At 40.2% G+C, this 142,192-nt stretch overlaps 10 protein-coding genes, 3 long non-coding RNA genes and 1 pseudogene across 20 annotated transcripts; 9 read left to right on the top strand and 5 right to left on the bottom strand.

Moving 5' to 3' along the window:
• The first annotated feature begins 11,455 nt into the window (after positions 1–11,455).
• LOC121051338 lies at positions 11,456–13,063 on the top strand. The gene is made up of 2 exons (XM_040513601.1): positions 11,456–11,729; positions 12,042–13,063. Exons 1-2 carry the CDS (start codon positions 11,456–11,458, stop codon positions 13,061–13,063), a joined length of 1,296 nt encoding a protein of 431 aa, XP_040369535.1.
• A 2,374-nt stretch (positions 13,064–15,437) lies between these two features.
• Positions 15,438–26,716, bottom strand: LOC112186247. Its single transcript, XM_040515562.1, has 5 exons — positions 26,358–26,716; positions 16,935–17,066; positions 16,780–16,866; positions 16,377–16,706; positions 15,438–16,297 (listed from the first exon to the last, which is right to left on the bottom strand). Exon 5 carries the CDS (start codon positions 16,217–16,219, stop codon positions 15,485–15,487), a length of 735 nt encoding a protein of 244 aa, XP_040371496.1. The 5' UTR covers positions 16,220–16,297; positions 16,377–16,706; positions 16,780–16,866; positions 16,935–17,066; positions 26,358–26,716; the 3' UTR covers positions 15,438–15,484.
• On the top strand, positions 24,448–38,000 carry LOC112185052. Its single transcript, XM_040513600.1, is given in 17 exon segments — positions 24,448–24,628; positions 24,747–26,195; positions 26,636–26,791; positions 26,931–27,121; positions 27,298–27,508; positions 27,624–27,861; positions 27,999–28,149; positions 28,241–28,540; positions 32,500–32,651; positions 33,513–34,732; positions 34,945–35,368; positions 35,584–35,645; positions 35,777–35,841; positions 36,263–36,473; positions 36,545–36,782; positions 36,891–37,041; positions 37,164–38,000. Coding segments are annotated over 16 exon segments (5,202 nt in total). The 5' UTR covers positions 24,448–24,628; positions 24,747–24,904; the 3' UTR covers positions 37,305–38,000.
• LOC112186399 lies at positions 28,745–31,661 on the bottom strand. Its single transcript, XR_002930776.2, has 3 exons — positions 31,047–31,661; positions 30,298–30,371; positions 28,745–29,032 (listed from the first exon to the last, which is right to left on the bottom strand). It is a non-coding gene; the product is annotated as an uncharacterized LOC112186399 (long non-coding RNA).
• A 939-nt stretch (positions 38,001–38,939) lies between the features above and the next one.
• On the top strand, positions 38,940–41,570 carry LOC112185048 (annotated as a pseudogene).
• A 24,492-nt stretch (positions 41,571–66,062) lies between these two features.
• Positions 66,063–69,879, bottom strand: LOC112185047. Its single transcript, XM_024323258.2, has 12 exons — positions 69,456–69,879; positions 69,082–69,294; positions 68,913–69,005; positions 68,714–68,827; positions 67,956–68,624; positions 67,484–67,753; positions 67,094–67,368; positions 66,808–66,981; positions 66,594–66,701; positions 66,445–66,514; positions 66,240–66,338; positions 66,063–66,155 (listed from the first exon to the last, which is right to left on the bottom strand). Exons 1-12 carry the CDS (start codon positions 69,675–69,677, stop codon positions 66,063–66,065), a joined length of 2,400 nt encoding a protein of 799 aa, XP_024179026.1. The 5' UTR covers positions 69,678–69,879.
• Positions 69,880–70,804: 925 nt separating this feature from the next.
• LOC121051928 lies at positions 70,805–72,581 on the bottom strand. Of its 3 annotated transcripts, none has more exons than XR_005807486.1 (4): positions 72,267–72,581; positions 71,211–71,303; positions 70,998–71,066; positions 70,805–70,859 (listed from the first exon to the last, which is right to left on the bottom strand). It is a non-coding gene; the product is annotated as an uncharacterized LOC121051928 (long non-coding RNA). The 3 variants fall into 3 exon arrangements; XR_005807485.1 differs by lacking the exon at positions 72,267–72,581 and adding an exon at positions 71,399–71,481; XR_005807484.1 differs by lacking the exon at positions 72,267–72,581 and having other exon boundaries at positions 71,211–71,451.
• Positions 72,582–88,346: 15,765 nt separating this feature from the next.
• Positions 88,347–93,927, top strand: LOC112186394 (G-type lectin S-receptor-like serine/threonine-protein kinase At4g03230). 2 transcript variants are annotated; one of them, XM_024324794.2, is made up of 8 exons: positions 88,347–90,748; positions 90,882–91,370; positions 91,833–92,000; positions 92,164–92,354; positions 92,512–92,722; positions 92,842–93,079; positions 93,192–93,342; positions 93,451–93,927. In XM_024324794.2, exons 1-8 carry the CDS (start codon positions 89,413–89,415, stop codon positions 93,745–93,747), a joined length of 3,081 nt encoding a protein of 1,026 aa, XP_024180562.1. In that variant the 5' UTR covers positions 88,347–89,412; the 3' UTR covers positions 93,748–93,927. The 2 variants fall into 2 exon arrangements, with proteins under 2 accessions (XP_024180562.1, XP_024180561.1); XM_024324793.2 differs by having other exon boundaries at positions 88,355–90,748; positions 91,830–92,000.
• A 1,781-nt stretch (positions 93,928–95,708) lies between these two features.
• On the top strand, positions 95,709–100,771 carry LOC112186395 (G-type lectin S-receptor-like serine/threonine-protein kinase At4g03230). 4 transcript variants are annotated; one of them, XR_005807481.1, is made up of 9 exons: positions 95,709–96,218; positions 96,517–97,671; positions 98,130–98,624; positions 98,870–99,022; positions 99,116–99,330; positions 99,419–99,629; positions 99,735–99,972; positions 100,180–100,256; positions 100,341–100,405. XR_005807481.1 is itself a non-coding variant. In XM_040515554.1 (9 exons), the coding sequence occupies exons 1-9, from the start codon at positions 96,011–96,013 to the stop codon at positions 100,656–100,658; spliced, it is 3,141 nt and encodes a 1,046-aa protein (XP_040371488.1). In that variant the 5' UTR covers positions 95,709–96,010; the 3' UTR covers positions 100,659–100,771. The 4 variants fall into 4 exon arrangements, 3 of the variants coding, with proteins under 3 accessions (XP_040371488.1, XP_040371487.1, XP_040371489.1); XM_040515554.1 differs by having other exon boundaries at positions 99,119–99,330; positions 100,106–100,256; positions 100,341–100,771; XM_040515553.1 differs by having other exon boundaries at positions 100,106–100,256; positions 100,341–100,771.
• Positions 100,772–103,316: 2,545 nt separating this feature from the next.
• Positions 103,317–106,111, top strand: LOC112186397 (G-type lectin S-receptor-like serine/threonine-protein kinase At1g11330). 2 transcript variants are annotated; one of them, XM_040515559.1, is made up of 4 exons: positions 103,317–104,672; positions 105,127–105,349; positions 105,449–105,599; positions 105,758–106,111. In XM_040515559.1, exons 1-4 carry the CDS (start codon positions 103,397–103,399, stop codon positions 106,061–106,063), a joined length of 1,956 nt encoding a protein of 651 aa, XP_040371493.1. In that variant the 5' UTR covers positions 103,317–103,396; the 3' UTR covers positions 106,064–106,111. The 2 variants fall into 2 exon arrangements, with proteins under 2 accessions (XP_040371493.1, XP_040371494.1); XM_040515560.1 differs by lacking the exon at positions 105,758–106,111 and having other exon boundaries at positions 105,127–105,363; positions 105,449–105,590.
• A 1,562-nt stretch (positions 106,112–107,673) lies between these two features.
• LOC112185046 (putative receptor-like protein kinase At4g00960) lies at positions 107,674–110,426 on the top strand. Its single transcript, XM_040515561.1, has 7 exons — positions 107,674–108,380; positions 108,522–108,579; positions 108,671–108,824; positions 108,922–109,132; positions 109,227–109,464; positions 109,553–109,703; positions 109,899–110,426. The coding sequence occupies exons 1-7, from the start codon at positions 107,762–107,764 to the stop codon at positions 110,202–110,204; spliced, it is 1,737 nt and encodes a 578-aa protein (XP_040371495.1). The 5' UTR covers positions 107,674–107,761; the 3' UTR covers positions 110,205–110,426.
• A 2,755-nt stretch (positions 110,427–113,181) lies between these two features.
• Positions 113,182–115,450, bottom strand: LOC112185044 (uncharacterized mitochondrial protein AtMg00810-like). Its single transcript, XM_024323255.1, has 2 exons — positions 115,148–115,450; positions 113,182–113,874 (listed from the first exon to the last, which is right to left on the bottom strand). The coding sequence occupies exons 1-2, from the start codon at positions 115,448–115,450 to the stop codon at positions 113,182–113,184; spliced, it is 996 nt and encodes a 331-aa protein (XP_024179023.1).
• Positions 115,451–116,914: 1,464 nt separating this feature from the next.
• LOC112186400 lies at positions 116,915–117,529 on the top strand. The gene is made up of 3 exons (XR_002930777.2): positions 116,915–117,050; positions 117,165–117,312; positions 117,427–117,529. It is a non-coding gene; the product is annotated as an uncharacterized LOC112186400 (long non-coding RNA).
• A 1,017-nt stretch (positions 117,530–118,546) lies between these two features.
• LOC112185043 (protein NRT1/ PTR FAMILY 4.3) lies at positions 118,547–119,758 on the top strand. The gene is made up of 2 exons (XM_024323253.2): positions 118,547–118,889; positions 119,411–119,758. Exons 1-2 carry the CDS (start codon positions 118,659–118,661, stop codon positions 119,741–119,743), a joined length of 564 nt encoding a protein of 187 aa, XP_024179021.1. The 5' UTR covers positions 118,547–118,658; the 3' UTR covers positions 119,744–119,758.
• Positions 119,759–142,192: the final 22,434 nt, after the last annotated feature.

Here is a 142,192-nt window from a genome sequence, read left to right as displayed (position 1 = left end):
CTTCGCCATGTTGATGGTGGTGGGCCAATGCCCTATTTTGGCTTTGTGAGGATGCGCACCCCAGCTAGTGAAATCTCCAGGTGTTCTTCTGAGGATCGGAATAGGTCGTAGGATGGGCAGGCCGTAGAGGGCGAGAGCGTCGTCAGGGATGGAGTCGAGAGGAGAAGGACCCAACCCGGCGTGTTGGTTTGGGAGTCTGAGAAGCAGGGGTCTCTAGATGTTGGTATGGATGAAATAGTGGGCGCCTACGCTGGTTCCCCAAGTATGGGCGGTTTTCTCGTTAAGTTCATCTTCTTGATCAATAATCATCTTCTTTGGGGGAGCCATTTCTGGGTTTCTGTGAAGATATGTATGGAACAAGAAGTTTTCTGGGTTTAGGAGACTGGAAGGGTTTCTGATGTGACAGGTCTGGAGTGACTGCGGGATTTAAATAAGAGATTTTGTGAGGGAAACGATACGACGAAAGGACGTTTTTGCAAAGCGAATGGATGCGACCTTTATTAATAGCCTCGTTTCAGTCGTTAGGCATGTCGTTTAAGTCCCCTTCAATTAGTTACATTTTCGTGGGCCTGATTACGGGGCTTGGGGGGGCAATGTTTGAGCCTAAAAGTATTTTTGGCAAGATCCCTTAGGGGATTTAGCACAACGAGTCGATACCTGCGGCCCAAAAAAAAATCTACTTGGGTTTGGGTTACAGCTTCACCCATTCCGTGATCCATAAGAAAAACGAGTCCTTATTGGGGTCAAGTAGCGATGATCAAATAGGAAACTTCAATCAATAATCCTTCTGTGGCAAGGAACAGTCAAAAACCCTAGGTATAAATACCAGTTTTGAAGGATGAATTACAGGCAACTCTTCAATCAACTAAATCTCAACGATTATCAAAGTCTCTCCGGAGCAAACCTACCTGCAACCCAGTTGCAACCCAGCGAAGCAAGGGTAACACCCTCGCAACTCAGCGAAGCTAAAGATAAGCTTTAGCAAATCCGTGCTTTCTCCAAATTTCTCAGTGATTGCTCTGCTCAACCCACAATATTGAATATCTATTCGGTGACACGAAGAGATCACAACCAAAGCCCTTACCCGTAAGGCAAGAAGTCCTTTTTCGGAAGGCAGAGAAAAGAACCTTGTGACGAGGTTGGTGCTCTCCTCATCCACATCGTTTGATCAAGAAGTCAGGTCAATGGATTCTCCGATGACTGCACCCCACGGTGCTGGCACACCTACGCACATGCTTAAAAGAGACAGTTTGCACCCATACTGGTTTTGGGGCCAAACAGTTAGATTGCGGTCTGGAATGACCCATGTTTGCCTTTACCCTATAATTTTAGGCCCATTTCAAGGCCAATGGAGGGTTTAGAGGCACTTAGGGTTGAGGATCTTATTGATCCAGAGGAACATGAATGGTAGATGATGTTGTTACAGGAGATTTTTTTGCCAATGGAGGTGGAGATGATAGCTCGCATTCCGCTTAGTTTTTTTTTTTGGGGGGGGGGGGGGGGGGGGGTTGATGTACAGATGGGTTTGGCATCATGATAGACGAGGTCTCTATTCTGTTAAAAATGGTTATCACATCGCTAGGCTGCAGGATGGGGCAACTAATCGTGCATCATGTTCTAACGATCCTGTTGGGTCAAATGGAAAGTATTGGAAGCTGATTTGGCATGCTAGAATACCTCCTAAGGCCCGTCTATTCATTTGGAGGCTAATAAAGGGTATTCTCCCCACAAAACATGCACTTGGCAGAAAAGTGACACTTCCAGACTCTGAGTGTGTTTTTTGTCACGGTGCAGTGGAACATGGTTTACATCTTTTCAGAGATTGCGGCAATTTTATGTGCTTCTGGGCTCTTGGAGAACTGGGTTTGCGAGCCGTGCATATAAGGGCTGCATGTGTGGAAGAGTGGGTGAAACATGCAATTGATATCTTCACTGAGCACCAACGTAGCTTATTCTTTGTTTACTTGTGGGTGATTTGGACAGAACGGAACAACTTGGTATGGAAAAGAAGTTTCTTTAAGGCTCATAATGCGGCACAGTGGGCATATAAATTTCTTGGTGATTATCAACAAGTCCATCAACTAGGCAAGACCAAGGTACGAAGACCACAAGCAAAATGGGAAAACCCCCCTACTGGAAGACTCAAGGCAACATAGATGGAAGCTACAGACCCGAGTTCGGTGATGGTGGCATTGGTGTTATGATACGGGATGACAGTGGTACATGTATGGCAGCTATGGCGCGTTATTTTCCCCATGTTCTCTCTGCTTTTTATATGGAAGCAGAAGCTTGTAGGGCGGGACTTCTCTTGGCTATTTACCAAGAGTGGGATAACTTTATCCTTGAAAGTGATTGCTCACTGATAGTTGCTGCTTTGAATCAAAATTTGGAAGACCAATCTGAAGTTGGGCGCATTATCGACGATTGTAAGTCATATTTGACATCTTTACACTCAATTAAGATTTCTCATGTCTTTCGTAAAGCAAATGGTGTAGCTAATAAATTAGCCCACCTTGCTAGTTCAAACTATCTTAATGATGTATGGTTACAGGAGGCTCCTGTTATTATTCAGGCCGGATGTCCTCTATGAGGATTTTTGTAATTGCACTTGAGGTCAAGGCCCTATGTCCCCCTCGCTGCATCCTTTTAATATAATAAGTCAGACATAGGGATGAGCCTCCCAACTTGGTTGGGTTCCAGACCCCTTTAAAAAAAAAAAAGGAGGAGAAGTTGCGGGGATGAAAGCTAGGATGGGATGTGACTTTTGGTCCTTGCGGCCTTGCCTACTTGTCTATCGTCGAATTCGGCTTATGTATGTGGTCCAAGTAGAGTCTGTTTGAGCCCAAAAGTATTTTTGGCAAGATCCTTTAGTGGGTCGATACCGGCGGCCCAAAAATAAGCCTGCTTAGGTTTGGGTTATAGCTTCGTCCATTCTGTAATCCATAAGGAAAACGAAACCTTATGGGAGTTAAGTAGCAGAAATTGAATAGGAAACTTCAATCAATAATCCTTCTCTAGCAATGAACAGTCAAAGCCCTAGGTATAACTACCAGGGTTCAAGGACATAAGAAGGACCCTCTCTCGAATCAATCAATCCCAGTGATTACAAAGCCTCCCCGGAGCAAAGCTCTCTCGAATCAATCAATCCTAGCAATTACAAAGCCTCCCTGGAGCAAACCTCTCTCGAATCAATCAATCCCAGCGATTACAAAGTCTCCCCGGAGCAAACCTTCAACCTAGTTGAAACACGGTGACCGAGCGCCAGTCCTAGTCTCTCCAAGAGCCGACTGTCAACCTCACCAGATCAACCCGGTGACCGCGCTTCCCGTCCTAGTCTCTCCGCTAGTCGACTGCCACCGATACAACCAGCGAAGCAAAGGTAACGCCCTCATAACCCAGCGAAGCTAAAGTCACGCTTTAGCAAAACCCGTGCTTTCTCACAACTTCCCAGTGATTGCTCTACTTAGTCTATAACACTAAGTATCGATACGGTGAACGCGAAGAGATCACACCCAAAGTCCTTACCCGTAAGGCAAAAGTCCTTTCCCGAAAGGGTAGAGAAGAATCCTGTGGCGAGGTTGGTGCTCTCCTCGTCCACAATCGCTTGAAGAAGAAGTCAGGTCAAGGGACTACCCCGATGACTGCACCCCACAGTGCTGGCACACCTGCACAATCACACGATCAAAAGAGACAGTTTGCACGCCAACTGGTTTTGGAGCCAAACATTTGGCACGCCCAGTGGGACAGCAATAGCGTCTTTTCGTGAACGTAACCATTGGGAAGTCTAGCAAAAACCCTTACCAAAAGGTTTACGCTAACTGCTCAAAGCATAAGACCTCCAGCTACAGAACGCATGTTTGCTGTCATGGTCTTTCTGAAGAACAAGTGACTCAATGATTCTCTCATCATTCCCCACTATCCGGTATGTCAACTGAACGGGAAGAGAATCACCCGGCTGCTGCTGAGGGCCAGAGTGTTAATACCAATCAGGCCAGCGACCCTGTTATCCCCACCACTGTCACCACCACGGTGGCGAGCGGAGAAAGAGAGGATTTCGTCGCGAACCCTATTCCAGAAGGAGCAACCTCCGAGGTGAGGTTCGCGATCATCATGGAGAACATTGAAAATCATCGCAAGAAGATAGCCGCTGATTTCGAAAGGGAAACCGCGAAGACAGATCGGCTCATACGCGAACTTGACCAGCGCATTACCCTGCATACTAAAGAAACTAAGCAACAGATTGCACAATCTGAATGTGCGGTAAGGGCCCATGCCGCCAGTATCACTAACGAGCAGAATCAGTGCTAAAAAGAGATCATGGAGGACATCACTAATCAAACTAAGCAGACTACGTCAGATATGGCAGGTCTTCGCAAGGATGGCACTAACCTCGCAACCGAGGTGGCCATGCAGAGAGCTGAATTAAACCAGGCAAGAGAAGTGTTGAACAAGGCTTTAGGGGACCCTAATGCTATCCTCGGTTCCCTTGGCCAGCCGTCTGGCTCTAGCCAGTATGTGCCACCTAACCAGCGAGACAAGGTGAGCAGTAATACCGCTACACCTTCCACAGCCGTTCCTGCTACACAACTAAGGAGTAAAGAGCAAGCTTGGGTTATCGGCGGCAACAAAGAAAATGCCACACCGTCAAGCGGATAGACCTCCAGACAGAAGCATCAGACATCGAGGGTTGGTGGAACCGCATCTGGTTCTACCACTTTTGTTCAATATGATAGCGACGGGGCAGAAAACGTATACCAAGAGCTGCCCGGAAGCTATTATGGTATTGACCAGGCTGGCAACCCAATTAAGATAACAGCCTTGACAAAGGAGATGCCCATACCAGCAGTCAATCTTCAGCAACCAGCTCCAACCCACAACTTACATATAGGAGAAGGGATAGTGGCTCTGAACCAAGCGATACCCTTGCAGACTGCTCACCATACTATGGCGATACCTCCTCCTCCACCTCCGGGCCCAGAGTATGTGAGACGTGAAGAGGTAGAAGAGATGATCAGGCTGGCGAACCCTAGGACCTAGGTGGATGGGGTCTATGAAGGACCTTTCCCGCCGCACGTAATGCTCGCACCCTTTCCCAGGGGTTATAAAAATATCATATTTTCTACTTTTTCAGGGGAAGACACTGAGAATGCGGCTACCCATCTGGCCAGGTTCAAGGTACAATGCGGCCAGTATCAGAATGATGATGTCCTCAAATGTAGGATCTTTGGCACTTCTCTCTCGGGAGCTGCCTTTAGGTGGTTTTCCAAACTTAGGCCAGGGACAGTGGCGGATTGGCCTGCAATGGAGAAGCTTTTCCGAGAAACCTTCAGAGCCATTGAGCTTGAAGTTGACTTGGCTTCTCTCACTCAGATGGCCCAACAGCCTACAGAGTCTGCAGTGGCTTATCTTCAGCGCTTCCAAATCCAGAAACCCAAGCTGAATGTCATCCTGCTTGAGAATGAGCTAGTCAGACTAGCGGTCAAGGGTCTGGAACCGCGTCAACGAAAGAAGCAGCATGGCAGCATGATCCAGTCAATGGGAGAACTCATCACAGAGGTAGGTAGCTTTGAACATCTCCTTAGAGAAACAGACGCCAGAAAGAATGCGTCCAAAGGGACATATGTGCCAGGAAAACATCGCACCATAGCGGCCCTCAGCTACCAGCCAGCTACCTATGATCCTTACTACCACCACCACATTAAGGAATTGGTTCAGGATGACGATGAGGAAGAAAAGAATGATGTCGCTGCCTACGAGTTAACAGGGAAAAAGAATCTGGCCTTGAAGCAACTGAAAATTTCCAAGGAGCCTGTTAAGCTCAAGTCGATGGCCTTCACCAAACCTGAGTTCGCGACATATACCTATGATGCCAATAAGGCACATGAGATTCTAGACCAGATGATCGCTGCGAAAATGGTGAAAACAGACTTTGGACCGTTTCCTCGACCAGATCAGCTGGAGGGAAAGAAGTACTGCAAATTCCACAACCTGTGGAATCATAATACCGCGGATTGTGTAAAGCTCAAAGACCAGATTCAGGTATGGCTTAATAATGGTAGTTTGCAGGTGGAAGCCCCAGTAACGGCGGCAGCGCTCGTAGACTTGAACCCTTTTCCTGACACCGGGATTAATATGGTCGATGTGAATTGGGCCAAGCAGAACCAGAGGAAACCAACCTTGGATTTGAGTACAAAGGGGCGAGAAGGAAAGTCTGGAAAGTCTGCCGAGGATGAAATCCCGGCTAAGCAGAAAACTAAACCAGCTGGAAAAGCCTCACCTGTGGTCCTATGCTCGCGATGCAAAGAGGAGTGTGGCATCCAAGTGTCACATGAAGAAGTCGAGCAGACCTTTCATTTTGGCTCTCTCCCGCCCATTAAGTGGGCCTTGCCATAGCGGAACTATCAGCCTTCTAGCCCAAGAGAAAAAGAGAAAGTGGAGTCGCCACCATCCCCAAAGGACTCCAACTTATTCAGGAAACTAAAAGCAGCTGCGAGCGATCAGAAGCAGGAGGAGAAGGCCACGAACGAGCGCAAGAATATTCTGACCAAGCCCTACATCCCACCTGTTCCAACTAATACCATCAAGGAAGGAAAATGGTACACCAGGGAAAAGGGGAAGGCAGTGGAGATAAGCTCTTCCAGGAAAAGGAAGCTGCAGCGCAGGTTTGGGGAAGCCAAGCATGCGCTAGAGGCTCTTGACTAGGGCCTGATCAAACCTTCACAATTGGTCAAATCACCTGAGCAGTATCAGAAGGAAATGGATCGAGGCGTTGGCCTCGAAGCCATTAGTGGCTCCCCGCAGCCTTCAGAAACAAGTAACAGAGGCATCTAAGCCCAGTGTTTTTTGCAGGATCACTGAAGAAAGATCACCTCTGCCAACTCGAAAGGAGCACTCACCGACTCGGCGACCTCATGTCAGGCGCAGACTATTCCGCGAAGAACCAGAAGCTAAATCTTCACTTTTTGAGAGACTAGGGGGCAAGGATAAGACCACCGATACTTTACAGTGGAGACCAAAAAGAGTCCAGAGTGTAGTGATCGCTTCCTCCAAGGTAAGCACCAAAGGAGAACCGAAGCCAGACTCACCCAAGCAGACACCTGTGGTACAAGAGCGCGAGCAGTGTGAAGTCAAAGGCCTTACAGAGGAGTCGTTGGTGGATCGTTTGGTTAAGTAATTCAACACGGACGTCCCTGTCAACGAACCCAAGCTTAATCTGGAAGATGACTCAGAGGAGACGGATATGACTGACATGTCCTGCAAACATGGTTTTCGTACTCCCCGCGGGGTATGCACTGCTGGTCGCAGCTCAGGACTGCGTTGAAGTTGGAGAAAGTAGTTTGCAGCCCTTGCAGATCAGGTCGGCAGTCATGACACCTATGGAAGAAGTTGTGCTCCTTGAAAAGGGGGAGGCTCATAACACAGAGTTCTTCATGAGTTTCACTAAGCCAACACTTGCTATGGTCCAACACATGAGACCTCTGTATATCACAGCAGACATGAGCGGCACCAAAGTTAGCAAGATCATGGTTGACACCGGAGCGGCTGTTAATGTCATCACTACCAGGACCATGCACTTGCTCGGAATTAAGAAGGAGAAGATCTAGTCCATATCCTTTACACTCAAGAACTTCGTAGGGACTGTAACCAAAACCTTGGGATTACTTTTCTTGCGCATCAAGGTTGGCCCTGCTGAGGGAGTCTATGCTTTCTTTGTAAACGATTGCTATGTGGCCTACAATGCTATTCTGGGCCGAGACTGGATCCATCGGAGTTATTGTGTTTCGTCAACTCTCCATCAGGAACTAGTTATGTGGAACCAGAAGACTGATAAGGCGGAAGTGATTAAAGCAGATCCTCGTCCATTCCCTGTTTTCGTGAATTACGTAGATGCCAGGTACTATTTGGAGCCTATCACTCCATTGCAAGTCAGTGGCATCAATGACAAAGGCCGCCCCACAGGGGTGACGGCCTCTGAATTGGTACAGTGGGGGCTGACACTCGCAAAAGAAGGCTTGGAAAGGCCTGGCCAGGCTGTGCCCAAACCTTTAAAAGATTAATGGATTACAACCTTCCAGAGGGAGGGATAGAGGCATTCCACTCGCTATATGAAAGATTATCATCGTACTTAGTGGAAAAAGAGGCCTACGATCGGGTCGCGACCTTAGAGGTCGTCAATGCAGAGCTCTCTGGGGAAGAACAGGAAGATGAGGTCGATATTCTGCTCGCCCCATCAGCGCTAGATGATACACCTCCTAAGGTCAGAGACCCTACTGAGAAGATCAATCTAGGAACAGCTGAGGAGCCCATGGAAGTGGCTGTCAGCGCTTATTTGGAGCCAAGCGAGAAACAGTGGCTTGTTGACTTATTGTTAGAGTTCAAAGACTGCTTCGCGGTGAAGTATGAGGACATGCCTGGCCTGTCACCGGACTTGGTGTGCCATCAATTGCCAACATTCCCTGAAAAGAGGCCTGTGAAACAAGAGCCACGAAGAATGAACTCAGAAACCCAAGTCCTCATCAAGGAGGAAGTCGAAAAAATGCACAAATCGGGCATTACCAGAGTCGCCAAGTACAATCAGTGGCTATCTAATATAGTGCTTGTTCGCAAGAAGAATGGTAAGATGAGAGTCTGCGTAGACTACAGAGACCTCAATATCGCTACACCTAAATACGTCTATCCCATGCCGGTCGCGGATATGTTAGTAGACGCCGTAGCAGGACAAGAGTTATTGTCCTTCATGGATGGCACCCCAGTGTATCACCAGATTTCAGTCGCAGAAGAAGACAGACATAAAACCGCGTTCTGTTGTCCTGGCTTTGCGGGTGTGTTTGAATATGTGGTTATGCCTTTTGGACTGAAAAATGCTGGAGCAACGTATCAAAGAGCAATGAACTTGATCTTCCACGACATACTTTGTAATGTCCCGTATCTTAATTTACCTGTTTACTAGTCATTTGGACGGTAAACGACAATTACTTTCACTTTTACCGTCGTTTCGATACTTTTAGTGGCCCTAAATTGTTGACTTTTTGTTCGGGTCAAGATTTGAGAAAATGTTCTTCATGAAAGTTGTAGAGGACATTAAACCGAGAGCGTGGATATGTGGTACGTAAAAATCGGAGTTCGTATGCGAAAGTTATAAGCGAAAATGTGAATGTTACTGTTCATGGTAACTTTCTATATATATAGAAAGTTACTGTGGTAGATTTCCATTTCCGGAAATCTACCTTCTCTCTCCTCTCCCCCGAAGTCTCTTCTTTCCCTTTCAGGGTCCTTCTTCCTCCCTTCGATTCCGCGCATTCCGGCCACCAACCGGCGTGCAGCCGGCCACCACAAGAGCTCCTCCCTCCCCTCTGCACCCTAGTAGCCTTAGGTTGTGGCGATTTGGCCGAGAAACCTTGAATCGAAGCAAAGTTCCTCATGGGTGCAGTTTGGCTTTTTCCGGTAAATCTTCCATTTCCGGCCGTTTCCGACCACCAAATTGGGACCGTAGGAGCGCCTCGAGCCGGCGAACGTTTCCCCTAAGGCCTTTTGCTCCGATTTGCATCGTGGAGGTCGAATCGATGAAGAACATCCTAGGGTCCGAAGCTTGATTTCTGGGTTTTCTTCATCGCCTTAATCCGAGCTCTTAAAGGTAAAATTGGGACTTGCTGCAATTGAGAAATTTGTTTGGGTTTGTTGTTTTGCAGCTACTGTCAATTTTTGGTGGCCATCAGAGGTGGTGGGCGCCGCCACTGTGGGTGGCGCGTGGAGGCGTGTTGGGCTCTGTTTTAATTCCAGTTTTTAGCCCATTAAATCCTATAAATATTGTAGAGCTTGTATATGAAATTTGGTGAATTTTGGAGAAGCTTGGAATTAATTATGAATTTTTGAAGTTTAGGGTTTCGATTATCGAATTACGAGAATCTGACCGTCGGATATCTCTTGGTTCTGCCTTAGAACCTTTAAATTAGCGAATTGGTATTAGTGGTATAATTTGTGCTGAATCCGAGGAGAATGGGAGATGTGATTTATGAGGAATTGAGTTTAGGAATCATATTAAATTGTTGAATAATTATTCACGGAATATAATCGTGGACAGGATGTCGTACCGAGCTCTGGCTCGATGAAGGAACTCGTATGCGTGATCGTCGGAATAGTACTGTGAGTGGACTTTTGTTTTAAATAACGATGCATGCATTTATTTTCTTAAAATAATTCTCTAGTGATTATTCATATTACTTTTTGAGGAAATGAATTAATTTTCGGAAATTGATTTCGAATTATATCATGGATTTGCTTTCAATAATGAGTTTCAAAGGTTGGTTTTGATTTATAATATTATTTGATGAATTCCTTATTTCCGAGGTAAATTTCCGGAATTAAGCATATCCCTAATCACCGAGTTAAGCTCCTGGAAGATTTTTAAGATGAGTTTCAATGGAGTTGGATATTCTCAATTGTTTATTGACTTTCGGTTTTGACATCGGGAATGCCTAATTAAGGATTTTGGATTTGATTGATTTCCGATATTACTTTGATTTATGCGGATTCAAAATTTATACTATTTATATTATATTTATATTTGGCTAATTGAGTTTATTACGAGATTTACGAAATAAGATTTCGATGAAGTAAAACTTTATACTTATTTATATCCTATTTATTTTGAACTTGAGATGATTTTGGCGTACGGGGTCACGGCTTTATACACTTGGATTCTTATTTCATGGAAAATGTGGGGAAACTATACCGATTTATTGGTTTTCGACGATCTTCTTCCTCACCATACGCGGATCATGTGATTAGGTCTCTTCCTCACTTACTTTGTGTTTGTGAGTGGCAGTGGAGGTAGCTTTTCTCCTCCTCACGTGAGTGGTAGTTAAGGTAATGTTCTCCTCCTCGCACAATCTATGTGTGAGTGGTAGTTGGGTTATTAGTTCTCCCCCTCGCACAATCTATGTGTGAGTGGCAGTCGAGGGTAGGTAGAGCATGAGGGGCTCCATTCCCGTATGGTGAACTCTCTTCCCCATATCCTTTTATTGTTGTTTTTGACTAGCGGGCAGTTTGCAGGCGAATTGGTTGAGGTCGGGCGTACATGGAGTTGAGGCATAGTCAATAGCATGGCTTCCGCATCTGTCTTTGAATTAGGTTCCCTCTTATACCTTTCTGTTAGAATTGCTCTGATTACCTATGGGATTTATGCTATCCGAGTTGAGATGTGTGTTTTGTGAATTGGAGACTGATGTTGATTTGGGGAGCAAGGTGGCTCCAGGAGAATAAGGATGAATTGATTGAGAAGTGTAAATGTTTTCTACAGGTTTGGGTAGCCCATTTTAGGGGAAGTTCCGCCAAATTTTTGGTAGAATTTCTTCTAAGGTGGGCCCCACAGGGTCACTTGGGATTTCAGGGTGAAATCTAAGACGGGTCTTGCATACTTAGGAAGATTTTAGAGGTCTATATTGATGACGTCGTTATGAAGTCTCAGAAGAAAGGTGACCACATCGCAGATCTCAGAAAGGTATTCGAGAGCATGCGACTACACAAGCTCAAGATGAATCCCGCTGAGTGTGTTTTTGGGGTTCAAGCAGGAGATTTTCTGGGATTCATTGTCCATCAGAGAGGGATTGAGGTCCCTGAAGATAAGGCGAGCGCAGTCATCAATGCAACTGCTCCGCGAACGAAGAAGGACTTACAGCGTTTGTTGGGTAAGATTAACTTTCTGCGATGCTTCATCTCTAATTCTGCAGGTAAAATCCAGCCTTTCTCTCCATTGCTGAGACTGCAAGGTCAGGCTGAGTTTGTGTAGGAGCTTAAACATCAAGAGGCTTTTGACAGGATCAAGGCCTACCACGCAAGTCCGCCAGTGCTTGTTCCTCCGAGGACTGGATTCCCATTAAAGTTATATATATCGGCAGCGGAGGCTTCCATTGGTAGCCTGCTCGCCCAGGATGACGAGGAAGGCATCGAACACGCTATTTTCTACCTTAGTAGGACACTTACAGACTGCGAAACTCGGTATACTGCAATGGAAAAGCTGTGTCTAACATTGTACTTCTCAGCATGCAAGTTGCGGCACTACATGTTGTCTTTTACTACTTACATCATCGCTCAGACCGACCTGGTCAAGTACATGCTGTCGCGACCTATTTTGAGAGGCCACATTGGCAAATGGGTATTGGCCCTGTTCGAGTTCTCGCTCCAATACGTTCCCCAGAAAGCAGTCAAAGGACAGGCCATTGCAGACTTTCTGGCACATCACCCTACCTTGGATATCCCGTTGGTGAGAGAGTTAGAGATAGCGACAATAACTACCACCCGACCAGATTTGGCATGCAATCAAGAGTACGCCATATGGTATCAAGCCACAGTCTCCTTGCAGCCCTGGGTATTGTTTTTTGATGGCTCTAGAACTAAAACATTAGCAGGAGCAGGAATTGTTCTGGAAAACCCAGCGGGCGATCGTTTCTCTTACTCTTTCCAACTGGAGTTTAAGTGTACAAACAACCAACCTGAGTACGAGGCCCTTATTATTGGCCTAGAAGTCTTACTGGAACTGGGGGTAAGAGATGTTCAGGTCCGCGACGATTCCTTACTTGTGATCAATCACCTTCAAGAGAAATACAGGTGTGCAAGCTGTTTGCTCGTCCCATATTTGAATCGCGCCATTGAGTTGTTGGATCAGTTTGATGACGTGGGCTTGGAGTACATCCCTCACAAGCGCAACTTCACGGCCAACGAACTCGCTCAGCTGGCTACATGCATTACATTAAAGTATGGGGTTCGCGGGCGCATTCTGAAAGTCGAGCGCCGCACACTGCCTTCATGGCTCGCGCGGCCTGACCCTCCTGATGATCCAGTCATCGCTGTCCTAGAGCCTATTGACGTCGATTGGCGCTTTCTGTTGATCAATTACCTCAAACACCTAGACCAAACAGCTGACAGGAAGACTCGTTTTCTTGCCTTGAATTATTTCCTCAGGGGTGACGAGCTGCGACGATGTGGGGAGGATGGCATAGACTTCAGATGTGTGTATGGCCACGAAGCGAAACGATTGATGCGCAAAGCACACATAGGAATATGAGGCGCCCATCAAGCAGGACCCAAGATGTGATGGCTCATCAGAAGACATGGGTATTATTGGCCAAGTATTTTGAAGGACTATATTGCATTCGCCAAAGGATGCCAAGATTGTCAAGCACATGGTCCAGTCCAGCATATCCCTAACATTCCCATGCAGCCTATAATTAAGCCCTGGCCTGCGCGAGGTTGGGCATTGGATTTGATTGGATGATTCACTCCCACTCTTCTCTCCAATACAAGTTCATCATTGTGGCTACTGATTTCTTCTCCAAATGGGTTGAAGCTGAGCCTTTGAAGGAGGCCTCTGGTGCCACCATCCGCCAGTTCATTTTTCGTAACATTATCTGCAGGTTTGGTATCCCCGAGGTGCTCATTTTAGACCGGGGGCAGCATTCATGGGAGGTCCTGTCGAGGAGCTTGTCAATGATTTCGGCATCTAGTTCGTCCACAGCACTCCATATTATGCTCAGTCCAACGGTAAAGCGGAAGCTAGCAACAAGATTATTATTACCCTATTAAAGAAAATGCTGGTCGAAAACCCTAGATAGTGGCACGATACCTTATATGAGACACTCTGGGCTTATCGCACCTCCAAGAGGAATCCCACCACTACGACACCCTATGCACTCATGTTTGGCCATGACGATGTTCTACCTCTGGAAATCAGCGTTCATTCTTTACGCGTTCAGGAGCAACATTACTTGATCAGTGAGGATTACGTCCAGGCAATGTGGCAAGAACACGAAGACTTAAGCGAGCAGCGCTTAGCGGCTTTGGATAATTTGACAATGGAGAAACAGCGTATTGCCCGCGCCTACGATAAGAAGACGCGTGGTCGGAGTTACAAAGAAGGCGACCTGGTCTGGAAAGCTGTTTTGCCTTTTGGCAAGAAACTGACTGGTCGCGGCAAGTGGACTCCACGATGGGAAGGACCCTTCGTCGTTCATCGTATTTCACCTTAAGGATTTGGATGGCGATGTCCATCGCAACCCCATCAACGGGCAATTCCTGAAGAAATATTACCCTAGTGTCTGGGAGTTCGAAGATCCACCGGATCAACCTTCGTCCCAGACTGGGGGGCAATCATAGTTTTCCTTAGCTCACCTCATCTCTACGTTCAGGCCTTATTTTGTGGCCTTAGTCTCATGTGTTTGCTTTGCCTACGAACACTAGGGGGGCAACACTCTATACACTCTGTAACATGAGGCCTTCTTTTGAATCCTTATTTCTGATTAATTTCCAGGCCTTCTTTTGAGGCTTTATTTTTGAATAATTTCCAACTTTTGTTGTAATTTTTCCTTGAGAATATACATGGTGGCCTATGCATGAGGCCTTATTTTATAATAATATTTTTTAACTATAAAAGCATTCATTCATAAAGTGGCTTTGCGGCCAAAAGCAGTACAGATTGAAACATTTACATTTGCAATTACAAGGCCAAAAGTGGCTTAAAGAATCATAAGGATTTCAGATCTTCTAAGAGTTTCTGGATCTTGTGGTGGCAAGGAGGACATGGGCAGTACCGCTGGCACTCTTCCTCTCTTCACCCACATCCTCCTCCGATCTGAGTCGCAGCTGCTCTCATTTGTACCGGAGGAAGAGGGAAGGAAATAATCCATCCCAACCCTTCTAGTTGACTATCCTCCGAGATGGAGATGATCCCCGGAGCGAGTGCGACTCACAACCACATCTACCTCCAGGGGAAAAACAGAAGCCTCGTGATCGGGCCCCGGAGGTAGACCGCGAAAGAAGAACTGTCGGCCTCAAAGTGGCCTTCCGCCATTCTCCCTCTTGCTCCACACGAACAGTCTGAGAAGAGGGACCCCTCAGAATCAGGTTCTGCCGCGTTAGGAGCGTGGCGTGTTCTTCGGTTTAACTGAGACTGGCGAGTTCGTCCAGATTCCCAGAAACCAAAGACATGCCACTTGACCTGAGATTAGGCCATGAGGCCTACCCAGGTCTTGAGATTAAGCCTTGAAGCCTATGAATTTGTGGCTAAGGGTGAGATCATGGGAAGAAGATTTTAGAAACTGAAGAAAGAGCAGCAAGGCTTGCGAGGTTATCTCTGGAAAAGACATGATTGCTTGGTTGCCTATTCTCCCTGAGTGCATGTATTTATAGTGCCAGTCGTAGTAATCTCAACCGCGTGATGGGCAGTTGAAGTACTTTCAACGCCATCAATGAGAGAATCAATGGAATTGAATGCTAGAATCTCAAAAATGAAGGGAATTGAAGCCGCGTGGGGAACGGGGCAGTCTTCAAGGAGTTAACCGCCCAATTTGGGATTATCTTTTCAACAGTTTCGATGTTCATAAAGAGGCGATAAACTACGGAAATGCGAAATAATATTTGGGCCAAACATAGTGGGCTAAATATTTAACATAATAATATTGTTCATACAAAAGGGCCTGATATAAGAGGCCTAAATTTTTCGGCCCGCATGGGTCAAGCGAAGTAGGTGTTCGTCCAGACAAAAACTAGTGTCGGCAGCAACTCGTTCTGCTTGACGAGAGGCTTCACGAGCTTGAGCTAACTCTTGAGACAATGCTTCGAAGGCCGCTAGAGGCTGCTCTAGCAAAGGTTCCTCATGTTCAAGTCGGGCCGTGACCGCTGTCAATTGGGCTTGAAGTTCCTCGATTTGGGTCCGAAGACGATTTTGCATAATTCGCAAATCTCTAACAAGGATAGCCCTATCTCCCAGAAGGTCGCGAGAAGCATCTGTCTGTTGCGTGAGGCCCCGATAGTGGGCCTGAGCATGCCTGGACTGTGCAGTTGCGGTTGCTCTTTCATTAATCTGCTTGGGAAGGTTTTGTAGTAGCTCATATATCTCGGTAAACTCAGCCTCAGTGATGGTTCGCTCGCGGTTGAGAACCATCAAGTATTCCTGAGCTCTGGCAGACGCACCCGGTAGTAGGATCTCGGGACTCGGAAGGCGTTGCAGCCCATCCCTTGCTTCATCTATAACTCCGGGAGAGGCCACTTTGAGTAGGCGAACAAGCCTTTCCAATCTGGAAGGAGGCTCAGGCAATGGACTTGGAACAGCAGCAGTAGTGGGGGCTTCCTGAGGCTCCATAATAGGGGCTACTTCCGGCTCTGGTTCAGCATTCACCCCTTCTTCTACTTCAAGAGCGTGGGGGGCAGGCTCCTGAATCACCATGTCTTCACTGACTGGTTCAGCAGGGTCAGCGACAGGTACTTCCGCAGGGATAACTGCTTCCTCAGCAGGACCAGAACTCTGTGGTTAAGGAACGATTATCAGAGTGCACAGAGAATAGAATAAGGACCAAGGCATTATATTCTGGAATAGAGTGTACCTCTACGACCGGAGGCTCGGGCAGGATTGCTATCGGTGTAGGGTCTTGAGCTGCTTCATCGGGAAGTGGATCAAACGCTATTTGTGCTAGGGGTTATGAGGCGATCAGTTCCTCAGGCTGTGCTTTTGAAGGAGTTGTCCCTTCTTCTAATTCAGGCGAGCTGTCGTCGATGACCTGTACCAGAATTGAGGCCAATTGCGCATCACACGCAGTACTGGCAGGAGGTGGAAGATTACCGGAATCTGTAGGCGCTTGGGCCTGCGAGGCAGATGTCCCTTCACCAGCAGCCGAAGATCCTTCCCTAGCTTGTCTGGAGGACCGGCGACGAACCTGCGAGCAAAGATAGTTATAGGGATTGGACAAGAGGGCGAATAAGTTCTATTGTGGGTTTTCCGTTTCTTACCAGTCGATCAGCGATTGGTTCATCCTCTTCCCATGGGTCAGTGCGAGGGTCCGAGCGGCTGCGCTTGCCAGCCAAAGCAGCGGTAACCTGCCAGAATCAAAGGGTTAGACTTAGCTCACAGAGAAAACACAATCCTGAAAGTAGAGGGTTCTTACTGTTTGCGGAATGTCGTCGTCGGAGGATGAATCTTCAACTTCGGGCTCCGCTATCACTATCTCCTGGTTTCCAGACTGGCCGGCGGCCGGGGAAGCACGGATCGTGCGGGTGCCAGAACGAGGCGCATTTCCCTGATAAAGTGGAGGATGAGTGAAAAGAAAGTAATGAAAAGATACTGTAGATACCTCTACTAGCAAGGCTAGTTTGCTATCTCACCAAGCATAATTAACACCCTCTTTGGGACACCCACAAGCCATGATGAGGCCCAACCGTTACTTCCATCTTGTAGCCCTATGTTCAAGCAACGCCACGGTATCCGGAAGAGGCAAATCCGTCGCCGGGAAGCCACGTTCCCGCCTTTGCCAAGATGCCTCCACAACATGGCTTTCTACATACTTCTTGGACTAGCTAGAATTGTGTGGTTGCTTGTCCCACATCGAAAACCATGTAAAGGAAGAGCATTCCTTCACCTATAAAAGGAACTCTCCTCCCACTTAAACACCATTCATTCGATTACAACCAATCCCATTACATCTCTTGTAATCTTGTTGGGCCGCAAGGCTCGACACACTAGTATAAGCTTTAAAGTGGACGTAGTCTCCCGCTAAGGCGGGAGGTGAACCACTATACTTCGCTTGTGTCACTCTCTCTCTCTCTCTCTCTCTCTCTCTCTCTCTAAAGCTAACTAGAGATCCCACGGATCACTAACGTTAACATTGGCGCCGTCTGTGGGAAGCCAACACAAAGGCTTCGTCACCTACCATGAACTTTGACCCGAAAATGTCGAGTCGACGCTCATTCAACATCAAATTGGGGCCGGTCAACGCCCGTAGGCAAGGTCAACGCCCATCAAGGCTTGATCAACTTTTGGTCAACACCCAACTCAAAAAAGGTCAACGCTAAACTATTCACTTGGTCAACGACAACTACAAAAAAAAAAAAAAAAAAATTTGGCGGCAAACTTCTCTGGGCACCCCTCCCTTTTTCAACTTTTCCCGCCAGTTCCTATGTCTCCGTCAAAGCTCCAGTTCCGCAGGACTCGATGCCCAGCGCCTCCGTTGAGGTCGCCGTACCTTCCGCTGGACTGTGCTCCGCCGGACACCACAGCCCAACGGAAAATAAACCGCCTGAGATCCTCCGCCGACCTCCAGGTCATGGCCGAGCTCTGGGTCTCCGCTGGCCATCCTCTCCGCCGAACTCTAAGCTTCCGCTGAGCCCAAAGCTCCACTAACCTCCAAATCGGCATAAGATAAGTCACTATATCTTACATTTTACGCTCTTTCAATTTGAGCTACCGCCATGCCAATACCATGCTTTTACTACTTCTAAGCATGCTTATAGAATATCACACTTGATATATCTTTACATGCTTCCATAACTTTTAAGCATGCCAACAACATTTCGTAGATTTGGCAACACTTTCTAGATCTCACGTACTAGATATGCCATGCTTCACATACCTATCTCAATGATCCATTAACATATCTACAAAAATGCAAAAATGATATTAGCATCCACATTACAAGTACATGCTATACACATATGCCATGCTTCTATTTTAATTGCAAAATTAAATAAGTATGGGACACTCAAACAAAATTTTATTACTTGCTTTATGTGTTTATCATTTTTCAAACAACCGCCAGGCGGTAAGGCAACGCCTCATAATGACAATGACCGCTACGCGGCATTGCAGTCAAGTTTCTCCTTCGAGAAAACAGCTAGGGACTAGTTAACACAGCCCACGGCAGCCATTGATCCGGCAGTTAACCCCGACGCTTGGGTATCTAAGATTGGGCTCGCTACCCAACACCCTCTGCTCCGCGCAGCTCCCCTCATCAAACAATTTTCCGACCATCCGGAGGTCTATAGCCAGGAGTGGGGACTCCTCGCAGGGCCTAGCAGGGGCCCACCCGAAAGGGCAAAAGCGTTCGCTCTAACAATTCTAGATGGACGACGCACTCGCACTAATTATGCTTGATATACGGCACAAAGCTACGCTTTGGTATCAACCCGCAAGAACACCCTCATTGACTGGGGACTTCGGGGACTTGTACATACAGCCCAACATAATTAGCAACGGTCACGCTCATGCCTCAGGGCATCACCTTCGAGCTACCCGTTAATGCCTTCCAGGCACTCCGAGCTTCCGCCCATGCCTTCCCGGCACCCCGAGCTTCCGCTCACGAGCTTACCGCTCATGCCTTGGCGGCACCCCGAGCTTCCGCTCACGAGCTTCCCCGAGCTTCCCCCTCATGCCTTCGCGGCACCCTCGAGCTCACCCCTCACGCCTTCCCGGCATCACGAGCTTCCCGCTCATGCCTTCCCGGCACCCCGAGCTTCCGCTCATGCCTTCCCGGCACCCCGAGCTTCCGCTCATGTCTTCCCGGCACCCACGAGCTTCCCGCTCATGCCTTCGCGGCACCCCGAGCTTCCGCTCATGCCTTCCCGGCAACCCTTGAGCTTCCGCTCACGAGCTTCCCGCTCATGCCTTCGCGGCACCCTCGAGCTCACCGCTCAATCCTTCCCGGCATCACGAGCTTCCCGCTCATGCCTTTGCGGCACCCCGAGCTTCTGCTCACGAGCTTACCGCTCATGCCTTCGCGGCATCCCGAGCTTCCGCTTATGCCTTCCCGGCAACCCTTGAGCTTCCGCTCATGCCTTCCCAGCACCCCGAGCTTCCGCTCATGTCTACTCGACACACCACACGTTAATGGAACATTGAATTTTTCTACCATTTGTCGTTTACCGACCGCGACAAATCAAATTCTTTTCGCGTTCCATTAATACGACTGAAAACCAAACAGACACAAACCGTACGCGCGGTCATCATTCATGAGTTACAAACGCTTACCTTCGCAGCGCTCATACAACTTACATTTATCATATGCAATCCATATGCTCACACGACCATACGCGCTCTCGAGTTTGTACTCGGCGCCATTCGCGTGTATACATCAACATGTATCACGCACCCCATACGTTCATATATGCCAACGCATATCAGCGCAACTCACATTTGTTGCCCAATGCAACGAGCATTCTACATATGCCTATTTTTTGTCTTTGTTGTGCAGGTTAACGAGTCTCTTCTTGCTTACGGAGTTCGGGGACTTGTAGGGGCTCCATACCGCCCGGTTACTTATGCTTGGTGACATCATGTGTATAACTCCCCAACCAAGAAGCTCCTCTTACTTGGGGACTTCGGGGACTTGTAGATACCTCTACTAGCAAGGCTAGTTTGCTATCTCACCAAGCATAATTAACACCCTCTTTGGGACACCCACAAGTCATGGTGAGGCCCAACCGCTACTTGCATCTTGTAGCCCTATGTTCAAGCAACGCCACGGTATCCGGAAGAGGCAAATCCGTCGCCGGGAAGCCACGTTCCCGCCCTTGCCAAGATGCCTCCACAACATGGCTTTCTACATACTTCTTGGACTAGCTAGAATTGTGTGGTTGCTTGTCCCACATCGAAAACCATGTAAAGGAAGAGCATTCCTTCACCTATAAAAGGAACTCTCCTCCCACTTAAACACCATTCATTCCATTACAATCAATCCCATTACATCTCTTGTAATCTTGTTGGGCCGCAAGGCTCGACACATTAGTATAAGCTTTCAAGTGGACGTAGTCTCCCGCTAAGGCGGGAGGTGAACCACTATACTTCTCCTGTGTCACTCTCTCTCTCTCTCTCTCTAAAGCTAACTAGAGATCCCACTGATCACTAACGTTAACAGATACAGAAGATAGAACTAAGATACTTACCTCCGGAGGGGGCTCGTGGATTACGATACCAGCTTGAGCTTGGCGAGGGGCTAGCACCGGTTGTGTTGCTGGAAGCGGTTGGGATTGTGTGGTATCCTCAGAGAAGCGAGCAAGCATTTCAACATCGGCAGGATATGGGTTTTTCAGTTCTCCAAAGATGGCTGCAAAGAGTTCATCATCGCGCTGAGTCCAGCAGTTGACTGAGACCTCTGCCCACCAGTCTTCGTATCCTTCTTCAGCCCCATCCACGGCGTCAATAACCTGAGCCCAGTTAGGAAGATCAACCAGCGCGAGCATGCTTTGTGCCGGCACAAGCCCAGTAGGGGGCCCGAATCTAAGCCAAGAAGTGTTGTAGTTCCAGGCGTCGTACAGAGGAAATGGCACCAATTGGAGGAGGCTGAATTGGCGAGCAAAGTGGTTAGGAGAGTAAAGCTCGTAGCTAAGTTCTTCGGCAGCAATTCTGATGTCTGAGCAGGAGATCGAGCGGCGAAAAGCCAAGCGCGCGCAATCACTGTAGCGAGGAGCACCGGGAAGGAAGCCGTTTTCAAGTAAAGGTGGGAATCTTCTATCCAGTATTATATCGCAGTATGGCATCTCATCCAGAAGGTATAGATAGGTAAAACATTCAGAGTAAGGAGGGAATGAGTACCTTTCCTCGCGGCTGAACCATTGACCCAAGAGTTGGTCGGCCGGCGGAAGCAGCGGGATATCATCGCGGTGGAAGAATGGAAAGTAAGTTTGGATCCAGAAGTCTAAAATCCAAAATGGGCCAGACATGCTAGTCTCGAACGGGTGCATCGTGGCCTGATACAAAGTACGATAAAGGGTTCCTAGCACCGGCTGCCCGAGCCCGATATTTCGGCCGTTGTAGAGGGCCGTCGCCAGATGGGCTTGCAGGAGGAAGTGCAGAAGATAAATTTACAGAGCCAGTATTCGAGGAAAGTGATTCCGCCGCTCGCATTGTGTTCCCAGCTGTAATACGCTAACCATCACGGGTAGGAGCCACTGTGAGCGTTGCGGCCGTGTTGGGCCATGGTCGAGGTGAAGTTAACAGTATCAATAGGATTCACCATCGATGGGCAGATCGGTGATGGCGAGAATATCCAGCAGGGTAATGCTCATTTGACCGAATCTAAAGTCAAAAGTGTTGGTGGCGGTATTCCAGAAACAGAGAAAGGCAGCGAGCTGCGAACGATTGCCACCTCGAGGGAGATGGAAACATAGATCGATAGTGTGTGTGATACCTGGGACATTCCAGCGAGCTAGATCTCACGCCAGTGTCTCGCGATACCAAGAAAGTTCTGCTGGGCTGATGGAGGACGGTCAATGCCCTATTTTGGCTTGATGGTTCTGGGCTCCCCAGCTACTGAAGTCTCCAGGAGTCCTTCGGAGGACTGGAATGGGCCGCCGGACAGGTAGGCCGTAAAGAACGATAGCGTGGGCCGGAATAGCGTCTTGTGGCGCTGGTCCCAGTCCGGTTTGATGGTCGGAGAATCGAAGGAGCAAGGGCCGATGGATGGATGTGTGGAGATGAATGCGGGTACCTATGTTAGTTCCCCAAGTATGGGCTAACTTTTCGTTCAATTCTTCCTCTTGATCGATGACTATTTTCTTCGGGGAGCCATTTCTGTGTTTCTGCGAAGGAGATGTCGGAGGAAATGGGTTTTTCTGGGTTTAAAGACTGAGAGGGTTTCTGATGTGACAGGTTTGGTGCGGCCGTGAGTTTAAATAAGGAATTTTGTGAGGGAAACGATACGACAGAAAGGCGTTCTGCAAACGAAAGGACGCGACCTTCATTAATGACATCGTTTCGAGCGACCGGCGCGTCGTTTTAGTCCCCTTCAATCAGTTACATCTTCGTGGGCCTAATTTCGGGGCCTGGGGGGCAATGTTTGAGCCCAAAAGTATTTTTGGCAAGATCCTTTAGTGGGTATAGCACAGCGGGCCGATACTGGTGGCCCAAAAATAAGCCTTCTTGGGTTTGGGTTATAGCTTAGCCCATTCCGTAATCCATAAGGAAAACGAAACCTTATGGGAGTCAAGTAGCAGAAATTGAATAGGAAACTTCAATCATTAATCCTTCTATAGCAAGGAACAGTCAAAGCCCTAGGTATAAATACCAGGGTTCAAGGACAGAAGAAGGACCCTCTCTCGAATCAATCAATCCCAGCGATTACAAAGTCTCCCCGGAGCAAACCTTCAACGTAGTTGAAACCCGGTGACCGCGCGCTAGTCCTAGTCTCTCCAAGAGCTGACTGTCAGCCTCACCAGACCCGGCGACCGCGCTTCCAGTCCTAGTCTCCCCGCGAGTCGACTGCCAGTGCTACTGCCACCGATACAACCAGCGAAGCAAGGGTAACGCCCTCGCAACCCAGCGAAGCTAAAGTCACGCTTTAGCAAAACCCGTGCTTTCTCACAACTTCCTAGTGATTGCTCTGCTTAGTCTACAACACTAAGTATCGATATGGTGAACGCGAAGAGATCACACCCAAAGTCCTTACCCGTAAGGCAAAAGTCCTTTCCCGAAAGGCTAGAAAAGAATCCTATGGCGAGGTTGGTGCTCTGCTCGTCCACACTCGCTTGAAGAAGAAGTCAGGTCAAGGGACTACCCCGACAACTGCACCCCACGGTGCTGGCACGCCTGCGCAATCACAAGCTCAAAAGAGACAGTTTGCACGCCAACTGGTGTTGGAGCCAAACAGAGTCAGCTCGTGTATGTGGTCCAAGACGAGGAGAACCTCGCTCGCTCCTAAGAGTATGCTCCTCTTTGCTTTGCTCCTTTACTTACTGTAAAACACAGAAAGCCAAAGAATTGAATTTCAGAAATTTCTGCTGTATGTGGATTGGCCTTGATATTGTTAATTAGTTCTCATTTAGTCTGATTTGCATTTGCATAATCGCGCGCATTTGATATTGATTTAGGGTGTTGCAAGTTTTGATTTTTTAAGAAGTACATAACAATCTTAACTTCAATATTTACAGACAAAAATAACCATGTGCTGCTCATTGACATTACTGTAGTCTTCAATTATCAGTTGCTTATTGTGTTTACAAATGCCTACAATAAGCAAAAACTGTGAATTGAAGATCACGGTAATGTCGAATCTGTTCATTCTCTCAAAAGTGAAAGGTTTGTTGGTTTTTCAAGATTTTAAGGCACATGAAATTTAGATTGGAAAATACGCATGAGAAGGAGGTATCAGTACGTATCATCAACTTACCCCACACATGCATGTAAAAATAGGAAGGAAGATGAAGAATCTGGTTGCAAGTAATTTAATTACAACAAGCAAACAAGAGGTAAACAAATAAAAGTAAAGCAGTGGTCACAAAGGAAAGATTAATGATGCGATCAAAAAAAAAGGAACGATTGCTAACAACAGAAACAAGGAGGAGAAAAGATGAAAGAAACAAAACTCAAAGACCTCGACTTGATATTGGGATGCATACTTTTCAATCATTCAGCTCAGTGGACAAAGCATCACTATTTAGACTGCTATGGAGTGTCATCTTTATTATGGCACATGAAATTTAGATTGGAAAATACGCATGAGAAGGAGGTATCAGTACGTATCATCAACGTACCCCACATGCATGTAAAAATATGAAGGAAGATGAAGAATCTGGTTGCAAGTAATTTACAACAAGCAAACAAGAGGTAAACAAATAAAAGTAAAGCAGTGGTCACATAGGAAAGATTAATGATGCGATCAAAAACAAAGGAACGATTGCTAACCACAGAAACAAGGAGGAGAAAAGATGAAAGAAACAAAACTCAAAGACCTTGACTTGATATTGGGATGCATACTTTTCAATCATTCAGCTCAGTGGACAAAGCATCACTATTTAGACTGCTATGGAATGTCATCTTTCTGTTATGGCTGGAATATTGATTTGTTTACATGCAAGCTGCAGAACACAACAGGTCTGTCTATTCTTCAATCTCTGTTCTTGCGGTATAATCGTTGAAGTTAATTATTTATTCTTTTGGTCTGAGTTGCAAACTTGCAATTTATTGAGTTATATATGTGCTATTAAACTAGGGAAATGGATTATGGGACCAAATTAGCTGTCTAAAAAGGAGTTCTATCTGCAACTTTGCAAGGAGATAATGTACTTGTTGCTGCTAAGGGAAAAGATCATCAGACCATTTTGTTAGCGGTAGACTCCATCGAGACTAGAAGATAGGTTACTTTCCTAAATGAAGTTTATCCGAAGAACAAAGATAACAAAAGCACATGGCATTATTATATGCTTTGCAAATGGCATGCTATCTTCCATCTTCTTATCATATGCACTCTTCTTGTGCTTTTCTCACCCCTTCTGCTCTGCTAGAGATACAATAACCAAAGATAATCCAATTAAAGATGATGGATCACAAGGTCTTGTTTCAGCTGGAGGAAAATTTGAACTGGGCTTCTTTCCCCTACATGGAAGAGGAAGCTCAGGCAGTTACAGAAGATATGTTGGCATATGGTATCACAACGTGACTCCAAGGACAGTTATATGGGTTGCCAACAGAGACAAGCCACTGCTTGCCAATCACACTGGAGTTATTGCAATCAGTCAGGGTACCCTCCAAGTGTTGGATATAACTTCTAGAAAGTCTTTATGGTTGGCAGAGATCGAAGTAATACAGTCTTTCAATCGGACAGTGAAACTCAAGGATGATGGGAACTTGGTGTTAAGTAATGCTTTGGCAGCAGTTCTGTGGCAAAGCTTTGAAAATCCTACTGATACATTCATTCCTGGGATGATAATGGTTAAAAACTTAATTCTAACTTCATGGAACGACGAAGATGACCCAAGAACTGGGAACTTTACCTTTGAAGTAGATGAAGACAACCAGTATATCATCAAAAAATCAGATGCAGATTACTGGAAAAGTAGAGCACCAAATGGTAATTCTTTCAGCTCAGGTGAAATGCCTGCTGCAGTTGCTTGGTTACTATCAAATTTCAGCAAGAGTTCACTCTCTTACAATGAGACAGAAGTCCTGCCACGATCAGGGTACAATTATACAAGATTGGTAATAGATTTTACTGGAAAGCTGAACTTGCTTGTGTACACACACAACTGGAGCTCGACATGGAGGGAGCCAAGTGATTATTGCAGTGTGTTTAACCGTTGTGGGGACTTCGGTATCTGCAATAGTACTAATAAGCCAATCTGTCGATGTTTGCAAGGTTTCAAGCCCCAGCTTCCAGAGGACTGGAACTCTGGAGATTTTTCAGGTGGATGCTTAAGAGAGTCCAATTTATGTGCTAACAGGAATGATACGTTCTTCAGTTTGAAGGTCAAGAAAGCACCAAATCCAGACCCACAGACCTATGTTGTCAATGAAACAGAATGCAGGAACATATGCTTGAAAAAGTGTGAATGCCTGGCTTACGCATACACTACCATCTGTTTTATATGGGGGGTCCTAAGTAATCTTGAAGAGTCTTCTTCTGGCCACAACCTCTATGCTCGCATTGCCAGGTCTGATTTAGGTATTGTTCTTCTCTTCTTTTATTTTAGAGTACTATAGAACATATGGACAATCATGTTGACTAGTGCCGCTAGTCTTCTAAAGATATTCGAAAGTTTCAAATCAACATACAGTAATAATATAATCTACTTGCAGAGGACATGTTGAAGAAAGTACAACGCACCTCAATTGGCGGAGCTTTTTCTCCATGATTACTATTTCATGCAAAGCTTTACGAATAAATATTCTTTAATTTAGTGAATGTGTGTTGGGGTTATGCAGCTTGATGCTAACCGTGAATGAGAGTGATACGGTAAAAATTATTGAGGCGTTCCCTTTTATCTTACAATCCCCCTTCAGCAAGACTGTCCTGAAGTTAAGACATATTTTGAATTAATACAAAGTATAAATGGAAAGAACTAAAACAAAGTAGAATCTAACTGAATTTTTACTTTGATGCAGAAGGAAATCATCAAGAGCCAACTAAACCGTCATTGGAAGATCATTCAAGAAGAAAAATTCCATTGTTTCTGATAGTTGTTGCAGTGCTTGTAAGCGTTTTTTTGGCATGCATCATTTCTATTTTTATATGGAGAAGAAACATGATCAAGGGACGAGGTAAAACCCCCATCCCCACCCCTTCTCTCTCTGCAATTTCTATTTTATGCATGTGTACCCTTTCTTCTTTTATTTGCTCTATGCTTGGATATCTCCATATTTAGTCGTACTGAAATTATTCTGTAATTCTGTGTTTTAGATCAAATAAGTAGGGCACAGCTTGATAGTGCAAGACAAGTAAAAAATTTGATAGACACAAGTGAGTTCAAGGAAGAAGATGGGAAAGGTATAGATATACCTTTTCTTGATTTGCAAAGCATACTAGACGCTACAGATAACTTCTCAGATGCTAATAAACTTGGACAAGGGGGGTATGGACCTGTTTACAAGGTAATTTAAGGATACTATTTTGTCATTCCTTAGCAATTGAATCAGTGAAGTTATGAGTTATTATGTGGAAAAAAAAGTTAATTTTGTCTTTATCGTTCATGTAATTAAAGTGAGTCCTGTTAGTTTAGACTGGTTCATCTAAAATTATGTGTCTAAGGGGTTATAATTGTTTTCAGGGGGAGTTTCCTGGAGGTCAAGAAATTGCAGTTAAGAGGCTATCAAGGGTTTCAGTACAAGGCTTACAGGAATTTAAGAATGAGGTGGTGCTGATTGCCAAACTTCAACACCGAAATCTTGTTAGACTTAAAGGATATTGCATGAAAGGAGAAGAAAAGATTTTACTCTATGAGTATATGTCTAACAAAAGCTTAGACTTCTTTATATTTGGTTTGCTCCTGGTCCATGTCTTGGCATTTTTAACACTTTTTTACTGCATTGTATATTATATCTTGATTGACTGCTACTAATCTTTCTCAAATGGAATGTGGAAACTTTGATATAGATCATACTCAAAGTGTGTTTCTCAATTGGGATATGCGCTTTAACATCATTTTGGGAATTGCTCGAGGACTTCTTTATCTTCATCAAGATTCCAGATTGAGGATCATTCATAGAGATTTGAAGACCAGCAACATTCTCTTGGACGAGGAGATGAACCCCAAAATATCAGACTTTGGCTTGGCGAGGATTGTTGGAGGCAAAGAAACTGAGGGAAACACAAACACTGTGGTTGGAACTTAGTAAGTTTTGTATGGGAATAACTTCCAAGGTGGATGGTTCATGTATTAGCAAAAATTTCAATTCCCAAATTCTCTAGGAAACTAGGAAAGTATTTCCTGTTTAAATTTTCTGACTGTTAGATTATTTTTTGGTGCAGTGGGTACATGTCTCCAGAGTATGCATTAGATGGAACGTTCTCGGTCAAGTCAGATGTCTTTAGCTTTGGTGTTGTTCTTCTAGAGATAATCAGTGGAAAAAAGAACACAGGATTCTATCAGTCCAAACAAAATTTCAGTCTCCTTGGTTATGTAAGCGTCTGTTAATCTTTCTTTTTTCTTCCATATCCATCTTTCACCCCCATATTATACATGCATAGGATTGTAACATTTTGTTTTTCAGGCATGGAGACTCTGGACAGAAAATAAGGCGTTGGATTTGATAGACATGAATTTGCATGAAAGCTGCAACAAAAATCAGTTCCTTGCATGTGTGAATGTTGGGCTCTTATGCGTGCAAGAAGACCCTAATGACCGGCCTGCCATGTCAACTGTTGTTACCTTGCTTGATAGTGGAACTGCAATCCCTCCAACTCCTAAGCAACCCGCCTTTGTCATAAAGAGAGGCAACTCCAGCACAGCTTCTACTTCCAGTAAGCAAGAAGCTTACCCTGAAATTACTAATACTCTAGAAGAAGGTAGATAAATAATTCATGGTTGAGGCTCTCATTAATCTTTGTCCTCCTAATTATTAAGGCAAACTTTTACTCGTCTTAATGTGTTTCTTGATATTTAATGTAACTATTTCTATGTGATTACCCTTTATTGTATGCTTCAAAGCAGTGATTGTAAACTACACATCACCTCATCAACTTGAATAAATCTTTCTTTCCTTGGGATACCAAACTGTCACGCCCCGAATTTTAAATAAACAATTCAAATCCGAAACATGAATAATAACTATTACAAACCAACGTCCTGAATTTTTTTCTCAAAAACAACCACACTTCACACCTCTCAATAATACAATAAACCACATTCTCAAGTTATTTATTACAGCACACTCTCACCAAATCAAATTGCAAGGCTCAAATGAGCTTAACTCACCTCACTATTACAATTGCTGTAAAATTATAACAAATGCTCTAACCCGCACGATCACCGCCCTGATTCTCCTGACCTACAGGATTACCCGCTACACAATATGAATCGTGTACCGGGAATGCAACAACACCAAACCCGGTAAGCCATGACAGCCCGTATGAGTAAACAAGAAAGAACTGTTGATTTTAATTCATATTTCTTTTAACTCAAGCAAAACAACCAACAATCACAACATCCACGAAGAAATCCACAATCCTCAAAATCAGTCACTAAAATCACCAACTCTTAATCACCAAAGATTAATACGGGAACTAGACTCACATCTTTCTTCTCAAAACCCCGAAAGCGTATTTATACAAATACGGTGACTGACAGACTAGAGCTCTACTGCATCGTAGCCCATCACCTGGCCTGGTTGTGGCATCCGATATAATTTGCATTTATCGTAGTTCATCAGCATAGAACGTCCGATACACATACTCAACTTAACCCATCACCCAACAAGGGTTGTGGCATCATTTACACTCAACCAATCGTAGCCCATCATCCACCTAGTATTAGAGCATCCGATTCCCTCATACTGGTCACTATGTTAACCCTAAACTCAACCAATCGTAGCCCATCTTCCACCTAGTATTAGGGCATCCGATTCCCCCATGATGGTCACTATGTTGACCCTAAACTCAACCAAAATCGAGTACAATAATATTCTTTCACACAATCGGATCAATAATTCCATGATATGTACTATTATTGTGTATATATGTACTCAAAATACAACTCCAAAAATCACCAAATCCATACTCAAACATATCATCATTCAATACCACGTCCTCCATAAATTTTCAATATAATTTCACCAATCACTATCATCATAAATGAATATGATAAATCACGTATTCGATTCCACATCAAATAAATCATTATAAAATCACTTATCTCCATGTCATACCATTCCATATATAATCACACATCTCCATGTCATACAATTCCATATATAATCACACATCTCCATATCATACCATTCCATATATAATCACACATCTCCATGTCATACAATTCCATATATAATCACACATCTCCATATCATATCATTCCATACATAATCACGTAAATATATATATACGTAATTATCCGCTCAGGGATAATCACTAATACCAACTATAGTTCAGGCATAAAAATCGTGAAATTCATTTTATATAATTAAATCATTTTACTTACCTATGGACCGTAGTTGATCAAGTCCATATGATTTAAAACAAATATTTATTCCATAAATATTTTCACACAATGACAACAAAATAAATTAATTAAAAGTACTCAGTTCGTAATATTAACCACGTGAGGTTTACTCACCTCTAGTCCCGCTGCGTCTTCACTTCAACACAATACACACCGAAACCGCTCACCCAAGGAAGACCGTCAATCACCTAATCAAACATGACCTTAACTTAGCCAACCAACTCATAAATAAAAATAAAGACGATCCAACGGTCGGATCGAAATTATATGATGATCCAACGGTCGGATCCTCACGGATCACCCATAGGATCATCCCCCAAAATTATCACGAAGGTCCAACGGTCAGATCTTCCTGAATCGTCCTTATAAACATCTCCACAAAATTTCATGAAAATCCGACGGTCGGATTCTCACGAATCGCCTTCCAAAACCCTAATTCACAATTATACGAAGATCCAACGGTCGGATCTTCGCCCGTGACCTCACAAGGTCACTGGGACAGTCATATGATCAACATAACAAAACTACAAGTTCATCAGACGGTCCGATCTTCGAAAAACAATAATTGGATTATCGAAATCGATTGAAACCGCAAAAATTCATAATTAATCATACGATAACCAAAAATTATGAATTATATATGCAAACGATCGTATCGAAACGTAGAATCTAAAACTGTAAAGAAATCACATTTTTTTGACCCCCGGAGGTGGCCGGAAAAGGGACGCCGGAAAAGAGACAGAGCCGCCGCCGACCACCGCCAATGGTGTCGGGGCCTGGCTGCTCCTCTTCCTCTCATCAAGCTGAACAACTTTCATAACTAGCACGAAGTCTGAAAATGACCGGAAGGGGTCGAAAATTACCTTGAACAGTATGAATGTGGCCGGAAATTTTCCAGAAACCGGCGAAAATTTCCAGAAACAGGCGAGCTCAATTTTCGACGTAAAAACTTCAATTTTAGGCCTTGATTCCTTCTAGAGAGTTGTTAAGAACATCAAGGCGAACCCACTGGAAAATGAATCAATCAAAACGATGCACTACAGCTCGAGATATCCCGATTGAAAGATTTTCGTTTCGGATCGAAAACCGACCGAGCTCCGACGAACGTGAAACCGGTCACTCCAGGTGCGATCCTTCTAGTATGATGATCAGCAAGTTGAGGCGAGTTCATGGAGCTAAGGATCGGAAGTTTTGGTGGCCGGAGCTAGGAGGAAAACGGGGTTGACCGTTTTTGCTTCAAGGTCTGCAACTCCGTTTCACCTGGTTTTGAGGCTGTGCCGGCGGAAACAATCACGCCCGGAAGGCAGGCGGCGTCGAGGTGAAGGCAAGGGAGGTGATTTGGCGTCAAACGGTGGCCGGAGGGTGGAGAACTCGACCGGGAAAGCTTGCTCTGTTTTTCCTCCGGTTTCGGACGCAAGAGAGAGAGAAGAAAGCTCGGTTTCTAAAATTGGAAACCGAGTGATATTTTTGGAAAATGACAGAAATAGAAGCTTTTATATTAAACTGGAAATACCTTCAAAAAATCATAACTAATTCATACGAACTCCGATTTTTGTGTTCCGCATATGCACGTGATCGTATCGACGATCTCTACAACTTTCATGAAGAAATTTTTCTAAATTTTGGTACGTAAAAAATGTCGATTTTTGAGACGCCCCTAAATACGTACGATTTCGAAATAAAATCGATCGAACTACTTCCACACTTCTCCAAGCTTCGTACAATCTCCTATGACCTCGAAATCATTCTAAGATGTCCTCGGAAAATAATTTGGATTTTTCGGGGTATTACAAATTGCATCATGAGTTCTACTATACAAGTAGTGGATGATCTAGGCATATCTAGTGGAAATTCTTCTATAGACTGGCGGTGCAAGTGACCAAATATTTATTGGATAATCTCAACTCTTGATATTTATAGTCAACATCTATATCCTAGACCTATACAAGAGGCCATATGAAACATATTTCTTTATTGAGAGAGTATTCAGTACACCAACATTACTTGTACTGACAAGAATGAAACGGTTGAATAACAATAAGTACATTTTTTTTTAAAGATTATCTATAAATATCAACGGTTGAGATTTATTAGATCTGTTGGTTCAGTTGTACAACCGATATATAGATGAATTTTTTAAGATTCATATCGGAAAATTTCTCGTTTGAATTTTTGTAAAAAAAAAAAAAAAAATTTCCATTTGTGCAAATAACAATCTGCGATGCCGGGAATGGTACTTTCGATTCAGTTGCGCTTGCGGCAGACAGCTGTCTAGTTTTCTGGGACTGAACTTGGTCCCTGTGTAGCCGCTGAAAGAAGAAGAAGAAGAATGATGATTTGTATCTTGAGACCTTGGAGGCGGACAAGGCAATCTCGACGGCATCGGAGTCTTGTTGTGTGTATGGCCCCAGAAGAAGAGGAGAAACTCACTCTCATCTCGCTGCTGCAGCACTCTCGATTTTGCGACAGTATGTTCCTCCTCACTCTCTTATCAGTTAAATATAGGCAATTTCATTGCTGTGGTCTGTTGGGTCTCATCTAGCTTTTGGTTATCGTTTGAATAATTGCATTGGAGGGATGGACTATTAAGCCTATGTGAACACCCCAGATGATGTAGAGGAAGAAGAGAAGCAATGGTGCTAGAGCACCAAGGTAATGCAACTTTTGATTTATTGTACTATTTAGTCAAACAAAAATGGAGTGAAACAACAAATTAGGGGCAAAAAGTCTTCGGCTTTAACAAGTAGTTAGAGATAGAAGAAAGAAATTTTTGAGACAAGCAATTGTAGTTTCGAGGAAAAGGCGGAGAATTGTAGCATTGTTCTAGTGGACCCAAGGTATTCAGACGACCTTGACCTGGATATTGCGCCTTCTTCTTTTCAATCATTTAGCCAAGTCTATCAAAACAAGAAATTTTTTTTGAACTGATGTTGGTATTTCGTGGCTCTTGATGCTTTAGGAGCAATCGTAATCCCTTTTTTTTTTTAGGTGCATGCAAGCTGTAGAAGCTAGATTTATGATGACTTTGTATAACAAGTCTGATATGTTCAACTAGGAAGATGGTTTTATGGGACCAATTTTATATTCATAGAGTTTGTAATTTGTTACTTGTTGCTGGAAAAGAGGATGAGGGCATTTTGGTAGCAGGGAAACAAATGAAGGCTGCTTAGCTCCCTCATTTCATTCTGTTTAGCATAAGAAGAATTATTAAGGGTAGCAAGAATAAATTTCTTCATTACTTGGTTTGCATATAGCGTGGAGTCTTACATCTTTTTCTTGTATGTGGTACTATTGCTGTGCTCTTATGACAACCTATTTTGTTCTGCTAGAGATACACCAACACATGACAATCCAGTTATCGATGATGGATCAGATGCTCTTGTTTCAGCAGGAGGAGAGTTTGAACTGGGTTTCTTCCCTACTACTACATGGAAAACATATGTGGGAATATGGTATCATAAGGTCACTCCAAGAAAAGTTGTATGGGTTGCCAACAGAGACGACCCTCTACCTGCCAATTCCATTGGAGTTCTTGCAATCCAAGAAGGTAATCTCCGCTTGTTGGACAATGTTACTCGAAAGTCTCATTGGTCCACAGACATTGGAACATCTTCGTCTTCTAACATGATTGTGAAGATAATGGAGTCTGGAAACCTGGTGTTAAGGGATACTGGTGAGTTGACAGTGGATCCTTTGTGGCAGAGCTTTCAAAATCCAACTGATACATTCATTCCTGGGATGCTAATGGATAGTAACTTGGGGTTGACTTCATGGAGCGACGAAGATGACCCAAGAACTGGGAACTTCACCTTCAAACTAGATCAACAAAGTCTGTTTATTATCTTAAAAAATTCAATGCCTTACTGGAAAACGGGAGGACCAGGTGAGGTTTTCAGGTCAGTTGAAATGCCTTGGGTAGTAACTTACTTATTATCAAATTTCAGCAACAGCACTGTTACAAGTATAGGGATTGGTAAGTTCAACAAGAGCACTGTTACTAGTCCTCCCCGATTTGATTGCACTCATGCAAGATTGGTGATATCCCCTAGTGGAGAGCTGAAGATTTCAACTTGGATTGAAGACTTGCAGTGGGTTCCGGTTTGGTCAGAGCCAAAAGATCAATGCAGTGTGGATAATGCTTGTGGGAACTTTGGCAGCTGTAATACTAATAACAACCCGGTGGTGTGCAAATGTTTGCCAGGTTTTAAGCCCCAGTCTCTAGATAAATGGACTTCTGGAGACTTCTCAGATGGATACACAAAAGACTTGTCAATATGTGGGCATGATGACACCTTTTTGAGTTTGAAGATGATGAAAGTGGGTAACCCAGACACAGAGATTGTTGTTTACGATGAAATAGAATGCAAGAACAAGTGCCTCAACAGCTGCCAGTGCCGGGCATACTCATATGCTGCACCTGAAAGCATAGCTCAAAGGGATCTTCGTAAAACTTCCTTGTGCAGGGTATGGCTTAAGGACTTAAATAGTCTTGTAGAAGAGGATGACAATAGTCATGACATTGGTGCTCGAGTTGCCTTCTCTGATATAGGTAAATGCACTTTTCCATATTAACTGCGTATTTAAGTCTTCTTAAACATGAACACAAAAGCATGAGATCAATACAGTGAACGTAAATCCAGCAACGCTAATTTCTTTATTTCTAAACATGAACACAAAAGCATGATGCTAGAAGAGTGAACATAAATGGTGTATACTAATTTCTTAGTTTGTCATGACAGTTGAATATTACACCTTGTGCAGAATCAACTATAAGAGACTGCAGCCCTTGTGGCACAACTACAATTCCTTATCCTCTGAGCACTAGATCAGATTGTGGCGACGCCATGTACTTAAGTTTCGCGTGCAATGCCTCCATTAATGAATTTAGCTTCCTGGGACCAGATGGCACCTCCTTTAGAGATATAAATATCAGCCGAAGTACACAACGATTCATTATCAAATCCAAAAATATGAATTATTGTGATTCTAGAAACCGAGTGCTGAACATTTCCTTCCTGTTTAAGGTAATCAGTTGGTGTAGCTCTGACCTGATGAGGAATTTTATTTCCAGCATAAATTCATCCAGCGGTCCTTCTGTAATAGAGATGGGTTGGGAGCCACCATCGGAAGCAAGCTGCACTACCTTAGAAGACTACAGGGATTGGCCTATTCAACCTGCAATCCAGTAAGAGGGGGAAAGAAAAAATGCCTTTGCGATACAAATTTTCAATGGAACGGCATTGACTTAATTTGTACTTGAAGGTGAAAATGCTGTGCCTCTTGTAAATTAATATTTCTATATTGAGTCCACTGCTGCTGAAGACGGTGGTACTGCTAAAGATGATTATTTTGATTGAGATTTTGTCTAACCATAAATGAAAAATAACTGAAACCATGTAGAATTTCTCTGAAGCCTTTTATTATATCAGCCTTATTATCACTGGATTATGCTGATTCAGAATGTTCAGTGATTATAAAAATTCACTTGTGATTTTTCTCCTTGGTTTCTTGCAGAAGGAAATCTACAAGAGCTATCAAATAAGAGTTCAAGGAAAAAATTGTTATTGTCTCTGGTTGTCGTGGCAGTCATAAGTGGAATTTTTCTGGCATGCATCATTGGTTTTTGTATATGGAGAAGAAAGATTACTAAGAGACGAGGTAAATTTTTTTTAATCTCAGAGGTAACATTAAGTTTCTACTTTAGATGCATTGTTTTTATTTTCATGCACTCTATGAATGAAACTGTGCAAAGTTTGTTCTGTTAAATGTCAGAAAGAGAAAATGAGTAGAAAATTGTTCAATTCCATGTGTTAGATCAAATAAGTCGTCCGCAGCTCGATAGTGAAAGACGAGTCAAAGAGCTCATAGACACGAGTGACTTCAAAGAAGAAGATGACAAAGGCATAGATGTACCTTTTTTTGATTTGCAAAGCATACTAGACTCTACAGATAATTTCTCAATTGGTAAATTAGAAGAACTTGTATGTCATTTCTTCACAATTGAGCTACTCCAATACTTATTTGTTGTCTAGGGCTAGTTGTAAGTATTCATGTTTTAATAAATTATACTTGTTTTCAGGGGATCTTTCCTGGAGGTCAAAAAATTGCTGTAAAGAGGCTATCAAGAGCTTCAGGACAAGGCTTACAGGAGTTTAAGAATGAGGTGGTGCTAATTGCCAAAATTCAACATCGTAATCTTGTAAGACTCAGAGGATATTGCATGAAAGGAGAAGAAAAGATTTTACTCTACGACTACATGCCTAACAAAAGCTTAGATTCCTTTATATTTGGTTCGCTTCTAATCCTTGATTCTCATAACTACTAAATTTTTTATCAAAATGGATAATGCCAACTTTGCAAGATCATACACAAAGCATGTTTCGCAATTGGGAGATGCGGTTTAACATCATTTTGGGAATTGCTTGAGGACTTATTTATCTTCATCAAGATTCCAGGTTGAGGATCATTCATAGAGATTTGAAAACCAGCAACGTTCTTTTCGATGAGGAGATGAACCCCAAGATGTCTGACTTCGGCTTGGCCAGGATTGTTGGAGGCAAAGAAACCGAGGCAAACACAAATACAGTAGTAGGAACCTAGTAAGTACATACTTAAAGGTGTATAGTTCATACATTGAATTATGATATCCTTATTTAAAGTTCTTCTGTGCCCATATGTCTTTGATTGCATAACAATTTGTGGTGTAGTGGTTACATGTCGCCGGAATATGCATTAGATGGAAAAATCTCTGTCAAATCAGATGTCCTTAGTTTCGGTGTGGTTCTTCTAGAGATAATCAGCGGAAAAAAGAATGCAGGATTTTATCAGTCAAAACAAACTTTCAGTCTCCTTAGTTATGTAAGTGCAGTTTAATCTTTTTTCTGTTTTAGCCAATGGCTAGGTAAAGTGTCTTGCATATTTAGTATCCACTCTTGTCCCATTCATACTCATGCTACGTTGGATTTTCAACATTTTCTCAGACATGGGGACTCTGGACAGAAAACAAGGTGTTGGATTTAATGGACAACAATTTGGAAGAAAGTTGCAACAGAAGTGAATTTATAAAGTGTGTAAATGTTGGGCTTTAGGAGAACAAGGAACCTTCCTGGATCCCTAATTAGACTTAAGGACTCGATCTGTAACTCTCAATTTGATTCAAATAGACAAATAGAACATTATTTACTTCTCATAAACTATTACATAACAGCACAAACACTGACTCAAGAAGCTGTGCTAGAGTTCATAGCAGTTATCTACCTTCCAGAGTAGTTATTTCAGAGTATGTTTCTGGTTTAGTAGAAGAGGAAGCTGTGCTAGAGTTGCCTCTCCGTGTGAAAAATGCTGGTTGTTTAGGAGTTGGTGGGATTGCAGTTTCACTGTCAAGCAAGCTAACAACATTTGACATTGTAGGGCGATCAACCGGATCTTCTTGTACGCATAAGAACCCAGTATTGGATACACCTAACAACATTTGACATTGTAGGTCTCAACCGGATTTTGTTCTGCTAGAGATACACTAACACACGACGATCCAATTACCGATGATGGATCAAAAGCTCTTGTTTCAGCAGGAGAATTTAAACTGGGTTTCTTCCCTACTACTACAGGGAAATGATATGTGAGCATATGGCATCATAAGGTCACTCCAAGAACAGTTGTATGGGTTGCCCACAGAGATGAACCTCCACCTGCCAATTCCATTGGAGTTCTTGCAATTGAAGAAGGTAATCTCCGTGCGTTGGACAGTGTTACTCGAAAGCCTTATTGGTCAACAGACATTGGAAAATCTTCACCTTTTAACAAGATAGTGAAGATAATGGCCGATTCAGGGAACCTGGTGTTAAGGTATAGGTTGACAGCGGATCCTTTGTGGCAGAGCTTTCAAAACCCAACTGATACATTCATTCCTGGGATGCTAATGGATACTAACTTGGAGTTGACTTCATGGAGCGACGAAGATGACCCAAGAACTGGGAATTTCACCTTCAAACTAGATCAAGGAGGGAACCTGTTTACCATCTTAAATAAATCGGTTCCTTACTGGAAAGGTGGAGACCCAGGTAAATATTTAAGCTCAGATGAGATGCATCCTGAGGTAGCTTACTTTTTATTAATTTCAGCAAGACTTCTTCTCTTTATACAAGATTGGTGATAAATTCTACTGGAGTGCTCAATGGTTTGACCTGGAATGACACCATTAAGCAGTGGGTTATCTTTTTGTCTGAGCCAAAAGATCCATGCAATGTGTTTAATGCTTGTGGAAACTTTGGCAGCTGCAACATCGATAATACCCCTTTGGTGTGCAAATGTTTGCCAGGTTTCAACCCCCAGTTTATAGACAACTGGAGATATGGAGATTTTTCAGGTGGATGCACAAGACAGTCATCTAAATCCCTGTCTGATTTAGGTGTTGCACTCCTCTTTATTAATTGCCCCTAAAACCTTTCTAAACATGAACACAAAAGCATGATGCTAAAAAAGCGAACATAAATGGCGTATGGTAATTTCTTAGTTTGTCATGACAGTTGAATATTACACCTTGTGCAGAATCAACTGTGAGAGACTGCGACCCTTGTGGCACAACCACCCTTCCTTATCCCCTGAGCATCGGAACAATTTGTGGCGACCCCATGTACTTAAGTTTCTGGTGCAACACCTCCAGTATTTAATTTAACTTCCCGGGATCAGATACTACCTCCTTTAGAGTTATAAATATCAGCCGAAGTACAGGACGATTCATTATCAAATCCAAAAATATGGATTATTGTGATTCTAGAAGCAGAGTGCTGAATATTTCCCTCCCGTTTAAGGTAATCAGTTGGTGCAGTTCTGACCTGATGAAGAATATTAATTGCAGCGTAAATTCATCCAGCGGTCCTTCTGTAATGGAGATTGGTTGGGAGCCACCCTCGGAACCAACCTGCACTACATTAAAAGACTGCAGGGATTGGCCAAATTTAACTTGCAATCTAGTAAGAGGTGGAAAGAAAAAATGCCTTTGCAATACAAATTTTCAATGGAACGGCTCTAACTTAAATTGTACTCAAGGTGAGAATGCTGTGCCTCTTGTAAATTAGTATTTCTTATTATTCTATATACATTGAGTCCAGTGCTGCTGAAGACAATGGCACTGCTAAGGATGATTATTTTGATTGAGATTTTGTCTAACGAGAAATGAGAAATAGCTGAAACCAAGTAGAATTTGACTGAAGCCTTTTATCATGTCAGCCTTATTATCACTGGATTATACTGCTTCAGAAAGTACAGTAATTATACAAATTCACTTGATTGTTCTTCTTGGTTTCTTGCAGAAGGAAATCTACAAAAGCTATCAAGTAAGAGTTCAAGGAAAAAATTGTTATCGTCTCTGGTTGTTGTGGCAGTCATAAGTGGGATTTTTCTGGCATGCAGCATTGGATTTTGTATGTGGAGAAGAAATATGACTAAGAGACGAGGTAATTTTTTTTTTTTTTTTCAGAGTTAACATTAAGTTTCTACTTTAGATGCTTTGTTTTTATTTTCACACTCTGCATGAAACTGTGCAAAATTTGTTCTGTTGAATGTCAGAATGTGAAAATGAGTAGAAAATTGTTCAATTCCATGTGTTACATCAAGTGAGTTGTTTGCAGCTTGATAGTGAAAGACAAGTCAAAGAGCTCATAGACACGAGTGACTTCAAGGAAGTAGATGATAAAGGTGTAGATGTACCTTTTTTTGATTTGCAAAGCATACTAGATGCTACAGATAATTTTTCAATTGCAAACAAGCTTGGACAAGGGAGGTATGGCCCTGTTTACAAGGTAATTTTTACTCGTTTGTCATTTCTTCACAATTGAGCTACTGCAATACTTATCTGTTGTCCCAGGGCTAGTTGTAAGTTTTCTTGTTTTAACAAATTATACTTGTGTTCAGGGGATCTTTCCTGGAGGTCAAGAAATTGCTGTAAAGAGGCTGTCAAGAGTTTCAGGACAAGTCTTACAGGAATTTAAGAATGAGGTGGTGCCAATCGCCATACTTCAACATCGTAATCTTGTTAGACTCGGAGGATATTGCATGAGAGGAGAAGAAAAGATTTTACTTTATGAGTACATGCACAACAAAAGCTTAGATTCCTTTATATTTGGTTGGCTTCTACTCCTCAGTTTTACTTTCTTTCTTTTTTATCCTGCATGAAATAGTGTTTCTTGATTGACTGTACTACCATAACTGCTAAATTTTTTCCCGAAATGGAAATTGCCAACTTTGCAAGATCATAGACAAAGCGTGTTTCTCAATTGGGAGATGCGGTTTAACATCATTTTAGGAATTGCTCGAGAACTTCTTTATCTTCATCAAGTTTCCAGGTTGAGGATCATTCATAGAGATTTGAAAAACAGCAACTTTCTTTTGGATGAGGAGATGAACCCCAAAATATCTGACTTTGGCTTGGCCAGGATTGTTGGAGGCAAAGAAACAGAGGCAAACACAAATACAGTACCAGGAACCTGGTAAGTACATACTTCAATGTGAATGGTTCGTACATTGTTTTGCTTGTCCTTTTTAACGAAAGTACTTCTGCGCCCACATGTCTTTGATTGTACAACAATTTGTCATATGGTAGCTACATGTCTCCAGAATATGCATTAGAGGGAACCTTGTCAAATCAGATGTCTATAGTTTTGGTGTGGTTCTTCTTGAGAAAATAAGTGGAATAAAGAATGCAGGATTTTATCAGTCAAAACAAACTTTCAGCCTACTTGGTTATGTAAGTTGCAGTTTAACCCATTTTCTGTTCTGGCCATGCTAGGTAAAATATCTCAAATAGTCGAATGTTTCATATCCACTCTCGTCTCATTTAATATTCATGCCACACTTCCAACATTTTCTCAGGCATGGGAACTCTGGACAGAAGACAAGGTATTGGATTTAATGGACAAGAATTTGGAAGGAAGTTGTTACAGAAGTGAATTTATAAAGTGTGTAAATGTTGGGCTCTTATGCGTACAAGAAGATCCGGTTGATCGCCCTATGATGTCAAATGTTATTACCCTGCTTGACAGTGAAACTGCAATCCCTGCAACTCCTATACAAGCAGCCTTTTTCATGAGAGGCAATTCTAGCACAGCTGCTTCTTCTTTAAGCGAGAAACAAATTCTGAAATAACTACACTGGAAGGTAGATAAGTAATCCATCACTTATGCTCTCTCTCTCTCTCTCTCTCTCTCTCTCTCTCTCTCTCTCTCTCTCTCTCTCCCTCCCTTTAACTGTAACTATTTCTTGCGTAAACCCAGAAAGATCTGTGGACTAATTTCAAACAAGTGAAATGTAACTTCTTCTCTGTTGATAATTAATTTGTTCAGCCTTTGCTGATTCTTCTATGCAATAATTGTAAAAGCCTCTGCGCTAAATCTGTGCAATAACTGCGAAAGCGTTTTTGGTCTACTTGTTTTTCTATATAGTTTCTTGGTTTTTAAGTTATAACTATTTGGCCATTTTTGTGTATTTTTTACTTTCTTCAACTCATTGATCGAGTCATTTCAAAACAAACAAATCTTGAAACCAAGAAAGCTGACAAGAATTTGGAAGGTAGATAACTACTCTGAAATAACTACTCTAGCACAGCTTCTTTGAGCAGTGTTGGTGCTGTTATGTAATAGTATATGAAAAGTAATGTTCTATTTCTCTATTTGAATCAAATTGAGAGAGAGATAGGATTGGGATTTTGGGTAGTGAGAGTTGATCAGAAATTCTAGCCATAAGTTTTTTTAAATTGATCATAGCGGAATATTTTGCCGGCTTCAAAAGTGGACGTAGCTCAATCACACCGATTGAGTGAAAAACTATCGATATCTTATTTGTTACGCTTTCTCACAACATGCATATGGTAATAATGGTGTTCCTTGGAAGCTTAAGACGATTATTTTTTATTCATGACATCCAATAATTATTCAAGTCCTTCACCATGTTTTAAGCGAAACAAACTTTGCTGTGGATACTTTTGCTAATTTCGGTAACTCAATTAGGGACGAGAAAGTTTGGAACAATTGTCTTTTTCTTAGTTTGTTGATGACCTTCAACTTTGGCTCATGAGTATGGTAAGAGCAACTTTAACAGTTTCCTCATATTGTGAATTTTCTCTAATTTAAGGAAAAATAAGTATCTTTTGTTCCAACAGATTCCCTATAACTATCCCCATTTTAGAGATAGTGAGGAAAGAGAAAACCAAATTCCTGTTTAAGAATAAAGGATTCGAGAGAGATTGATGAGAGAATCGTGTTTTTCACTATTGATAATAGGAACCCTATATATAGGGATTACAAAGTACATATTCTAATGATACAAGGAAAACTATTCTGAATAGGACTAGGAATTCTAGAACCTTCTCTCCTATTACAATCATAGAACTAATCATATTTTGATAAAGCATACTGAATGTCAACATTCTTCAACACTCCCCCTTGTGCTGCTTAAACTTGGTGGTGACACCTCAATCGTTGTCTTGTTAAAAACCTTGCTCGAGTGAAAAGCCCTGTGGGACAAAAACTACCTCTAGGAAGAGAAAAAGAGTACAACACGTCATTCACTCTTCGAGATTGAACATGTAGACATCATATCTCCCCCTGATTGTTACAATCATGGGAGTTCGGATAACTTTCTCAATTCGATGCTCTTCACATGTTTCTTGAAGGTGGATTTAGGTAATGACTTAGTGAATAAGTCTGCTACATTATCCTCTTATCGAATTTGATTCACTTCAATCTTTAGAAGCAATTTTTGTTGCTGATTATAAAAGAACTTAGATGATATATGTTTGGTGTTGTCGCCCTTGATGAAACCTAACTTCATTTGCTCAATACAAGCTGCATTATCCTCATAAATGCATGTAGGTTCATCTGTGGTAGACTTCAAACCACAAGTTCCTTGAATATATCTAATTACATACCTTAGCCATATGCATTAACGCACGACTTCATATAGAGCAATAATCTCTGCATGATTTGAGCAAGTAGCAACAAGAATCTGTTTTGCAGACCTCCAAGATATCGCAGTGCTTCCCATGGTAAAGACATAACCCATTTGGGAGTGACCTTTGTGAGGGTCAGAGAGATACCCTGCATTAGCAAAACCCATCAAAACATCACCATCATTTTGATGAAGGGGAGGAGGAGAAGGCCGACCACCATGGACGTTGGCGGCAACATGGCCGACAACCATTTTATGGACGGTGGCGTTTTGCCTTATGGGGTCCGTTCCCAAACTTCCGTCATTTCTCTTCTCTCTGTTGGGATAAAATAGGCCTATATCAATTGTACCTTTTAAGTATCGAAAGATTGTCTTTACACCAATCCAATGGCGGCGTGTTGGTGCAAAACTATGTCGAACTAACAAGTTCACTGTGAATGAGATGTCCAGTCTTGTGCATTGAGCTAAGTACAATAATGCGCCTATTGCACTTAGATAAGGCATTTAGGCCTCTAATAACTCTTCGTACTCATCCTTTGGACGAAATGGATATTTTCCGAGCTCAAGACTACAGCTAATCATGAGAGTACTCACATGCTTTGTTTTATCTTCATTAAAGCGCCTTAAAATTTTCTAAGTTTATGCAGACTGATGGATCAAAATTCCATCACTACAGTGCTCAAGTTCTAAATCGAGACAAAACAGTGTTTTCCCAATGTCTTTCATCTCAAATTTAGATTTCAAATACTTAGCAGTTTCCTTTAACTCGTCTACAGTTCCAATTAGGTTCATGTCATTGACATAAACTGTTACAATTGCAAATCAGGAACTTGTTCTTTTAATGAACACGCATGAGCATATTTCATTGTTAATATATCCCTTCCCAATCAAGTAGTCACTTAGACGGTTATACCACATCCGTCCAGATTGTTTTAATCCATATAGTGAGCGTTTTAATCTTATTGAAAACCCGCTCCATGGTTTAGAGCCACTTGATTTGGGTAATTGAAGTCCATCTGAGATCTTCATATATATCTTTGAATCTAGATCCCCATAGAGATATGTTGTAACTACATCCATAAGCTGCATGTCAAGTTTTTCAGAAACTACCAAACTGACAAGGTAGCGGAACGTTATAACGTCCATTACGGGAGAATATGTCTCCTTGTAGTCGATTTCAGGGCGTTGTGAGAAACCTTGTGCCACAAGGTGGGCTTTATATCTAACCACCTTGTACATACCTCCAACAATACGGAGGATTTGCTTAATCACCAAGCATAAGTAACACACTCTTGGGGGGGCCCACAAGTCATGGTGGGGCCCAACCGAGACATGCATCCCGTAGCCCGATGTCCAAGCTACGCCACAGTAGTCGGAAGGGGCCAATACCTCGCTGGGAAGCCACCTTCCCGGCCTTGCCAACATGCCTCCACAATATGGCTTTCTAGAGTAGAAAAGTGGTTTTGCATCCCACATTTAAGAATATGTAAAGGAGAGGGGTTCCCTTACCTATAAAAGGGACCCCTCCTCCCACTTAAACTCCATCCCATTACATCTCTTGTAATCTCCTTTGGGCCGTAAGGCCTAAACACACATAGTACAATAGTCAAGTGGACGTAGTTTCCCGCTAAGGCAAGAAACGAACCACTATACTTATTGTGTCTCGCTCTCCCTTTCTCTCTCTCTCTCTTTCTTTTACGTTAATTAGACGCCTCAGTCACATACATTACCATTGGCGCCGTCTATGGGAAGCCAATACAAAAGCTTCGTCACCTACCATGAACTTTGACCCATAAGCGTCGAGTCAAGGCTTGGTCAACACCCATCAGGGGCTAGTCAACGCTTGGTCAACACCCATCAGGCCGGTCAACGCCAGCTCAAAAAGGTCAACGTTGAACCACAAAAAAAAAAAAAAAAAAAAAATCTTTGTGTGCCAATTTACTCTGGACACCCACAAAGCAAAAGCAAGGCTGGGCATTGCCAATAGGCTCCACAATCAACGCCAGCAGCGTCTAAAAATAAAATAATAATAATTTTACCCAGTGGCAGCAAGGTAGCAGGCCAACGCACAGCCCGCCAGCAAAATACAGCCAAAAGTCAAGCTTCGCTGAAGAGTCCCCGCTAGGCACCACTGCCAGCAAAGCTCTACAACGGCCAAACTTCCACCAGTAAAAGCCATCTTGAGTGTTAAAACACCGCTCAGCGGCACCTCCGCTGGCCCAAGCCTCCGCAACCACAAGTAGCGGCAAGCACAAGGCCAGTCCGCCAGTAAGCGCCGCCAAACAAGCTTCATCTCTCTCGTCAAACCGCTTCCGCCAAACCCCATCGAGCGCCTGCAACTTCACCACCATCGCTAGATGATTGCGACACCGCCAGGTTGCAGTAGCGGCAGTCTCCAGTGGAATCTCAGCTAATAACCGCTGGGCAAAACTTCTCCAACAGGCAGCCGCTAGGCAAAGCTCTGCTGACCGCCGAGCGTCATCCTCCAAGGGGCCCTCGGCCAGCTCCACCGCCTCTGGACAACTCTCCACACCCAGAAAACTACTCTCGGCACCATGGCAACTCCACCATCTCTGCTAAACAATGATCTGTTCATCACCACTTCCGACCAAAGCTACCACCGTTAGCCATCCTCCGCTGAAAAAGTACGGGCTGGCCACAACTTTCGCTGACCAAGGCTTCCTCCGTTGGCCACCACCGCTGGACAGAGCCTTCTCCGCTGGACAATTGTGCAGTGTTCACCTTGTTCTTCTCTTTGAGCACGAGAGCAACTCTCTCCCTCACCAGCAACGTTCATTCTGGGCTCTCAGGAGACCAACAATCACAGATACCAATTGTCGATAATCACCCTTGATGCTTATTCCCCTGTACTTCTCTAAACATCCAATTTGAATCTTTTCAATTCAAACATCTGGTCTCTACACTGAGTTCACTTGCACTTTTGCAGCAAAGCCAGCTATCAAGATAAGCGTTCTATCTCTTTATTTGGTACACACATGCCTATGCCTTCACACAATTCAACAGAAGCATGATTAGCAATTCAAAGCCACACATATTATACTTGCTTCTTTACACGTGCTACTCGGCTACTTTAAACATATTCTTCACACATGACCCACTGCCCAACCAAGGCATATGGGCAATATTCATTATCATGAATCTAAAGTACTATATGGCAGTACACTACAAAAACTCAAGACGTCATTGTCAATTTAAAATTCAAGTCAGACATATGCATGAATATTTAACAGATGGAGAAGTCTGGAATACGCAGGCTGCAACTTACGCAGCCAACGTCTGTTAAGACGGAGGGGCAGCAATGACAATTTCCCTCACTGCTATTAATCTGGGTAAAGCTCATTTACCACCGTCTTTGTTGGTGCATCAGCCACCAGCCCACCACAATTCAATTTTTTCATCTCTTCCTTCCTCCTTTTTTTTTTTTTGGCAACTCCTCCTTCCTCCTTCTCGTCTTTGGCCTATCCACAAACGACAAACCATTTTCTCCAGAGCCCCGCCATCGTTCGTCCTTCTCCTCGTTGGCCTATTAGCAACCACAAAATACTTTCTACAACCGCATCAAAACTGTGTCCGCAAAGATTTTCATCTGTTTGGCATCAAATTGTTGAACCGGCTTGTTGTTTTCAGTAGTTATCACCGGATTTAGTATTCCATCGAAGGAAAGATCCATCGAGACCTTGTCGATATATATTTGACCGACCACTTTCCTTCACTCTGAACGTGCTTTCTGCAGAGGAAACTGTTGAGAGAAAATTGCACACAGTGAGCGTAAATGTCACCCAACATAATTTCACTCGTATTCATTTAGTGAATAGAGTTTTTATTATTTCGGGTTCCACTCATTCAAGATAGAATGTGTCTCTTAATTACAATCCCTTGTTACAGGGAAACACCCTTTGATTCCATTTATGAGGAAACCAATTGATGGGATGTGTGTTTGTTTGTTTTTGCGGCTGCACCCAGATATTTGAATGGGTTGCCTACGTACCCTTGGAAGGGATCAAGCCACTCGTAGTTCAAGAGTTCCAATGAGTGAATGACTCATTAGAGGGCTTTGATTTTGGATTGAGAATAGTGTTTGGGACGAATTTGGTTAATGTGGACCAGGGATTCGGTTTTGTGTTTAGGACGCGGTTGCATCTAGATAAATTTGGTTCTAGATTGCCTACATACCCTTTGCGGGATCAAACCACATGTAGTTCCTGCTTTTGAGATTTAAATGGGTAGATGACCCATTTATTTTGAATTTGTGTTTGGGGAAGGGTTTAAAGCCCTTGAATGTGGTTTGGACTTTATTTGTGTGATTTGGGAATGAATTTGATTTTTCTGGTGTTGGGAGAATTTGACTGGAGTCAGTGATTCATTTGGGACTGGCTGAATTTGACTGGTGGAGTCAGGGATTCTGTTTAGAGTTGCAGTTGCATCAAGTGGGTCGCTAGACTGCCTACATACCCTGTGAAGGGATCAAACCACTGTAGTTCATCACTTTCGGTTTCGTACCGACTTTGGGTTTGATGGATGTGTACATATTTTGAATCACTCAAACAAAAATATATTTTGGTGTGGACATCCAATTTGGCAAAGTATCCACCGATTTGATTTGGGCACCCTGTCGTGCCGAGCCTCACACTTGGGCTTGCCCAATTGACTTCTTCAGATGAGGCCCACAATTTGAAGACAAGCTTTTGTGGAGAGAGATGTCAACTCTTAGGTTGGGCTTCGTACTTTTAACACCCGGGCCCAAATTCTTGTAACCAAAGCTTGATTAGCATGTCTTAAGTTTCTTTGACGGTTTCGACAGCAGGTTCTGACTTTGATTTGGAGCAGGAAATCATGTCTCTGTACTGTGCACTCGACATGGAAGGAGAGTTGAAAAGACGATAGCTCTGCACAAACTTCGTACTCCTAATAGCTTGAAATTTGTTTGCTGCCTAGAGTATGGTGTGCAGTCTTCCGAAACTGTTGTGAACCCATCATCATATTCATATTAATTTCTCTCCGTCTCCCCACTCCCCACTTCAAAAGAACAATTGTCATCACCTTCTTTAATTAATATGAGACTTCAATGCTTAATCCAACCCTTGGTTTTGGTGGAGGTGTGTCACGTTGCTAGTCAAGGTGCTTTATGATCATTGCCATGCATTTGTGAAAGTTGTAGGTGAATGGACTTAATTAGGACGGAGGCTTTGTCATATGCTTCTTTGTCTTCTTCTTGGCTTCCTCTTGTTTTATTTTCTTCTAGACTGTAATCCGAATCAAACTAGGGAGGAGCCAATCATGCTTCTGCTGACTTTGTTGAAGCTTAAACGTAGTCGACTGATCATGAAGATTTGCTCGTCGAATTGTTGCACTTTGTGGGATTGAATGGACATGTTCAATCCTTCATACAAGCTGGGTTATTCCATCGTGTTGTATCCGTCGAACACCTCTACAGCCATCTTGTGAGGCAACTCCCCTCTTTCTTCCATTTGCTGCTGCAGTCTAACTTGTGAGCCACTTTGTTTCCCCGAACATGACTTTGGTGACTCCGTTGATGCAGGTGGAAGCAACAGCATGGCGTTGAAACACTATACAAGGATCCTTCTGGAGCAGCTTCCCCACTGTTGTGAACTCGGGAACTTTGCAGAATTGTCCTTGACGTGAACTGGCAGCCACCAAGCATTCACCTGACATACTCATTTTTGCCACCCATATGCAAGACGCACTGCGATACAGGCATCAAAAACAAGTATGGTGAACCCCCTTGAGCTTGAAGCTTGCTTCCGCCACCTATACGCAGGACGCACCGCAGTATAGGCATCGAAAGCAAGTGTAGTATGGAGTGACACCGCGGCTATGAACGAGGGCTTGATGTCGACTTTGTGTCTTGCCCGGAAGCCGTATGTGAGATTTGTGAGGATGAAAGCAACGAGGGACTCTTGAAGAGAGGATAGAGCATCAACTTCTTGTTTGGAGTGCTCATAGTCTTACATGATCACCTATTAGCTTTTTCTTTGTATTTGTAGCTTCTCGTGGTGTCTTCTTAGCTTCGGATTAATTTTCTCTTCTTCGTCTTTTCTGCTTTCTCTTGCGTTTTCCCTTCTGCTCTTTCTCTTTTTTTTTCTCTTTTGTTGCTTCTGCTCTCTAGCTCACAGTTCCTCTCTCGTAACTTTGCTGCCCCCCTCACTTGTTGTAGAGAGCCTTTTTATATAGGCAACGAATGAGGCTAAGAGGTTAGGCAGGTGGAACTGCAATTGATTTAAATTTTGAATTGATCTTATCATCATATTCAAAATTAAAACCAACGAATCAAGATGGGATTCCATATGGTTTCTTTCTTTCTTGTGCTGCCGGACTTTATCTTTTTCTTTTTTATAATCAAAACTTTGTGAGAGAGTCTGATCTCTAACTGTTGGATTCCATTTGAATATTTGAATGGTCTAATCCATGCATGCTCCACGTGATGCATGTTGTTGATTTTCATGGAACATGACAAACTGATCATAAGGTTTGGAGTGACTTTGTTTAAAAACCATTTCATAACTGCAACTTTGACCCACCTTTGAATTTGCAAGAGGTGAAGTTTATCCAAAACATGCTTCCACCGTAATTAATGATCATACTAGAATCCAAACAGATCACTTTTCCTTTGTATTTTGAGCTGATCTAATCTTGCTGGTTCAATTTGAATTCCTTTTGTATGGCCTAAACCGTCGAATTAGCTGAGTGTGCCAAGGCTACACGCCTCTGCATTGCGTTCTCTTCTTACCTCTTATTATTATTATTTTTTTTGAAGAGGGTTTCAAAATAATCTAATAAAACTGGGCACTATAATTTTTCATTTTCAACAGAAACAAAAAATTCTGGGTTGATCAATGAGATGAACAAGAGACGTGGTGGGTTGGTGGCTTATCCACTTGGCTATTTTGTTGTATTGTGACAATAGACCAATCAGTCCTCTGATTTTTTACCTTAACGGCCATCTCTTTCACTCCTAACGACCGTTCATTTGGAAGTTACTAAATGCCCCTACTTTGATTGATTGTGTGGCTATGCTTATGTCACGTATGCCCTTGTCAGCGGCTGTAACTTACAGCCTGCGCATTCTAGCCTCCTCCTTAACAAATTACTTGTTGCCATGCAATACTTGTAATCATCTTTATCTCATGCATCTATGCCATGACAAATTCATCTAAAATACCATGAAACACTTTAATGCTTTGTATGTACACATGCTACACATGTGTTGATGCCCTGTCCATGCTCTTTCATGGTTGATTTGCTAGATACACATAAGAAGAGCCATACATGATCACAAACTTCTATCGGCTGCTTGCATATATAATTACAAAATATAGCACAAGCCTATCACTTGTCAAAGCATGCAAGCTCATTAAAAAGCCTATGTTCCTGTGACAAGTTGAGAACACATCATTAATATACCTCCTTCACTTAAATCTTCTTTTTATTGGGTATTTGCACAAAAACAAATACCTTTTATTTAGTCAACAAAATCATGTGCATAAATAGCTAATCACCTATTTTTGTTTTGACTTCGGAGGAAATGGATGAAAAACATTCATATGTAAACAAGGCCAAAACAAACTATTTGCGACCATTCGCCGATCACATGGAGCATCATGCTTGGACAACTCCAACATGATTTGGGTACCTATGCCAATTTCAACTCCAACTCGCTCTAAATCGGCATAAGATAAGTAACTATGTCTTATCTTTTACGCTCTTGCAATTACAGCTATTGCCATGCCCTTACATGCTTTTACTACTTTTAAGCATGCCCACAGTATATCACACTTGATATGCATCTACATGTCTATATGATCCTTAAGCATGTGTACAACAATGCAAAAATATTATTAGCATCCACATTACAAGTACATGCTAACATGCCATGTTTCTATTTAATTACAATTTAATTAAATAAACGTGTAACCATCAAACAAACTAGGCCATGTCTAAAAGCCTGTGACACTTATGACTTAATTAAACATGCTAAGATAAACACTTGCAATGGTTACGACTTGCTTAGGTATCTAGCACGGCCACGACTTGCTTGGGCCACGCCCTGCATGCTCGCATAGCGCCTATCCTCTCAACTACACTCAACTTGCTTGAACACAACCTAACTCGCTCAAACATATCTAACATGCTTTAGTTAAGCTCTAAGTTCACGATGCTCCATAGCTTTCATCAGAAGATACTCTCAAAATTTTATATGGACACCCATCACACTTGCAATTATCTAATATGCATGTCACATGGCCATAAGATCTATATATTATTACATGTACTCTGTATGTGCATATATTGGTTTGCCTCCGCGAACCATACTTTGTCAAACTCTCCCCACGGGAAAGAGACCTAAACGAGTCTAGACTCCACGAGCCCATGGTCCACAACCAACCGCCAAAGCGGTAAGGCAACTCTTCATAGTGACAATGACCGCTACGCGGCATTGCAGTCAAGCTTTTCTCCTCCGAGAAAGAGTAAAGGGACCGGTTAACGTAGCCTACGATAGCCATTGATCCGGCAGTTAATCCCCAATGTTTGGGTATCAAATATTAGGTTCGCTACCTAACACCCACTGCTTATACATATCTCCCTTCATCAAACAATTTTTCGACCATACGGAGGTCTATAGCTATAGCCAGGAGTGGGGAACTCATTGGAGGACCTAACAGGGGCCTACCCGAAAGGGCATAACGCTTACTCCGACCAATTCTAGATAGACGACGCACTTGCACTGATTATGCTCGCAATACGGCATAAGGCTACGCTTTGGTATTAACCCCACAAGAAAACCCTCCTCGGGGACTTGTACATACAGCCCGACATAATTAGCAACGGTTACATTTACGCCTCAGGGCATCACATTCGAGCTCCCGCTCACGAGCTCTAACGCTCACGCCTTAGTGGCACCGCCGAGCTTTCACGCTCTTGCCTCAGCGGTACTGCCGAGCTTTCACTCTCTTGCCTCAGCAGCACCGCCGAGTTTACATGCTCTTGCCTTAGCGGCACCCCGAGCTTTCACGCTCATGTCTCAGCGGCAATCCCCGAGCTTTCACCCTCATGCCTCAGCGGCAACCCCCAAGCTTTCACCCTCTTGCCTCAGCGGCACTACCGAGCTTTCACGCTCTTGCCTCAGCCGCACCGCCGAGCTTTCACGCTCTTGCCTTAGCGGCACCGTCGAGCTTTCACTCTCTTGCCTCAGCTGTATCGCCGAGCTTTCAAGCTTTTGCCTGAGCAACAATCCCCGAGCTTTCACGCTCATGCCTCAGCGGCAACCCCCGAGCTTCCACGCTCTTGCCTCAGTGGCACAGCGGAGCTTCCCGCTCACGAGCTCTAACGCTCATGCCCTCCCGGCACTCACAAGTTTCTCTCACACCTTGGCGGTAAACCCCGAGCTTCCCGCTCACGAGCTCCCGCTCATGCCTTCTAGGCAACCCCCGAGCTTCCCGCTCATGCCTTCCCGACAACCCTCGAGCTTCCCGCTCATGCCTTCCCGGTAACCCCCTGACTTTCACTCTCTTGCCTTCTGGCATTCCCAAGTTCTACACTTACGTCCCCTCGACATAACACACATTAATGGAACATTGAATTCTTTTACCATTTGTCGTTTGCAACAAATCGAATTCTTTTCACTTTCCATTAATACAAGCGAAAACCAAACAAACACAAACGTTCACGTATTCATCGTTCACGAATTACAAACGTTTGCCTTCATGGCACTCATGCAACTTACACCAAGCGTAACCTTGTTAACTAGACCTCGTTCGTTCTCTTGCGAGCCAGGACTGAAAAATCGAAAATATCCCCGAAATTTCGGCGATATTTTCTTTTTTTTAAGGTCTCGATATTTAATCAACATACCAACAATATATCGTGCGAATTTTTCGAAATTTCGCGATATTTCCGGAAAGTTTCGAAATTCTCGTGATATTCTGGATTTTCTCGTAGCTCAACCATCCAAACTAGGGCCAAATCTTCTCAACTTTGGCCCAAATTTAAATAATAATAAACAAAAGGTAAGATTGGGAGAATCGAACCTTGGTTGCCCCAAGATAGTTGAATCTCTTTAACCAACCCCGCTGTGTTGAGGATTCGTTATTCCAGGCACAATTTTTCTATATATTCGTAAATCTTACCATATATGTAAACACTGAAGCATTTATTTATAATGGTTTGTTTTCTTGATTGAGTTGATTCTAATTAATCATATTTAATACTCAAGGTACTTAGGTGGCGTTCGGTAACGTTTTCAAGTCATCTTTTTCATTTTATAAAATGAAAATAGCTTGAAAATGCATTCGCTGGTCTGTTTTCAAAAATGCAGAAAATAATTTTTGAAAATAATTTTTTGTTTTACTCGTAAAACAGGAAAACGACAAATAGACGTTTTCACATTTTCAGTCTCATATTTTAGAAAACACAGAGATATATTTTCTAAAACAAAGAAAAAGAAGAATGTGCTCTCTTCTTCCATATTCTCATATTGCTATCTTCTTCTGAGGTCTCTCTCATCTCTAGACGCAATCTTCTCTCGTTTTTGAAAATTGTTTTCTGAATAAGCTACCGGACACATTTTCGGATCTCAGAAATCCAATCTTGTTTTCTAGTTTTTATTTTCAAAATCAGTTTTTGAAAAATCATTTTTAAAAACATTACCGGACAAGCCCTTAGTTTCTTGATATTTTTGTAGACTCCTAATGTTCAGTATGAGAAGTAGTAAATTATAAAGATCTTAAGTATATATTAACTTATATTTTAAGAATTATCAGTGAGTCAGCGTATACTATCTTAATTTACTATAACGTGTTATGTAATAATATTTATCTAATATTTTCTTTTGAAATAAAGAATATAATCAACATCCTTTAAAGATTCATTTAAAATTTATATATATGTTTTTCTCGAAAATTTGTCAATATCGATATTTCTCGATATTTCCATCGAAATATCCATTTTTTGGACAGTCGAAATTTCCTCGATATTCGATATTTTGGTCCTTGCTTGCGAGTACCATGCGCATCATACATAATTCATATGCTTATTCGAGATATATTCACACAACCATACGCGTTCTCGAGTTTGTACGTCATAATTGATCGTACTCGGCCCCATTTACATATATACATCAAGATGTATCATGCACTTCATACATTCGTATATGCCAATGCATATCAATGCAACTCACATACGTTGCCTAATATAACAAGCATTTTACATATCACTAGAAGAAAATGACTCTTTTACTGCACACATTTTACTGCGTGCATCAATGCGTGCCGTAATAGACATACATTTACGGCGCACTTTTACGGTATGCCTTTAATACACTTTTTGATATGGTCTTTTACAGCGTGCATTAGATGCACACCGTTAATATCTATTTTAGTTTGGTCTTTTACGGTGTGCATTAATACATGCCGTTAATGTCTATTTTAGTTTGGTCTTTTACGGCATGCATTAATGCACACCGTTAATGTCTAATGTCTACTTTAGTTTAGTCTTTTATGGCATGCATTAATGCACGCCGTTAATGTCTATTTTCGTTTGGTCTTTTATGGCATGCATTAGTGCACGCCATTAATGTCTATTTTCGTTTGGTCTTTTATGACATGCATTAGATATACGCCGTAATAGTATTATCTTTTACAGCCTGCAAGTATGTGCGCCATTAATATGATTTTTAATATGATTTTTTACAGCATGCATTAATGTGTGCCGTAAAAGTAGAAGGCGGGAAATTTTCACCAAAATTTTTTTTTCCCTCCATCTTTTTCCTCTACGCTTTCTAATTCTATTTTTTTTCATTTCATAAAACAAAACTTTTCTCTCTCCCCGACAGACCTCAGTTTTCCCTATCTCTTCCCTCCACGTCTCTTCCCACCGCCGAGTCGTCGTTCAGTGGATTTGCTCCACTGCCGAGTCGCCGGCCACCTCCCACCACCACGTTTTCTGCTCCTATCATCAAGATTCCGTGGATCGATTGAGCTCCAAATTAAAGAACATTGAAGTGATCACCGCTCTCGGAGATTCGGGCCACCGGAATCCGGGTCTTGAAGTTTCTGAAATCCATTTGGAGAAAGTTGAGAACTTTGGCCTTGTCTTGCTCATTTGCTATCTTGGGTACCAGAAAAGGCCACCAAGCTTCAATTACAGAAAGCCACCCGTTACTCTTCCCAAGATCTTTGCTTTCAACTCTTTCCTCAATTGGAAGCCAGTTTGCTTGGATCAATAAGCTTCGACCGGCCAAGAAGGTAACTTTTTTCATCTGGGTTGTGGTAAAGTTTTGATCTTTATGTGAAAGCATTCCTCAGCTGGTAATTTTTTTGAAAAAGCGCGAAATCTTTGCTAAGCAATTTCAAGAATCCATATTTTTTGTTTGTTTTATTGGGTGTGACTTTGATTTTTTCTAGGTTTTCTTATTTGTTTGTATACCCTGATGTTATTATTCAGGAAGACATTTGAGACTTGGATTTATATATGCTCCATTTATCTATCATTGAAGGTGAGTGTTCTTGGAACTTCTGGACTGTGCATGTCAGGATCATATGTTGAGTAAACAGGGTAGCCACAGAGTTTCAGATGATTTTATTGTAACTGGAAGATTTCCTGTGTTTGCTAATCATGTTTGTAATTGAAATCAGGTAGACAGAACTCTCCCAGAAACCTTGATATTTAGGTTTTGATGGCAGTTAATAGCATCGATCAGGCTCTGAGATAGAGAGGTTGGACTGAAAACGAGTAGGACAAGTTTGGTTTCCTAAGCTTATTGGCCAGATTTGAACATTTATTTGCCGAATTTGAGATTTTCAATTTTGATTTGATGTCATCATAGGTTGCTGGGGTGGGAAAGAGAAGAGGAGGGGTTCAAGATTGTGGTGGACTAAGAGACGATACACTAGGGCCTTGCCTATTCCTAATAATCAGGGGATGAAGAAGAGGATGAAGAGCAGCAATATCATTGTTCAGATAACCAAAAGTTTGAGGAGCAAATTTTGTCTTCTTGGTGCCTCTTTTGGGATACGGACTATGATCCGGCTTTAAATCATAGTCCATTCTCAACCCGATAGGTGACCATTCTCTATAAGGTTATTATTTGATTTCCAGTTTTTGTTTTCTGATTATATTTCATAATCTGTGTTTAAGTTTTGTTGTTTGTTTTCATGTGTAATTGGACAATTCTAGAATTAATGGTCATTGACTAAGATTGCTCTTGCTACTGTCTTTCTATTTCAAAATTTTACATGACAGATTTTGTCTGAGCATTTTCATTGTAATTTCGAATCCCTTGGATTTTCAGTTAATGCCATAGAGATTGGTAATAAACTTGAGCTTGAGCTCCATTGAGTTGCTTTGTCCATAGAGATTGTCAAAATCTTCTAAACCATTCTCTAGTCTGTTAGTTTGTTTAGATAACCATTTCATCCATATGACTATAGAAAAATATTAAACACTTTTAATCATAGGGGCCTGGATCAATAGAGTCAAAGATTCTTATCATAAATACCTGCTAAAATAGAAGAGAAGCTGTCTAGAAATTTAAAATGTAGGTTTGATCGGTTACTCTCTAATGCTGTCAAGAAATATAATTTTATATATTTTCAGCTAAAGAATACATGGAAATAGGCAAGTGCTAAAAATAAAAAAAAAATGTTTTCGGTTACTATGATTGAACCCATCGAAATACAATTGCTTAAAGAAACTACTTTGAGTTTCTTGAATTTTGCCCCAAATTAAATTTTTCTGCACTTTTGCAAATAGGGTCAAGCTGTTTAAATTTTTTGATTGATTATTCGCAGGTACCAGCTCTGGAGCACAATGTAAAGATACAAGAATGTTCTAGCAGCGGCTTTTTATCTGCGAAGCTGATATGTGCTAGCAGCAGCCTTTCATCTAACAAGTCTAAAAGATTGAAGAAAGTTCCACTGAGTAAAGTTTTGATTTGGGGTGGTAAGGGTAAGAGGAAAATGAAAAATGTAATGAGAAGCAAAGCAAGAAGCAGCTCCTTATTTGAGAAATAGTTGAGAATTCTTACTGTTGTATAAATAGTTGAGTAATTCTGACTGTTGTGCCTTGAACCATATAAAAAAGATGGACAATATAAAATAATCATGATAATTAAAACAAAAATGTATTCAGATGAGTTGTTGATAGGTAGAATTGGGTTTTTTGTGTAGTTGATGTTTTAAGATTTGGGCTTCTGGATGATACGCCATCAAACAGGTATGAGGAAGGGTGTAATGTATTTAGTACCTGCATCTTTTGCCTTCCTTAAATTCTGATATACTCTTTTATTTATTTATTTAGAAATACTGGAAATTGTAATGCCGATGATGATGGGAGTCCCAATGAAAGTGATCGGAAAATGCTACGGCCTCCAAGTTGTTCCAAAACATTCAATGTTGAAACTAGCCATGCTGCAAAAATTCCCATGAATTGAGCATATCCTTTTTTCATATTTCTGATTAAATATATGTATTTTCAGCACCTTTCTTATTTGTACTCCTATATGTTTAGAGTGAGAAGCCACTACCAATCTAGAATCTTTGACACCTGCTCACATCTGTTTGATGGCTTATCCTCCAGAGCAAGGTAATTCTTTTTCCCAATTGGTGACCACTTTTTTATTACATTGTCGACCACTTTTTTCTTACATTGTCAGAGATGTTTAAGATTGAATGTCCAAGCTTTTTAAACCTTTTTTTAGGTTATGATGACTGCTTTGGTATAGACTAGGGACTAAAGATTTCCCAGGGTTATTTCTTAGATTGAATGTTCAAGCTTTGTAAACCTTTTTTTAGGTTATGATAACTGCTTTGGTATAGACTAGGGACTAAAGATTTCCCAGGGTTATTTCTTTCTAATGTTAATGATACTTCCTGAATGGTCAAGTTTTGATTGCTTTGTTGTAATTTTGATGTTGATTAGCAAAGCTTTTTCATCTTTGGGTTTCTCTGTGCCGGTCTTAGGTTCTGAAAACAAGTTGGATGACTATGTTATAGATTATAATAGCTTTTAATCCCTTTTATCATAAGTTTTCTGTAACTGATTACCCTACTTCTTTTCCATGATCTAGCTTCGTTGCTGATCGTTTTTCTTTGCATTTTTCAAGTGAGGCTAACTTAGTCTTCTTTGGGCACTTTGAAGAAAAGAACAGAATTTTAGCAGGCTAGAGGGAACCCAATCATAGTAAGTGCTTATTTCTTCGGTTATTAAGTTTACTGATGGTACTGCTACATGTGAAATACATTGACATATCTAATATCCCAGTGACTTCACTGATTTGTTCCAACTCGCCTGCACAAAGTATTTCAATGACGTAGTAGCTTTGCAAAATCCGAGCCAAGTTTACATTTTCATCGACTATGAAATTTGGGTTTGTATTTAATTATTGTTTCATGGGAATTGCAAAAAGATTTGTTAGAAATGCCTATATGATTGCTCAGTTTAAGAAATATAGTTTGAGTTTTGTAATTTAGGGCTCAGTTGCAGTTCTGCAATCTAAAATATTTGGTAGCTTAAAATCAAGATTTGCAATATAAGATAGATAAGCCCCTTTCATGTTAAAGCTCGGTTCTGTTTTTCTTTGGTCGTTATAGGGTCTGAAGACTTTCAATTTGTCTAATTTCTGTTTGGTATTGTTTGTTGCAGTTAGCTACCATTTGATTGGATCCAGTGGATTACTATTTGATAGAGCGCGCATGAATTCCTCTGCTGGTAATTTTTTTTTTCATCAACAATGTTTGATTTTTCAGAGACGTAGCTTTTTTGGTTTGATTAGGTAAATATTTGATTTAACAACTACATATCTGTTCCCAACAGTCTGATTTGTAAAGGAGGCATTCCATTTTAGCAGCTGGGTTGTCATATAGTTATATAGGCATTGCAATGATTATTTTCATTGGGATATATAGTGTTAATGTTTGGATCCGTTGGGGATCTAATTAACGTAAAGAAAGAGATAGAGAGAGTGACACAAGCGAAGTATAGTGGTTCACCTCCCGCCCTAGCGGGAGACTACGTCCACTTGAAAGCTTATACTAGTGTGTCGAGCCTTGCGGCCTAACAAGATTACAAGAGATGTAATGGGATGGATTGAATTGGTGTTTAAGTGGGAGGAGGCATTCCTTTTATAGGTGAAGGAATGCTTCTCCTTTACATTTTCTTAGATGTGGGACAAGAACCCACTATTCTAGTCTAGAGAAGCATATTGTGGAGGCAACTTGGCAAGGCCGGGAAGGTGGCTTCCCGGGGACGGATTTGCGACTTCCGGATACCGTAGCGTAGCTTGAACATAGGGCTACAAGATGCATGTCTCGGTTGGGCCTCACCATGGCTTGTGGGTGTCCCAAAGAGGGTGTTACTTATGCTTGGTGAGATAGCAAATACTCCATATTGTTGGAGGTATGTACATATAGCACCAAGTACACCAAATTTCAGCATCCTTATCTTTACGGACTTGCATGTTCGATGATCAAAACTGGGCTATATATGGGCAGAAATGGCCAGCCAAATACTGCTTCCTCTGTTTGATGACCAATTTAGAAATGTGTTATTACTTGAAACATAATTAACGGAATAAAGAATGATTAAGAAATAGAGAATTGAATAGATCTAGAGATTTTCTGGTTCTTACTTGGGAAAATCGTCCGTACAGTACCTGACCTTTGCCCCATTCTAAACTTCAGTACCTCACGTTCAGAAAATATCAGAACGGTACCTGAGGTTTCGACCCCGACCGAAGATCGATACCTAGAGTCGTTAGCTCCGTTACGGAAATTGATAACTGAAGGATATTTTCGTCTTTTCATGTCTTAATCCCTTATTTTTTCTATCAAAACATTTTTTTCTATTTTTTCTCTCTCTCTCTCTCTCCCTACTGTTCCTCTCTCTCTCTCTCTCTCTCTCTCGTTCCCATTCAAACCCAGAATTCTCTCTCTCTTTCTCTCTGAAACCCAGCAAACCCAGAATTCTCTCTCTCTCTCTCTCTCTCTCTCTCTCTCTCTCTCTCTCATTCCCATTCAAACCCAGAATTCTCTCTCTCTCTGAAACCCAGCAAACCCAGAATTCTCTCTCTCGTCCCTAGATTCATCAGAGGAACCTCAACAATAGAATGTACAAGGAAGGGAAAACAATGAACCCGTAGTGACCATAACACCTCAAAATTCCAATTTCTACAATTCTCCTCCAAACTGAAATTTAATTATATTGCCAGGTAATGATGGGCTAAGTAAGATCGTTCCAGAACAAAAGCTAGCAGAGAGAGACCAGAGAGAACCCTAAGAGAGAGAGAGTCCACTCGTCCGGCTGCGCCGCCATGCTTGCCTTGGCCTCTGGCCAGGTCGGCGTGTGTCGAGTGCGGTCGGACGGGATATGTGTGTAGATGATCAGAGATGGGGGTTGGGTGGCCTTCCTTTTCATTGTTTTCAGGTGGTGGCGGTGGTTGCACAGAAGAAAGGTGTGTGGCTGAGGGTGGTTTTCCGTCGTGTGGCTGAAAGGCACACTCGGTCTGGATTCCGGGTTTGTGGATGGATCCGGCTAGATACATCACAGATCATGTGGAGTTTGGGTGTGATGTGGTTTCGGATCGCATAACAGCAGGGGGCGGAGGGAGTCACAGCGCAGCGATCGTTTTGCTCGGGCTCTCGAGGGATGGGATTGTGGCGGTGGGCGATCTGATCTACTGGTGTTCTACAATTGTCTGGGTCCGCAAGCAACGGTGCGGTGGTTTGAGAGGTGCGATGGTGGTGGATGGGCTAGATGTGAAAAATTGTCTTGGGCTGGGGTCGATGCTTGGACCCTCTCGGTTTTGTTCCAAAGGTTGTTTTTTCTGGTGCGGCGTTGGGATGGTGGTGGTGCGTTTGGATCGGGTTTGCCTAGGTGGTGGGCAAAAATATTTGCTTTTTTTTTTAATTATTTATTTTGTACAAAATAACTAAAGAAAACAAAAATTAAAGGGTAAATTGGTCATTTGATGATCAAAATATGCCAGCTGTCAGTTTTTGTAACGGAACTAACGGCACTAGGTACCGATCTTCGGTCGGGGTCGAAACCTCAGGTACCGTTTTGATATTTTCTGAATGTGAGGTACTGAAGTTTAGAATGGGGCAAAGGTCAGGTACTGTACGGATGATTTTCCCTTCTTACTTCTTAGTTTCATTTTAAATTATCTGAGTTTTCATTTAGCATCAGATTTCATTGCATTGTTGAAAAGTCTGAAAAAGCTGCACTTTTTTTTGCTAGATTTTGGGTTTATATATAGGTTCTGTTTTACAGAGGTCATATTTCCTTGCCTGAGTTGAGAGCCGGGGTTTTACTTTTGGTGTGATTGGAGGAATGGAAAAGCACTATGGATACTCTCTCTTTTAGTGTTTGTTGTTTATTTTGTGTTTTTATGTCATTGATTGTTTTCAGAAAAGTTGTTGTGAAGTATTGGATAATTGAACTTGTTACTGTTACAGGAAAATTGACATCTTCATATGTATGTTTAACTCAGATGGTCATCTGCTATTAGATAGTTTGCTGAGTACTTGCTTTCGTTTATTATTAACTGTGCTTTACATTCATAACAGGGACTTCCAGTTTTTGAGGGACTTCCACTTTTTGAGGTTTCTATTAACATTTCCCTACTGATGATAAAGTGCTCAAAGTGATGGTCAATTGAGAGAATCTGCATTTGGATGGTTAAATGTTCAAAAGATGTAGTATATTTTGTAATATGCTATATTCTTAACATAAGTTTAAACTCAAGTTTGCTAGAAATTGTACTTGGTCTATAGCAGATTGGATATAAAAAGTTTGTTAAAACCCTTTCTATTATCTATGATATATATGCTGTTTCACCTGTACTTTGAGGTTAATATTATTTTTGCTCAAGTCATTTTGTTAGTTGATCATTTTTGGTTTATGAGCAACCAGGAAACCTCTTTGCCACAAAGACTTTTATGACAGGTTATGTGCGTCATGAATGACATATAAAAATTGACAGAAAAGCTTTTTACAGCGTGCAAATTGGGCCTTAAAAAATTGGGCAACTACTTCTTTTACGGCATGCAAAAGTGTGTCATAAAAACAGTCTTTTACGGGGTTCGTCGTAGGCTGTGAATAAAGTCTTTTACGGCATGCCCAGTGCGCCGTAAATAAGTGGTCAGAGAGTCATTTACGGCGTGCTTTCTTGACATTCACGGCGTGCAAACATCCCATAAATCAAATTGGATTATTGAGGAATGTCTTTTACGGCCTGCATGGATGCACAATTACGGCCTTTTTATGCACGCAGTTAAAGAGGAATGTCTTTTACGGCTCCGGCATTTACAACCTACTTTTTTGCGCCGTAAAAGGGTTTTTACGGGGCACATTGTGGGCGGTAAAAGGCTGTTTTTGGTGTAGTGTATGCGCGCTTTTGTCTTTGATATGCAGGTTAAAGAGTCCATTCTTGCTTACGGAGTTCGGGGACTTGTAGGGGCTAGGCGCCTCTCAAACGCTACTTATTCTTGATGACATTATGTTTATAACTCCCCAACCAAGAAGCTCCTCTTACTTGGGGACTTCGGGGACTTGTACATATCTCCAACAATATGGAGGATTTGCTTCATCACCAAGCATAAGTAATACCCTCTTGGGGGGGGCCCACAAGCCATGGTGGGGTCTAACCGAGACATGCATCCCGTAACCCGATGTCCAAGCTAAGCCACGGTAGTCGGAAGAGGCCAATATCTCGCTGGGAAGCCACCTTCCCGGCCTTGCCAACATACCTCCACAATATGGCTTTCTAAAGTAGAATAGTGGTTTTGCATCCCACATCTAAGAATATGTAAAGGAGAGGGGTTCCCTTACCTATAAAAGGGACCCCTTCTCCCACTTAAACTCCATCCCATTACATCTTTTGTAATTCCTTTTGGGCCGCAAGGCCCAAACACACATAGTACAATAGTCAAGTGGACGTAGTTTCCCGCTAAGGCAGGAAACGAACCACTATACTTCTTGTGTCTCACTCTCCCTCTTTCTCTTTCTTTTACGTTAATTAGAGCCCCTCGGTCACTAACATTAACAGACCGCATTTTTTTCATTACACTTTCTAATAAAGACCCATTTATGGTCAACAGACTTTACATTTGAGGGTGTCTGCATTATAGGCCCAAATACCTGTCTCTTTGCTAGTGAATCTAATTCAGCCTGGATAGCATCTTTCTATTTAGGCCAATCCACTCTTCGTTGACATTCTTCAACAGAGCGAGGTTTGATATCATCATACTTTATAATTCCTTTTGCAACATAATATGCAAAGGCATCATCAATAGAAATGGAATTCTTATTCATCATCTCATGTACAGTAGTGTAATACATGGAGATCTCCCTATTCTCTGAAATTGGTTCTGACATTGGAGCATCCCCCCCAATGATGTCTCTTGGACATAATCATAATCCGGAATATTCTCATGAGACGGATTATTTACATTGATGATTAATAGATTATTTTGTGCCAAACTTGCTTTCTTTCTTGGGTGAGAATCCATCGAACCTTTGGATCTCCCTCGCTTCCTTGTAACGAGCCCGGCTTGAGCCACTGCACCATTACTATTGTGGGTGGCGGCGGCGTGCCCAATAATACTAGGGACAACCCCATGTCCTATAATTTTAGGGACATCAACCCTTGCAGGCACGTTTGCAGCATGTATGTGTGATCTCGTCACTTTAGAGATATCAAAAAATGCATCAGGCATCGATTCTGCTACTTTCTGAAGATTGATAATTCTCCGTACTTCAATTTCGGACTGTGCGATTCGGGGATCAAGATGAGACAAAGTGGGGACAGACCATGACAATTCCTGTCGTTTCTGTTGAAAATTTATGTTCCTATCTCCCCTAATGACGAGAAGACTGTCTTATCAAAGTGACAATCCGCAAATTTAGCGGTAAAGAGATCGCCTGTCGAGGGTTCTAAGTAGCAGATAATAGTTGGAGAGTCATATCCAACATAAATACCTAATCGTCTTTGAGGACCTATTTTGGTGCACTATGGCGGCGCAATTGACACATAAACTACACACCCAGATATGCGTAAGTATGAGACATCAGGCTCATACCCAGTCACCATCTGGGACGCAGAAAAGAGTTAAGTGGCAGTGGGCCTCAGACGAATAAGCACAGCTGCACGCATGAAATATTGCATAGCCCCAAACAGAAATTGGGAGATTGGTGTGCATTACCAATGCTCTAGCAATCATTTGTAGTTGTTTAATGGCAGCTTCTGCCAGACCATTTTGGGTGTGAACATGAGGAACTGGATGTTCAACTTTAATCCCAATGGACATACAATAATCATCAAAAGTTTTTTATGTAAACTCCCCAACATTGTCAAGTCATATAGACTTAATAGGATGACTAGGGTGCCGAACCCTTAACTTAGTAATTTGAGCTACGAGTTTAGCAAATGCAGTGTTCTTGGTGGACAAAAGCATGACATGTGACCAGCGTGTCGATGCATCAACCAACACCATAAATATCTAAATGGTTCGCAAGGTGGTTGAATAGGTCCACAAATATCACCTTGGATTCTTTGTAAGAGTGGAATGTTTGCTTTAGTGTCCTTTGCAGAGGATGGTCTCGATCCTAATTTTGCTAAGCAGGCTTTGCAGAATGAAAGATGGGCTTTAGAAGCAACCAATGAAGATTTTAGTTAATCCATGAAGTCACAATGGACTTTAGAAGTAGAAATTGGAGTCAAAGCCACTACTACAAAAAGGTCATCAGACGACGGTGAATTTCTGTTGTCTGATGACCAAACTCACCGTGGTCTAAGTGAGTGTTGTGTGATTAAAAAATCAGACAACGGTGATTTCACCGTTGTGTGATATCACTTTGCTCAACAGAATACTAGTTTCCGTTGTGTGAATGCTGCGCAGGCATGTGCCTGCCATGGCATGCGCGGGGATGCCGCGGCACAGTCAGACAACAGAAAATGAAATTTACCGTTGTCTGAGATTCATAACACACAACAGATGTAACTCATTTTTGGTTGTCTGATATTCATAACACACGACGGATATAACTCATTATTTGTTGTCTGAAACTAATAACAGACAACGGATATAACTGATTATTTGTTGTCTGAGACTAATAACAGACAACGGATGTAATTTAATATTTGTTGTCTGAGGTAAGTAACACACAACTAAAGTAAAATTATCTCCCTTGTATGTTGAGTACTCAGACAACAGTGATCGTTTTATTTCTGTTGTGTGTTATGAATCTCACACAACAGAATTTTGTTTTCTTTTGTTGTTGGTTGTTAGTTCACACAACAGGTATGTTTGGTTATCCGTTGTGTGAATATTGTAATCAAATTGGATACCAACCGGTGACTGTTGTAGGAGAAGCCTCAATTTTGAACTCTTTTATCATCACACAACACATGGTTTTGTCTTGTGTTGTATAACTTAACCTTAGACAACTTGGATTGCCTTAACAAATTGTATGAGGTTCTCTCAGACAACATATTCTTTTTATCAACTGTTGTGTGAACATTATAAACCAGTTGTGTGATTATTGGAGGTTGTGTTGTCTGAGCTTGCTTCTCACAACTTCTTGTGAACTGTTGTTTGTTCATTCATTACCTAGCTAGCTTGGAACCATTTTCCAGAAACAATCCAGCATATATTTTACCACAAAAACAGTACATATATTACCAAATGAACAGTACATATAAATTCACATTGATCCATATAATTAGTGTAACTATATAGTTGCATTTGTCAAGTACAACCAAACATCTAACTAGATAATTAAACTACTAGACAAACAAAAAAAGCATGAATGAATCAAATGTGCTGATAATTGTTTCATCTTATATCTATCAGCACAAGCAAAATTTCATCATGCTTTACAAAAACATCAGCTAGTGATGGCTCCTACACATATCTATTAACCACAAACCTAGCCCACTCATTCCTTATCTCATCAATATCCACTTGGGTATAAACAAGGCTGCTTCTTCTCTCCCACTGAAAATAATTCAAGTAACCCATGTCAAAATTACCATAAAAAGCTCACTGGAACACAAATAGAATAAACAATCTTTATGGTACCTTGCTAACAAATGAAAAGTCTTTATCCTCAATGATGTCTCTCATGTATCGCATGACAAAGTAGCCGCACTCCTTGTTGTTCGGTTGAGGAGGAATACCCTAAAAGCAGTAAATCCAACATAGCAAAAACAAAAGAATCCAAAATTAATCATGGAACCTAATACAAATTTGCTTCCAGAATCCTCTATAGGAAAAACATACATACCGACAAATTTTTCCATATAGGTGAACTTCGGCCTTTCCTACCCTTGTGTGCATTATACATAGATATTGCACTAAAACATAATAGATGCACAAACTATCAGGTTTCAAGAAATAGCCATTGTACTCAACATTTGTATGACTGTAACTTACCTATCAACAATGGAAACCCATTCTCCGGTGGGTAACCGCCTCTTCATGGGATCCATAAAATAAACAATTTCTTGTTCGGGATCCACAACAGTCAGTACCCAATGTTTACTATATAACAATACAATATGATTTTAATTATCAGTGCACATGTATCAGTACAAGCAAGTTATTACATATATAACAGTTGCTAGCATTCAGTTATCAAATTACTTACTCTGAGTTATACGGCAGCATGAAAATCTGTCCAGGTTTTGCAGATACCAGCCTCTCCTTTATATGTTGGGACCTTTCTTGACCTTTCCCACACCCAATTGCACCAATCATCGCAGGGTCAACAAAAGCAACCATATCCAACATTTTATATTGACTCAGGACATCATAGAGGTACCTAATTACAAGCATATACACCAATTTGAATTCAGCAACAGATTATTCACATTGATACACCAATGAGATAACACGTGGTACTTGCAAGAAACAAATCAAATTTTTTTTTTTACCTCTGGTATATCACTATGCAATTCCCAGTTAATTCGTTCATGGTTGCAATTCTGTGCACATCTTGCCGTAGTATAAATGTTTTCCGTGCACGGCCAAACACTTCAGCCTCAATTTGAATGGTGATAGCCTTCCTATCTTTGAATCCGACCTCACCCCACATGCACAACATGCTCAATGAATTTGGTAAGGCAGCTGCCAATGATTGTAGGCTCAACTCATCCTCAGAGAGTTCGTCTTCCTGTACCACTTTCTTTTTTCTCTTCCTCTCAGGTTTCTACACATACAAGATTGATGATTTTATTTTCTAATCTTATAGGCTGCAATCTTAAGAAAATAGGAATATGGACAAATCAAGATTTGGATATATTACAATTATTATGAGTACTTACCTTCACAGGTGACATTATGACAAGCTCTTTCGGCCATGGTACCCAACTCCCCATGGCCTGCCTAACAGTTCGTATTTCATCACCCACAGGAAACGGAACTAAGGCGTTCTCCTCAATTGCAACAGAGACTGAAACACGCAAATTATTATCCCCTAGTGGATAACCATGACAAAGTTGGGAGGGGTCATTGTGTTCCATCACAGTGCCAAGAGCTACAATATGATCAACTGAACCTAATGCGAACTTGGCACTAGTCTCAACTCCTTGTACCTGAAACACACAAAAAAGCTGGAATTTTATCTTCAAATACAGATTTCTATATACTGTGTGTGTGTGTGAAACACACAAAAAAGCTGGAATTTTATCTTCAAATACAGATTTCTATATACTGTGTGTGTGTGTGTGTGTAGTCCACAATCAATAAAAACTATACTACATTGCAATAATATAGATATCTGTTTTAAGTAACTACCACTTTCTCTCCAGCTAATTGTCCCTCAACTCCATGGTCAGCCACTTGTTTCTTTTCATGCTCACTCAACTTGCTTAGCTCATCCTTTTTATTGGAGTTGAAAACAAATTTTCCATCACACTCCTTCCTCTTTGAAACTTTGTTTTTACATTCCATTGCTTTCTCCTCAATTACAACCAAAGCTTTCTGAATTGCTTTCCCATCCACAACATTCACTACCTCGTCTTGCACTTGAGCATATCGATCTTCATCACATGTTGGACCTGCAGTTTGTGAACAACTGCCTTGCCCAGATCCATGCAGAATGTATTTCTCTAGCATTGCTGGAGAACTAGCTACTTTCCCAACCTCCCTTGCGTCTACCTTTGCTTCCAGCTGTGCAAGCTTCTGAACCCAAAATGCCCTCTCTTCTTTAATTGCCTGTTGCTTGGCCTCTTCAATGATCTTATCTTTTTGTTCTTCAAGTATTTTTTGCACACTGATTCGAATAGTCTCTTGGATGCTCTCCCTTCTACGTTTAGGGGTGTGAAAATAAGATGAGGGATTCACATAAGCTCCCACCCCTCGCACTCTACCACCATGCTCAGGAGTGCCCAAAGCCAAGGTTAACACATCATTACTTCCACTAGTGCTTAATTCTCCACTAGCAACCTTCTCCTTCAAGTCCCTCTGGTCACATTTACAAAAATAGTAAATAAGCATAGACAGAATTTTAAAAGGTCAGCTGTAGACATTGAACTTCACAAAATTATACTCACAATTTTTTCAGCGCACTGCTTCGTCCCTTCATCCTTGAAGGTTCCCTGCTTGGTCTGTCGTCCAGCGATCCATAGTGTCGCTCTATCAATTTCATCCTCCTCCATTGTTGTAGACTACCAAAAATAGATGGTTACTAAATTTGTGGTGATAAATTAATAGCCACGTTAACAAATTACCTAACAATTACCCATAACTTACCAGCTCTTCCTCCAACCCAGCATATCCCTTACGGGACATTCGGTGGGGATACTTATTCTTCGCACGCCTAGCTTGTGCCAACCTACGCACTTCCTGAAAAACAGGCCACACAATTGATATACCTCTTTAATATAACAACTTAACACAACAACCTTAATGTAAAACTTACAATAAATTGTGGGTTTGTCCGTTCAGCCACAAATTGGGTCCAATGATCCTTATTGATGAATCTATAATCATCCGGAGGAAACTTCAAGGATTCAGGGTCATCCAAGTAAGGCATAATGTAATGCCTTGTGAGCCGGGACTTGAATTCCCTCCATTTTGATGCAGCTGATCCCAATACGATTTTCCTTTTTTCAGGACCAATCTCAAATGCTCCCTGTGTATAGAAACACAGTTCTTGTAAGTGATAGGAAAACAAACAAAAGGGCCAAATTGTATTATCATTCATAATATAAGGCAGAAACTTTGATGTCAGATGGTAAAAGTTACAGGAATATGATCTGCTACTAATAACTTCATGAATAGACAAATGTATACCTGCACACGTAACCAGATTTTCTCTTTCTCCTCAGCGGTGACACCTCCAATATGGTTCTTGATAGTTCTCCAAGTAGTCCTTATGATTGGTATCTTTCTACGAGCTAAGACACCAATATATGATTGCATTTCCTTTGCTACCTTCCCGCATGGAGTCCCTTTTGCGTTGAAGAGAACCACTTTCTTCTGCCTCAAGCTCTTGCGCCTTGAAATACGTGACATTGTCACACAATGCCTCTTATATATCAACACGAACTCATATATATTTGTTGGTTTCTTTTAAACTGATAGGTACTGGAACAGGGAATCTCGGTGTGCAATGGACTGAAACAGCTACCAATCCAAGATTATGTTTTACCCTATATACCTTCAGCATACAGTAATATGCAATCGCACCCAAATAGGAAGACAAATTTTAATTCAGTTTTTCTCATTACAAAGTGGAAATTTTTTGAAATATATGTACTGAAAAAGCAAGCAAGAAAAATATGATTATCTGCAAGTAACATCAATAATCAAAAGCAAGCAACCAATCCGCAACCATCCATGTTCTATCCATTTATACTACGCACAAACAGAAAAACCAAACAGGAAGACAAACTTAATTGCAGATATATCAACAAAACTGATAGGTACTGGAACAGGGAATCTCGGTGTGCAATGGACTGAAACAGCTACCAATCCAAGATTATGTTTTACCCTATATACCTTCAGCATACAGTAATATGCAATCGCACCCAAATAGGAAGACAAATTTAAAAAAATAACAAAAAAAAATACCCAGATGAGAATTGATGGTGTTGTTGACGCTACAAACAGGACAGTGTTCTGCTGTTCTCAAAGTAGCAGGCACCTAGCTAGCTCCCAATATACAACCAACAGCCATTTCAGAGATGGATTGAAAGTTCAATTACCTAGTACTCCCACCACCAAAGCTACACACCCATTATCATCATCTGCACCAAAAAAAAATGTGAGAGAAAATAAAAGCATACTTCGAATTGATTATTTAGATGTCAACCTAAAGAACAAATAGAATATGCAAAACACAAAAACTGACATCAGTCGTAAATGAAGAACAGCAAATCATATAATAGAAGTTATGGTATATAAAAATAGAGTGAACAGCAGGAGAAGCAAACTTTCATTAGAAATAAAATTTGTTTTCAGTCTAACCTTGTTTTACCAGATTAGTAACAGAGCCTGAACTTCGGAACTGTTGAAAAACAAAAACATGTATTATGATTGAGAACATATATAATTACAGATATGGATTATACAAATCGAAAAATTGAGTAATTAAAGTACAAAGATAAAACTGAAGAATATGAAAGTGAAATTTTACCAAGCTTTCGCTGAGATTGATTGTGATGAATAAGGTTGAAATTGCCTTTTGCACACAACCTAAAGAATAAAAACATAACAACCATCACTATTCCAGCACAAAGAAAACACCCAAAAATTCGAAACCCATATCAATTGAAAGCCAAAGTTTTGAAATTCAGATAAAATAAGACCACAATAAAAGAAAAGAAACCCAACTTCTCTTGCTTTCGCGGAAAATAAGACCACAATCACTCAAAACCCCAAACTGCAGCAGGAACAATACCCCTACAAAATCCAAACCCAGGTCAATTGAAAACTACTTAGATTGGTTGTTGAACAGCAAAAACCAAAATGCTGATGTATGATGATGGAAAAGCTGAGAGACTGACAAAAAAAAAATCAAACAAATTCGAACCCATCGCAGAGTACCTGGGATCGTTTCTGTTCGAATCGAGCATCAAGTTGTTCCCGTCTAACTCTTCTTCTTCTTCTCCCTCCTCCTCTTCCTCTTTTTCTTTTTGTCTGTTCCAACAAAATCCCAAAGCAAAAACAGATTTTATTACGCGTAATCAAACAGACACCCACCACCATAGACTGAAAATAGAACCGAAAACCACCTTGATGTCGGTGTAAATCAGATACTTCCAAAAAGAAGTAGAACCGAGAATTATGAATTATAGCCATACTTCACAGGCAAAATGTCATTCATCAAAATACCAAGGGCAGAACTATCACTCCACCACTTTATAGCCAAATACCAAAGGAACTCGATCTATTGACAAACAAACATTTTGCTTTTCTATTGGCTATAGCCTAGTACAGATTAGAGTTCATTTTTTTTTTCTTTTATCAACCACCTAGTACTCAAAAACAAAGAACTACATAGACTTTCCTCAAATTAATAAAATACGATGGAAGCCAACAAAAGGAGAAGCAAGTCAACAAAGTGCAGTTCACTTCAATCATTTCTTTCATCCTCATTCCTAGAGAATCCATAATCAGAAATTGAAAACTTTCCTCCTTTTTCCATTATTCCCACATCTTCTGAGCAAACCAAAAGCAAAGCATTCAAATTTTGCTAAAAATTTCTTTGCCCCAAGTTGTAAAACACAACAAAAGAGCTTGACACGGATCCAGCATTCACAACCAATTTCTGACTCAATCATTCTCAAGTCATAAAGCTCCCACACATTGACTTCCTAAAGAACAGGTTATCAAAGATTCAAAGTTCCAATCATTTTGGCAAGATGGTTTCTGGGTATTCACAAAAGAAGACCACACAACTCGAAAATGAACAATAAGAATTTTCTTATCAAACATCCAAAAGAGAGCGACGGAGGAAGAGAGGAGAAGCACCTAGTAGTCAAAATTACGAGCAATACACATTGGGTATATTGCAATTAGGAGCAATACACCCAAAACACCAAACATCATGATTCACAAATCTGGACAACCCATTCATAAATCTGGGTAATCGATGTTTACCTAAGATTCAGGGATTGAAGCCTTGAAGGAGTCGCAGAGATATAGACTTGCAGTGAAGGTGACTCGGTGGCAGAGGAGGTGGCTCAGGCAGACTGAAAGGAGAGGCGGCTCGGTGGCTGGAGCCTGGAACTGTGGAAGGCGGAACCAAAATGGATCCGAACGGGGAGAGAAATCGCGACCGGTGGCAGATCGAGAGAGAGAAATCTCAAACGGTGGCAGATCGAGTCGGGACAGGCCAGATCGAGAGAGAGAGAGAGAGAGAGAGAGAGAGCTAAGTGTCGAGAGAGGGAGAGAGAGCTGAGAGGTGAGTATCGAGAGAGGGAGAGAGGGAGAGAGGGCTGAGTGTCGATAGTGTCGATAGTGTCGAGAGAGACCTAATTAAGTGAGTGTCGATGCAGTCGAGAGAGAGACCTAAGTGAGTGTCGATAGTGCCAAGTGTTTATTGTTCCTTTCTTTCTTTTAGACACGATGTAATCAAAACCCTAAATTTTTTTTAAGTTATTCACACAACTGATATATATCTCACCGTCGTCTGAATGTATAAAATGTAAAATCATGGAGGGAAACATGGCGCCTTCAACATTTTTGGTTAAAATGTTACCGCCATTTTCATGTTCACACAACAGAAAATCTTAAATCTGTTGTATGATTATTGTAGCTTGCACTAAGCCCTATCTCGGTGAAGACATTCAAGCAAGCATCCTTCAACTTTGGTGCTTAGTTTTTCAATCACACAACGGCAATAATAAAACCCGTTGTCCTAGTAGCCCAAATTTCAGCTTTTCAACATCCAACCAAAACTCCGAAGTGGAGGGAAATCTGCCGCTAAATTTTTAAGGCTCAGACGACGGACTATTCTTAATTTCCGTTGTGCAATGTAGTTCCTATAAAAAAGTTATCACTTTGTTGGCATTCACACAACAGAATTCAACCAGCACCGTTGTATGATTAAACTGACTTCAACACACAACAGAAGATTTTTGTTCCGTTGTGTGATTAGTGTTGTGTGATTAACTTTTTGTACTAGTGAAGGAGCACATGTGGCGTCAATGCCACATTTGGGCAGCAGGGAACGGCGGCGTCTACCGTAGATGGCCTGATATATGGGGGAATGGCGCTGTGAGGCGCAGGGGATTCCTCATGATCCAAATTTTGAGTTTTACTTCTTTTCGTTCTAAATAATGGATGTCCGTGCAAAGTCTTTAATATACGGATCATCATATCACGACCTGGGTGTCCCAAACGGTCATGCCAAAGCCTATATGTGTCGGAATCCCATAAATCATCTCTCATGACATGGTTAGATTCAATAATTTGAATAGTGGTTGCATACAACCCACTAGAACGACACATAAGTTTTTCTAAGACTCGTTTATGTCCGTAGTCATTAGAGGTGATGTAAAGGAACTCTTGTCCATTCTCACAATGTGTTTCCACATGAAAACCATTGGCTCTTATATCTTTGAAATAATAAAGTTCGAATTTAAGATATGTCCAAGACATGAAATAGAATAATCAATACTTTATTAATAATAGTCAATGATTACACCAAACTTTCTTGACCAAAATATAATCCAAAATAAAAATCAAATGTAGACAAATTGTAGTCACTCAATCCGTTCGGTAACTCCAATTTGGTTGTGACTAGGTAAGGTGAGGCGAGATTTTGGTAGAGCTGTGCTCACTTTTAAAACCGTTCAAACCTTTCTCTCAGTTCAAACCTTTCCTAGACATCACAATTAATTTTGGATGAGCCTAGAGAGAAAGAGTTAATAGAAAATGTCATTTTATTGATTTAAGGAATAATTGTTATTACATAATTCTTGAAAAATAAAAGACTATTCTAAAAATCTGTAGCATTCTATCTTGATTGCCATATTTAAAGTCTTATTGAACTCGATGTCTTGATCATCATGATACGGCTACCTTCTTAGGTACATTGCAAATCCAGGTCCATTGATCAGGCGTTCCATATCAGAAATAGACACCATGAAATTCTCCCTTGATTGAAGCGCATTGGCACAATGTGCATGGTCCCTAGGACCGGTGGCGTTGAAAAATGATGATCATGGCCAACATTGGCTCCATGGTTTCCAAGCCTTCATCCCTCAAAGTCACGCCTCCTACGGTCATGTGATTGTCGCCTTGGGCGATTACCTTCATAAGCATTTCAATCGTATGGATCATGATGTCGATGGCAACTCTTTCTAGCCATTTGACGATGCTCTGGATGGCTATCTTGAAGCTTATCAATTTCTCTTCTCACTAGCTCATTGCCATGTCTTTTAGCAATGGCCATAGCTTCAACAAACTATTGAAAACTTGTGATCCGTCTTGCCTTTACATGACTCCGGAATAAATCAGAGGGCCTCATAGCATAGACAGGGAACGTATTGAGGGTTTTCTCAATCAATTGGTAATTTGTGATCTTCTTTCCACAGAGATGCATCATTGCTTTAATGTAGAGAGCTTCCAAATAAAATTGCATGACTGTATCAAATTCAGAAAAGCGAAGATCATTCCATTCTACTTCCAGATTCAGAAGAATGGAGACACAAATATTTCCATAACGTTCATGAAGCGCTTCCCAAAGCTTTATTGCTCTATCCTCATTCATGTACTCAAATTGGAGGTCACTATCCATGTGACGTTTAATTAGGGCAAGTGCCCTAGAATTATCGATCTCAGTTTGAGGGTCTAGAGCAGTTCCTTTAGGACAAACCTCTTGGATTGTGTGCAATAAATCAAGGGTAATAAGGTGGATCTCAACGTTAACGGCCCATATTAAGTACCTTTTGCCTGCATAATCCAATGAAACAAAATCGAGTTTGTTTGCGTTTGACATCCTGAAAGATGAAACAAGAACAAGTTAGTTTTGAAGTCAATGCTTCCAAGAAAACTAATAATAAGATTTCCGAGCTATGTTACCAAGAAATCGATTTCCAAGAATTTTTGGATTAGACCGAAACAATGATGTTTATATGATCATAAATAGATGCTTACAGACGCTCTTAATCTGAAGTCTTACGAACACTCTTAGTTCGTTTAGCATGAATCCCCACGATTCCGCTTTTCAAAGAATTGAACCCACATTATAGAAAGGTGGGATGTAGAAGAAGGGAGGTTGCAAGTTCCTTAGAAAAAAAGAAAGAAAGTAAAGACAGAAAGTAGGAATTTTAATTAAAATTTACTTGTTAATTCGGAACTTGAAACCTTGTAACTTTGGAAGCTTTAAGAAGCGAGAAAAGGTGGTGGGAAAATAGGCTTGGCCAGAGGTGCTACTTGCTTTGGCGGAAGGTTGCAGATGCGTGGCAGAGAGGTTGTTGGAGGCTAGCCGAGATGTGGCCGGTTTGGCTAGCTGCTTGGCTGGTATAGGCCGAAAAACATGGCTGAGAGGGCTGCAGGAGGCAGCGAGCTGTGATGCGGGGCTGCTGGGGGTAGCGAGTACGCGGCAGGTGAGGCGGAGGAGACGTGCGGCGCGGAATGCTTCGGCAGTTTAGGGCTAGCGTGGGCTAGGTGCAAGCAGGGCTCACGGTAGAGGTTTTTTTTTTTAGTTTTTATGTTTTAGTTTTTGTGGTTAGGGCTCGTGCTGATAACGTGTTTAAGAATAAAGGATTCGAGAGAGATTAATGAGAGAATAATTTTTTCACTATTGATAATAAGAGCCCTATATATAGGGATTATAAAGTATATATTCTAATGATAAAGGAAAACTATTCCGAATACGACTAGGAATTCTAGAATCTTCTCTCCTATTACAATAATAGAACTAATCATAGTTTGATAAGACAACTAAATGTCAACATTCTTCAACAATTCCCTAAATTTACAGTAATCCCTAAAATTTTAAGGAAGAATTATGAAGATTTTAGAAATTTCTGTAAAATAGGGAATCTGTTGGAGTTGGAGAAGAAAAAAAAGGCTAAAACTTAGTGCTTCCCTATAATACATAAATTATAGAGAAGCTGTTGGAATCGCTCTAACAGTGGTGTGTGCAATGTGCACAATACTAATATTGTGGTTGGGCTTGGGTTCAGTTTTTGAGCCCAGACCATGCTGTTTTTTTCTTTATAGTTGTTATTTACTTATGTTGTTTAATTTTGTTGCGCATTTTGCGAGTAATAAGTCTCTGCATTAGTTGTATAGGGCTAGTTGGGCTTTGTGCTTGTATGTGCACTCAAAGTGCCTTGTCTGCTCTAGGTAGGCGGCGAGTTACTTACTTCATCAAATGGTAGCTACCTCCTAGTGGCAGAGTGAGACTTATTGTCGTTGGATTTATCCTCCGATAGCAACATGGTATGATTGGGTTACATATTGAGTTATCTTTCCGTTATGTCACTACTATGTCAAATCAAAGAGAGTTGCCAATAGAGCGCTCTTTGCTAGTTGGTGCCTAGTTGAATATAGTAATTGGGTAGAGACTCATGATAGTATTTTTAGGATGTTCTCTAGATACTTATTGTAATCAAGGGTTTAGCCGTTTAGGCTTAATATCCCCCCACTTGTATTCGACAGTTTCATTAATTAAGACTTGAGGGCAGCCGCACCAACCCTTTATTAAAAAAAAAAAATGACGTGACTAAATTATATGTCATGATATGAGGCTGTGGTAGCCCAGTTTAGCTAACGGGTTTTGCGGTGACAATTGTCATATGATATTTAATTTACGGGTTTTGTAGTGGTATTCCCATATATATTAAAGGACTAAATTCAGTTTGCTTCCTTCAACTTAGGGGCAAACATCATGTTAGTCCTTGATCTTTTTTTTTAATCAAGATCATCCCTGAACTTCTCAAATGCATCATTCATGTCCAATTCTTAGAAATTCATCAAATTGTGACGTCAGATAATGACATGGCACCGACAGCATGACCCACTTTCAGATTTTCAACCTACAAGAAGGGCAAAATTCCCAAAATAACCTTTTTTTAAAAATAAAAAAAAACTAAAACAAATTTTCATCTCACCTCCGTCTCTTCTCTCTTCTTCCATAACACTTCTCCATATTTTCTAGAAGTCATTTTGCAGGTAAAGGAAATTGACATATTAAGGACAAATAGGTTGAATTTCATAGATATCCATAAAACCATAATTGATACTCTTCGGCAAAAATCGAAGAAGTCTGGGAATGTACTTAAGCAAGAGAATGAAAAGCAAAAAATGTTTTGTAGCGACCACATGTAAACCTCTGGACCGCTGCCGAAACTTCCAAACTACAATATGCTCCAATTAGGGCCGACAGAAAACCCTTCCTTTAAGCTCTAGAAAACTCATCTCGGATCTTGGGTCTCTTAAGCTCTGATTACAGCTTGAAGCCTTTCAGCAAATCAGACCAAATTTCTTCTTCTTCTTCAAAGCCCCCAAATTTCGATCTTGGATCTACTGGGTCCTCCTACATATCAACTCGCACCTCTAATTCATTCAATGGGTCCTTCTCAGACGATCACAACTCAATCTTCTGAGCCCCCAAAGCCCAAGATTTTGAGCGAGCTGAAGTGGACGAGTCCAGAACAAAGCTGCGACCATTGTCAAAGGTGGAGTCAACGGTGGAGCCGTAGTCGAGGAGGTAGTTTTCGACCGGAGAGAAGGCGGAGAAGGTGAGGGTAGAGAGAGAGAGCATGAGGTTTGTGTAGTGAAACGCCATCAGAAATTCGAAGGTGGAGATCCGACGAGACCCAAAATGGTGATATGTCTATTTTGCCCTTGTTAGGGGTTCAAATGATGAACAGTGGACCATGCTTGTTAGTTCCAAGTCACCGTCTGACGTCACAATTGGATGGATTTATGAAACTACTAACAGACGCAACAACAACAATAGTAAAAAAAAGGACAGAAAGGAAATCAAGGACGCAAATTAAAAGGAGACATCAGGAGCTTCGTAGGACAGCCAACGCAGCAGCGTCCCTCAAGCAGGGAGCGCATGTCTAGGGGCACCTGGAGGTGCAGGAACTGAAGGAATAACAGTTGGGGGGCAAGGTAAACCATCTCTTGATAAAACATGAACCAGGGAAGACGGAGGGCTAGAAGCCCAAACCTCGGGGCACGTCTTCCTCACTGTAAGCGCAGCGACATGGTGAGCCGCCTCATTCGCTTTCCGGGGGATCCAACGCCAGCTCGATCTCCTTCGTAGTGGTGAGTCGCATCTAATCCTCATGACAATTGGAAAAATTTTCCATGGGATTGAATGATTTTGATTATTGATGCACTTAATCAACTCTTGACAGTCAGACTCGAAGAGAATGTGGGCATTTGGAAAAATCTTTGCTACAGAGCAAGCAATAGCAGCAGCTTTGGCCTCTGCTTCAAGGGGTGAAGCCGCAAAACCCAACCATCTCGTTGATTATAAATTAATTTTGTGTTTAAATCGGTGGATTGAACATGATGGTTGTGGGTGAATTCTTGTCATGAACTAGTTCGCTTAGTTCTCAACTTTTTGCTTTGTAATCGATGATCTCATGGTTACTTGATAACATTACTTTTATTTTTGTCACTCACTGACCTTGTTTTTTTTGCTCATCCCTCAATAATTGTGTGTTTGCAGATTTCTTGGCACTTTGATGAAGTTCGTTTATATTTGTTTTTATACTTTTTGTTATTTTCCTAGCAGAATTTGTATTGCTATATTGAATATGGGTTTGGGTTGTAGAATATGATACATGGAACGGTCCAACAAAAATACAAGTAAGCTGACATGAGGTATATCCAAGAGAAATTTTGAAAAACGAAGCTTAAACTCTACTAGTGGAGGCGCCACTGAAAGAATGAAAAATGAAATGATGCCGTCGCATTACGATGATGATTAGATATTTGCCATGGAGTCGGACAAGGCAATCTCGACGCCATCTGAGTAGTCGGGTGGCGTCTACGGTCACAGAAAGAGGACAAAGCTCACTCCCTCTCTGTTATCAGTCACTCCCAATTAAGTACGTCCCAACTGTTTAAGTATGAGATAATTCGATAGAGATTGTAGAGAGAATTGTAATCATATTATTGCGAATAGGAGCTCTATATATAGGGATTTCAAAGTACATGTTCTAATGTTACAAGGAATACTAATCCGAGTAGGATTAGGAATTCTAGAACATTCTCTCCTATTACTACTCCTAGTTTGATTAGGCACACAAGACTTGATTTTCCTTCAACACTCCTCTTTGTGCCGCTCAAACTTGGTGGTGACACTTCATCCGTTGCCCAGTTAAAAATCTTGCTCGAGTGAAAAACCCTGTGAGACAAAAACACGCTCGAGGAGGAGAAAAAGAGTACAACACGTCCTCTACTCTTCGAGATCGAACATGTAGACATCTTAACTCCCCCTGATGTCGATATCTCCCCCTGATTGCTACAATTATGGGAGTTCAGATAACTTTGTCAATCCGATGCTCTTCACATGTTTCTCGAAGGTGGATTTAAGTAACGACTTAGTGAATAAGTCTGCTACATTATCCTCTGATCGGATTTGATTCACTTCAATCTTTAGAAGTGATTGTTGTTGCTGATTATAAAAGAACTTAGGCGATATGTGCTAGGTGTTGTCGCTCTTGATGAAACCTAACTTCATTTGTTCAATACAAGCTACATTATCCTTATAAATGCATGTAGGTTCATCCGTGGTAGACTTCAAACCACAACTTCCTTGAATATGTCTAATTACAGACCTTAGCTATATGCATTCACGCACAGCTTCATATAGAGCAGTAATCTCTGCATAATTTGAGGAAGTAGCAACAAGGAAGATATCGCAGTGCTTCTCATGGTAAAGACATAACCCGTTTGGGAGCGATCTTTGTGAGGGTCAGAGAGGTACCCTGCATCAGCAAAACCCATCAAAACATCATTGTCGTTTTGATATAAGGGAATAGGATGAGGCCGGAAACCATGGGCTGCGGTGGTGCTGGCGGCGGCAACATGGTCGGCGGTCATGTTATGGACGGTGGCAATTTGCCTCTTGTGGTCCGGTCCCAAATTTCCGTCATTCATTTTCTCTCTGTAGGGATAAAATAGGCCCATATCAATCGTACCTCTTAGATATCGAAAGATTGTCTTTACACTAATCCAATGGCGGCGTGTTGGCATAGAGCTATGTCGAGCTGACAAGTTCACTACAAATAAGATATCTGGTCTTGTGCATTGAGCTAAGTACAATAATGCGCCTATTGCACTTAAATAGGGCACTTCGGCCTCTAGTGATTCTTCGTTCTCATCCTTTGGACGAAACGGATCTTTTCCGGGCTCAAAACTACGACCAATCATGGGAGTACTCACAGGCTTGGCTTTATCTTCATTAAAGTGCCTTAGAATTTTTTGAGTATATGCAGACTGATGGATCAAAATCTCATCACTAGGTGCTCGAGTTCTAAACCGAGACAAAACCGTATTTTCCCAAGATCTTTCATCTCAAATTCGGATTTCAAGTATTTAGCAGTTTCCTTTAACTCATCTAGAGTTCCAATTAGGTTCATGTCATCGACATAAACTGCTACGATTGCAAATCCGGAACTTGTTCTTTTAATGAACTCGCATGAGCATATTTCATTATTGATATATCTCTTTCGAATCAAGTAGTCACTTAGACGGTTATATCACATCCTTCCGGATTGTTTTTGTCACACCCCGAATTTTGAAATAAGGATTCAAATCCGGAACATGACTAATAACAATACAATAACGTTCTGAATTTTTCTCTCAGAAACAACCACTAGTTACACCTCTTGATATTACATAAACCAAATCCTCAAGCTACTTATTACAGCACACTCTCACCAAATCAAATTGTAAAACTCAAATGAGTATAATTCTCCTCACAAAACAAATGCTGTAAATCTAATACTACTACTCTAAACCGCACGATCACTGCCTTGATTCTCCTGACCTGTGAGATTACCCGCTACACAATTTGAATAGTGTACCGGGATTGCAACAACACCAAACCCGGTAAGCTTTTTGCAAAGCTCGTGAGTAAACAAGAAAGAACTGTTGATTTATTTAAATTACAATTATTATAACTCAAGTAAACAATCAACACACTCACAAGGTAACTTCAAAAATCAGAGAAACATAAAAGTAAGTATTTTTCGATACTCTCTTTTAAAAACTCAACCAACAAATATTGCATCATTAATATGTGAAATAACATTAAAGCAATGCATGCTTGATTTTCTTTTTACTAACACCTTCACATATTCAAAATATATCATGCATAGATATTTGATCAATTTCACATAACTCCTTCACATATTCAAAATATATCATGGATAGATATTTGATCAATTTCACATAACACCTTCACATATTTCAAATATATCATGGATAGATATTTGATCAATTTCAGTCTTTTTAGTGAATTTTCAGATTAACTGGTAACAAGTCACAAATCCACATGCTAGGGACCGACGTACTATTCCCATAGCATGGGACAACCAGGTTGACTGGTATCAAATCACAAATCCACGTACTAGGAACCGACGTACTATTCCCAAAGTACGGGTAAGCCGCAGCACACCAAGGACACAACCAAGGCATGTATACTCAAAGTAAGCACCCTTCCTAAGAGTATAATAGTGCACTATCTGAAGGGACTAGGGCCCACAGCTTAACAACCACGAAGCACAACCACGAAGCACAACCACGAAGCATAACCACGAAGCACATTTACCAGTAATTCACTTAAGCACGGGGTTGTTATAATCACCCGGCTTCATAATTATATTTTTCAGACATAATCAAATTCACAACATACAATCTTTATAAGTTTTAGATTGTATAAATGTATATGTACACCCATATAAAGAGACATATTATTTCAAGACAAATCTTTACTTCTTAAAATAATTTCCACATATTCACAATTGGCCATATAAAATAGCTTTCACATCATATGATCAACATTTCATTATTCAACAATTAAATGAGAGATTAATAGTTTGAATAATATCCAATCAATTCGCAATCATTTCATCATACCAATCACACGTCAATCAACATATATATTTCACGTAAATATATATATATACGTAATCATCCACTCAGGAATGACCACTAATACCAACTATAGTTCAAGTATAAAAAAACGTGAAATTCATTTGTATAATAAAATCATTTTACTTACCTATGGACCGTAGTTGATCAAGTCCATATGATTTAAAACAAATATTTATTCCATAAATATTTTCACACAATTACGACAAAAATAAAGTAATTAAATTTATTGGGTTCGTAATATGAACCACGTGAGATTTACTCACCTCTAATCCAGCTGCGTCTTCTAAAAAGTCAAATATAACGATATTCCAAACGCTCGTCAACTCAAACCGTCAAGTACCTAATCAAGTATGGTCTTTGCTTAGTAAACGAAATACAAAATAAACTTAAACGACGATCCAACGGTCAGATTCTAAAATAAAGATGATCCAAAGGTCGGATTCTAAAATAAAGACGATCCAACGGTCGGATTCGAAAATAAAGGTGATCCAACGGTCGGATCGAAATTATATGATGATCTAACGGTCGGATCCTCACGGATCGCCCTTAGGATCATCCTCCAAAATTATCACGAAGATCCAACGGTCAGATCTTCCTGAACCGTCCTTATAAACATCTCCACAAAATTCCATGAAAATCCGACGGTCGGATTCTCACGAATCGCCTTCCGAATCACTATTTCACAAATATACGAAGATCCAACGGTCGGATCTTCGCCCGTGACCTCACAAAGTCACCGGGACAGTCATACGATCAACATACTAAAATTTGAAGTAAAACCGATGGTCTGATCTTCACAGATCGAAAACCGAAGATAAACGTAAAAACGTAAATCCACTATTTATCAACTTTTTCTAAAATAATCTTATAATATATCAAAACGCTCGTATCGATGCACAGATGAATAAACTGAAAACAGAACACAAAAATACGGCCGGACGCGCCGCCACAAGCGGCGGTCAAACCGGCGGTCAACGGCGGCGGTCAACGCCGGGCCAACCACCTCCGATGGCAAAGTGACCAACTACAAACTTCTTCAGAATTAAAGGGTGATCAACTTTCATACCTGGAGCTAAGCCCGGTTCGGCCTAGATCGTCCTAGATCAAGCTTTCAAGTTTGGATCAATCCGGTGCGTCTGATCTGATCAGATTGAATCTGGGACGTTGAAAAAGTCAAACCATGATCTAGCGTTCTATACACAAAATCGTGATGAAAGGCTTACATGGGGATGATCAGCATGAGGAGGAGATCACGAAAATGGGGAGGATCGGCCGAGGGGACTCCGGAAAACGAGAAATCCGGCCGGGTCACCGATCGGAGTCTGGGTGGCTTCGATCCGGCTTTCGGGGCAGCGGAGGAGAAAATAGATGGCAGAGGGCGGCTGGACGGATCACGACGATCACGGAGAGGGCCGGGTCGTGGCCGGAGGACGCCGGAAGAGGGAGATGGATCCGGGTCGGGTCGGTCGGTACCCGGCGAAACTGAAGAGAAACGGAAGAGAGAGAAGGGAGAAAACCGGGGGACCGAAGAGCAAAAACTGGAATTTTTCGTCCTTAATGAAAAATTCCGGATTTTCTGATATTTATAGAAAATTCTCAAATTTCAAATATTCATAACTTATTCATACGAACTCCGAATATTGCGTTCCACATATGCACGCGATCGTATCGACGAGCTCTACAACTTTCATGAAGGAAATTTTCCCAAATTCGGTACGTATAAAAAGTCACTTTTTGAGACCCCCTAAATAACGTTCGATTTCGAAAATAAAATCGTTCGAACTAGTTCCACAACTTCTCCAGGCTTCGTACTCGCTCTTAATACCGCGAAATCAATTCTAAAAATCCACGGAATTTAATTTGGATTTTTCGGGGTATTACAGTTTTAATCCATATAGTGAGCGTTTTAATCTTATTGAAAATGCGCTCCGTGGTTTAGAGCCTCTTGATTTGGGTAATTGAAGTCCATCTGGAACCTTCATATATATATATATATATATATATATATATATATATATATATCTTTGAATCTAGATCCCCATAGAGATATACTGTAACCACATCCATAAGCTGCATGTCAAGTTTTTTGGAAACTACCAAACTGACAAGGTAGCGAAATGTTATAATGTCCATCACGAGAGAGTATATCTCCTCGTAGTCAATTCCAGGGCGTTGTGAGAAACCTTGCGCCATAAGGCGGGCTTTATATCTAACCACCTCATTTTTCTCATTATGTTTTCTAATAAAGACCCAACAGGTTTTACATCTGGGGGTGTCTGCCTTATAGGCCCAAATACCTGTCTCTTTGCTAGTGAATCCAATTCAGCCTGGATCGCATCTTTCCATTTAGGCCAATCCGCTCTTCGTTGACATTCTTCGACAAAGCGATGTTCAATATCATCATATTCTATAATTCCTTTTGCAACATGATATGCAAATGCATCATCAATTGCCATAGAATTTCTATCCATCATCTCATGTACACTAGTGTAATTCATGGAGATCTCTCTATTCTCTAGAATTGGTTCTGACATTGGAGCATCCCCCTATGATGTCTCTTGGACATAACCATAATCTGGAATATTCTCATGAGATGGATTATTTACATCGATGATTAATGGATTATTTTGTGTCAAACTCGCTTTCTTTCTTGGGCGATAATCCATCGAACCTATAGGCCTCCCGCGCTTCCTGGCAAGAGCTGTAGGCCTAGCCACAAAGTCACCAAGGGTAGGGACGTTGGTGCCATCCTCATGTACTCTTGAGGTGGCATCATGTCCTTTAATTTTAGGGACATCAATCCTTGCAGGCACGTTTGCAGCAAGTATGTGTGATCTCGTCACTTTAGCGATATCAGAATACGCATCAGGCATCGATTCTGCTACGTTCTGAAGATCGAGAATTCTCTGCACTTCAATTTCGGACTGTGCGGTTCGGGGATCAAGATGAAACAAAGTGGGGACAGACCACGACAATTCTTGTCGTTCCTGTTGAACATTTATGTTACTATCTCCCCCTAACGACGGGAAAACTATCTCATCGAAGTGACAATCCGCAAATCTAGCGGTAAAAAGATCGCCTGTCAAGGGTTCTATGTAGCGGACAATGGTTGGAGAATCATATCCAACGTAAACGCCTAATCGTCGTTGAAGACCCATTTTAGTGCGCTGTGGCGGCACAATAGGCACATATATTGCACACCCAAATTTACGTAAGTGTGAGACATTAAGCTCATACCCAATCACCATCTGGGACGCAGAAAAGGGTTGAGTGGCAGTGGGCCTCAGACGAATAAGCATAGATGCATGCAATATGATTCCACGCATTTTTATACGCGTAATTGCACTCTAAATACTAGAATTAAGCTAATCCTCAAGTTAATTAATATGTAATTAACCCATTTTTATTTATTTGTAGAAAATAAGCAGAGTCACGGATATCGGAAGAAATTGGCGCGAAATCGAAGCAAATAATGAAGAAACGAAGAAAAGAAGAATTTCTGTTGATTAATTATTCTTTTCATTAATTAATCATTGAATAATGATTAGTTAATAGAGGTTTAATCATCAGAGCATCATCACGTGGAGAAGCATGCAGCAATTAAACAATTATTTGTTTAATTAAGTTCAGCCACTTAGAAAATGACACGTGGCAGTCCATAATCATCCTACTCTCTCATGCGCCAGTATGCCAGCCCTGTTGTCTTCTTTTCTTTGAAGCCAATCTGTTGCCGACACGGTAGCATGAACTTATCCCTTCTCCTTTTCGCGATGAAGCCGACCACACATTACCATATTCCCAGCCACATATATACCTCTCACCCTATTCTCTCACAGAGAACGGAGAGACGAAGAGGAGCCGCACACCAAAAATATTCATTTGAACCCTCTCTCTTCTCCAACAGCCGCAGACCCCAATTTTCCTTTACCCTTCCTCTAACACCGAACCACCCACCTCCAACCCATTTTCTATATTTTCTTCACTATTCCACCACAAAGCTTCATCAATCCCACAAGATTCAAAGAGGAGCCCAAGCATCAAGAGCTTCATAAACATCAAATTTGGGTAAAAGTGGGAGCCATAAATCAAGGCTAGCCATAATTGCTCTATAGCAATTTGTGGCTTGTTCTTGTTACTCTCTACTTCTCTTCACTTTTTTCTCTTTCAATTATGTATTTTGATGTTAGTTTGGTGATGGGTAGTGAGTAGTTTTGTTGTTGGGGGCTAGGGTTGTGTGCCCTAGTCCAAATCTTGTGTAAAAGATGCTTATTTTAATGTAATGATGAAATTTTCATATGATGGATGCTTATATATATTTTTGTTGGGTTAAAATGCATGTCTAGGAGACTAGTCAACTCTAGGGTGTGTATTTTGAGCATGTCTAGGATGGAGTTAGAGGCTTGACCTCCTTTAATTCCTAAGCTAGAAACCTTCAATTTCGTATTCGAAGGGTTATAAGCATGGTGATTTACACCCGTTGCGTGAATGCGCGGGCGGGTCGCTTAGTAGTCTAATTCCTAGATCTTTAGGCCTCTTGATGTGAATTAGAGACCCTTGAACCGGCTCTAATTCATGCCAAGTGAGTTCCTACGACCCTTGAACCGGAGTAGGAATACCATGAAAGGGAATTTCGGTCCTTGAGCCTTGAACCGCCTTGGATACGACTACCGCCAAAGTAGGAAATTTGCATCTACATTAGATTAGCTTCCGACACATGAGATTTGGGTGAAGGAACCTCCCTAGCACCCGACATTCCCATTATATTGTTCACACTTTTTTTAGTTTAATTTCCTTGCATTTTTATTAATCGCTTTACATTTTATTACTTTTTGTTAAGTTCAAATCCACTCTCAAACATTAAATCCATCGATTCATTTGTGTATACCCATCTTGAGGCTACAAGTTAGTGGCTTTGAATAGGCTTGGTGTGAGCTAAGCCGAGCATTGCCAAGGCTTGGTGCCTTGATTGTTTATAGTCTTATTTTACTTTTTATTTTTCTTGTGTGCTTTTAGTATCCTACCGCCAATTATCTTGGTTAGGTCCAACACCTAATCCCCGAGGTACGATAAACTAAGGTCCAATTACTTCCCTTACTTGACAACGATTCGTACGCTTGCGAAGAGTTTATGAATCAAGTCACAATATTGCATAGCCCCAAGCAGAAATAGGGAGATTGGTGTGCATTACCAATGCCCTAGCGACCATTTGTAGTCGTTTAATAGCAGCTTCTGCGAGACCATTCTGGGTGTGAACATGAGGAACTGGATGTTCAACTTCAATCCCAATGGACATGCAATAATCATCAAAAGTTTTTGATGTAAACTCCACAGCATTGTCTACTCTTACAGACTTAATAGGATGATCAGGGTGTTGAGCCCTTAACTTAATAATCTGGGCTAAGAGTTTAGCAAATGCAACATTCCTAGTGGACAATAGCATGACATGTGAGCAGCGTGTCGATGCATCAACCAACACCATAAAATATCTAAATGGTCCGCATGGTGGTTGAATAGGTCCACAAATATCACCTTGGATTCTTTGTAAGAATGGTATAATTTCTTTAGTGTCCTTTGCATAGGATGGTTTGGATCCTAATTTTGCTAAAGAGCAGGCTTTGCAGAACGAATGATGGGCTTTAGAAATAACCAATGAGGATTTTGGTTGAGCCATCAAGTCACAAAGGACTTGAGAAGTAAAATTTGGAGACGAAAGAGCCTTGGTGGCGTCAATGCCACCTTGAGGCCGCAGGGGGACGGCGACGCTAGACAAGGATGGGTGGTTTTGGGGGTAACGGTGCCGTGAGGCGCAGGGGCTCTTTCGTAGTCCAAAATCCGATTTTTACTTCTTTTCGTTCTGAAAAATGGACGTCAATCTCGTCCTTATGCACAAGATGCACCTCAATTCAGTGGAGGAAATCGTAATGATGCATGCCACAAATTTGTGGTCCTCGTTCTGAAAAATTTGTAATAGAAAGCTGTCCCTCATAAACGAGGACCCAAAGAAAAAGATGAAATAAACAATATTTAGACGACCTTGACTTAGATGCTGGCCAGCTTCTTCTCAATCATTCAGCTAAGTCTATAAAATTATAAAACACTGGGTGCATCAACTTTGTTTTAGTGCTTTTGGTATTCATGCTGCGGAGCAATCATACATTTTTATGTAGGTGCATGCAAGCTGTAGAATTAGAAGGCTACATAACCTTAGGTTTTGGTGACTGTATAATTTAATTAACCTCCCCCATCTGATATATGTTCGACTAGGAAGATAGTTTATGGTTTATTCAGAAAAAAAGGAAGATAGTTTATGGGATCAAGCTTATATGCATAGAGGGTTGGTATAAGTTGTTACTTGTTGCTAAATGGCAAAAGAGATGGAAGGCATTTTGTGGTAGCAGGGTAAAAAATGAAAACTGGAATGAGAAAAACGCATATCACCAACAGATTAACTGAATGTTACGTGAGCTGTACTACATAACAGTCAATAAAGGTAGATAGTAACTATGGCCTGCACAACTATATTGTTGGTAGCATAGTTATGGTAGTAGTAGCCTCTATAAGAGGAGAGCAGAAGTGTAATGTGTGGTTGAATATACAAGCATTATTACATTGGTAGAATTGGTACTGGATTGTAGAAATAGAACAAACACATTTTTGACGAGCAATATACAATAACAGTAACAATTGATCAATTATGACGGCCATACTTTTCTGTTCCTCATATCTGAGTTGTAAAGCAGAGTGGAAGCCCAAAGAAAAAGATGAAAGAAACAAAACTCAGACGACCTTGACCTTGATGCTGGCTCAGCTTCTTCTCAATAATTCAGCCTGGTATATCAAAAACTGAGTTTGTTATGAACTGATTTTGGTATTCCTTGGCTCCTAATGCTTCAAGGGCATCCTTAATCCGGATTATATTTATAGCTAGGTTGCAAGCTGTAGATGGCTACATAGTTAAGCTGTTCACATGATATTTTCAACTAGGAATGGTTCATGGGACCATGTTCAGATTCTTGTTGCAAAATGCTAAATGGGAAAAGGGAACGAAGTGGTAGCAGGGAAACAAATGAAGGCTTCTTAGCTGCCACAATTCATTCTGTTTAGCATATATTAGAAGATTTATGAGGATAGCAAGAACAATTACTTCGTTACATGGTTTGCAAATAACATGGTATCTAACATCTTCCTCTTGTATGTAGTACTATTGCTTTGCTGTTATGATTACCTATTTTGTTCTGCAAGAGATACACTGACACATGCCGATCCAGTTATTGATGAGGAATCAGGAACTCTTGTTTCAGCAGGAGAAAAATTTGAATTGGGTTTCTTTACCCCTACTCCTATAGGGAAAAGTAACTCGGGCGGGGGCGCTGATAGCAGATATGTTGGCATATGGTATTATAAGGTCACTCCAAGAACAGTTGTATGGGTTGCCAACAGAGATGAACCTCTGCCTGCCAATTCCACTGGAGTTCTCACAATCGAAGGTGGTAACCTCCTCGTGTTGGATAATGTTACTGGAGAGCGTTATTGGTCCACAGACATTGGAACATCTTCGTCTTCTAACATGACTGTGCAGATAATGGAGTCTGGAAACCTGGTGTTAATGGATTATGATCAGATGGCAGCGAATATTCTGTGGCAGAGCTTTCAAAACCCAACTGATACATTCATTCCTGGGATGCTAATGGATAAAAATCTTCAGTTGACTTCTTGGAGAGACAAAGATGACCCGAGACCGGGGAACTTCAACTTCAAACTCGATCAGAGTAAGAACCAGTATATCGTAATGAACAAGTCGCTTCCTTACTGGAAAAGTGGAGAGCCAGATAATCGTTTCAGCCCATATGAAGTGCCTCCTAAAGTAACTGGCTTGCTATCATATTTCAGCAACAGCAGCAGCACTGATACAAGTCGACCATCTATTAATTTTACAATTGTGCGACCTTTGGATTACAATTATGCACGGTTGGTGATAGATTTTACTGGAGAGTTACAGTTTTCCACTTGGAATGAAAACAAGAAGGAGTGGTTTCCTTCATGGTCGGAGCCAAAAGATAATTGTAGTAAGTTCAACCTTTGTGGAAGTTTTGGCAGCTGCAATAATAATAATCGGCCTTGGCTATGCAAATGTTTGCCTGGTTTCAAGCCCAGGTCCCCAGATAATTGGAATTCTGAAGATTTTTCAGGTGGATGTGATAGAGAGTCATCAATCTCTGACAACAACAGCACGTTCTTGAGCTTAAAGATGATGAAAGTTGGAGAGGCAGAGTCACCGTTCGATGTGGGCAGCGAAACAGAATGCAGGAAGGAGTGCCTAAAGAACCCCCAGTGCCAGGCTTACTCGTATGCCGTTCTAGCTGAAGACAGAGCTCAAAGGGGTACTAATACTACTACCAGCACTTCCTCGAAGTGCTGGACATGGTTGGAAGATTTAAAGAATCTTGTAGAAGAGTATGACAGTGGCCACAATATCACTGTTCGAGTTGCCTCGTCTGATATAGGTATGTGCTTCTCTTTATAAATGGTTTTATAAACAGTATCTCAGAAGTATGAGATTATTAGAGGGACAGTAAATGAGATAATTCTAATTTTTTAGTTCAAATAGTCTAGAAATTACATCTTCTCTTTGTGCAGAATCTACTGTAAGAGGCTGCCAGCCTTGTGGCACAACGATGATACCTTATCCCCTGAGCACCGGTCGGGACTGTGGTGATCCCATGTACTTCCGTTTCATCTGCAACACTTTGACAGGCCAGGTTAGCTTCGTGGGACTGAATGACACCTTTCGAGTTATAAGCATCGAACCAAGTATGCAAAAATTTGTACTCAAATGGTTGCCAGCCAAAAAGGTCGATGAGTGTGATTCTAGATACAGAGCCAAAACCCTGGAGCTCAATGCATCGTTCCCATTTAAGATAAGTAGTTGGGGGTGCGATGCTGACCTTGGAGACTATTATGTAGTAGAGTTGGGTTGGAAACTACCGCCGGAACCAGCCTGCAATACATCAGCAGACTGCAAGGGTTGGCCAAATTCAACCTGCAAGCCAGCAAGAGATGGAATGAAAAGATGCCTTTGTAACAAAAGTTTCCAATGGAATGTCACTTACTTCAATTGTACTCAAGGTGAGAACGCTTTGCATAATGTTTGTGATTCATGTCCGGTGCTTCTGAAGATAATAGTATTATCAAGGAGGGTTCTATATTTTGATTGATATTTTGTTTCTCTAGGTGACTTGTATTGTTCAGATTCCTAGTGTCGTAACTAAGATTGATGTTATACCTCTAAGCCACAATTGAACTGGGAATGAATCTTGCTTTCCGTCCAAGAATAACAAGAAGTAAAATTCCATAAAAATTTCCTATTCTTTGAAATCCTCTAAAGGAAAATCATCACCTGGTTAAAGTCTCACATATTGGGATACACCTTTTGGATTAATGTAATCATAAACGAGATACAACTGAAACCAAGTAGAATTTGACTGAATCCAATTATTACATTGGCCTATTATCACTCAATTATGATGCTTTAGTTGTTAATACAATGATGATAGTTACATGTTGGTCGTCCTCGCTTTTTTGTAGAAGGTAGTCTTCATGAGCCATCAAACTCTCCATCGTCATCGGTCTTAGGAGAGCATTCAAGCAGAAAAGTTACATTCTATCTGATAATTGTGGCGGTGCTTATAAGCATGATTTTACTGGCATGCGTCATTTCTATTTATATATGGAGAAGAAAAATGACCAGAAAACAAGGTAAGTTAGGTAACTACTTTTTTGTTTCCCTTTTGGTCCTCTGTTTGCTATAAACAGTTTCTATATTGTATGCATTACATGATTTTATTTTCTTCACTCCGTATACATGAAGATCTTCACAAAATTTGGCCCAATTGAATGACACAACCAAAATTCTTATCAGATCAAATAAGTCGTGCACAGTTTGATAGTGAAAGACGAGTCAAGGAGTTGATAGACACAAGTGAGTTCAACGAAGAAGATGAGAAAGGTATAGATGTACCCTTTTTTGATTTGCAAAGCATACTGGAAGCCACAGATAATTTCTCAGATGCTAACAAGCTAGGACAAGGGGGTTATGGGCCTGTTTACAAGGTAATTGAGGAACACTAGATTATCATTTCTTATCAATTGAACCAGTGCAATATATTTATATGTTATTGTCCTAATAAAATGGTTATGTCCGTATTGATTATGTCAAATGGTTCCTTTAGCTCTTATTTTATGTGTAAAGGATTTTAATTGTTATCAGGGGAAGTTCTTTGGAGGTCAAGAAATTGCAGTAAAGAGGCTATCAAAAGTTTCAGGACAAGGGTTACAGGAATTTAGGAATGAGGTCGTGCTGATTGCCAAACTTCAGCACCGAAATCTTGTTAGACTCAGAGGATATTGCATGAAAGGAGAAGAAAAGATTTTACTTTATGAGTACATGCCCAACAAAAGCTTAGATTCCTTTATATTTGGTTGGCTTCTACTCCTCAGCTTTACTTTCGTTTTTTTACTGTATGAAATAGTGTTTCTTGATTGATTGAACTCCCGTAACTAAACTTTTCTCGAAATGAAAAAATTCAAACTTTGCAAGATCATACACAAAACGTATTTCTCAATTGGGAGATGCGGTTTAACATCATTTTGGGAATAGCTCGAGGACTTCTCTATCTTCATCAAGATTCCAGGTTGAGGATTATTCATAGAGATTTGAAAACCAGCAACGTACTTTTGGATGAGGAGATGAACCCCAAAATATCTGACTTCGGCTTGGCCAGGATTGTTGGAGGCAAAGAAACCGAGGCAAACACAAACACAGTAGTAGGAACCTAGTAAGTACATACTTCAAGGTGTATGGTTCATACATTGTATTTCCATTATCCTTTAAAACGAAAGTGCTTCTGTGCCCACATGTTTTTGATTGTATAACAATTTGTGATGCAGTGGCTACATGTCTCCGGAATATGCACTAGATGGAACTTTTTCAGTCAAATCAGATGTCTTTAGTTTTGGTGTGGTTCTTCTTGAGATAATCAGTGGAAAAAAGAATGCAGGATTCTTTCAGTCCAAACAAACTTTCAGCCTCCTTGGTTATGTAAGTCGCAGTTCTGTTTTGGCCAATGGCTAGGTAAAACATCTAGAATGTTTCATATCTACTCTTGTCCCATTTTATATTCATACTCCACTTTCAACATTTTCTCAGGCATGGGAACTCTGGACAGGAGACAAGGTGTTGGATTTAATGGACAAGAATTTGGAAGAAAGTTGCAACAGAAGTGAATTTGTAAGGTGTGTAAATGTTGGGCTCTTATGCGTACAAGAAGATCCGGTTGATCGCCCTACAATGTCAAATGTTATTACCTTGCTTGACAGTGAAACTGCAATCCCTGCAACTCCTAAACAACCAGCCTTTTTCATAAGGAGAGGCAACTCTAGCACAGCTTCCTCTTCTACTAAGCCAGAGACAGTTTCTGAAATAACTGCTCTGGAAGGCAGATAAGTAATCCATCGATCACTTAAGGTCCCTTCTTTTTTTTAAATTTTCCTATGTTTAACTGTAACTATTTCTTGGCTAGACCCAGAAAGATCTGTGGATCAATTTCAAACAAGAATAATAATACCTTCGGTGAAATGTAACTTCTTCTGTGTTGGTGATTAATTTGTTCAGCCTTTGCCGATCCTTCTGTGCATTAATTGTAAAAGGCTCTCTGGACTAATTATGTGCAATAATTGTGAAAGTGTTTTAGGGAATCAGAAATTGAGAGAAATTTGCTGTGTAATCTCATTGATAATAGGGGCATCTTTATATAGAGGATTACAATGCATAAAATCTGAATCGTACATGGAAATGTAATCATACAATGAAATGTAATCATACAATGAATGGATATATCTAAGATATTCACCGAGATTCTCTCTAATTAAAACCCTATTACCATTGGGTCAAATAACCTAGAGTTTGAGCCAAACACAAATAGAGATATCTTTAAACAGAAAACCCTTTTTGGTCTACTTTTTTTTGTTTTAAACCCCAACTCTCCCATTCTTAATGGGCTCAAACATATGAACTCCCAAATACGGAAACTATTATCTTAACACTCCACTAAATATACGCACCCCAACTTTTTTGGTCTACTTGTTACCATTTTCTATATGCTTTCTTGGTTTATAACTATTGACCATTTGTGTGTATTTTTACCTGACCGGGTCATTTCAAAATCTTGAAACCAACTTGGAATGTGTTTCGTTTATTGGTTTTGTTGGGATTCGATCAAGTAGAGTTATGCTTTATATGTAGTGGATGATCGATATTAAAATCTAGTTCATAATCTTAGCTTTGGTTTGTCGTTTCGATGCTCCAAATAGAAAAATACATGCTCTCTGGCCCGTTTGTAAAGTTCATCTCTCTTCCCCCAAAATAAGGTTTTGGAATGATGCATGAGCTCAAGCTATTGCGCCTTTTTTTGTGTCACAAACTCATTTAAAAACCATGCAAATCGACATTGCTCTTTACCTTTATCACCAGTCCATTAAACAATCAAGAGAAGACAAAGAAGAGCACATGTTATTTGTTTCATAAATAAAAAACTCGGTTAACCATGTCTTCAAATTCTTCTTCACAAAAACAGGAAGAAAGCAAATCCAGGGGCCCAAGAAAAAGATGAAATGAGGTTACCAATATCCGATTCCCTACTTTGACCTGTTTGTCCTACTTTATTTTCAAATTATTCAATCTTGGTTTGATTAAACATCACTCAAATGGCACATAGTTATAGCAAATGCCCTCTAAAATAATGCATAAACCACTGTATTTTCTTCAGTGTAGAAGATTTGCTCTTTATCATCCATGCAAGTTCTACAGTGCTTGGAGTATTGAAACTCTGGAGACTTCAGCAATTGTATTAGTCACTAAGAATCTGTATGAATACAATGAATAGTAGTAGACTACTAACTGAAGGGTGATATTGCTACCTGTATTCTGTAGAACATGTGTTCAATAGATGGAAACAGTCTACCATTTTTGTCATTGGTCTTTCTTCTTCTTTAATCTTTTTGTATTCTAGGAGGGTTCCAGGAACTTCATATGGATTTAGATAGTACTGCTGTCAATTTTTTCCTTTTGAAATCGGGTCTGATTAATTGGGCACCAAGAAAATCTTAATCTACTTTTAGATATTGGACAAGATTGACCAGGTCACCTAACAATGACTAATGCAGCCACAAATTTCACACCAACTGACCAATTGATTCCTGGCAGATTGCAAACAGCTTGCAAAGTTAACATCTGGGGTCACTTTGAGAATTAAAAACCACAGAGGCATGTGAATTCAGGAAGCAAAACACTGAGGCAACTTCAATGATTGATTTTTACTGTATGCTTCCTAGACCAAGAACAATATTTTTTTTTTTTTTTTTTTTTTTTTTTTTTTTTTTTTTTTTTTTTTTTTTTTTTTTTTTTTTTTTTTTTTTTTTTTTTTTTTTTTTTTTTTAAGGAGAAAGGGATTAGGCGATATTAGTTCCTCGGAGACAGACAATGTAGGGCACAAGTCCCACCCTCAAACCCGAAGGTGAAGGGTCTGCCCCACTCTGGGAACCCACCGCCCGTCCCCCAACTCAATTTATTAAAATAAAGAAGAAGAATACATCGTCCAAGAGATAAAGCAAAATTAACAACGAAATAAAAGAGAGGGAAACTTCCCCCTCATGAACAAATCTACAAAAAGAAAAAACCAGCCACAAAGTGAAAACTGGACACACGAAATATGCCAGAATTGTGGTTGCGCCTGCATGTAGATGCATATGAAGCTAACTTTGCGCACGACCTCCTGGGAATAAAAGCCTCTGAGAAGGAGCGGGCAAGAAAGGCAGACGAACAAATCATCTCAGCAACCTGTGAAGCGATAACTTGGGAGTCCCAAAAAATCCGCCTGCAAGTACTTGTGAAGCTCTGCAGGAGGGCTAGGATACCAGGTAAAAGAGTGTTTTGAAACACCTAAGTTTGCCATCTTATCTGCAGCTGCATTCCCTTCCCTAAAAATATGAGTTCTACGAAATTGCATTTGCTGAATGTTAACAATATTCTAGCTACATTAAGCAAGAAACATCAGAAAAATAATCATCATAAGTTGTTCAGTAAACAACATGTTCACTAACTTCTTTCTGTATTCATTCTTGTTATGCACTTTTCTTCATTGTTGCATTGCTAAAGATACAATAGCATATAACAGTTTGATTAGTGATGACAAAGGTGATACTATTGTTTCATCAGGAGAAAAATTTGAACTTGGGTTCTTTACTTCTAATGGAAGCTCTGGTACTAGAAGATATGTTGGAATTTGGTATTACAGATCGAATCCACAGACTGTTGTGTGGCTTGCAAATAGAGACAACCCTCTTTCAGATACTCGTGGAGTTTTCACTATTGCAGAAGATGGAAATCTTAAGGTGCTGGATGGCAAAAGAAAAACTTACTGGTCATCAAGTCTTGAAAGTTCATCATCAACAATTAGGACAGCAAAGCTCATGGACACTGGTAATCTTGTTGTGATCAATAGAGAGCAAGGAAACAACTCGGTTCAAATTGTCTGGCAGAGTTTTGAAAATCCAACCGACACATTTCTTCCTGGCATGAAAATGAGCGGAAAATTAGCACTGAGTTCATGGAAGAGTTACAATGATCCAGCAACAGGAAATTTCACATTTCAGCAAGACCAAGAGGATGCGAACCACTTTGTTATCTGGAAAAGATCGAGAAGGTACTGGAAGAGTGAAGATTATGGAAACTTCATTAGTTCTGATGAGATGGCTTCTGCAATTCTCTACTTGCTATCAAACTTCACCTCTACAGCAGTCCACAATGACTCTGTGCCATATCTCACATCCTCATTATACACTTCTACAAGGCTGGTTATGAGTTTTTCGGGCCAGATTCAGTATCTGATGTGGGATAGTGAGAAGGTTTGGTCTTTGATATGGGCAGATCCTAGAGATAGATGCAGTGTGTATAATGCATGTGGAAATTTTGGTAGCTGTAACAGCAAAAATGGTTTGGTTTGCAAGTGTTTGCCTGGTTTTAAGCCTAGTTCACCGGATAATTGGAATCATGGAGATTATTCGGGCGGATGCACTAGGAAGTCAACATTATGTGGCAACAATGCTGAGAGTGACATATTCTTGAGCTTAAAGATGATGAAAGTGGGAAACCCAGATTCCCAATTTAATGCCAAAAGTGAAATGGAATGCAGAGTAGAGTGCCTTAACAACTGTGAGTGTCAAGCTTATTTCTATGAAGAGGTGGAGAACAAAAACACGGGTGGGAGTAGTAGTTCAACATGTTGGATTTGGTCACAAGATGTCACCAATCTTCAGGAGGACTATGACGGTGGCCAGAATCTACAGGTTCGTGTAGCAGTTTCAGATATAGGTATGTTTCTTTTTCTTCAATTAAAGATGCTTGAGTCATGGCCATACTAAAGTATCAGGAGATTTGTTGAAGATAATTAGTTTTTATAATTAACAGATAATAAACTGCTTTATATAGTAAGAGGTCTACAGATTCTTTTTTGTTCAATGCAATGATATGTGAATCAGAGGTGATGTGCATATCAGTGGTCTTAAACATTAACAATAAAATGTAGGCCACTCAGTAAGCATTAATCTACTCTAAATTGAGCTCCAACCTTGTCTAAACTAATTAGACAATATTAAGATACTCTGGCTTTTCTGATTATATGGAGTTGTAGCTCATTCATATGACTAATGAACCCATTACATTCTATTTTAGATCGATTGTCATCATGTGTTACATGACCTTTGTTAGACAATCACTTAGGCCAAACCTTTGTTCTTTAGTGTTAAATTTCAAGAATTATATTTTCGCAGAATCAACAGCGAGAAGCTGTGGAAGTTGTGGCACAAACCTGATCCCTTATCCCTTAAGCACTGGACCAAAGTGTGGTGATGTCACCTACTATAGTTTCCACTGCAATATTTCAACTGGCCAGCTGAGCTTTGAGGCACCAAGCGGCACCTACCATGTCACAAGCATCAACGCGGACACACAAACATTTGTCATCCAAGCTAATGATGCAGATGAATGTAGAGATAAAAAATTTCTGAAGCTCATACAGTCTTCTCCATATAATGTGACAAACATGTGCAATGCTGATCCGACCCGTTTTAGTCCTGATTTGTCATTTAAAGGAGGATATGAAGTTGAAGTTGCTTGGGAGTCACCCTTGGAACCACCTTGTTCCTCATCTACAGACTGCAAGGACTGGCCTCGTTCGATATGTGATGCTGCTCTAGATGGGAAGAATAGGTGTCTTTGCCCTGCAAACTCAAAATGGGATAGCAGGAGTTTAAATTGTACTCAAGGTAAGCATGATTATACTGTGCCAAACTGTGCCATTGTGGTAAATGAGAGATAATGAAATTTGCTAAAATGAGATAGAATTTGGCTTTTATGAAAACAGAGTCTTTTATTCATGTATCTATCTTCAAAAATTAGAATCAAGTTGGCGTGACAATAACTTATCTGTCTTTGTATTACATACTGATAAAACCACATACATTTTTAATTGCAGAAGACCAATGATTGATTTGTTCTCTAATTTTTGCAGAAGTTGGCCACAGAAAGCAAACTGGTGAGCAAGGGAAGATGACCCTAGCTCTAATCATTGCAGTAACTTGTATAAGTGTAGCTGTTCTAGCAATTCTTTCAAGTACCTTTGTTTATGCTTATATATGGAGAAGAAGGCGCATTAAGACACAAGGTAACTAGCATATATACACCACAGTAGTCTCTTTACAGCTTCGCTGATATGATCTAGATTGTTTCTGATGAAGTTTTCCTTGAATTCTATAAGAAGGCAGGGCAAATCTTCAAAAGTGTTCAACACTTAATCACTTTTATGACTGTGAGAGAAAAGTCAAGAACTTGATTGAATCAGGCCGATTTAAGGATGACGATACGGAGGGCATTGATGTACCCTCTTTTGATTTGGAAAGCATACTGGTAGCTACAACATACTTCTCCAATGCAAATAAACTTGGACAAGGAGGATTTGGTCCTGTTTACAAGGTAATGTCCCTTTACTATATACACGTCAGAGGGTAATATTAACCAGTTCCTGATGAATAATAGAACTATGTTTGGCTTGTACTATCAGGGTAAGCTTCCGGGAGGAGAAGAAATCGCTGTAAAGAGGCTCTCGAGTTGTTCAGGCCAAGGCCTAGAGGAATTCAAAAATGAAGTTTTGTTAATTGCCAAACTTCAACATCGGAATCTGGTTCGACTTTTGGGCTATTGTGCTGAGGGAGATGAAAAGATGTTAATCTATGAATACATGGCCAACAAAAGCTTAGACTCTTTCATCTTTGGTTAGTCTCTACTTTGATCTCCAGAAATATACATTGCATGATATCCTACAATATTGATTTATAAATACTAACTTAAACGTTATTCTCTTGGATGAAAAATAAAAGATCGAAAAGTATGTGTATCATTGGACTGGAATACACGCTTTAACATCATCTTAGGAATTGCTCGGGGGCTTCTTTATCTTCACCAAGATTCTAGATTAAGGGTTATTCATAGAGATCTGAAAACCAGCAACATTCTACTGAGTGAAGAGATGAACCCCAAAATATCAGACTTCGGTTTGGCAAGGATCTTTGGAGGCAATGAAACTTCAGCAAACACCAATAGAGTAGTGGGAACATAGTAAGTTTAACTAGCGGTATTTACGGTTTTCATCAGCGCTAATTCTTGGTCACTTCTCAACCAAAAACCACAAAAGGGTCTGCATTTCTAGTATATAAAATATATGCACTGACTCCACATTCTTTTATTGCAGCGGCTATATGTCTCCAGAGTATGCATTAGATGGGTTATTCTCAGTAAAATCTGATGTTTTTAGCTTTGGTGTAGTTGTGATTGAAATCATCACTGGGAAAAGGAACACAGGATTTTATCAGCCTGAAAGATCTTTGAGTCTTCTTGGCTATGTGAGTGATAGAAACATTTCATAGTGGCTAGCTAATATTTAATGTCATCCTTACATCATAACACATTCTGTAAATTTATACCAGGCATGGCATTTGTGGAAAGAACAAAAGGCGTTAGATTTGCTAGAACAAACACTTGGTCACAGCTGCAACAAGGATGAGTACTTCAAGTGTGTTAATGTTGGGCTCTTATGTGTACAAGAAGATCCAGGTGATCGGCCAACCATGTCACAAGTAGTTTTCATGCTCGGAAGTGAAACTGCAACGATTCCAACCCCTAAACAACCCGCTTTCGTTGTTAGGCGATGCCCTTCTAGTTCTAGCAGGGCTTCTAATTCTTCAAGCAAACCAGAAACGGTTTCAAACAATGAGTTAACTGTCACCTTAGAAGATGGTCGATAGCAAAAACATTGTATCGATTTGATTTTGTTCTTAATGTAATCCTTATTATCTCTATCGGTTGAATGTAATGTTAAAGTATGCTCTTTTTCAATGATCAGAATCTTCAGAGTTCAGTGTTGGTGTTGTTCTTTTGACAATCAAACCAAATCCATGCTACAAAGTACATCATGATATATCTTTGATATTGTCAAGGTTTCGGATCAAATCAGTTGTCAAGGCTGTACAAATGATTTGATCCGAAACTGTAGTGTTACAAGAACTTTATTAAACTAATCTTTACTTTCTGAACCAAAGCCGATTAAATTTGATCATCTCATTCTATTTTCTTTTAAATGGAAACAGTAGCTTTTTATATTTTTTATTATTGAATATCCACCTTTGTCAATTTTTGTTGGCAAAAAGGTTTTTATTTTTTTATTTTTTTAAAGCTACTCCTTAATTTGTATGTCCACATATCCTAATTTGGGTTCCACAATGGGGGTCTTAAAATTAGGCTTGTTTGTATAGATTGGAAATAGGAAGCTCTACATTTTTCTTTCTTGGGATGAAAGAGGTACTTTCAGGCTCTCAGCTGGTTGGTACTTTGATCACACTATGATATTATGATATGATAGCTTATCACCTTTTGTACCAAATTCCAGTGGGTTAGAAAACAGAAGTTATCCTTTTCAAGAAAAAAAAAACAGAAGTTATCATCATCCTTTTTCACATTCATTCATTTGGATGTGATCATTCTAGTTTCTCAGGGGATGAAACATTTTCCAGAGACAGCAAGGATTCGGGGCGACCTCTATAGGACAACTTGTTATGTTGTGGCCATAAAAGGCTATTTTTCTAGCTGATTGAGCAAGTCAAGTGTGCTCCCTACAATAGAAAGTAGCTAGCTAACTAGTCTCATTTGAATCAGATATTTTCGGTGGGAATGGAAGTGATGAAAAGATTATCTCTTTGCAATGAACAACTGTACGTCTTGAGGCTTCCCCTTTATGTTGTTTCTGCTTTTAACCTGGGTCAATTTGGTTTTGGTGACCGTAGAGGCTGTCCTTTGTAGTTTGTTTCTTTTGTCTTCAAAAAGGCGGAAAAAAAAGGACACTTGCACAGGGTTTTGTGTGTGTAGAATGACAGGCTATTGTTTTTGGTATGCATTGTTAGATACGATTGTAAGTATTTATATTTGTGAATATTTGTACACATCTTTAAACGGTATCTAAATCATATATTAATTATAATATTTAATTTTATTGTATCAATTTATTTTTTTCATTTAACAATGGATAATTAGATCCTGATGTTTGTGGTAGTAAAATATTTTGTCATTAGTAGCTCTAAAGCAAAGAAAGCTGAAAATAATAGGGTTCTATTTTACTCTGCCAAATGACACAGTTAATAAAAGGTATTCAAAAAGGGGGTGCCCTCGCACATCTAATTTCATCAAGTGTACCCTTGTGGAATATATTAGTGAAACATCATCCTACAAAGGAGCTCATTAGATCTACGTTTTCGATTTATAAAATAATTGATGGAAAAATTAATGATTTGACAAGATTGATTAAATTGGAATGTCATAGATATATGTGATGAAATTATAAGTGTAGAGACACGACTGATTTAAGGTGTAAAAATAAGAGAGGTAAAAAATTAGCACAATTTTTAATTATGAGTCTTCCGTTGAGCTCGATATTTCAAATTTTCTTTTGTTTATATAAGTACATCAGCATGCCTTTGTGGACTAGTAAGTCCTCGCGACTCATTAAATCATTTGTTGACTTGGAGACTTAAATAAGAGATTTAGCAAAAAAAAAAAAAGTAGAGATGCAATTGTCTCTGTTAAGAGTCCATAGATCGGGATGGATGCATCTCCTCTATATTTTCATGTACTATTCCTTTGTGCCTTTGTGGACTGGTAAGTCTTGGCGACTCATTAAGTCATCTGTAGACTTGGAGGCTCAGACAAATAGGTAGAGGTTTAGCAAAAAAAGAGAAAGAAAAAAAAAAGAGGATAAATAGTAGAGATGTAATTGTCACTATTAAGAGTCTATAAATCGGCATGGATGCTTCTCTATCTTTTCAAACGCCCGTTGTTTCTTGCTTTCCTATTGATTGACAAGTACCTTAATTTTTGCTTCACATTAAGCCTTAATGTAAAGAGGGTATTGACGTCAGGAAAATTCTTCCACCCACTCAGGTGAGGTGGGTCATCACCTGATGCCTGATGAAGTACATCCTTTCATTTCAGTGGGGCCAAGATATTGGCGTTGGCTCACTCTTTGGCGTCAAAGCGTTAACGTTTCATTTGAAAACAAGTGCAAAGGAAAGAAAAGTAAATAATGGAGGTAGAAATAATGGGTTAAATTTTAGACAGTTGATTGGGGTTAAACATGGTAAAAATAAAGTCTTTCCTTGGTAAACATCTCTAAAACCTAGATTTACCGAGAGGCCGCATAAACTCAAACCTAGAATTCACTGGAATAGAAGAAGTCATTTTTGGGAGTACCGTTTCTTTGAGGTCCAAATAGTGAAACATTATTGAAAAATACATACGGTCGAAATTGGTCAAATTTTCCCCTCAATTCTTCTCCAACCAAAATCTCCTCCTGCCACAAGACTTTGTCCGCCTATGATCGTCTCCACAAGACTATACCTTCAGTGTGTACAAATTATCCTTACCTTTTAGTCTAAGGCATGAACCTTTTTTTCCCGACTCTTCTTCCTTTGTCTCTCTGTTTCTCTGTTTCTGAATGGGGTGGCTCTTGTGTTACCTTGTAACACTGCTCGTATCTCACATCCTGTCATTATGTACCTGCCAAGACAAAATAGTACCAGGACAGTATATCGGTGGTAACCACACTTTGGTTTCTTCCCTTGGGACCTTTTCATTAGGCTTCTTCAATCCTAATGAAAATTCTACTAAATACTTCCTTGGTATGCGATTCAACAAATTCCCAAATACTGCTTTAGTATGGGTGGCTAATAGAGAATCTCCACTTGATTCTCCGGATTTCTTTATGCTCAGCAGCGATGGAAATCTTGTGGTGTTGGATCAAACTAGAAAACTTGTCTGGTCAACTAATGCATCAGTATCTGCTTCTGCAATGAATCACACAACTGGATTACTAGAGGATACCGGAAACCTTGTTCTGAGGTTTGAAGAAGTCACTTTGTGGGAGAGCTTCGATCCCTGTGATACTATGTTGCCTGGCATTAAGATTTCCTTGAACAAAAAGACTGGCCAACAAAGGCGCCTTACATCCTGGGCTGCGCTTGATGATCCACAACCCGGGAAGTTCACCTTCGGAATAGATCCTAAAGTACCAGTTCAGGCCTTTATCTGGAAGGAAACTACTCCGTATTATAGAAGTTCTGTGTACATTGGCAAGGATACAGCACATTTTCAAAATCCAGGTGGAACCGCGTTTTTCCTTTCATACAACTTTGATGTTGATGATGTTTATCTTGCTTACAGTGTCTCGGATAGCTCAGTAAAATTGAGGGTCTGGTTGGATCCTACAGGGCAAATTAAACAGCAGTTGTGGCAGAATTCTAGTAAAACGTGGTTGGAACTAGGAAATTCACGGCCTGTTGATAACTGTGACTTTTATGCTCATTGCGGTCCCAATAGTGCCTGTCGTAGAGGTGAACCCCTGTCATCACCATGCAAATGTTTGACTGGTTTTTCGGCCAAGTTTCCAAACCAATGGGCGGTGGGGAATTGGTCCAGTGGCTGCGTTAGGGAAAAGGTGTTGACATGTGGTAATGGCATAAAAAGTTACTTTTCAAAGCTTGAAAGGGTGAAACTGCCGGATCATTTTGTTCTGTTAAACAATAGGAGTATGAGCGAGTGTGAATCTGAATGTCAGCAGAACTGTTCTTGCACAGCTTATAATTATGTAGATGCGACAGATGGAAGTAATATTGGGACATGCTTGGCCTGGTTTGGAGAATTACTGGATCTAGAAGAGAATAAAACTATTTTTGCAAATGATATTTATATTCGTGTTCATGGCTCCGAACTAGGTATGTATTTCGTTTTTTGCTATTTTCTTTATGGATGTGTGAGGTAATGTCCTAGGCTATTTCCCCAAGTTGGCAAAATTGGTTAAAGTTTTATGTTTAGGCGGGAAAAGTTGGATTAAGTTATAAAAATGGCGAGTAAACCTTTAAATCTCCAAAATACCCTTGGAGTTAACAGAGAAAACAGACAGAATGACCAAAGTGATATGTGATGATATAGTTCGATGACCAAAATGAAATTTTTAAAAGTTAGATGACCAAAGTGTCGAGCGAGCCATAGTTCGATGACCAAAGTGATATTTCTGCCTATTGGTTTATGAGTACATGGCCAATCGTAGTTTGGACAATTTTTTGTTTGGTATGCTAGCTCATCACTTCTATGATTATTTGTTTGGTGATATTGATGATTTAATTATTACCATTGTTAGTCATTCCTAGTCATGGTTTTTGCAATCAGATTCATCTGAAAACATAAAATTGGAATGGGGCAAACGTATCCAAATTATAGAAGGTATTGCTCAAGGAATGCTTTATATCCATAAGTACTCTCGATTGAAAATCATTCACAGGGATCTGAAAGCAAGTAATGTTCTGTTAGATGAAAAAATGAAGCCAAGAATTTCAGACTTTGGAATGGCAAAGATATTTGAGAAAAATCAAACTGAAGCAAATACAAACAGGTCGTTGGGACATAGTAAGGGTTAATAGCACATCGCTTCAATCGTTTGAATATTATGAAAACAATTTATTGCTTATTTCTCTACAATTAATTCATGCAGCGGTTACATGTCACCTGAATATGCAAAGTATGGTCATTTCTTTGAGAAATCAGATGTATTTAGCTTTGGAGTGCTGTTGTTGGAGATTATAAGTGGAAAGAGGAATGCTGCCTTCTATCGTTTTGAACATCCATTAACTCTTGCGGGATGGGTAAGTGAAATTGAATGTTTTTTTTTTTTTGGCTGAAGTTAGAAATTGTAGATATAGTGTAAACTTGCAATTAAAATCTACAAGCAGCAACAAAGTTTATTGCAATCTAATTGTAAATTCATGCAAAATTGATGGGTCGTTTGTGTGTTAAATCTCAGGCTTGGAAACTATGGAAAGAAGGCAGAGGAATGAAGGTGATTGATGCCTATGTGAGAAAAGAATGTCCATTTGATGAAGCTTTAAGGTGTATGCATGTGGCTTTTTTGTGTGTTCAAGAAGATCCAATTGATCGACCAACAATGGCAACTGTAATTCACATGTTAGGCCATGAGACTACATCATTTCCACCCCCTAAAGAACCTGCGTTTTTGGCACATAGTAATTCCAGTGTTGTGGGTTCATCTCCATCATCTAGCACTTTTTCCAACAATGCGCTCACCATTAGTATACCAGAAGGTCGATAGAGGCTTCATATCTTTTGGTAGGACAGCCTTTTGAAAGATACACCTTCAGTTTCATAAATTGATGTACAAATATTTTCGATTATAACCTTTATTTGGGTTGTAACCATCATATTGCAAGTGTTCATATATATGTTTTTATAAGCCAAGCTTCAATACCTTACTTTTTTGAAGTAGCAAGTTCAAGGCTTCAAGCATCCGAGTCATGAATGTATATAACTCAAAATATAGTCTCACACTTGCATATACACATTATGTAGAAACTTATAAAGAATGATTAGCAAAATTGTGAAAGGGTAAATTCCTTCTATTGTATTTAAGGTTTATAATAGTTTTCGACAGTTTGGTACCTATTATTGATTTTTTCTTAATTTAGTGTTAGTTTTTTTTTTCTTTTTCTTCTCTCTCTTTGATTCTAAAGAAGATGAAAGGAATGATTTCACTCATACTCTCATGGTGACTCAAACCTAGAACCTAGATCTTAGATAATGAGTGCTCTAACTACTAAACTAACACCTCTTAATTTAATGTTAGTTCTCAATTGCAGAAGAAAGAAAAAAAAAAAACTTTAAGTTAGAATACATTTATCTATTGTGCTATTAAAGTTGACACTGATTGGGTTGTGAGTTGCATTTGATAGGAACTTTAGGAAGCTTCATGAGGATGGCATCGTCAATTACGTACTCTAGCGTGCATTTCAGAAATTGCAATACTGACCAATGATTCATACGAAAATGTTCACCTGGTCAGTTATTGACCAAGAAAGTAATGCTCAACCACGTTTGGATGTAAATCTAATGGCAGAGAGAATTATTATTAAGTTGAAGTGTTTTGTTTTCCACCATTGAATGTAAATCTAAGGATTATTGAGCATAAATTCTTTGATCAGCAACTGACCAGGTGAACACTACTGATGATTCATAACCAAGTCCACCCTTAATTTGACACACAAAACAAGCTAGGTACTTCAATATATTCCTTAAGATTGGGCCTCATATGTCCACTTTTTTGGGCTTCACAATATAACCCCCAGTCCCAGAGGTTAAAAGGCTTCGCAAGCGGAAGCCTCTTTGGTACTGATTTGAAATTGGAGGGAGGGGAGGTATTCTTATGCTGGGTTGGTCATGCGTTGCCAATGCCCTTAAGCACAGATCTCTCTCAGGCTTCTGTTGTACATGGTGTGTACGACGCCTGATCTGGTATTTCTCTTTCTTCCGGACACGGACATCCTGGTTGATTGCTACGGGTACGAAAGAATGTAATCTCAGTCGTCAATGCCGGTGAACTGTTCGATAAAATGACTGAAAGGCAACAAGCCAAGAAGAACATAGAAAAGCACAAACCAGAGGCCCAAATGGGAGACAAATACTGACCCAGATAGAACCAGTCAAAAACCATCAGGAAAAAGAGAAGATAAAACCAGTCAAGATGACTAAACAAAAAGATATGGATTCTACATTGCGGTCCAGTCAAATGATCAATCATAATATCATATTATATTCTTTCAAGGGTGACAAAAGAAAGATTTGAGGCATCGGAAGTCATAGAAGTGATTTTAGAAAGGTACACTGTTGACTTTTAGCCACTGGTAGACTTGAGGTGCAAGTCTCAGATACGTTTGCAGACATTAGATTATGGAAGTGGGATTTTGGTCATACTGAAGGTGTTTTACCGGTAGCTCCTCTCTACCCAAATTTAGTGATGAAACTGATCATTGGGGTTTCGTTGATGTATCTCTCACTAATTGCTTTCCCTACCACCCAATCTCTAAATTCAACCTACACAACAACATGCCCCATGGATCTCAGTTATGTCCTTAGAATCCCCTTCAAATCTTCATCATGCAAAAACTTCCAAGCTCCTCCCAAAAACCCCGAAACCGACATCACCACAATCCCATGTTGTCAAACCCTCTTATCTCTCATTGCAATAGGCCTTGCCCAACACCTAAAAGACACTTCTCTTTTCCTACTCCCCGACATAGCCACTTCAATTACTTGCTTCCAAGATTTCCAGTCCAAGCTCACCTCTCTCTCCCTCCCTTCCTCTATTGTGCCTTATTGTTTTGACCCTATACTATATGTCACCAACCCCAATGGTTGTGCTCATATTGAGTCTTCCCAAGATTGGGTCTCCAAGCTTAACCAGACTGCTGCACTTGAGTCATTTGACACTGCTTGTAAGCCAGACCTCACTGATAAATCGTACTGCGATACTTGTCTGGTGTCCGGCTTTAAGGTTCAGGAAAGTTTGATCAACCTAGATGGTAACAATTCTCACTACAGAAGTTGTTGGTATATAACACTTCGCTATGCTGCTGGTATGATCAATGAGTTTGGACCTGAAAGTAATGGTTCTGTTTCTTGTCTTTTTGGTTTGTCTAAGGATTCTCATGTTGGTTCACCCAAAAAGAGAATTACCACTATTGTAATAGTAATAGTAACAGTATCAGTAATAGCAGGATTGCTTACAATACTTATTTCATACCATGTATGGAGGAAAAGTTTGGCAAAAGGAAGGTATATACTACTACCTCTCTCTGTTTCTCTCTGTTACACCAGACATTCATGTGCAAGGTATACCTAAGCTCTAACAAGTATATTGAAACAGGAAGCATAGTCAGACCATAATCAGTTTTAATGATGGAGATGAAGAAAATGATACAGAATTACCGCTTTTTAACTTCAGGAGTATATTAGTTGCTACAAACAATTTCTGTGAAGCTAATAAACTTGGAGAGGGGGGATTTGGCCCTGTTTATAAGGTGACAATTGTGTGCTTCATATGCAAGTAAACTGTTTTCATAAATATGATAAAAATGATGTTCTTCTTCTTTGTGTTGAATTCTTCTTCTTTCACAGGGGATTTTGCCTAGAAATAAAGAAGTAGCCATGAAAAGATTGTCAAAGAAGTCTGGGCAAGGACATCAAGAATTCGTTAATGAGTTAAAGCTTATAGCCAAGCTCCAACATACCAATCTTGTTAGGCTCTTGGGTTGCTGTAGTGAAGAGGAGGAAATGATATTGGTTTATGAGTATATGCCCAATCGAAGTTTGGACAAATTTTTGTTTGGTATACGCTCATTACTTCTAAGATTAATTCTTTGGTGATGATAATGATTTATTTATGATTGTTAGTCATTCTTCTTCATACTTTTTCCAAACAGATCCAATGGAAAACATAAAATTGGATTGGGGTAAACGCTTTCGAATTATAGAAGGTATAGCTCAAGGAGTACTTTATATCCACAAGCACTCCAGATTGAAAATCATTCACAGAGATCTCAAAGCAAGCAATGTCCTATTGGATGAAGAAATGAAACCCAAAATCTCAGACTTTGGAATGGCAAAGATTTTCGAGAAAAATCAAATTGAAGCAAATACAAAAAGGATTGTTGGAACATAGTAAGCATTTATAGTACTTGCTTTTAATCAGTTAAAAGTTATGAAATCACTACTGTTGCTTATCTATATGTACCATTAATTCATGCAGCGGCTACATGTCACCTGAGTATGCACGTTTTGGCCATTTCTCTGAAAAATCGGATGTATTTAGCTTCGGAGTGCTGCTGTTGGAGATTGTAAGTGGGAAGAGAAATGCTGCTTTGTATCGCTTTGAACATCCACTAACTCTTGCAGGATGGGTAAGTGAAACTCTAGATATTTTGGACTGAAATTCTTGTTTATTCTTTTATTGCTTTGAAAAAGAAACAATGAAAGTTAAAATTAGAATCTATAAACAGCAACAAAGCTTATTTCTCGGCTTTGCCACCAAACTTTATTAGGTTCAAGTATAACTGAAAAGTCATGCAAAATTGATTGGTTTATGTGTATCTTAGGCTTGGAAATTATGGAAAGAAGGTAGAGGAATGAAGGTGATTGATGCGTCTGTGAGGGAAACATGCGTGCCTCATGAAGCTTTAAGGTGTATCCATTTAGCATTTTTGTGCGTTCAAGAAGATCCAGCTGATCGACCAACAATGGCTACTGTAATTCTCATGTTGGGCAATGAATCCACATCACTTCCACTCTCCAAAGAACCTGCGTTTACAGCACATAGTAATTCCGATGCTCATGGTTCCTGTCCAGCATCTATCAATTTTTCCAACAATGTAATCACCATTAGTATCCCCGAAGGTCGATAAAGGTTCTATGTTCTTGTGTGGGACAGCCTTTTGCAAAATACAACCTGGGTTTCACAGATATATGTACTGATGTTTTCGATGGTATGCTCTTATTTGACTTTAACTATTGCATTGTAATGGTTTAGGTGCATTTACAAGCCAAGCTCAAATATGTTAATTTTTTGATGTCGCAAGCTCAAATATATAATCATGAATGTATTTAACTCACAGTGGATTATCATACTCGTGTATATACCGTCATGAAAAGCTTAGAAGCATATGCATGCATATTGTGAGATCTTTTGTCCACAGATGACTTGACAATGTAAGATGAACAGACCTATATCACCAGAAGGTTTGAGGAGTACTATATATATATCCCTGGAATTCTGGAAAGAATTCAACAAGAGAAAATTATGTGTTAAAATATTTATTTGCTAGAAACTTGGAATTACAGTAGCGATGATATATAAAAGCTCCCCTGCTTTGACCGTAAGAAAGGAGTGATAGGTATCAATTAATTTGGTGTTCAGTCCTATAAGGCAAGGTGAGATATGTGTGCTTTGAATGGAAGAAACACAATACTATGGTCAGTACTCAGTACAAATTTATACTTGGCACATTTATCTTTTTAGTTTGAGAGATCAAATTCTTCTTCTTACTTTGTTTTCTTCTTTCTCTGTCCCTCTGTCTTTGAATGGGGCAGCTGTTTCTTTATCAATTTAACCATGCAATATGAAGAGGCCGTGGTGGAGAGAAGGAAGAGGAGGTAATGCATGCAAGAACACTAGTAGAGAATCACTCTCAAGCCAAATATAGCGCCAACCAAACTGAAAAGCATAGTCAATCTCAAGAATAACTCCCATTAATTCGGCAAAAAAGGCAGTTTGGTTACTAGTCCATGACAAAAACCACCAATGTAATGACCACTACTATCTCTAAACACACCACCACAAGCTGCAGGCCCTGGATTACCCTTAGCCAAGCCATCAGTATTAAGTTTAACCCATGGAAAAACTAGGGGATGCCATAGAACCAATCTTGAAGCAGTGTGAGACCTTGAGGTAGGCTGAATACCCAACCCAATCAATAAATTATTATCCAAAATACCACTTGAGTGACCGGGCATGTGGGGAGCAGCGAAACGAAGCCAAGCTTTAGTGGACCCGAAAACTCTCATAAGAGAAGGAGGTTTATCATCAAAGCGTAGCCTATTGCGTGTCTTCCATATAGCCATTAATACATAAAGACAGCCACCAATCCAAAGATTTTTCAGTTGAGGAGAAAAAGGCTTACATGCGATTGTGTTTAGAAAATCACCAATAGAACCATTAGAAGACAATGAAGTCCCAAAGCAACATGCCAACCATTGCCAAACATGTTGAGCAAAGGTGCATGAGACAAATAAGTGATCTGAGTCCTCCAAATAGCCAAAATAACAGAGCTAACAAACAGAGACTATAGGAATGCCACGTCGTTGAAGTTGTTCATCAGTGGGCAACTTATTATGCAAGAGACTCCACGCTAGCATAGAGTAACGTGGAGGAATGAAATGCCACCATATCTTTGTTACCCAATCAGCCGATGTTAGGCGCTGGCGAACAAGCTCATAACCCTCTGAAAAAGAAAAATGCCCAGAGCTAGAAGTTTCCCAAATTAAGAGATAAGGTGTTGAGTCAATGGGAAGAGGTCTATAAAGAATTTCAGCAGCCAAAGTAGGAAAAGAAGTAATAAAGCTATTTGGTAAGACCCATTGTTGACCATATACAAAAGACTCCACTTTAGTCATTAACGGTGCAAGAAAGTGTTGAGCTTGAAGCTTGTCAAGCAGAGGAGTATCGAGCCAACGATCTGACCAAAACATGACAGATTTACCATCCCCTATAAGCCATCTGGAATTCTGGAAAAATTAGTGGAAGAATAGCCTTTAAACCATGCCAAATTCAAGAACCAAAATATCTATACTTCATTTGATGACAAATAGAGAAACGAGTGCATGCAAAAGAGCTCCATAAGGATACATATATGAGAACATTCCAGCCTAAACTTACAAGAGCAGCAGTGTTATTGGATTTAAGATCACGTAAACCAAGACCAGCTTCTTCCTTAGGAGCATAGACTTGCCGCCAAGAAACGGTGACAATCTTTTTAACAGCCAAGTTCCCAGACCAAAAATAATTACCAGCACAAGCAGACAAGTGTTTCAAGAGAGATGAGGGTCAAAGGTAGACATAGAAGCTATGAAGAAGTAAACTCTGAAAAACATCATGTACCAATTGTACCCGGCCCGCCATGGATAAAAGTTTTCCTTGCCACCCCAAAAGACGAGCCTTTGCTTTATCCGCAATACCTTGAAGATGAATTCGACGTGGCTTGCCCTTAAATATGGGTACACCCAAATAAGTGAAAGGGGTAGCTCCTAATTTAAAACCAAGAATCCGTTTCCAACATTGACGTATATGGGAATAAGACTCCCCCATATAGAAAGTACTTTTTGTAGAAATTGATATTCCCTTGATTAATTTAAGCTATTACATTCTATGTATTATATAGCTACGAGTATTTGACATTACAAGTATTACAATAACAACATAATCAAAACTGGTGCATAATCCTAGGGAATGGTAAATCAACAGTAGACAAACTAATCAATGGAGGAGATTCTGGGAGTGATTGAAGGAGGAGATTGAGTCTGTTTAACAACCCCCCTCAAACTTGGCGGTGCTGGGCAGACATGTTTGTCGGAAAAGAGAATATGGCTAGACTTATGAAGTGGTTTAGTGAGTAAATCTGCTGGCTGATCCTTGGATGGAATGAAACAGACTCGATGAATATCACGGGCAACCTTCTCACGAATGTAGTGGTAATCAAGCTCAATATGCTTGGTGCGTGCATGAAAAACAGGATTGGATGCCATATAAGTGGCACTTAGATTATCACAATGTAGCAAAATGGGGAATTGAATCTTGGCACCAAGCTCATATAGTAAATAGCCCAACTAAGTTGTTTCGGCACTAGCGTGAGCAAGAAAGTGATACTCGGATTCGACACTAGAGCGAGCAATGGTAGGCTGCTTTTTATAATACCAAGAGATGAGATTAGAACCAAGGTAGACAAGATATCCAGATGTAGAGCGACGAGTAATGGGGCAGCCTGCCCAATCAGCATTAGAGTAAGTAGACAGAGTTACCGGTTGACGCTGTGGTGTGAACAGTAAACCATGATCAAGAGTGTGTTTGACGTAACTGAGGATGAGTTTGACTGCAACAAGATGAGATACACCTGGGTGTCTCATAAACTGTGAAACCGTGTTTACTGCAAAGGTAATGTCAGGGCGTGTAATGGTGAGATATTGCAAGGACCCAACAATTTCAAGAAATGATGTAGGATTCTCAAGGGCGACACCATCAGTGGCATTGAGGTCAAACTTGGCGGACATAGGAGTATTCACAAGCTTGCTGAATAGGAGATCATGCTTGGAGAGGAGATCATGAGCATACTTTATTTGATTGATATACAGCCCTTGAGAGTGTGTAGTGACCTGTAAGCCAAGGAAATAGTGGAGAGGACCTAAATCCTTGATATCAAAGCCACGTCCAAGAGTATCAATAAAAGTTTGGAGAAGCTGGTTATTGCTACTTGTTAACACAATATCATCAACATAGAGGAGAAAATAAATTGTGTGAAGCCCCTGACGATAAATGAACAAAGAGAGATTAGCAAGACTTTGAAAGAAGCCAATAGATAAAAGGAAGGTACTCATCCGATGAAACCAGGCACGGGGAGCCTGCTTCAGGCCTTAAAGAGCTTTGTTGAGGTTGCAGACATGAGAAGGCCGTGCAGGATCAATGAAACCTGGAGGTTGAACCATGTAGACATCTTCTTTGAGAATGCCATGAAGAAACTCATTCTTCACATCCAATTAGCGTAGGGACCAACCTCTAGACATAGCAAGTGTAATCATAGTACGAATAGCTGCAGGTTTAATCACAGGCCTAAAGGTTTCATTGTAATCAATACCTTGCTGCTGGTGGAAACCCTTGGCTACTAGGCGAGCCTTGTAGTGATCGATAGAGCCATCAGATTTTCGCTTCACCCGAAACACCCATTTACAACCTACTGTATTCTGGGCTGGGGAGGAAGGCACTATAGTCCATGTGTTGTTCTTCAACAGGGCATTGATCTCCTATTTCATTGCGACATGCCATTTGGCTTTCTGAGATGCCTGAGAGTAGCATGTGGATTCAACAGTGTCTAGGAAGGTAACAAGAGCTCAAGGTAGAGGATATCAGATAGTTCTATCTGTGAGTTGTCTGAGCTGCTGAGTACCGTCGCTGAGGCGAGTGGTCATGGGATGAACCGGTGGAGGGGGATTGGTAGAGATGGGTTGGAGAGAGACCGCGACGTTGCTGGCCGGTGCAACAACCAGAGGAGGGGCGTGAACTGGAGCTTCGATCTGAGAAGGAGCTTCAGCCAGGGACTTGGCAACATGGGTAGGAGATGCCGATGATGGTTGAGTAAACAGATCCGAGGTAGCCGGTGGTGTGGTTGGGTGTGCCGTCGAAGGATAAGAAGGTCGACGACGACGACGACTGTACTGGATAACCAGCGCGACAGGGGAAGCTGGCAGTGACGGAGGAGCGGTGGAAGATGGCGGCAATTGAGATACTTAGGAAGCAAACGGCGACTGAGTAGATTCATGACTGGATGCGTCGACTGGCGCTAACGGCAGAGAAGTCTAGTTCGAGAGGGTAGGAACGCAGGGGTTGGAGTGAGGCAAGGACGGAAGCGTGATATCTATTGGGCTGGTGTCAGGAGAGGATGGTGATGGGCTCGGCAGGTGGGCCTGCATAGGAACTGGGCTGGATAATGAGATAAAGACTTCTGGAGCTGTATCAGAATTTGATGCTGCCTGCAATGCTTTAGAGGGAAAATGTAAACAAAACATGATGGGAGACGTATACTCGACTAGTGGTGGGATTTAGACAGCGATAGCCCTTATGATGGGAACTATAGCCAAGAAAAACACGTTCAACACTACGAATGGAAAGTTTGTTGGAGACATATGGACCAAGATGAGGATAACAGGAACAACCGAAGACTCGAAGAGATGAATATGAGGGAGGAGTACCATAAAGACGATACTGAGGTGTATCCCAATCAAGAATAGGAGTGGGAAAGAGGTTGATAATATGAACATAAGTGAAAGGAGCTTCCACCCATATATTTTGAGGAACTCCAGAAGTGAAGAGGAGAGTGCGGGTCATGGTTGCAATGTGTCGGTACTTACGTTCGGCGAGGCCATTTTGTTGTGGTGTATGTGGACATGAAAAGTGTTGTTGGATACCCAAGGATTAGAAGAAATTAGAAAAAGCATGATTGACATACTCTGTGCCATTGTCACTTTGGAGAAATTTTATGGATCCATTGAATATATTACGGATTAATGTAACCAAAGTTTGAAAATGGGTACAGACCTCATTTTTACGACGCATTGGGTATATCCAAGTATAACGAGAGAATTCATCTGTGAAGACAACATAGTATTTGAAGCCAATAACTGACGAAACAGGAGACATCCAAACATCATTATGGATAATGTGAAAAAGAGATGTAGCATACACATTATTATTGGAAGGAAAAGGCAATTGATGTGATTTGCTAAGTGCACAATCACGACAAAAATCAAGAAAAGTAGAATGAGACCTAATAGTAGGCCCTAAACGAGATAAAACAGTAGGCGAAGGGTGACCGAGATCATTATGCCAGAGGAATGAGTGGATAGTGGCTAGAGCAAGATGAGTGGTAGTGACAGACGACAGATGAAGGGGATATAGGCCATCTTTAGAAGGGCCCTGAAACAATAGACAACTAGTACGTAAGCAGCGAATTTGGTAAAAATTAGGAGCAAAAAGAAAGTAGACAAGATTATCTTGAGTAAAACGAGCTGCAGACAGAAGATTTTTACGAATTGATTGAATACGGAAGACATTTTCTAAGGAGAAGAGACAGTTGCCCAATGATAAAGGAAGGTTACCAGTATGGCTAACTGGCATTCACTACTAGAATAACTTAATCACACGACAGTCATCAGACGACACATGAGTTTTTGCTGTCGTCTGAGTTAGTCAGACGACAGATTTTTTAAACCTGTCGTCTCATCTCTACTCATCCAACACATCGTTATTTGTTAAATTTGAGATATTTCAGACAACAGTAACAAGAACATCTGTTGTCTGAATAATGGAAAAAACAAAAAGACAATTAATTTTCATTTATTTTTTTTCAACTCAAAACACTCAAAACCAAAATCCTGTTTCCTTCCCTTAGCTAAAAAACTAAGAAGAACTCCCACCCAAACTGCTCTCGGCCTCTTTGGACTAACCAAAATCGTGTTCCCTCCCTTTGCTAAAAAAATAGGTCATATTCTCCCACCCAAAATTGTGTTCCCTCCCTTAGCTAAAAAATTAGGTCATTCTCCCACCCAAAATCGCTCTCAGCCTCTCTCCCTCACCATTGCTCTCAGCCTTGCACTGACTCACTATCAATCCCCCTCACCCTCAATCCCATTCACCCTTTCACCCTCATCAAGCCTCTATCTCACTCACTCTCGCTCTCACTCACACACGATACACTCTCAGTGGGCTGTCTCCGTCGACCGAGACTCACCCTCGTTCTTCTTGGTTTAAATCTTCTGGGTTTCATAACTCATCTTTGTTCTCCGTCGACCTCATCATTCTCCAAGCCGCCTCCGACCTGACCTCGAGTCCCCGACGTCAGTCTCTGACCCCGTGTCTCCAAGCCGCCTCCCAGTCCGATCGATCGATCGCTACAAGACCGTGATCGACTCTCTTCGTAGCTCCAAAGGTAGTATCTATCTCTGGTTCTTTTGACCCAAATTTTGAATCTTTGTCATTTCTGTGATTTGGGTTTTGAATCTTCGATGTGGGATTTGATTTTTTTGATGTGGGTGAGTTGCAGGGAAGCTGATTATAATCTCCGACCTGACCTCGAGTCCCCGACGTCAGTCTCTGACCCCGTGTCTCCAAGCCGCCTCCCAGTCCGATCGATCGATCTGTTTACACTCTGGGATACAAGACCGTGATCGACTCTCTTCGTAGCTCCAAAGGTAGTATCTATCTCTGGTTCTTTAGACCCAAATTTTGAATCTTTGTCATTTCTGTGATTTGGGTTTTGAATCTTCGATGTGGGATTTGATTTTTTTGATGTGGGTGAGTTGCAGGGAAGCTGATTATAATCTCGAACAATTGCCCTCCTCTAAGAAAGTCGGAGATCGAGTACTATGCCATGCTTGCTAAGGTTGGAGTTCATCACTACAATGGAAGTAAGTGTTTTTTGTAACTCTGATATTCTGGGTCTGCATCTGATTGAGATATGACAAGTGTTTTTTTTTTTTTTTTGATTTTCTCTTTGCTGTTTGGTTTGTGCATTTAACTAGAATAGTTGCCCGCGCGTTGCTGCGGGTTTTGGAATAGAATCTGACAGTTTTAAGGATGCAGAATATAGCTAAGAAGTAAGTTTTATAACAGAAGATGTAGATCATGTTTTAGGAACATCACCACTAATGTAGATATTATGGTAATATTCAAAAGATACTTACATTTGCTGTTCGAACAGCTTGCAAAAAATAGGTACAGTTGTAGGCTAACTTAATTACAATTATTGCTTGATGTGTTTGTCAAAAACAGATGATGATGTCTGTTAGCATATGTGTTGCCAAAAGGTTGTTAGCCTGGTAGTTAACAGCTGTGGAGGTTGTCCAAAAAGTTGCTTCCTCCAGTTCTTTGTACATAAAAAGTGTCATCACACTTTAGTTGTGTTTTCTGTTGTTTTCTCATGTTACAACTTCTGTGTCACTGCAAATCATTTGATCACATGGTGGAATGAAAGCTGCTGCGTTTGTTCTTGGTACGTATACATACACCCATCGCTTTCTATATATCCAGATAATGTTCACATATAATTAATGAATATTAATTCCTCTTCCTTTTTGCTCTAGCTTAGTCTTCGATCGATCTCTGTCTTTGGTGTTATTTTCCAATTTTTGTCGTTTTGCTTAGAAATTTTGACGACAATAATTCCGATCACAATCTAAGGAATAACTCATTCCTATATATATATATATATATATATATATATATATATAACTCTATGTTCGGAGGTGGGCTCGTCACTTTGAAACATTGCCGGAGTATGCCATTCGGGTTACTAGTTACCAAACCAACCCAAAAAGAATGATTTTCTATAATTGGCGTGTTACAACTTTAAGGGTTCGCATTTCATATATTTCAAGTAGCAATTTTTATATGCTTATACAGTATATTTATACTCGAAAGGTCGATATCCGGCTGAACCCTGTTAAAACTACAACCATATTATACCCTTTAATTAATTGTTTTGAGGTTTTAGTGCACAATATAGGTTGGTAATTGACGTGGGTAATTGGTTGGTGTCATGTTAATTTCAGGGCTTCAATCATTTGAGATAATGGCAATCGCGGCAGTTGGGAACAACCTGATAACATATGTGATAAATGAGATGCACTTCTCATTATCCAAGTCTGCCAACATAGTGACAAACTTCATTGGAACCGTCTTTCTCTTGGCCCTTGTTGGTGGCTACCTCTCCGATTCTTATCTTGGGAGTTTCTGGACCATGCTTATCTTTGGCTTTGTTGAACTTTCGGTAACACACACTCTCTCTCTCTCTCTCTCCACACACACACTACACTGTGACTCCCTCGCATTCAAATAATGAGAAGAATTATCTCTTGAAACAGTCACTAAATATTGATTTAGACTTTGGACCAATTTTTCCAGTTGATTTGGACCAACTTTTTCAGAAAAACAGCGATCTGTAGTGACTGTCATATTTTATAAACTTGACGGTTTTAGCTACGAAGATGGTGACACCAATTTTCTGTAACTAAAATCATTGATCAGTTTCATTTTTTTTATTTGTTCGTAGTATGAAATACTTTACTTTCAGTCACGGACTTGCACTTAAACATTAGTACATATTTGACAATACTTCTTTTGCCTACTATTACAGTATAATTGTGGCTTTAACAGTATATATTATTGATCAATCATAGCCCAACAGCCCTAATTGTGGAAACTAAGGATTAGTTTTTGGGTTAATACTTTAATTTTAATGAATAACTTCATTATTGTTTAAATTCATATTCGTTCTTAACACATTTGCAGGGTTTCATATTATTGTCAGTCCAAGCTCATCTTCCGCAGCTAAAGCCACCACCATGCAACAGCAACACAGCTGTTGGAGAAGACTACTGTGAAGAAGCAAAAGGGTTCAAGGCATTGATCTTTTTCGTAGCTCTCTACTTGGTGGCATTAGGGAGTGGGTGTGTCAAACCCAACATGATTGCTCATGGAGCTGACCAGTTCAACCCTGCAGATAACCCAAAACAATCCAAGAAACTCTCCACCTACTTCAATGCTGCTTATTTTGCCTTCTCCGTGGGAGAACTCATCGCCCTCACGCTTCTTGTTTGGGTCCAAACTCACCAGTTTATCTAGAAAGAAGCATGCCTGCACGTCCACCATATGTTATCAACAACTCAGGGACCAAAACCAAAGTTTATAAACAATATCCACCGTCAAATCAAGTTGATGAATTTCCAGAACGACCTGGACAACGTTTGGTGGATGTTGTATTTGTGTTTGAATTTGGACTGCATTGATGAATAGAATCTTGATATGCCATTTGAATACAACTTATGATTTGTATTGCAGGATGATACTTGAAACAGATCCAACTGTTATCGCAGGAAAGGTAGCAACTCATACCATTTGCTGGTTGTGCTTTTGAGTTATGGGATGTATATATGCCTTGCATTAAAGCTTTTTAGGAATTATGTCAACTACTAAGTACAAACCATTTTGTTTCAGTGGGAGAGAAGAAGTAAAGCAGCATATTTCCAGGAGGATATCGATGTGGTCAGAACTGAGTGGGCAAAGTTTGTGGTTAAAACATATATGTAAGATTTGTGTTGGTACTTCTTGGAGACTTAGTTCAAAGTTTGTGGTTATGTTTTGGTTGGACAAGATCAGTAGCTAGTACTTTGAATTGATATGTAAGAAATACTTTAACAATTGGGTACACTATTTCTAGTTTCGGTGTGTTTTGGCAATGTATGACAATGATGTGCTATAGTAAATGACATTTGAACCAATTTGTGTTTCATATTTGCCTATTTCCAGAATCAGTACCCGTAGTGCTTGCAATTAATTATGGTATCATCAGACAACACATAAATTTACACACATAATACCTATTGTCTGAGGAACATTCACACAACAGTTTTACTAAAGGACACATTGTGTGTAATTCCTTGCAACAACAGGGGAAAAAAGTATCTGTAGTCTGAGGTTCATTTCAGACAACAGATGCTTCCGGCACATTGTTATCTCATACGCATTCAGACAACACATGCATCTCGGAAACTGTTATCTTAAATAAATTTCAGACAACAGGGGAAAAAAGTATCTGTCGTCTGAGGTTCATTTCAGACAACAGATTCTTCCGGCACATTGTTATCTCATACGCATTCAGACAACACATGCATCTCGAAAACTGTTATCTTAAATAAATATCAGACAACAGGGGAAAAAAGAATCTGTCGTCTGAGGTTCATTTCAGACAACAGATTCTTCCGGCACATTGTTATCTCATACGCATTCAGACAACACTTACATCTCTCAAACTGTTATCTTAAATATATTTCAGACAACAGGGGAAAAAATTATCTGTCGTCTGAGGTTCATTTCACTCAACACCAAAATAACAAGCAGTTGTCTAAGTCAACACGCATTAGATTTTGGGTAAATTCAGACAACAAATTTTTGCTTATATGTGTTGTGTGACTGAGCAACAGACAACTGTTTATCGACAGTTGTCTGAATGAGGTCAATCAGACATCAGGCTACTAGACAACAGCAGGTTTTTCATTCAGACAACAGTCGTTCGACAGTTGTCTGATTAACTTTGTGGTATAGTGATTGAATTGCCATTACCCATGTAAACATTGTGTGGGCCATTGTAAGATTGAGAGTTGTGTAGTGGCATGGCTATCATGTGGTGGGTAGCTCCGATATCAGGTTACCAATTTGGATCACCAAGAGAATGGGCTCCAGCAAATGGGGGTGCTAGATTTGGGCCTGAGAAACAGTGAGGGCACTGAGCAAGACCATGATGATTGGTTTAACAGTTGGGACACCATTTTGGGCTTGGACCAAGAGGCCCAGCAGCCCAAGGTGAACGGGCTGCCCAATTTGCTGGAGGAAAAGGAAGAAGCATATTTGGAGGCGTGCCATGCTGCGACGCTTTTTGAGAATACCCATGCTGAGAGGCGACTTGGTGGCACACACCACCACGCCGAGGCCTATAGTTCCCAGTATTTCGACCTCCAAATTGGTGAGGCCGACCGCCACAACTAGGAGCACGGGGCTGATGCTCATAGATCGGAGCACGATTGAACAAGGCAGTAGCAGTCGCCGATTGAAAGAGGGAGTTTGTTGAGCGTCAAAAGAAAGAATCTGTGCATGAAGGTCAGAGAAATCAAGGAGAGATGGAGACTGTGCAAGGGTAGTTTGGAGCATTAGGTAGTCTGGGCCAAGCTCATGGAGCGTGGGAACCACCATGTCAGATTAGATATAGGTTGGTTGATTGAGGCTAATGAATCTGCAATCGATTTGGCCTGCTGCAGATATGCATCAATGGACTGCGAACCCTTCTGAAGGTCAAAGAGTTGAAGCTTGAGGCTAGTGGAGCTGGCAATAGGGCATTGAGAGAAGTGGCAAGCTAGGCAGTCCCAGATTGCCTGGGATGTATCAAACCCAATGGTAAGATAAGCCACATTTTCGGTGAGCGAGGTGGTGAGGATACTGACAATTTGTTGGTCGATGGTAAACCAACTGTCATACTCAGGATTGGGGATGGTGGTGGCAGGTTTGCCTTCATTGGCAAGAGTTTTGGTGGTAGGACATGGTTGAGGAATTGAGCCATCAACATAGCCCCAAAAGCTTGGCACCATGAAGATAGGGTTTGATCTGATGAAGCCAAACCAGGTAGTTTGTTTCGGTGAGTTCGGTAAATTGGGCAGTGTTTTGGGAGGGAGGGGTTGAAGAGGTGGAAGCCATGAAACCAAAGAATTGAGCGACTGGACACGAAGACGCAAAACAGAAGCAAATGGAGAGAGGTAAGGATCCTAGACCTAGGCTGATACCATGTAGAAATAAATATTCCCTTGATTAATTTAAGCTATTACATTTTATGTATTATATTGCTATGAGTATTTGACAATTATAAGTATTACAATAACAACAGAATCAAAACTGATGCATAATCCTAGGGAACGGTAAATTAGCAATAGACAAACTCACCATTTTGCTCCATTTCATGGAAAGAGGGTTGTGGCTGGCTTTGATTGATTGGTTGAATTGATAGCAACTGTGTCACTTATCTCCCTATTTATCTTCATTTCAAGAATCAGAGACTTCTGCAAGAGCGAGGAAAAGAGGAGGAAATAACGAGAAAAAGAAGAGGAGGAGTGGCCATGGCAGAACAATGTATAGGTGCCCAGAGCCTTTCTGGGTAGTGATGAGATTGGTGCGTGAGTTGGTTTCCTGTTCTCTCTCCTCTCAAGTCTCTGCAAACTGAAACCCAGGAACTAAATGGCTTGATTTTGGGGAGCAACGATAGTGGATAGAGTGGTTTGGTTTTGGGAAGGAGGATCAGAGGAGGAGGAAGAAGAAGTTTTTTTTTTTTTTTTTTTTGTAGTGGAGTTCTTTTTTCCTTCTTGAAATGACAATTTTAGCCCCTAAAGTGGGCTCCTTTGTCAGACTTGAACGTCCAAATTTGACGAAGAATAAGAAATTGGACACGGTTGAGGAAAATTGAAAAGTTTGGAGGGTTAACTAATTAAATTGAGAGGACAGAGACTAGCATGAAGTTAACCCCAAACATTAGGGGGGTAAACTGAATTTAATCCTTACTTGAATGTATGGATGCTTGAATGATGGTATTGAATTATATGGATTAGAGTACTGTTTATATGGTAATATATCGAGCATTATTTCTGGACAAACGTTTATTATTCTTCTTGTTGTCTAAGTTTCAGTCATACAACACAATACAAAATAATGTGTTGTATGACTGTAAAAGAGTTCAAAATTAAGGCTTTTCCTACAACAGTAATCGGCTATTAGCCAATTTGATTACAATATTTATACCACAGTTAACCAAATATAGTAGTTGTGTGAACTAGCAACCAACAACAGAAAAAAATAAAATTCTATTGTGTGAGATTCATAACATACAACAGAAATAAAATCATCCTTGTTGTTTGAATGATCAGCAGACGAGATATCATTTGATTGTAGTTGTGTGTTACTTATCTCAGACAACAAATATAGGATTTTAGCTGTTGTGTCTTATTCATCTCAGACAACAGGAAATAATTATAACTGTTGTGTGTTATGAATCTCAGACAACAACTAATATTCCTCTTTTGTTGTCTGAAAGGCCATTTCAATGATAAGGCATCCCTGCGCATGCCATGCTAAGCACATGCCTGCGCAGAATTGGCATAACAGAAATAATATTCTGTTGAGGAAATGAATATTGCACAACGGTGAAATCACCGTTGTCTGATGATTGAATCACACAACACAGGTTTGGACCACAGTGACGTTGGTCATCATACAACATAAATTTACCGTCGTCTGATTAACTTATTGTAGTAGTGATGTCCTCTTGAAGGGACATCAATTCTTGCAGGCCTGTATGCAGCAGGTATATGTGATCTCATCACTTTTAGAGGATCAATATGAGACATAGTGGAGATAGACCACGACAATTCATGTAGTTCCTATTGAACGTTGACGTTGTAGTCTTCCCCTAACGACAGGAAGACTGTCTCATCAAAGTGACAATCCACAAATCTAGCGGAAAAGAGATCATCTGTCAAGGGTTCTACATAGTGGACTTATAGTTGGAGATTTATATCCAACACAAATATATTTATGCATTCATTGTAATGACCCCATTCTGATGCGTTGTGGCGGCGCTATTGACACATAAACTGCACACTCGAATATACGCAAGGACAAGATATTAGACTCATACCCAGTCACTAGTTGTAACGTAAATAAAGGTTGAGTGGCTATGGGTCGCAAATGAATTAGCATAGCTGCATGTGATATTGCATAACCCCAAGCGCAAATATTGGTGCGCATTACCAATGTCCAGGCTACCATTGTAGTAGTTTAATTGTGGCCTTTCCGTGATACCATTAGTATGTCTACATGGGAATATGATGCTTAATATCAATCCCCAATGATATGTAATAGTCATCGAAAACTTTGATGTAAACTCTCTAGCATTATCAAATCGAATTGAAAGAATGGGATGATCCGGTTAGTGAACCTATAGCCATATGATCTGGGTTAGGAGTTTATCACAAGCAGCATCATGAGTGGACGATAGCACGATACATGACCAGTGTGTTCGCACATCAACCAACACCCTAAAACATCTAAGAAGTCCGCAAGCTAGTTGAATCGATCCATAGAATCCAAGGGGATTCTATGTAAGAATGGAATTTGTTCCTTAATGTCCTTTGCATAAGATGGTCTCGATCCTAATTTAGCTAAAGAGCAAGCTTTACATAATGAAAGATGGGTTTTAGAAGCGACCAATGAGGATTTTGGTTGAACCATAATGTCAAAATTGACTTGAGAAGTAAAGAGAGGAGGCAAGGAAGCAACTTTTGGCATCAAAGCCATGCTTGGGCCTCAGGAGGTAGGCAGCGCCAGCATTAGCTTGCCCGTGGTGCACAGCGGCGGCGCCCCAAGGAGTGGCGGTAGTGACTTTCTCTCCTTGAATCAATTTTTGATATTTACTTCTCTTCGTTATGAAGAAAGGATGTATGTATGAAGTCTTTAGTATTATGGATCATATCATGACTTGGGTGTCCCAAACGGTCACGCTAAAGCCTATATGTGTCGGAATCCCATAAGTCATCTCTCATGACATGGTTTGATTCAATGATTCAAATAGTGATTCCATAAAACCCAATAAAATGACACATATGTTTCTCTAAGACTCGTTTATGTCTGTAGTCATTAGAGGTGATGCAAAGGAACTCTTGTCCATTCTCACAATGTGTTTCCACATGAAAACCATTGGCTCTTATATCTTTGAAATAATAAAGTTTGAATTGAAGATATGTCCAAGACATGAAATAGAATAATCGATACTTTATTAATAATAGCCAATAATTACATCAAAATTTCTTGACCAAAATCTAATCCAAAATAATAAAATCAAAAGTAGACAAATAGTAATTACTTAATCATGTCGGTAACTCCAATTAAACATGACCAGGAAAGTAAGAGGAGATGTCAGTGGAGCAAAGCTCACTTAAGTACCACTAGTCTCAACTAGTTTCCTAGACCAAAATCTAATCCAAAATAATAAAATCAAAAGTAGACAAACAGTAATTACTCAATCATGTCGGTAACTCCAATTAAATATGAAAAAAAAAGTAAGAAGAGATGTCGGTGGAACAAAGCTCGCTTAAGTACCACTAATCTCAACTAGTTTCCTAGACATCATACTTGATTGGGTGAGCCTAGTGAGAAAGTGTTAAGACAATTGTCATTTATTATTTAAGACATAATTGTCATTACATAATTCTTGGAAAATAAAAGACTATACAAAAAATATACAGCATTTTATCTTCATCGCCAGATTTAAAGTCTTCCATAACTCGATGTCTTGATCACCATTGATCAGACACTCCATAAAACATAATGTAGAAGATGTTCTCTTGATTGAGGCGTACTGACGCAATATACATCGTCCCTAGGACCATTGGCGTTGGAATAGTGTTACCATGGCCAAAAGTGTTGCCATGGTGTCCAACCCCTATACACTCAACGTCATGACTCCTTTGGTCATGTATTCGCCAACTTTGGCAGTTACCTTCTTGAGCATGTTGATTATATGGATCATATCATCCATGAAGACTCCTTCAAGCCATTGAACGGTGCTCATGGTAGCCATCTTGAGGCCTACCATATTCTCTATTCACAAACTTGTGATTGTGTCTTTCAACACAAGTCATAGCTCCAATTAGCTGATGGTGATTTGTGATCCGTCCTTCGTTAATTAAGATTCAATAGAATTTAGAGAATCTTAATTCAGTGACAAAGAAGATAGTTAGGGTTTTCTCAATTAATTATTCTTCTGTGATAGTTTTTCCACTGGCATCCATCAATGATCTAATGCGGAGAGCTTCCGAACAATATTCCATAACTATTTCAAAGTTTTGAGAAGCAGAGATTATTCCATCGTGCTTCTAAGTTCAGAAGATGGTGTATGTTTACTAAAACGTTCACGAAGTGCTACCACAAAGGTTCCACGCTATCCTCATTCATGTACTCAAACTGGAGTGCTATCTCTATGTGGCGCTTCATCAGGATAAGTGTCTTGGAATTATCTATCTCAATTTGAGAGTCTTGAGTGGTTCCTTCAGAACTGGTCTCTTGGATTGTAGGCAATAAATCAAGGTCAATTAGGTGGAGCTCAACATTATGAGCTCACATGAAATATCCCGTGCCCGTAGAATCCAATGGAGTAAAATAGACCTCGTTCAAGTTTGATATCCTAAAAAGGAGAAACAAGAACGGATTAGTTTCAAAGTCAATGCTTCAACGAAAACTAATATTAAGATTTCTGAGCCTTAATGCTACCAAGAAATCGATTTCTAAGAAATTTGGATAAGACCAAAACAATGATGTTTTTCTGGTCAAAATCAATGCTTCCAGACACTCTTAGTCCAAAGTCTACGAACGCTCTTAGTTCGTATAAATCGATGCTTACGGACGCTCTTAGTTTTTAGTCTACGAACACTCTTAGTTCGTATAAATCTATGCTTACGGACGCTCTTAGTCCGAAGTCTATGAACACTCTTAGTTCGTATAAATCGATGCTTACGAACGCTCTTAGTCCGAAATCTACGACGCTCTTAGTTTGTATAAATTGATGCTTACGGATGCTCTTAGTCTACGAACCCTCTTAGTTCGTATAATTCGATACTTACGGACGCTCTTAGTCCAAAGTCTACGAACACTCTTAGTTCGTATAGCGTGAATCCTCATGATTTTGGTTTTATAGAATCGAACCCACGTTACAGAAAGGTGGGATGTAGAAGAGAGAGGTAGCAAGTCCCGGAAGAAAAAGAAGAAGAAATTTAAATTACTGAAAGCAGGAACTTTAATGTAAAACTTACTTTGGTGCTTTCTTGATGCTTGATTTTCTTGTTCTTCTTTTCCTTGTAGTCTTATGGTTTTCTTCCCAAAACCGTGTGCAGAGATGGTGCGCGCCTGAGGTCATCTTAGGGTAGGGTTCTACGGTTTCACGACAAGAAGAGAGAAGAAAAGAGTTTTGGCTTCTGATTCAGGGTTAGGGCTCGTACTAATAACGTGTTTTAGAATAAGAGATTTGAGAGAAATTGTTGTAACTTTCATTGATAGTAGAAATATTTATATATAGAGGATACAAGTATATAATCTTTTGAGTACAAGGAATCCTATTCTAATTAGAACTAGGAATCTAGAACATTCTCTCATATTAAAAAAATAGAAAGTAATCCTAGTCTGATAAGACATGCATAAATCGAATATCCTTCAACAGAAATTGGATTTTGGTCTATCTATGGTTGAAGTGATGAAAGTCATTAGGCTTTTGTTGTTGGTGTTTCTCTGACACTAATTTCTCTCTCTACTGCTTAATTACCAAATATTAGTAGCAATAGAACAACACGCCCCATTTTATGATTGACAATTATAAGATGAATAATTTTCTAGAGCGTTTTGAGTTGAAACTTCAGAGGCTAAGAACGAGAATGTTAAGCTGGTATACTGGTGAGACTAGTGCCTAGTGCCTAGGAATGAAAGACATGGGTCCCCACAGTTACAAATCTGGAAAATTGAGAGTGCCCATCTAAAAAAGACATGGGTCCCCTAGAACTGTATGACTGAACGACTTAGAAGACTAGCTAAAAAAAAAAATAGACGACTTAGAAGACTTTGACTCTGGTTACTCTCCATAAGTTGATAGAGGAAGTGCCCAATAGCCCATTCTATAGTGGGAGAGGATCCTCTCCTGAGCTCTTTTATTACCTGAGCTACCTGAGCTTTTCATGGTAAGTTGCCACGTGTCCAAAAATAAATCTAACGGCTGAAATAGGACGACAACAGTTTCATTGCTCATCTTCTTCTTTTACCTGTTCTCTCTCTCTCTCTCTCTCTCTCTCTCTCTCACTTCCATCTCTATCTTCTTATTTTTCTAGATTTGTTTCTTCGTTTCCACACCACCAAGACAATTATCTGATTCTCGGTACCCTCAATACCCAATTCTTCCTATTTGTCCGAAATATTTGTGTACAAAGAACTCTTCTTCGACATGCTTATCTCTCTCCACCTTCCAATACATTCAAATTCAACTCAATCCGTAAAGCAACCGGTTTGAGTCCCACGAGATGTGAAGCAAGGACCAAAATATCGAAGAACTGGGTTGTTTTGGTGGACATGGGTTTTGGATCAGAGACTTTGAGAAAGAAGGAAGGTTTGGGTCTGCTTCTAAGGAAATAGTTCAAACTTTTCTGCATGTTTCCATACCTTCTTTGGAAGTTGCTCATCTACTATTCTTCAATTTTCTCTTCTCCACTAGCATGGGGTCATCACTCATCACAGTTGGTCGACCCAACAAGAAATGGCCAGTTATTAACCCCCAATTACCAAAAAAAAAAATTATTCACAATTTGAAGAAATGCCCAGATGCCATGAAAACTTAGAACTCATTGATGTCTAGAAAGTTTGAAAGATGAGGAGAAAAAAGCTTCAGTGTTCCTGGGTTTTATTGGTACTTGCCAGAGTGAGTGTTCTTGAGGAATTCATCAAGCATCTTTGCTGAAAACTTCTAAGAAATTCCCTTCCTAAATCTGATATCCAAGATCTCATTGCAATTTGTCCTTTTAGATTGAAAGCTGCAAAAATAAGTAGATTGAGATGGAAGAGAGAGAGAGAGAGATCGGGCAGAAGAAGAAGATGAGGAATGAGAGTAGCAGAACAAGAAGATAAGGAATGGTAGTAGTTTGGGATAAAGCTGCAAATTATACAATAATTATAATAAAATATAGGAACCGTTAGATTTATTTTTGGACATGTGGCAGCTGACGCGCTCAAAGCAAGCGCGCAATTTAACCCTGAAATATCGTTAGTAGTATAAGTAAGTAGGGATCGTTCTATTCCGGGGATTGAGGGTACACCTGTAATTGTGTAACAAATAAAGAAAAGTATTATTTACAAAAATAAAATAAAGAATATAAATATATACAATTGTATAAACAAATAAAGAATTAAAATAATAAAGTATTATTTACAAAAATAAAATAAAGAATAAATATATACAAGTGAACAAAAATAAGGGGGGGTTTAGGATTCTTAAAATTAAAATTAAAATAAATAAAATAAAGAAAACGTAAAAACATATATACAAGGGTGAAACATAAGGAACAAAGATCAAAATTAATTCCATGTAATCAAATTCGATTCAAACCCTATAATTGTTCTTCCAAGTCATGAGAGAGGAGTTGATCATGTGAAACATTCGAAAGCAAATGATTTCCCATATTTTACTTTTCAATGCTAATTAACCTAAGCGAAAGCACCTAGATTAATCATATCAAACATGCAATCAAACCCTAGAAAGCTAGTCAATCATGTCATGTTCAACGCATTAGACATAGAGAAAGGCTATCAACTCAAGTGTACAACTTAGTTATGGAAAAGTCCACCTAATTGCAATCCTCTTCAATTAAATTCGATTCTTGTCCAGAACCTTTACTACTTTGATTCAAGTTTACACAAAACGAAAAGTCGATTTCATGTTCTTAAACCTAGCACCAATTACATGCAAATCCTATAAGTGTCGACCCAAATAAGATAAACATATAAAAGTTTTCTATCAAGCAAATTCAATCGAACAAACTCACATAAGCAACTTAGAATCACAATTATAGAATTCGAAAACTTTATTTAAACATAGAAATTGGGCTTAAACTTTGCCCTAAACATTATTGTTAACTAGAAACAAGTTCATACGAAATCAAACAAGGAAACCAAAAAGGTTACAAGGAAAAGGAACGAATTATACCGTGAGTGGAGATTGAGATGGAGAGCTAGATGGTTGGATCTTGAATCTTGGAAGCAAGCCTTCAAGGTGGATGATGGAGGATATGATCTTCACGGCTCCTTCTTCTTCTTCCTCTCCTTGCTTGAAAATGCAGAACTTTGCAACTAGAGAATGGAGAAGGAAAATGGAAAGGAAATGGAGAGACAAAGAAGATGAGATGGATGAAGGAATTTGGTATTTTGAGAGTGAGAGGAGAAGTGTATTTATAGCCCAAAAAATGATGAATGGAGGGTGGAGATGAACATAAATGAATGGCTAGATATGTTAGACAAATTTGTAAAAAAAAATCTTCCCACTTGTTTATCACTTGTTCAATCTTGAATTGATTTTCCTCCTCAAGTTTTTCCACTTGCTTGCAACTTTGATTTTCCTCCTCAAGTTTGACAAAGGTTGTTAGCAGATTTGGAGGTGAATTTCTGCCCCTTTATTCCTTCAATTATTTCTCCACTAAGAACTCAATTTTAGCCTTCTACTTCTTCATATGAAATTATCCACCATGAGTGTAGATTACTGTGGTAAAATTTCAGAATTTATTGCCATGTGGTTGGGCCGGAAATGCTGTTGGACCTCTTACAGGTCCTGTTTTTCGGTTTTGCTTCTGTAGAAAATTGGGCTGATTGTTTGAAGGTCTTCCACTCATATTTTTCTCTGGCACTCTTCATAAGAAATGATCCTTTGGGTGTCTAGAATGGATCTGGAAGGTTTCAGCTCATTTGAAGTTCATTTGGTCAGGCGGCCGCTCCTTCTTCTTTGCTTGGCTTGGTTTCTCCTAGCCGGAGTAGGAATATGTGTAAAATTGATCTTTTAGTACATTTCCATTTTTCTACTCCAATGTACCTTCATCTTTGCTCCCCTTGGTGTTCGCAAGCTCCTCTTTCCATTTATGAGTTCATTTCCATATTTTAGCTCGGAGGTCCTGAAAATAGAAACTAATAAGAAAAATAGAAACTTTCCTAAACTGAAAAATAGAAACTACCGAAAATGGAAACTTACTAAAAATGATAAATAGAAACTATAAAAATAGAAACTTTCTACAAATAGGAACTTTCCCAATCAAAGAATGAAAACTTTCCTAAACAGGGTTTTAATAAGGAAATAACGCAAGAAATGTAGGGAAAAGCAAGTAAAACGTCGCATTAAAATGCTCCTATCAAATTCCCCCACACTTAGCTTTTGCTAGTCCCTTAGCAAAATCACACTAAGACACACACTAACACTCAACGAAAATTAAAGACTCTACAAAAACAATGACTCTATTGCCCTTCAACTTTTTGTCTCAGAAATCTCCTACTTTCACAACATCAAGATTAGCACTCAACCAAGAATCAATATATAGATATTCAAGAGTTAATTAAAACATATAATCCACACATACACAAGTAGGACTTGGTTGTGACAATGGTGATGGTTTCTGTGAAGCATGCTTCGAACAAGTATGATTCATATCCTCACAAGGTATATCCACTCTTTCTTCTCTCAGAATTCAAGACAATGCTTAAAAGCTTATAATCACTCAATTATATGTGAGAGAAAATATTTTGAGGCAATCAAATAGCTCACATATATAAGAAACGAAAAGCACTTTGTGAATATAATTTTTTGAAAAGATCTCATGAAGGATATCAACTACTTGCACGGATGGACCCAAGCCATAGGTTCAACTCTTGTAACTCATCTCCACATCAAGGGCTGTCCCATCTTAAGGATCAAGAAAGTCTTCTTACAGGTTGTAATGGGGCCAAGGCTCACGGTTTTAAGAAATGAAGGGTAAGGATTTATCAAAGTGTCCTAAAAACCTAGCAGAGCACATGTAGATGTAGAGACCTCAAGAAATCCACCAAGGCATTGCAAAAACGTCACTTTCCCTAGAGGTAACATAAAATGGCCTAATGTCTTCATGTTTGGCCAAATCTTCATTGTAAAACTTCCCTAGAACTATAGTGGAATGGACAAAGGCCAAATTTTTCTGTAGTGGGCCTTTAGTTCAAAGTAAACTCCAAAATCACTAAGTACGGGGGACTAAAATCCATAAACATTTTTCTTTCTTTTCTTTTCTAGCCGTACACAAATTTTTTTTTTTTCTTCTTTTCTTTTCATTTTTCACGGCTTTCACATATTTTTTTCTTTATGGACAAGTCTACCCCCACACTTGAACTTTCACCTCTTCTCAATTTTCATCCTTAGCACCAAACCCACGTAGTATGTCTCAAAAGATAGCTCCACTGAGTTCTTAGAACAAAGGGTAGGGTTGTAACTATACTAAGCTTCATGGTTAAGGGTTTTAAGGGTGATGAATGAAAAGGCTTAATGTAGGCTCAAAGGGGCTTATCTAGGGGGGTCCCACGACGGGCACAAATAGGGACACAAGTTTATATGGCAATGGTGGTAATTCCTAGGGTGCCTCTATCCTTTCCAGAATCAGGGCCATGTATTGATATAACGTTTCAACAAGCACAAGAGTGAATTCTAGCATTCTCTAGTCCATTAAACTTAATCTATGGCAAGCAATCAATCAAGATGAAAGAATAATGAGATCATCAAAACATCGCCAAGAAATTAAGAATATGTTTTTCATTTATCACTCCAAGAAAAAGGGACATGGCTCAAATATCTCACATGGGCTTTTATGAATCAAAACTCATCCTAACATGCTCATATTCTGTACCAATGTTACGAAATCCATATCCACTACACATGCATGCATTTTTCATATATCTCAATTAACCAAAGAATACCATTTTAAAAATCATCTCAATTTTGTGATCCTCTTTTAATCATGATTTCAGAGATATAGAATCATCCTAGACAGTTGAAAGAGCATTTTAAGACTCAAAAACAAAAACAAAAGTAACCAAATTTTTTTTAAAATTTTTGACATTTTTCGATTTTTTTTTGTATTTTTTCAATATATATGACTCAAGATCAAAGTGTAAATCCCTTCCCCCACACTTAAATATTGCATTGTCCTCAATGTATTCAAGAATAAGCATGCAATGAAACACTTAAGCATATAGGGATGAAATTTACGAAAATAATACTAAGTACAAATAAGTAAAAACGAAAAATAAAAGATAAGGATAAAGAAAGCAAATCTGATTTGCATGGGTTGCCTCCCAAGTAGCGCTTAGTTTTAACGTCTTCTCATCCTAGACGTGGTTTCCTCTTGTCCTCAATTGGTGGAACCTTCACAGCCTCCCTTTGGGTTTGGAATTGTATTGCTTGGAAGCTTACCACTCTCATGAAACTTGGTCATGAAGTCCACCACTTGTCCCATTTGCTTCTTGAGCTCTGCAATGTCCTTGGTATGGTTCTGTTGTCCTTGAAGCAAAGTCCTACGGAGATGCAGACATGGCTTAGTATAGTGTATAATTTTTTTTTTTTTTTTTTAAATAGCTGAATTTAATAAGACTGAATAAATGCAGTTTTATATATATATATATTTTTTATATATAAAGGACTCAAAAAATAAAAGACAAATATAAATATATATATAGGACTCAAAATGAAAGACAAAAATATTTATAGGACTCAAAATGAAAGACAATTATATTTATAGGACTCAAAATGAAAGACAATTATATAAATCTCTTCCCCCACACTTAAATATTGCATTATCTTCAATGTAATCAATTAAAAGCATGCAATGAAATAAGTAAGCATAGATAGAAGACATTTACGAAAACAAATCCTAAAATAAAAACAATAGAGAAAAATTGAAAAATAAAAAGAAATAGGGAAAGAGAAAGCAAATCTGATTATATTCTGAATTGGGTTGCCTCCCAAGTAGCGCTTGTATTTTACGTCTTGCAGCCAGACGGTACCTACATTAAATAAAGTTAGTAACTATAATTAACAAAGAACTACAAAATAAAAACAAGTATAACTATTAATTACAAACTACAAGTATAATTAACAAGTATATTGTACATAAGACACAAGTTAAGTATACAAGTGAGTATAAAACGTGAAAAGTATTTTTACAAGTTTAAAGTGTGAAACAACAAAATAATTTACACGTATAGAGTATTCACAAGTATTTCTTTTGTTATAAACATTATTGATATCGAATCAAATTCCAAGCGGTAAATCAAGTGAACGTGCGGCCCAAGTATAGTCGCCTAGACACAAACTCCCTTTCAAATCGTTTGGGCAACCTTACTGAAATGGCCAGGTAGGGGAGGACGAACACGAGAGGAAAAATCCATTTTGGCATGAGCTACTCCCACATTGTGGTTTATGCCCATTTGCAAGCACTTCTGGATTCAAAAACCCGTCATGAACGTTGTCCCCTTCCTAGACACCATTACACATAGGCTTTCTTACTAAGATGAAAAAGTTCATAAGTGTGAAGACAGTTCAACAAGTGTTAATAAAGGCCGCCCTCAACCTTAAGGGACCTGAGCTAGGTACCAATAAGGGGTTTAGGCCAATATTAACAAAAGAGACTTCACATATTCCTCTCAATTTACAACCTACAATTAAAATTCGTGTTCAATAATATAAATAATATTTAAACTAAGTTTTAAACAATTTATATACAACAAATATATACAATAAATGACACAATTTAGCAAGTGATTTTTTCAATCCCCGGCAACGGCGCCAAAAATTGACGCGCTCAAAGCAAGCGCGCAATTTAACCCTGAAATATCGTTAGTAGTATAAGTAAGTAGGGATCGTTCTATCACACAATTTAACCCTGAAAATATCGTTAGTAGTATAAGCAAATAGGGATCGTTCTATCCGGGGATTGAGGGTACACTTGTAATTGTGTAACAAATAAAGAAAAGTATTATTTACAAAAATAAAATAAAGAATATAAATATATACAATTGTATAAACAAATAAAGAATTAAAATAATAAAGTATTATTTACAAAAATAAAATAAAGAATAGAAATATATACAAATAACAAAATAAAAAGGGAGGGGGGTTTAAGAATTATAGAATTGAAAATTAAGATAAATAAAATAAAGAAAACGTAAAAACATATATACAAGGGTGGATCGCAAGGAACAAAGATCAAAATCAATTCCATGTAATCAAATTCGATTCAAACCCTATAATTGTTCTTCCAAGTCATGAGAGAGGAGTTGATCATGTGAAACATTCGAAAGCAAATGATTTCCCATATTTTACTTTTCAATGCTAATTAACCTAAGCGAAAGCACCTAGATTAATCCTATCAAACATGCAATCAAGCCCTAGAAAGCTAGTCAATCATGACATGTTCAACGCATTAGACATAGAGAAAGGCTATCAACTCAAGTGTACAACTTAGTTATGGAAAAGTCCACCTAATTGCAATCCTCTTCCATTAAATTCGATTCTTGTCCAGAACCTTTACTACTTTTGATTCAAGTTACACAAAACGAAAAGTCGATTTCATGTTCTTAAACCTAGCACCAATTACATGCAAATCCTATAAGTGTCGACCCAAATAAGATAAACATATAAAAGTTTTCTGTAAAGCAAATTCAATCGAACAAACTCACATAAGCAACTTAGAATCACAATTATAGAATTCGAAAACTTTATTTAAACATAGAAATTGGGCTTAAACTTTGCCCTAAACATTATTGTTAACTAGAAACAAGTTCATACGAAATCAAACAAGGAAACCAAAAAGGTTACAAGGAAAAGGAACGAATTACACCGTGAGATGGAGATGAGATGAACGAATTGAGGATGTGGTCTCTTGAATCTCGAAAGCAAGCTTCAAGGATGGTGATGGAGGATGATGCTCACGGCAATTCTTCTTCTCCCTTGCTTGAAACGTTGAATGCACTAGAGGATGGAGAGAAAATGGAAAGGAAATGGAGAGACAAAGAAGATGAGATGGGTGAAGGAATTGGTATTTTGAGAGTGAGAGGAGAAGTGTATTTATAGCCCAAAAAATGATGAATGGAGGGTGGAGATGAACATAAATGAATGGCTAGATATGTTAGACAAATTTGTAAAAAAAATCTTCCCACTTGTTTATCACTTGTTCAATCTTGAATTGATTTTCCTCCTTAAGTTTTTCCACTTGCTTGCAACTTTGATTTTCCTCCTCAAGATTTTCCACTTGCTTGCAACTTTGATTTTCCTCCTCAAGTTTGACAAAGGTTGTTAGCAGATTTGGAGGTGAATTTCTGCCCCTTTATTCCTTCAATTATTTCTCCATTAAGAACTCAATTTTAGCCTTCGACTTCTTCATATGAAATTATCCACCATGAGTGTAGATTACTGTGGTAAAATTTCAGAATTTATTGCCATGTGGTTGGGCCGGAAATGCTGTTGGACCTCTTACAGGTCCTGTTTTTCGGTTTTGCTTCTGTAGAAAATTGGGCTGATTGTTTGAAGGTCTTCCACTTATATTTTTCTCTGGCACTCTTCATAAGAAATGATCCTTTGGGTTTCTAGAATGGATCTAGAAGGTTTCAGCTCATTTGAAGTTCATTTGGTCAGGCGGCCGCTCCTTCTTCTTTGCTTGGCTTGGTTTCTCCTAGCCGGAGTAGAAATATGTGTAAAATTGATCTTTTAGTACATTTCCATTTTTCTACTCCAATGTACCTTCATCTTTGCTCCCCTTGGTGTTCACAAGCTCCTCTTTCCATTTATGAGTTCATTTCCATATTTTAGCTCGGAGGTCCTGAAAATAGAAACTAATAAGAAAAATAGAAACTTTCCTAAACTGAAAAATAGAAACTACCGAAAATGGAAACTTACTAAAAATGATAAATAGAAACTATAAAAATAGAAACTTTCTACAAATAGGAACTTTCCCAATCAAAGAATGAAAACTTTCCTAAACAGGGTTTTAATAAGGAAATAACGCAAGAAATGTAGGGAAAAGCAAGTAAAACGTCGCATTAAAATGCTCCTATCAGCAGCTTACCATGAAAAGCGGTAAATAGTCTAGTATGCTGCTTGCCTACAAATTTTTTGTGCAGCCAATCTACTGACTTGATATACTTTTGTAACATCCCGTATCGTCACTTACCCGTTTACTAGTCATTTGGACGGTAAATGACAATTACTTTTACTTTTCACCCTAATTTGGTAGTTTAGTGGCCCTAAAAGTTGACTTTTTGTTCGGGTCAAAATTTGGGAAAATGTTCTTCATGGAAGTCGTAGAGGACGTTAAACCGAGCGCGTGCATATGTGGTACGTAAAAATCGGAGCTCGTATGCGAAAGTTAGAAGCGAAAATGTAGAAGTTACTGTTCATGGTAACTTTTGATAAAAATGGAAAGTTACCCGGGTAGGTTTCCATTTCCGGAAACCACCCCGGCTCTTTCTCTCTCCTCTCCCCCGAGCTCTCTCTTCTCCGGTTCGGTCTCCTCCTCACCCCCTCCGATTTCCGGCGATTCCGGCCACCACAGGGCGTGCCACCGGTCACCAGAGGAGCGCCTCCTCCCTCCGAGCACCCCAGCAGCCTTGGTTTTCCACGATTTGGCCGGAAAACCACGGATCGAAGCCTAAACCACTCCGGCTGCAGTTTGGGACTTTTGCCGATTTCCGGCGATTCCGGCCACCTCCGGTCCCCATTTCGCCATCGAAGGTTCGGTTTTCATCACTGATCATTTCCCCTATGGCCTTGTATCACGATTTAGTGTGTAGATGCCGAATCGACGAATTGAAATTCTAGGGTTCTTGAGGATTTCTGGGTTTTTGTTCATTGATCGATTTCGGCCGTTTTTAATTGTTATTTGGGAATGTTGTAGTTGAGAAGTTGAATCAGTGTGTTGAGAAGGTGCCACTGCCAAATTTTGGTGGCCATCGGAGATGGTGGCGGCGGCGCCGCCACTGTGGGCGGCGGTAGCGGCGGCTAGGGTAGTTTATAAATTTCAATTTTTAGCTAGTTAAATTCTATAATTATCATAGAGCTTATATGTGAAGTTTGGTGAATTTTGGAGGAGTTTGGAATTGTTTGTGAATTTTCGAAGTTTGGAGTTTTGTGGTGGAATTATGGGAAATCCGGCCGTCGGATTTCCCTCGTTTTCATTATGGAATATGTAAATTGAGGAATTAGAATTGTGGAAGAGTTTTGGGTTGAATTTGAGAAGTATTGGAGATAGGGATTTTTGGATTTCGTTTAAGTTCGTAATTATTTTATCGGATTGCCGTTTACGGAAATACAATTGTGTACAGGACGACGTACCGAGCTATTGCTCGATGACGGAACACAAATGCGTGATCGTCGGAATAGTACTGTGAGTGGACTTTTGTTTTAAATAGCGATGCATGCATTTATTCTCTTAAAATAATGCTCTAGCGTTTATTTATATAACTTTTTGAGGAAATGAATTAATTTTCGGAAATTGATTTCGAATTATATCATGGATTTGCTTTCAATAATGAGTTTCAAAGGTTGGTTTTGATTTATTATATTATTTGATGAATTTCTTATTCCGAGGTAAAACTTCCGGAATTAAGCATATCCCTAATCACCGAGTTAAGCTCCGGAAAGATATTTAAGATGAGTTTCAATGGAGTTGGATATTCTCAATGGTTTATTGACTATCGGTTTTGGCATCAGGAATGTCTAATTAAGGATTTTGGATTTGTTTGATTTCCGATATTACTTTGATTTATGCGGATTCAGAATTTATACTATATATTTTATATTTATATTAAGCAATTTGAGATTATAATGAGATTTCGACGAAGTAAAACTTTATACTTATTTTTATCTTATTTATTTTAAACTTGAGATGATCTTGGCGTGCGGGGTCACGTCTTTGCACACTTGGATTCTTACTTTGTGAAATAAGTGGGGAAATTATACAGTTTTTCTTGGCTTTCGACTATCTTCTTTTTCACCATACGCGGGTCATGTGCTTAGGTCTCCTCCTCACTTACTTTGTGTTTGTGGGTGGCAGTGAGGTAGCTTTCTCCTCCTCACGTGGGTGGTAGTCGAGGTGATATTCTCCTCCTCGCACAATCTATGTGCGAATGGTAGTTGAGGTTATTAGTTCTCCTCCTCGCACAATCTATGTGCGAATGGCAGTCGAGGGTAGGTAGAGCCTGAGGGGCTCCATTCCCGTATGGTGAACTCTCTTCCCCGGATCCTTTTATTGTTGTTTTTGACTAGCGGGGCTAGTCCGTTTTCCGTTAACCAGTGGGGCTGGTCCTATTTCTCGAGCATTGGAATTTAAATTCTTATTTGTGTTTATTTGTGACTAGCCCATTTTTTGAGAGGAGCTTCTCTTGATTTGTTTTCTAAATCGTTGCATGCATCGAGAGTTTTAAGGAAATAAATATGGGAAAGTATAAAAATCCTTTTGGTTTAAAATTGTTTATTTTGTCCACTCACGCTAACGTTTTTACATACTTTTCCCCTGGGCCCTTCGGTTTCAAATGCCCAGTTTGCAGGCGAATTGGTTGAGGTCGGGCGTACACGGAGTTGAGGCATAGTCAACAGCATAGCTTCCGCGGTTGCCTTTGAGTTAGGTTGTCCTTATTTACCTTTCTATTAGAATTGCTCTGATTACCTATGGAATTTATGTTTTTCAAGTTGAGGTTGAGTTGGGGAGCAGGGTGGCTCCAGAAGTATAAGGATGACTTGATTTAGAAGTGTAAATGCTTTCTACAGGTTTAGGGTAGCCCATTTTAGGGGAAGTTCCGTCAAATTTTTGGTAGGATTTCTTCTAAGGTGGGCCCCGCAGGGCCACCTCGGATTTCAGGGTGAAATTCGGGGCGGGTCCTGTCAGTTGGTATCAGAGCATTAGGTTGTCAGATTCTGTAGACTCGTTTCTATTCTGTTACCCTATATGCTAGGTGTTGTCCAGTACCTCCCGAGTGATGGCCCGACTGCAGCGGTTCCCCATCGTGTACTCTTCGGTGCTGTGGTATTCATCTAGTGTGTAAGGTACATGTCTGGTGGGTATTTCCTTCAAGTACTATGCCTCGTGTACGCCGACCTCATAGGAACTTCACTGTGTATCGGATTGTCTTCATGTCTTATACTTGTCCGGTTGCGGTAGGGTATGAGCACTCTACCTAGTTGTGTTGTACTATGAAATGTGATTCGAGGAAATGTTGCGAGTAAGTTCTCCTCGATGTCAACGGATTATTGGAACATGGTTTAGGGTACAAGACTGGAGTTTGATGGTGTGTTTCATTTCTGGAAATGAGCAACTACGGTTTGACCTATCCTTAGAAACTGTAATTGTTTCTAATCATGATTGTTGGTGGAAATAGAATTGGTAATTATGGTGGTTCCGTTTGGAACCCAGTTTAAGCAAACGTGTGTTGTGAGGTGATTGATTGTAGAGCAGTATATAAAAATATTATAGGAAGTGGATGGGAGGTCCCTTGAGAATCTTAGTGCAAGAAACCCATTGTATGTAAATCTGGACTGGAATTTCTTCAATTGGACAATTTATGTGGGAATTGTGAACGTGCTACCTTTTGGTAAACAGCGGAGGAAAATTGAATAAATATTCTGAGTTGTATTGCTGGATGCCATGTTTTCTAGTGACTGTGGTCACTGATGATGGTAAATAAGGAGTGGAGGTGATAACAGTAGATTGGAGATTATAAGTGGGACGAGTTATTTTGGGTTGTTGACCTGACTGAAACAATTGATAGCTTTGTTTGGATTAAAAGAATGTGAATTCTTGATACTTTGATTTATAAGTGGTCAAATGTATGGGAAAACGGATAAAGAGTGGGTTTGAAGCTAATATGTGGTGGAAATTTGAGGAATCGAGGAAATGATTAAAGTTTACTATAAAGTATTGACTTCGGTCCATATTTCTAACTAGTAGAATTAGAATCAACATTTAGTATGTGATATCGTGCCGACAAGTGCCCTTTTTTATTATATGTTTATTGAGATGGTGGAATGTAATATCAGAGAATTTTTTTTAAGGTGACATCGCCAGATATTTGTAGTATTTCGAGTGGGATTACTTTGTGTTACGGAATATGATTCGAGTTTTGATTAGTGAAGTCTTGGAGATTAATGGTGATAGGTTTTGGTGGAACTTTTGATCGACAGTTTGGTAGTGACTTTTTAAACATTGCTAGTGGAGTAACTTTTAGGGAAATGAGTTTTCTAGTTGGTTCTGGAAATCTTTGAAGTCGAAAATATTTGGAGTTAAAGAATTGACCAATATATTTATTTATATTGCATGAAACTTATTGAGGTTTGCCTTTCTACTGAAATAATTTAGCATATTGGACGATTAATTTGAGGAATCGGATCGTCATGTTGTAAGATCACTTTTAGATTCGGGTTGTCTTAATTGATACAAGGTTGGACGAGCGTCCTTCGTTTCTCTCCAGCAACTAGTTCGAGAAAGACCTGGTGAATGATGGTTGTTGTTTTGGAAAAAACTGTTTGTTGATTGTGTTGGGTACTTGTATTAAATGTTTTGATTTGGGAAAAAATTTGAATGAGTTCTTTCTACACTGGTGTTAGTATATGTGGAAATAGGTAAGTTTGTTGAATTGTGATTCTTACCTTGAATAACATTTCTGCCTTGTAGTGACCCTTAATCGAGAATTTAGGAAGGGGATTCGTATAATTGACATATGGTCACCAAAGCACGAGAATTAGCAGAATTGTGTGGACGGAAAATATGAGGCTGGCATAAAAGTGTTTGTATATATATATCAAGATCGAACTATGAGCATAAATTGAGGGGGACTAAATCTTAAGTGCCAGAACATTCCTCGAGATTATGTTCCATTTTGAGCTAAGCAGTTTTATAT

This window comes from Rosa chinensis, chromosome 2 (genome assembly GCF_002994745.2).
Source record: "Rosa chinensis cultivar Old Blush chromosome 2, RchiOBHm-V2, whole genome shotgun sequence".
In the NCBI taxonomy this organism is placed as follows: domain Eukaryota; kingdom Viridiplantae; phylum Streptophyta; class Magnoliopsida; order Rosales; family Rosaceae; genus Rosa; species Rosa chinensis.
This window is presented reverse-complemented; position numbering and strand designations above follow the sequence as displayed.

Coding starts and splice junctions, on each gene's coding strand:
- LOC121051338 (XM_040513601.1), top strand. CDS start 11,456: ATGAAGTCTCAGAAGAAAGGTGACCACATCGCAGATCTCAGAAAGGTA. Junction 11,730..12,041: donor CTTCATCTCTAATTCTGCAG/GTAAAATCCAGC, acceptor TGTACTTCTCAG/CATGCAAGTTGCGGCACTAC.
- LOC112186247 (XM_040515562.1), bottom strand. CDS start 16,219: ATGGTGATTCAGGAGCCTGCCCCCCACGCTCTTGAAGTAGAAGAAGGG.
- LOC112185047 (XM_024323258.2), bottom strand. CDS start 69,677: ATGTCACGTATTTCAAGGCGCAAGAGCTTGAGGCAGAAGAAAGTGGTT. Junction 66,982..67,093: donor TGCATAGTGATATACCAGAG/GTAAAAAAAAAA, acceptor GCTTGTAATTAG/GTACCTCTATGATGTCCTGA. Junction 66,339..66,444: donor CTATATGGAAAAATTTGTCG/GTATGTATGTTT, acceptor TACTGCTTTTAG/GGTATTCCTCCTCAACCGAA.
- LOC112186394 (XM_024324793.2), top strand. CDS start 89,413: ATGGTATCTAACATCTTCCTCTTGTATGTAGTACTATTGCTTTGCTGT. Junction 92,355..92,511: donor GTTATGGGCCTGTTTACAAG/GTAATTGAGGAA, acceptor AATTGTTATCAG/GGGAAGTTCTTTGGAGGTCA. Junction 93,080..93,191: donor AACACAGTAGTAGGAACCTA/GTAAGTACATAC, acceptor TTTGTGATGCAG/TGGCTACATGTCTCCGGAAT.
- LOC112186395 (XM_040515553.1), top strand. CDS start 96,011: ATGCCAGAATTGTGGTTGCGCCTGCATGTAGATGCATATGAAGCTAAC. Junction 98,625..98,869: donor GAGTTTAAATTGTACTCAAG/GTAAGCATGATT, acceptor TAATTTTTGCAG/AAGTTGGCCACAGAAAGCAA. Junction 99,331..99,418: donor GATTTGGTCCTGTTTACAAG/GTAATGTCCCTT, acceptor TTGTACTATCAG/GGTAAGCTTCCGGGAGGAGA.
- LOC112186397 (XM_040515559.1), top strand. CDS start 103,397: ATGGGGTGGCTCTTGTGTTACCTTGTAACACTGCTCGTATCTCACATC. Junction 104,673..105,126: donor TGTTCATGGCTCCGAACTAG/GTATGTATTTCG, acceptor TTTTGCAATCAG/ATTCATCTGAAAACATAAAA. Junction 105,350..105,448: donor ACTGAAGCAAATACAAACAG/GTCGTTGGGACA, acceptor TAATTCATGCAG/CGGTTACATGTCACCTGAAT.
- LOC112185046 (XM_040515561.1), top strand. CDS start 107,762: ATGAAACTGATCATTGGGGTTTCGTTGATGTATCTCTCACTAATTGCT. Junction 108,381..108,521: donor AACACTTCGCTATGCTGCTG/GTATGATCAATG, acceptor CAGTAATAGCAG/GATTGCTTACAATACTTATT. Junction 108,580..108,670: donor AAAAGTTTGGCAAAAGGAAG/GTATATACTACT, acceptor ATATTGAAACAG/GAAGCATAGTCAGACCATAA.
- LOC112185044 (XM_024323255.1), bottom strand. CDS start 115,450: ATGACCCGCACTCTCCTCTTCACTTCTGGAGTTCCTCAAAATATATGG. Junction 113,875..115,147: donor TAAATCCCACCACTAGTCGA/GTATACGTCTCC, acceptor ATTTATCGTCAG/GGGCTTCACACAATTTATTT.
- LOC112185043 (XM_024323253.2), top strand. CDS start 118,659: ATGTTAATTTCAGGGCTTCAATCATTTGAGATAATGGCAATCGCGGCA. Junction 118,890..119,410: donor TTGGCTTTGTTGAACTTTCG/GTAACACACACT, acceptor ACACATTTGCAG/GGTTTCATATTATTGTCAGT.